Source organism: Bombina bombina, chromosome 4, assembly GCF_027579735.1.
Source record: "Bombina bombina isolate aBomBom1 chromosome 4, aBomBom1.pri, whole genome shotgun sequence".
NCBI classification, from domain to species: domain Eukaryota; kingdom Metazoa; phylum Chordata; class Amphibia; order Anura; family Bombinatoridae; genus Bombina; species Bombina bombina.
Window position 1 is genome coordinate 308,702,310 of NC_069502.1, and position 144,179 is coordinate 308,846,488.

The window sequence follows — 144,179 nt, forward strand, 5'->3', positions numbered from 1 at the left end:
TTTGACAAACTTAAGGATCCTGATATAGCTCAAACAAGCCTATAGCCAGGCTATCTAATACTAGTTGGGAAAAGAGTCCTGTTGTTGTGCTATAAACCCCTGAGCATCATTCTATTTGATATACTTAAGACTAGGGATGGGCGAATGTTTCGCAACATTCGAAAAACGGCACAAATTTTAACACATTCGCTCGTTCGAATCGAATTTCGAATGTTTACATAAAATTCTAACATTCGATTTTCCAATGTTCGGTTTCGAATTGTACAATTACATTCGAAAATATTCTTTTCGAAAAATTCGAATTTAGATTGTAATAGTAGTTCTAATGCTTTTTCTTTAAATGTAATATTCGAATTATGCAATATTCGAATTCGAAAAATTTGAATTTAGATTGTAATAGTATTTCTAATGCTTTTTCTTTAAATGTAATATTCGAATTATGCAATATTCGAATTAGAAAAATTCGAATTTAGATTGTAATAGTATTTCTAATGCTTTTTCTTTAAATGTAATATTCGAATTATACAATACTTGTATTCGAATTCGAAAAATTCGAATTTAGATTGTAATAGTATTTCTAATGCTTTTTCTTTAAATGTCATATTCGAATTATGCAATATTCGAATTCGAAAAATTCTAATTTATATTCGAATTCGAAAAATTCAAATTTATATGTTTGTAATAGTATTTCTAATGCTTTCTTTAAATGTAATATTAGAATTATGCAATATTCTATATGGAAACATTCGAAATGATATATTTGTATCTATTATGTATCAATTTGCTAGATTCCCGCCCTACCACATGAACTATTGAACTTCTGAATAGTATTTGTTAAATAGAATGTTAAATTCGAAATTTCGAATGTGGACATTCGATATAATTATAAACATTCGAATTCGAAAGTGACATTCGAAAACTGTAAATAACATTCGATTTTCGAATTTTTAAGAATATTCGTTCTTATCGACATTCGGATTTAGAATTCGAATTTTGGTAATAACATTCGTTCTACATTCGAAATTCGAAAATTTACACATTCGCCCATCCCTACTTACGACTACAAAGTGTTCTTGTCACTGTATAAACTCACTAAACATACATTATTAACATAACACAGGTGATGTGTTTTTAACATGTGTGAGCAGCGAGATACTGTAATTATTTGCTGCCTTTTTACTCAGTTTGAAATAAAAGCTATATTTTAACCTATTATAACCTCTAATAATTATAACTAGGACAAAGAAGCATTCTTTTTTTGGATAAAAAAAACCGTTAGATACCAAATAGTAAAAACTATCTGGAACTAAATAGGAGGTGCGCCAAAAAAGTGTAATAATAATATATATACTAACGTGTATAATTTCAATTAATCAACCTAATAATTAGGGTAAAAAGCAAACAATACAAACACTGTAAAGATATAAATAAAAACCTCAGTAACAATAAATGTTATTATGGGTGTACATAAAAAGTCCCAAATCACATTGAATGTGTGTCCATAAGATAACCATATACCAGATCCCACGACGAAATACAGATAACAGCAGCTCTCTCCAAAGTGATAGATAATTAAACCAGTCCTATAAGACAAAAAACGAGAGGCGCTCTTGGTGCAGCAAGTTCCAAAGCTAAGATAGACAGCGTATGGTAGATAAATTCCTAATACTCACAAACAAAGTTGCACATGCAGTGCAATAGCAAACAGGCCGAAACTTCTGAGCCGTTCGGCTGACTCACAGTGGCTGTAACTGGTAGTATCCAGAACGAGGCTCCACTCGTGACGTCAATAACCTCTCCAGGATGCAGACAAGAAAATGATCAGCACTGCAGATTCCAGGTGGTTCACTCGAGACCCAACCAGGCAGGTCTCACCATCAAAGGGGGATAATAATAATAAGTCCAGAGCAAGACTTAAAATGACAAATACACTTTATTTAAATACATAAAAGTTTTTTGTCTTATAGGACTGGTTTAAACTTTTTTTGGATACACTCACCATTGTGTGGGATTTGTTCTTATCTGAATAACTTTGGTATACTCGTCATCACATCTTCAAACTCCATTGACATGTATGCACATCTAGATGGGAGCTCACAGGCTGAAGTGTGTAATCACTTTCCACTTGGAAAAAGCTTCCTAATCATTTATAACATATAATAACTGGCAATCACTCTTGAATTAGTACATAGACTTCTTCATGAGGTAAGCAATACACCCACGAGATAAGGAGACACATATTGTTGTAATGCACTGATAATATATTAGCTAAATAACTGTCCCAAGTGATAATAAATATTGCTTTGAATTTACTACATAAATGATAGCAAACACTTCCTCCAAATGATATAAGTAAAACACATATTTTCTTGTCATTATCAGGATTTGATTCCTCTTCAGGTTGCATTTGCTGCAGGCTTGAATATAAATAAAATAATTTTGAAATATTGCGGCATCTCTGTCCTTCTCATAATACACCAAACAAGTTTCTTTTTCATTTATGTTAATCTCTAATTTTGGGCCCAACTCTCTAAAGCTCTCTTCTCAGGGGAGACTATCTAAAAAGATGGGCCCTTCCAAGGATTCTCTAAAGGAAAATTTAGTCTGAAAGAATTATGTTTGTTGTCACTGCCCTGCTGTTTCTGTGGTTGCTCAGAAACAGCCGTTCAGATTGTGATAACCCCACCCCGCTGCTGTTATAAAACATGGTGGGAATCAGGAGAGAGGGGACCTGGCAGCAGTTGAACTGATGGTGGCACTGGGGCAAACACTTTTGCAGGTGGTTTTGGGAGTAGACTTTCTATAAAGAGCTGATGCATACATGGAGGCCCCTTGGAAACCTTGGAGCCCCTCCCAACCCTACTACTAGGCTTTGAGCCAAACAATATCAATTCAGCACCTTCCCCTTCGGTTCCCCTCACTGTCTGCTTTTGTTTTATGGATGGGCTTAAACGACCTTTACTGCTACTGATGCAGCTGATACTAGCTATGGTAGCAGTGGGCCCTACATATCTGCTACTCCTAGTTGGCATGGGAACGCATTCTACAGCAGATGCTGAAGATGACCCTGCTGCTGCTGCCACAACTGCCACTGCTCCTCTAGATGCTTGAGTCGGAGGAGCAGACATTAGCCTTGAAAATTATATTTGACGCTGCGAAACAGAGGCAACAGTGCATGTCCCACTTCCACTCATCAGACAAGTAGAAGCAAACGCAGACTCTGCACTGGTAGTTTGGTTCAATTACAGGCTAAAGAAACAAAGAACTTTCTTCTGAAACTCATCAGTCTTTTCTTATCATAAAACAGGTTTCTCTAGATCTCACTATAAATTTATACCTTCAATTGCACACTCTAACAAAACGTTATCCCCTCTAAAACGTTAAATTTCATAAAATGCAGTAAAAAGTTATAGAGAGTTCACATAACATAATGGTTCACATAAGCTGATTGTCAGAAATACTAAAAAGCCGGTTTAGAGTAATCAGCAGTGAAACATCACATTGTACAATAACGAATACACTGCAATTTTGCTTTGACCATAACTTCTTGCAATACGGATACAATTTATATATAAAAAACGACTTTAAAGCACTAAGCAAGTATCCATTTTAAAATAATTGCAAGAATTGTTGCAGTTTTGAAAATACAATTTTGGGAATATTCCATTATTTATTCATTTAGATAGTTGTGGCCACAACTTTAAAAAAAAAAAATTTAAACTGTATTTCATTATAAGCACTAATAAAATCTTTATTTGTATAATTAATCTGATGTGTTTTATATGGAACCTTTTCATGTGAATTTTTATATGTTTTTTTTATATATGAGTTTGTACATAATCTCTCCTTATTGATTTAATTGAACCTATAGAAATAGTTAACCTTCAGCCCTGATAGTCTTAGGGGCGCAACTCTCTATAACGTTTTACTGCATCAGTCATTTCTTGTTCTGAGAAATGAAGGATATTCCATGAGAAAAATTGCCAAGAATCTGAAAAACTCTTACAATGCTGTGTGACAGAACAGCACAATGCTGTGTGACAGAACAGCACAATGCTGTGTAACAGAACAGCACAATGCTGTGTAACAGAACAGCACAATGCTGTGCGACAGAACAGCACAATGCTGTGTAACAGAACAGCACAATGCTGTGTAACAGAACAGCACAATCTGGCACTAACCAAAATAGAATGGGAGGCCCCAGTTTATTACTGAGCAAGAGGACAAATACATTAGAGTGTTTAGTTTTAAAAACAGACACCTCAACTGGAAGCTTCATTAAATAGTACCCGCAAAGCACCAGTGTGAACATCCACAGTGAAGAGGCAACTCTGGGATGCTGGCTTTCTAGGCAGAGTTGCAAAGAAAAAACATATCTCAGACTGGCCAATAAAAAGAAAAGATTAAGGTCTAGATTATGAATGGCGCGTCATTGTTTGCATGTGAGCAATATCGGGTTTTTATGGCCGTTTGTGTGCAAGTTAAATTATGTTTGTATTAAAAATTGAATGTATAGGCAAACTCGTGAGCGCAATTGCGATTTACGCTAGAATGATTGCTGCGACCTCAGAGCTCTGTTTAACTGTTACCCTTGAAAAAAACACATCAAACATACATTTAAAAGTACAGTTACACAAATAATAACACTATTTAATAAAAAATATTAAATAAAAATATAGCATTAAAAAGTTATAAGGGCTCAAAGAGCATGAGGTCTCAGGTGTTAGATAAAAAATGACTGCAAAGGTCTTTAACATTAAGAAACAAACATATATACATGTCTAAATATATAAATATAAATAAATGTATATATATATATATATATATATACATATATATATATATATATATATATATATATATATATATATATATATATATGTGTGTGTGTGTGTGTGTGTGCGCGTGTGTGTGTGTACATATGTGTTTATGAATTTATATGTGTATTTACAGACATAAATACATAAATAAACACATAAATACATATTTATACATATATAGGCCTATATATAAGTGCATTGGAGCCCTTTACTGTCAAGTAGATGAAAGCATGAAAAAGCATTTTTATGCAATATTCATATTTAATAAATAGCCAGATTACAAGTTTTGCGTTATGAGCGGCTCAGTAATAATTTGCAAGTTATTTCCACCGCTCACCTTTAATAGCGCTGCTATTACAGGTTTGCAAAAACCCGGCATTAGCACGCAATATGGCAGCATTGAGCTCCAAACCGCCCCACAAATACCAGCGCTGCTTTGAGCTGGTTTTACGTGCTCGTGCACAATTTCCCCATAGACATCAATGGGGAGAGCCGGCTAAAAAAAAGCCTAACACCTGCAATAATGGAGCGTAAAGCTCCGTAACGCAGCCCCATTGATTCCTATGGGGAAAGAAAAGTTATGTTTACACCTAACACCCTAACATAAACCCCGAGTCTAAACACCCCTAATCTGATGCCCCCGACATGGCCAACACCTACATTACACTTATTAACCCCTAATCTGCCGCCCCCAACATTGCTGCCACCTACCTACACTTATTAACCCCTAATCTGCTGCCCCCAATGTCGTCACTACCTACATTACACTTATTAACCCCTAATCTGCCGCCCCAATGTCGTCGCTACCTACACTTATTAACCCATAATCTGCTGCCCCCAACGTCGCCGCAACTATACTAAAGTTATTAACCCCTAAACCTAACCCTAAGTCTAACCCTAACCCTAACGTAACCCTAACCCTAACACCCACTAACTTTAACATAATTAAAATAAATCTAAATAAAAATGACAATTAATACCGAAATAATTCCTATTTAAAACTAAATATTTACCTATAAAATAAACCCTAAGCTAGCTATGATATAACTAATAGTTATATTGTAGCTATCTTATGTTTTATTTTTATTTCACAGCTAAGTTTGTATTTATTTTAACTAGGTAGACTAGTTAGTAAATAGTTATTAACTATTTGCTAACTACCTAGTTAAAATAAATACAAATTTACCTGTAAAATAAAACCTAACCTGTCTTAAACTAACACCTAACATTACACTACAATTCAATATCAATTACATTAATTAAATATAATCATCTAAATTACAAAAAAAAAATAAACACTAAATTACACAAAATAAAAATGAAATGATCAAATATTTAAACTAATTACGCCTAATCTAATAGCCATATCAAAATAAAAAAGCCCCCCAAAAATAAAAAAAACTCTACCCTAAGCTAAACTGCCAATAGTCCTTAAAAGGGAATTTTGCGGGGCATTGCCCCAAATAAATCATCTCTTTTACCTGTAAAAAAAATACAAAAAACCCCAACAGTAAAACCTACCACCCAAACAACCAAACCCCCAAATAAAATCCTATCTAAAAAACTTAAGCTTCCCATTGCCCTGAAAAGGGCATTTGGATGGGCATTGCCCTTAAAAGGGCATTTAGCTCTTTTCCATTGCCCAAAACCTAAGCTAAAAATAAAACCCACCCAATAAACCCTTAAAAATTCCTAACACTAACCCCCAAAGATCCACTTACAGTTTTTGAAGACCGTACATCCATCCTCATCAAGCCGGGAGAAGTGTTCATCCAAGCGGGCAGAAGTCCTCAACGAAGCCGGGAGAAGTCTTCATCCAAGCGGCAAGAAGTGGTCCTCCAGGCGGGCAGAAGTCTTCATCCATACGGCATCTTCTATCTTCATCCTTCCAACGCAGAGCGGCTCCATCTTCGCGGAGCATCCTCTTCTGCCGACGGCTACTAAAGAATGAAGGTTCCTTTAAGGGATGTCATCCAAGATGGCATCCCTTGGATTCTGATTGGCTGATAGAATTCTATCAGCCAATCGGAATTAAAGTTAAAAAAATCCTCTGAGGAAGTCTGCAAGGTTTTGCGCAGATGAAATGCGTTGGGCAGAAACCATCTCATCTTCCCAGTGTTAGGATTCCCCAGCTTTAACGATTCTAACATTCTTTTGATACATCTAGAAACTTTTCACTTTCCAGAGGGACATTTGGACCACTCAGCAAAAACACATTGAGGACATTTCCTATCATATGGGATTGAATGAGTGCTGAACTTTTTACCTTGTTTTTCTAATTGCTTTTGGGAAGAGAAAACACTTCCAGAAGCTGCAGTACCTGATTAACATATATTCATTAGCAAGCTGACAGACTTGCACCAGACTGTACCAACAAGTGGTTTCACACTATCACACAAGAGGATCTACTTTTGAGAAAATCAACATCCTCCAGTAGGATTTCCTATCACCCTCTTTTGGAATCACTAAGACATTTTTCACATAAAAAACACTTTTTTACAAATTTGATATTTTGATACAAATTTTGATACAAATTTTGATATTTTTATATTTTTTGTATTTTTTTCACCTTTTTCATCTTTTACATTTTTTTCATTTTTTTATTTTTTTTTGCAAATTTTATCACCTTTTCAAGGCATCTGATTTATGATATTTTTACATAGTGAATTCATTTATCTGCGACACAACATCACTTTAGGATTGTACACAGATTTATTATAGACTTTCCATCACAGACTTTTCTTTTTTTTTGGGGGGGGGGGGACTAACCAACCATACCACTAACGTGGTCTGTTCATCATTTCTATTATGTTAGTGTAATACAGGTTAGGTTTTATTTTGCAGGTAAATTTGTATTTATTTTAACTAGGTAGCTAGTAAATAGTTAATAACTATTTACTAACTAGTCTACCTAGTTAAAATAAATACAAACTTGCCTGTGAAATAAAAATAAAACCTAAGCTAGATACAATGTAACTATTAGTTATATTGTAGCTAGCTTAGGGTTTATTTTACAGGTAAGTATTTAGTTTTAAATAGGAATTATTTAGTTAATGATTGTATTGCATACTTGTAAAGCACAGCTAATCACCCGTAAGGGTCTCAAGGCGCTGCTCATTTTATCAACCTCGGAAGGCTGAGTGGACCTCGCCGGGGATCGAACCTGCAACCCTTAATTGCCTTAGCATGCTGAGCTATCTGTCCGGCATACAAATGATAGTAATTTTTATTTAGTCACCTACTTGTTACTGAACACACACAATGTCATCTGCCTGTTACTGAACACACCCAATGTCATCTACTTGTTACTGAACACACCCAATGTCACCTACTTGTTACTGAACACACCCAATGTCATCTGCCTGTTACTGAACACACCCAATGTCATCTACTTGTTACTGAACACACCCAATGTCACCTACTTGTTACTGAACACACCCAATGTCATCTACCTGTTACTGATCACAACCAATGTCATCTACCTGTTACTGAACACACCCAATGTCACCTACTTGTTACTGAACACACCCAATGTCACCTACTTGTTACTGAACATTGCAGTCTGAGGTGGCAGACTGCAATGATCCTGATCAGATACGATCGGGATAATTGACACCCCTGCTAGCGGCTGATTGGTCATGAATGTGCAAGAGGTGGCATTGCACAAGCATTTCAACAGAAATGCTTGTGCAATGTTAAATGCGGACAGTGCATTTAGCGATGTCAGGCGGATATGATTCGCCATAGCCATATGATAAATCGGCCCTAAAGGGTTAAACTTAAATTAAAACTTTTTCCCCCAAAATAAAGGCAGGAGACCTACAGTACCTACCAGTCCCAGTTATGCCCCCACTGCAATGCTACAACTCTTTAACACTAAACTAGTAAAGAAAAATGATAAATTCCTGGTCCCCACAGTGAAACAAATAAGGGAACCCCTGGGAGTTCGAAGTAACGGGAAGGGGACTTGACCGTTGGAGGAATTAGGCCTTGGGTGTGATTGGTTATTTACTGTAGGGGGCGGGCTTAGCACGCGCTGTTACGCATTTAAAGAAAGAGCGGGAGAATCTGTCATCAGAATAATTATCAAACCTTTCTAGAAAGTGCTGTGCTTGTCAGTTAGTAATTCTGCGATGTCGCATTTTGATGCGATTTTTGACCAACTTAAGTTGGAAGCTGCAAAAATGGGCCCTACCTGGCTCGAAGAAAAATTACGTCCATTGCTTAGCCCGGTCGTCGAACCCAGAGTGGATATCGTTGAGGTGGCTCCGAAAACATCGAGGCGTTCGAGGCCTCCAGTTCGTTCTGATGCTGAAGGGGGTAATAGCGGTCAGAGAAAATCCAGCCCCAGTCCGGGGTTAAAGGCGTCTGTGAGGAAGAAGTCAAGTTCGAGCTCCGGAAGTCGGCAGACCGGAGCGGAGTTTGCTGATAATGTGACGCAGTCCGGGAGCACTTGTTCCATTACGGAACAATTCACTGAGCCTGTAATGAAGGGTGATTCTTTGCCTAAGGGTAAGACGGCCAATTTAGGCCAGAAAGTAGTAATTAGAGGGAAAAAGCAAGCTAGTAAAAGTGACGGCCTGCCGAGGCCTATTTCTCTGTGTGAGGGTAATGAACAAGCGAGTATATGTAGTTTAGGTAGCGCCTTAATGAAAAAGAAAGGTGAGGGTTTGATTGTATCAGGGCCGATTGAAATACCTCAGGCAGTTTCAGAACAGTTACATAATGTTTCTAAGTCGGCTCAGTTTTTAATACCTTGCAATAATACGGAAAATCAGGCTTATCGGGTGTTAGACGAGAGGGTGGAAAGGCCTGAAGCCAGCGATAGTCATCATGATACCGAGGTTGATAACGGTGTGGTAGAATTAGATTTATATTTAGATTCTTCTGAGGAGGATTTTATTCCTCCTTCTCCCAATGTAGTTAACACTATTAGCCAGTTTAATACGTCAGTCAGGGTCACGGGTGATCCAGTTTTAAAGGGCGAGTTAAGAAATTTGAGGGATAGGAATGTTGAAGTAATTAAAAATTTACCTGTCACTAATGATGTTTTTCTTTTAGATGGGAATGAAACTGGGTCACGGCCTGAGAATTCCCAGGGTCTTTTAATGGTGGGAAATGACGGCCTAAGTGGGGAGGCTTATGGCCTTCAGGAATCTTGGACGGAAAATATCAGGCTGGATATTGAGGACGGCGTTCCAGGGGTGGAGCGTTTTAATGCAAAGGGAGAAGAAACAAGGGTGAGTACGGCCAACAATTTTAATTTTGGTCTTCAGGGCATGATGGGTCAGAGTATTAATAATACATTTCATAGCTCGGTTAACTCTGTTCAACGTCCAAACAGGTCTGGGATTGGGAGAATACAAGGTAGAGGTAGACAACGCAAGAGGTATGGGGATTTAAGGGGAGAAGGGTTTGAGGTCCCATCAGCTAAGAAGGGTAAGGGTGTTTCAGTGGATAGTAGGTTGGGTATGTCTACAGCTAGTAGGGGCATTGGAATTTGGGCACCTTCTGGGGGTTTGTCACATGTTTCTTTTTTACAGACGGAAAAAGGGCAGCAATTAATGACTAACACGGATCCCAGGGCTACTGGTTTCCAGAATACAGAGAAGGTTACGGCTGCATCTCAAAGGATTCAGTCTGCAGTGCCTCAGGACCCGAGTACAGGTAATGAGGGATCTGGTGTTGTGAATCTGAATGTGGGGGTTGATACAGTTGGTGTGCATGCTGATCCCTTATCTATAACTGTTGTAGCAGGTTTAAGGGACTTGTTAGCCAAATTAGAAGGAGCAAAAGTCACGGGGGGAGTCGCCAATTCATGGGTTCCCACAGAATTGGTTAACCAAAATAGGGTATTAGGGATTGGTGGTGAGGGAATAAAGGATGTAGGGTCAGTACCTCAATCTCAAATGGTCGGTTTATCTCAGCAAAAGGGGACTAATGTTGATAACAAAACGGATGGGGGTCCTGAGCTGAAGATTGCTGACACGGCTTTGGCCAGGTCTTGTTTGTGTTCTATTGGGCCTTTGGGCATGCATTTGACGGTAGAGTTAAGAGAAAAGATATACAAGAGAGATTTTATTGAATTATTTTCCCTCCTTCCTCTTGATCAGTCTTTTGAGATACCTGAAGATTCAAAAAAGGATTCGGCCAAGAAGGAAGAGGAGGAAAGGAAAAGACGTTACAGAAAATTACCAAAAACATTTACTAACTGGTTCCAGGCTTTTGTTATTTATGCTAGTGTATTTGCTGTTAAGTTCCCTGATCAAGGAGCGGCCCTCTTTTGTTATTTAGATGAAATTGCAGCTGCTCAGAGAACATATGGTGGTATGGCTTGGTGGTATTATGATGAACAATTTAGACAACGTTTGTCGGTTAAGCCTGAGATGAAATGGGATGATCGTGATATGGGTCTATGGCTAAAAGTGATGACTCCGTTAAGGTCTTCGCAGCCCTTTCGAGGGAGTGCCGGCGGATCTCTTCAAAACGGTTCGTCGGCAACAGCCAAAAAAGGTTTCTGTTTTGCTTTCAATGAAAAGTTCTGTAAATGGGGAGCATCATGTAAATTCAGACACGAATGTTCTGGGTGTGGTGGATCCCACCCTTCCAGTAAGTGTTTCAAAAAGAACAAATTGGGAGGAACACAGGAGCTCCCTGAAAAAGGGATTAACTCCGGTGAGGCTAAGCGGGATGGAGCTGTGGCTCGTACTTTACGCTAAACAGAAAGGTTGTGGTGATAAGGCCTTGTTGTTGCTACATGGTTTTGAGTTTGGTTTCAGAATTCCATCTTCTGGAGGCGTTGTTCATTACAGGGGTAACCTTAAGTCTGCTAGGGAATGGCCTGAGGTTGTTAGGAGTAAGCTTGAGAAGGAGGTTTCTTTGGGTCGAATGGCAGGTCCTTTTAAAATATCTCCTATCCCCCATTTGCGTATTTCTCCTTTAGGAGTGGTTCCTAAGAAAGAGCCTGGTAAATTTCGTTTAATTCACCACTTATCATTTCCAAAAGGTGGATCTGTTAATGATGATATTCCGGATGAATTATCGTCTGTGTCTTATACATCATTTGACATGGCGGTTAAGTTGGTTAGAGAGGCTGGGCAATTCGCTTTAATGGCTAAAATAGATATTGAGGCGGCTTTTCGGTTACTTCCAGTTCATCCTTCTTCACATTATTTGCTGGGTTGTTGTTTTGAGGGTTTTCTCTACATTGACTTATGTCTCCCGATGGGTTGTTCTATTTCTTGTTCTCTGTTTGAATGCTTTAGTTCATTTTTGGAATGGGTTGTTAAATTCAGGTCTGGATTTTCGTCAGTAGTTCATTATCTGGATGATTTTCTTTTTGTTGGTCCCCATGATTCGGACGTTTGTTTGAAATTAAGGGATTGTTTTTATTCAATGGCATCTGATTTTGGGGTTCCTATTGCAATGGAAAAATCTGAGGGTCCAGTTACGGCCCTTAAATTTCTGGGTATTACAATAGATTCTGAAAGTATGGAATGTAGGCTACCTCTGGAAAAGATTGTGGATTTGTCAGAAATGATTCAGCAATTTTTGGCGGTCCGTAAGGTGACTTTGAGAAAAATGCAATCTTTACTTGGAAAGTTGAATTTTGCTTGCAGAATCATTCCTATTGGTAGAGTTTTTTCTAGAAGAATGTCATTGGTTACGTCTGGTGTTAGTAAGCCTCATCATTTTGTAAGGATTAAAAAAGGTCACAAGGATGATTTGAAAGTTTGGTTGGAATTCCTTAAAAATTTTAATGGTGTTGCAATATTCATGGAAGCTAGGGTCTCTAATGTTGATTTGGATTTGATAACTGATGCAGCTGGGGGTGTTGGTTTCGGGGCTTATTTTCAAGGGCATTGGTGCGCTGAAGTGTGGCCTCAAGAGTGGGTCAATTTAGGTTTAACCAAGAACCTAGTTTTCCTTGAGCTATTTCCTATTCTGGTGGCTCTGTTTGTGTGGGAAGTGGATTTGATGAATAAATCCATATTGTTTCATACAGATAATATGGGTGTTGTTTCTGCTATTAATTCTTTATCTGCATCATCATTACCAGTTTTGCGTTTATTAAGAGTGCTAGTCCTGAAATGTTTAAGTATGAATGTTTTCGTCAGGGCAAAACATATCCCTGGTAAGCTTAATTTGATAGCAGATTCTTTATCTCGTTCACAGTGGTCTCGCTTTCGAGAGTTGGAGCCTCAGGCGGACGTAGTTGGAGCGACGTTTCCCGTCCAACTTTGGAATCTTGGGACGGAGGATTGGCTGAATTAATTAAAAAATCTTTGGCTCCAGGTACTTGGACGTCCTATGTATCAGTTTGGAAGGAATGGGAAATGTGGTTATGTCAATCTGAAATTAAAGAAGGGTATGATGATGTCACTGGTTGCTTATTGGAATGGATGTGGCATTGGGGAAATGTGGGTTTGTCACCATCTAATATGGAAAGAAGATTGGCGGCCCTTGCTTTTAGATTTCGCTTATTAGGTTTGTCTGATGTTACAAAGGTTTTTTGGGTCCGTCAGGTTCTTAAAGGCTTGAAGAAAAAGACAAAGGTTAGAGATAAGAGAAGACCTATTACATTTTCTTTACTTCAAAAAGTTTGGGTGGTATTAGCAGAGATTTGTGCATCAAGATTTGAATTAATATTATTTAGAACGGCCTTTGTATTGGCCTTTTTTGGGGCATTTAGAGTTTCGGAATTGGTAAGCCCTAGCAAAAAAGTGTCAGGTGGTTTACAAAAAGAAGATGTAATATGGAATGATAACAGAGTAGAAATATTACTGAGAAATAGTAAAACGGACATATATGGGAAAAGCAAGAACATAGTGCTATTCCCTAGTGGTGGTGAAATATGTCCATGTCAGGTAATGATGCTTTATGGGTCCATACGGCCTTTGCAGGATGGCCCTTTGTTGGTTCATTCAGACGGTTCTTTTTTATCACAATATCAATTTAGAGCCATTTTAAGAGGTTCAATTGTTTTATTGGGTCTTAATCCTTTAGAGTTTGGATCTCATTCTTTCCGGATTGGAGCTGCTACTGAAGCCGCTATGTTAGGTCTCAGAGAGGATATAGTTAAAAAGATTGGTAGATGGGGTTCAAGTCGTTATAAATCTTATGTTAGGCCTGATTTAAGGATATTAAAAAAAAAAAAAAAAAAAAAAAAAAAAAAACCTTGAATAGAATGTATGTTTTGGAATGTTTGAGTTGTAATCATCCTGAACACTCCTTTTTCTCTTATTTTAGGTGTAAAGATCGTATGGGTGATGGGGCATTCGTTTATATACTGGGCCAATGCTGAGGCCAGTAAGAAAATGGGCGGCCTTCAGCTTGGGTGTCCTGTGGATCAATGGGAGGTCAAATGGTTTGGGATTAGGGGGATGTGCTGGGAACTCTTTTTTCCGTTGTTTCTAGATTTTGGCAGAATGTTTCCTCGTCCTCAGGTTTTGATAGTGCATTTGGGGGGAAATGATTTAGGTATGATTCCTCAAAAGGAACTAGTTAGAAGAATCAAAAGAGATCTGGGCAACATAAAGGAACTTCATCCTGAAATCAAAATAATTTGGTCACAGATTACTCCTAGGTTGGTTTGGAGATCAGCGAGGGATTATGATAGGCTAGAAAAGAGTCGTAAAAAAAATTAACAAAATAATTAGCTCTTTTGTTAAGAGGTTGGGGGGAGGCGTAGTTTTCCACCCAGATTTTGAAGTAGATGGGGCTGAGGAATTTTATTTAAAAGATGGTGTTCATTTTAACCAATTTGGGCTGCAGCTATTTATTTTCGATATAAAAGAAGCTTTGGGAAAAATATTGGGTTTGGCGGGACTGGGCTGTTCGGTCAGTCCAGTCGGTGGCGGGGGTGCTAGTTCCCAGACAAATATGGTACGCAATATGGCCAAGTGATTTGGAGGATTTTAAGTAGTTGCCTCTCCATGGGGTGAGTGGACAACTGGTTTTATAGGGGCAAGGGGTTCCCTATTAAAGTTTAGGTGTACTTGGACGGACTCAACAGGGATATAGCTGAGTCCAGTTGTTGAATAACGGCCATCTTGTTTTTGTGGGTTTGGGAACTAGCACCGCTGTGGTTTATGTTTTATTTGTCAGTAATGTTATTTATGAACATCAGGTATGTTCTGTGGAAAAATGTTTGAAAATGTTTGAAAATATTTATTACTCAATATTTAAATTGTGTTGTTAATAAAATGGCTGCGGCCAAATTTTATACCAAAGCTGTGTGTAACTCTTTTATTTATGTTATTATTTTAACTTATAATGGTTATAAGATTAAGGCCGGGGATTGACGACTTTAAAGGTCAGGGAACCCCTGGGAGTTCGAAGTAACGGGAAGGGGACTTGACCGTTGGAGGAATTAGGCCTTGGGTGTGATTGGTTATTTACTGTAGGGGGCGGGCTTAGCACGCGCTGTTACGCATTTAAAGAAAGAGCGGGAGAATCTGTCATCAGAATAATTATCAAACCTTTCTAGAAAGTGCTCCCTCCCTCCCTAATCTTTGTTTTCCTTCCTTGTTCGTGTTTGTCGCAGCAAGGCGGGGGTGCTAGTTCCCAGACAAATATGGTACGCAATATGGCCAAGTGATTTGGAGGATTTTAAGTAGTTGCCTCTCCATGGGGTGAGTGGACAACTGGTTTTATAGGGGCAAGGGGTTCCCTATTAAAGTTTAGGTGTACTTGGACGGACTCAACAGGGATATAGCTGAGTCCAGTTGTTGAATAACGGCCATCTTGTTTTTGTGGGTTTGGGAACTAGCACCGCTGTGGTTTATGTTTTATTTGTCAGTAATGTTATTTATGAACATCAGGTATGTTCTGTGGAAAAATGTTTGAAAATGTTTGAAAATATTTATTACTCAATATTTAAATTGTGTTGTTAATAAAATGGCTGCGGCCAAATTTTATACCAAAGCTGTGTGTAACTCTTTTATTTATGTTATTATTTTAACTTATAATGGTTATAAGATTAAGGCCGGGGATTGACGACTTTAAAGGTCATGCAGTATGTACAGTTACACTACACAGCAAGCTGACAGAGGTATGGACTACTGCACTCACCAGAAGTGAAGCGACTAAAAGATGGCTGGTGTTCACTAAGACTAACACCTCCCTATGCTAGGTTAAAAGTGTATTGGAATTTAATGCCTGACACTCTGGCCCTCACATCAATCATTTAGTGATGCTCTGTCATGATTGGACAGAGAAAGTTGTACACATGATTGGTCAGACCCCTGTACATCACTGCAAATGAATGAGCTGATTTGTTAAATGATCTCAGTTCCTCTCCCCTTTCCTATGTTCTCTGCCTCTTTTTTTGTGCCAAAAGTGCCGAGCGAAAACAAAATAAATGCATCTAATAAACATGTAAAATTGGAAAAGTGTCAAACAGATTTTTAACTCACACGAAACACGATCTCCATTTTCCAACAAAGTCACTCGGAACTGTTGCTAAGGAATAATGATCACTAGACATGTACTGTACATTCCTCTGTGAAAAAATATGTATTCATCCAAATATTGCCCTATTCATCCAATTTGTCTGCATAAGGAGTGGATGAATAGCCAAGTAATTACATTTTTCAATATCAGAAAAAAAAATTTTTTTTAATCGAACTGAAGATAAGAAATAAGAAATAAGATATAGGATTGAGTTTGGGGAAGATTTCAACATCCATGAAGTAATACGCTGTTTTCATTGTGCTCAAGAAATATATGGGAAATTAAAAAGAAACAAATGTATACTATTGTTTGGGGTAGCATAAAACAGTAGTATGTCTCTTTCAGTATTGTTTTCAAAAATGGTGCTCATTATGCTTCATGTGTGCACTTGCGTCCTGACATATTTGTGATATTTAAATATGCTCCATAATTGTTTTTCTTCTATTTATGGTGGAAGGTTTTCACTAATATTTTTACATCGAAGAACAGAAATAAAATATGTTAGACCATTTTATAATTGTAATTAAACACATAGTTAAGTCAGCTTCAGAACAGCAATGCTTTACTGAGATATAGCTACACCCAGGTGAGACAATGACAAGAAAGACGTGTAACCACCAATCACCAGGTAGCACCCAGTAGAGCATTGTTATTCCTCAGCCTACCTAGCTATGCTTTTCACTTTTGATACCAAGAGAACAAAGTACATATGATATGAAACATGTTATGCTCTGGACCTGATATTCAAAACCTTGGTGCTAAACCTTGCTGCTAAAAAGCCTCAAGAGTTCCTTTAAAAAAAAAAAAAAAACACAAATTTTATCTTGAGAAATGTTTATGCTGCTATATAGTGTTCTTTATGTGAAATAGAGATTCCTTAATTGTAATACAAGGTAAAAAAGATTTTGCATGATTTCTCTCCATGCTGGTGAGGTTTTGAAAATCAGGCCCTCTATCTGAACCATGGAAATGTAATTTTCACGTGCATGTCCCTTTAACATTTAACATTTATCCTATTAAAGTAATTTTATTACTACAGTGCATTTCACATAACTTATATGCAAACTCAACAGACAATACTTTTTGTGTCACTCAATAATGTTTGTACATTTCTTGAGGTACATTCGGTTTCGCTAGACGTTTTTCTACACAAAAATAGGATTTTTTTTGCAGCTAAATCATTTGATGAGCACTTTGAGTTTTTCTAAAGAAATAGAACACACACCATTGAGTTTTAAGAAAGTAAACTACATTTTCTGGACGAGCAATACAAAATAATATAAAGGCAGGCTCTAATACATATCCTTTTGTAGAATTGTTGACTAGTAAATCGGATATGTTAAGAAATAAACATATCAATCCTGACGCCAGCTGTCAGCTGCCAGTGACCTTTGATCTGTGTGTTGCAGTACATGACATGATTTCATTTTAAGCCTAATGCACTTTTTTTTCTTTCCACTGCTTTTAATACATTAATTCATTTTAGGATTGGGATCCCTCAATGAAAGCAAATGATAGCAGTTACAAGAGCATAGTCTTTTTATCATGCTTTTATGGTTATTTTATTTTTAATGAATAAATAATATATTGAATTGCACATACATTATCGTGTGTAGTTGTAGCTAAGAAAGTTGTCAGAGCAGCTAGATTAATTAAAGGGGCTTTGTTTTTTTTCTTTTACTTATGCATACTATATATTAGCAATTAAGAAATGAATTGCAAAATATCTACATACAAAATAAGGGCTAGACTACAAGTGAAGCGCATTTTTTTTTGTTCAAGCGAATTTGTGTTTTCGCGATCCGTTTTTATTGCGCTCATATTACAAGTTGAGCGAAATCGTGATTGTGCTAACGCAATCATTATTTATGCTACAATTCTCACTGCAAAGTACACTTACACTCATGATAACACTATCTCATAAAAAAATTATTTAAAAAAAATTGTACAAATTCTTTAAAAACAAAAACACTGTTAAACTTAATAATTACACATATTCATCTATGTGTAAGGACCAAGAGGAGGCGGGAAACACATAAGTTGTCTCCTTGGGTACATGTATTTTTAAATTTGATAAAGTATTTTTGCTTTTAAGCACTTTGGATTGTGACAGTATTCTTTGTTTTGAATATTGAGGTGGTTAGGAGAGCGCTGTATTGCCAGCACCCCGCTACAATGTATCACAGATGCCATATTCTCTCCATGCAGTGTAAACCTCAAAGGTAGATCTGTAATCACAGGTTTTTGTGTTTGAGAAAAAAAGTTTTGATTTAAGTTTATTTCTTTGTCTGCAGAATCAGCTATTTTTCTTGCAGTTAGTGGATCACACTGACTGCACATTTATATTGCAGTGTGAGCAATGCTGGGACTGGAAGCTAGGTCTTTTGCCTTTGCTGGGGGGAAGCAGTTTTCTTTTAAGTTCAACTCATTGTTTGCAGAATCAGTTATTTTCTTTCAGTGAGTGCACATTAATGCATATTTTTTATTTTTATTTTGGTACGTGTAGTACCAGCACCGTCACTACCAGTGGAGAGTCTGTGTCTGCTTCTACTTGTCTAATGTGCATAAGTGTGACAAGCAAATATCATTCAAGGCCAATGTCTGCTCCTCTGGTGCAATCATCTGGAGGAGCAGTGGCAGATGGGGCAGCAACAGCAATGTCATTTTCAGCATCTGCTGTAGCATCAATTCCCAGGTCCAACATGTGCAGGAGAGATGCAGGGCCCACCGCTACCAAGACTAGTATCAGCAGCAGTATCAGTAGAAGTAAGGGTCGTCTAAGCCCATCCATAGAATAAAAGTTGACAGTGAGAAGAGCAGAAGGTGAAGACCAAGCGGCCTTAATATACATGTTAGCTCTTTAGACAGTCTTCTCCCAAAACCACCTGCACCAGTGTTTGCCCCAGTGACACCATATGTTCTACCACTGCCAGTTCGACCACTATCCTGGGGCGCGATCCGATATACGGCGTAGTTTTCAGCGCAAGCGAGGGAACCCACACTGCCCGTAGTTTCACCTCTCACATCAGGGTATCCAATATACCCCGCCGGCAGTTGCTAAAGTGCTGTAAGTCGGACAAACTAGCGATGTCCAGAAATAAGCGTAAGTACAAATTTCTGGAGTCGCCAGTGACTTACGGCACTTTAGAAACTGCCGTCGCCTACAAAAACTAACTAAAGTATTAAATCTCCTGTAACTGTCTAACACGCCTCCCAAACATCATCCCGGCACGTATACCCCTATATCCGCAACCCCCCCCCTCTCACTCCTAATAATAAATGTATTAACCCCTAAACCACCGCTCCCGGACCCTGCCGCCACTTACATTATATGTATTAACCCCTAAACCGCTGCTCCCGGACCCCGCCGTCACCTACATTAAATGTATTACCCCCTAATTTGACCCCCCTACACCGCCGCCACCTACATTAAATGTATTACCCCCTAATCGGACCCCCCTACACCGCCGTCACCTACATTAAATGTATTACCCCCTAATCTAACCCCCCTACACCGCCGCCACCTACATTAAATATATTACCCCCTAAACCTAAGTCTAACCCTAACGCCCCCTATCTTAATTATTATTTAAATAAATCTAAATAATATTAATATTATTAACTAAAGTATTCCTATTTAAAACTAAATACTTACCTATAAAATAAACCCTAAAATAGCTACAATATAATTAATAATTACATTGTAGCTATTTTAGGATTTATATTTATTTTACAGGTAACTTTGTATTTATTTTAACTAGGTACAATAGCTATTAAATAGTTAATAACTATTTAATAGCTACCTAGTTAAAATAATTACAAAATTACCTGTAAAATAAATCCTAACCTAAGTTACAAATACACCTAACACTACACTATCAATAAATTAATTAAATAAATTAACTACAATTATCTAATATAAAATACAATCAAATAAACTAAACTATATTACAAAAAACAAACACTAAATTACGAAAAATAAAAAAATATTACAAGAAGTTTAATCTAATTACACCTAATCTAAGCACCCTAATAAAGTAAAAAAGCCCCCCAAAATAATAAAATTTCCCTACCCTAAACTAAATTACAAATAGCCCTTAAAAGGGCCTTTTTCGGGGCATTGCCCCAAAGTAACCAGCTCTTTTACCAGCCCTTAAAAGGGCTTTTTGTGGGGCAGAGAAAAGATGGCAGGCTCTCAAATCCAAATATTAAAAGATCAAAATTGATTAGACAACTTTAAAAAGTACAAAGACATGGCAGTAAAAGCTAGAACAAAGAATCTTACATGTTTCGCGCCCCCTACAGGCACTTAATCATAGATGAGGTACTCTGTGAGAAACCTCATCTATTTATGCTGTGAGTAACATAGATTAACTATTTCCTTGCCTCACAAGCACAAATACAAAAAGGCTAAAAACAGAATGCTGAAGCAGTTAGATACAATGGTAGAATCTCAATAGGCTAGATTTCTAATATAGTAGAAAAGAACAGACAGTGCAGGAGATAACAGACAAATTATGCATGATAATGACACTGAAAAAATGTGATATTCCATTTTATATAGTAATATCCTAGAGATATTAACAAAAGTTAGTACTAAAATAACATCATATCACAATTTCAGAATAAAAAATTCTCTATGTACATAAAAAATATATGTATAATGTACATAGAAAAATTTCTTATAAAAATTTCTTATAAATGTACATAAAGTTACATGAAAGATATATACATAAAATTATAATTATTCATATAACCATAATTTTACATTTTAAATTTTACATTGGAAACAGCGGAATGCAAATAGGTCACTAAGGAGAAAAATCAAATATTTCATATGGAAACAAGTGGATACAAATAGATACATGTCAGGGCATGGATAGAGAAGGTGCATAGATAGATAGAAAAAATATAATAGAAAAATAAAATAAATTAAAGTAGAAATTAAACGACAGTTTAATTATCAATGAAATAATCTATATCACATTCCCTATTCATGCCCTGTGGGGCAAGAGTCTTAAGTTTGAGGATCCAATAAAGTTCCTTCTTTTCCAAAATTTTAGCCCTTTTCCCTCCTCTAATGGGGACCACAGCCATATCTATAATTTGGACTGAGAGACTGGCCCTATATGTTAGATGAAAATTATTAAAATGATTGGCAACTGCGGAATCCTTATTATAATTTTTGACATCCCTAACATGTTCGCTATACCTGGTCCTGAGCATCCTCGTCGTTTTTCCCACATACTGACAATTACAGAGGTCACATGTCAAAAGATAAACCACAAACTGCGAGCCACTGTTAGCATAAAACTTTATCTCATAAGTATCACCTGTGATTTGACTAACAAAATATTGGCCTAATTTAACATTGGGACATGTATAGCAAATAGTGTGTCCACATCTAAAAGTGCCCAATTTGTTAAGCCAAGTTCCTCTTTGTTTTTGTGAGTTACCTGTGATCTGACTAGGGGATAAAATTTGAGACAGTGTCCTAGATTTTTTAGGGACAAATTTGCATTTGCCTATAACAGAGTTAAGACTCTCATCTGCCTTTAATATGTGAAGATGTTTTTTCAAAACCCCTACAATTTCATCATATTGTTGGCTGTATTCCGTGGAAAAAACAACCGAGTCAGCAAAATCTCTGTTGTTTTCAGACATGTTTTTTGACATGTTTTTTAGGGGTAATATTTTATCATCTCTAATTTCTGCTTGACACCTCTCAAGGACATCATTTTTATATCCACGTTGAACAAGTCTGTCCCTAAGCTCACTTGCTTGTTTATCATAAACATTATCACTCTGAGTGTTTCTTCTAACACAAAGAAATTGAGACTTAGGGATAGACTTGATAAGGTGTTGTGGGTGATGAGAGGTGGCATGCAAAATTGTATTGCCCGCCGTTGGTTTACGGTAAGTTTTAGTAATTATTTGCATGTTCTCAATACTGATGTTCAAGTCCAAATAGTTGACCTGCCTCTCACTGAAAGACCCTGTGAACGAGAGTCCCAAATCATTGTGATTACAAAATGTTAAAAAATTTCGAAATTCATTGTCATTCACAGGGTGTCCCACTATCAAGAGCAGGTCATCTATATAGCGAACTAGCAACACAATTCTGTTCTGCCATGGATTCATTGAGGTATATATGTAGGTTAACTCCCACCATGCAACAAAAATATTTGCAAATGAAGGCGCAAATTTTGCGCCCATGGCGGTGCCACAGATTTGAAGAAAAAATTCTTCATTAAAAAGAAAATAATTATGTGACAAAAGAAAATTCAAAACACTGCAAATATACTCAATGTGTTCAGTGGAATATTGGGATTCCCTTTTAAGAAAAAAAGCAACAGCTTGTATACCTAGTGTTTGTGGAATAGATGTATACAATGACACAATATCCATTGTTAACCAATAAAAATCCAGGTTGCCATTCGATTTTGTTGAGGGTCATCAAGAGGATGATGGTGATTCCTCAGACTCAGAAGCTACTTCCAAAACCCCAGGGGGGTCTACTTTCTCTTCTTCCCTATCCTCACTCTCCTCTATTTCTCCTCTTTCTACTCCCTCTTCTTCTCCACCTGCTTCTCCCTCCCCTTCTTCTGTTTCTTTTTTAGGAGAACCAACGCTGGAGGATCAGCTGCAGGACATCCGTCCAAAAACAAGAAGAACATTGCAAAAAGAAAGAGAAGAAGAAGGAGATGGAAAAATAAAAGGAGGAAAAAAGAACAAGAAAAAGAAGGGACATTGATTGAATATCCTGAAAACTCTGAAAGTTTTGAAATTTCAGATAATCTAGAAGTTTCTGACAACAGGGACATTGATGATAAGGTCGCTGATAAAAATATTGTTAATATCTCTGATTATGTTCTTACTAAAGAAGAAATTAGAGTATTATCTAAAGGCTTAGGCTTTGCTCCAACAAGAAAGTTTTCTTGTTTTAATACTCTCCTAGATATTAACAAATTTGTGAGAAAGTTATCGTTAAAAAAAATATTTCTCAACTATGAGTGAAAATACTGATATGTCAGATTCTTCCAGGTCTTCATATGTGAAGGAGAATTTGGAGGTTACACCTTATCTTACATTTGCAGATGCATGTGCCATCAGTGATCTAGAGAGTTTACTCAGTGAGGGCTCTATGACATCTATGTCTACATCTGCACTCACACCTGCACCTAAAAAACATAGGTCCGACTTTTATCCTGTTCACTTTAGAGGCCCTATGATAAATGCTTTCCAAAAATCTGTTCAAAAAGATATTTTTGAATTGGAACAAAGAGTAAGGGACACTGCTGCCCCCCCCCCCCAATCTTACTTTTAAAGAACGCCAGGCTCTTGACAAACTGGCCAAAAACAAAGATATTGTAATTTGAAATTCGGATAAGGGGGGCAGCATTGTCATAATGAATAAACAGCTCTATATGGATGAGGCTTATAGACAATTGTCTGACACTAAAGTTTACAGAAAGTTGGATCACAATCCCACCAAGTTATTTCAAACTAAACTCATGAAAATAGTTGAAGAAGGCATAAGTTTAGGTCTCTTCAAAAACTCTGATATTGATATATTGGTACCTAAGCATCCGATTTGCCCAATATTTCATCACGTTCCAAAAATTCACAAGAATGAGAGGTGTCCCCCGGGTAAGCCTATTGTGGCCGGTATTGGCTCACTTTTTGAGCCTATGGCAGAGTGGATTGACACTATTTTACAGCCATTGGCAATATCACAGCTGTCATACCTCCGGGACACCTCTCATCTCTTGATGACCCTCAACAAAATCGACTGGCAACCTGGTTTTTCATGGGTAACAATGGATATTGTGTCATTGTATACATCTATTCCACAAACACTAGGTATACAAGCTGTTGCTTTTTTTCTTAAAAGGGAATCCCAATATTCCACTGAACACATTGAGTATATTTGCAGTGTTTTGAATTTTCTTTTGTCACATAATTATTTTCTTTTTAATGAAGAATTTTTTCTGCAAATCTGTGGCACCGCCATGGGCGCAACATTTGCGCCTTCATTTGCAAATATTTTTGTTGCATGGTGGGAGTTAACCTACATATATACCTCAATGAATCCATGGCAGAACAGAATTGTGTTGCTAGTTCGCTATATAGATGACCTGCTCTTGATAGTGGGACACCCTGTGAATGACAATGAATTTCGAGATTTTTTAACATTTTGTAATCACAATGATTTGGGACTCTCGTTCACAGGGTCTTTCAGTGAGAGGCAGGTCAACTATTTGGACTTGAACATCAGTATTGAGAACATGCAAATAATTACTAAAACTTACCGTAAACCAACGGCGGGCAATACAATTTTGCATGCCACCTCTCATCACCCACAACACCTTATCAAGTCTATCCCTAAGTCTCAATTTCTTTGTGTTAGAAGAAACACTCAGAGTGATAATGTTTATGATAAACAAGCAAGTGAGCTTAGGGACAGACTTGTTCAACGTGGATATAAAAATGATGTCCTTGAGAGGTGTCAAGCAGAAATTAGAGATGATAAAATATTACCCCTAAAAAACATGTCAAAAAACATGTCTGAAAACAACAGAGATTTTGCTGACTCGGTTGTTTTTTCCACGGAATACAGCCAACAATATGATGAAATTGTAGGGGTTTTGAAAAAACATCTTCACATATTAAAGGCAGATGAGAGTCTTAACTCTGTTATAGGCAAATGCAAATTTGTCCCTAAAAAATCTAGGACACTGTCTCAAATTTTATCCCCTAGTCAGATCACAGGTAACTCACAAAAACAAAGAGGAACTTGGCTTAACAAATTGGGCACTTTTAGATGTGGACACACTATTTGCTATACATGTCCCAATGTTAAATTAGGCCAATATTTTGTTAGTCAAATCACAGGTGATACTTATGAGATAAAGTTTTATGCTAACTGTGGCTCGCAGTTTGTGGTTTATCTTTTGACATGTGACCTCTGTAATTGTCAGTATGTGGGAAAAACGACGAGGATGCTCAGGACCAGGTATAGCGAACATGTTAGGGATGTCAAAAATTATAATAAGGATTCCGCAGTTGCCAATCATTTTAATAATTTTCATCTAACATATAAGGCCAGTCTCTCAGTCCAAATTATAGATATGGCTGTGGTCCCCATTAGAGGAGGGAATAGGGCTAAAATTTTGGAAAAGAAGGAACTTTATTGGATCCTCAAACTTAAGACTCTTGCCCCACAGGGCATGAATAGGGAATGTGATATAGATTATTTCATTGATAATTAAACTGTCGTTTAATTTCTACTTTAATTTATTTTATTTTTCTATTATATTTTTTCTATCTATCTATGCACCTTCTCTATCCATGCCCTGACATGTATCTATTTGTATCCACTTGTTTCCATATGAAATATTTTATTTTTCTCCTTAGTGACCTATTTGCATTCCGCTGTTTCCAATGTAAAATTTAAAATGTAAAATTATGGTTATATGAATAATTATAATTTTATGTATATATCTTTCATGTAACTTTATGTACATTTATAAGAAATTTTTATAAGAAATTTTTCTATGTACATTATACATATATTTTTTATGTACATAGAGAATTTTTTATTCTGAAATTGTGATATGATGTTATTTTAGTACTAACTTTTGTTAATATCTCTAGGATATTACTATATAAAATGGAATATCACATTTTTTCAGTGTCATTATCATGCATAATTTGTCTGTTATCTCCTGCACTGTCTGTTCTTTTCTACTATATTAGAAATCTAGCCTATTGAGATTCTACCATTGTATCTAACTGCTTCAGCATTCTGTTTTTAGCCTTTTTGTATTTGTGCTTGTGAGGCAAGGAAATAGTTAATCTATGTTACTCACAGCATAAATAGATGAGGTATCTCACAGAGTACCTCATCTATGATTAAGTGCCTGTAGGGGGCGCAAAACATGTAAGATTCTTTGCTCTAGCTTTTACTGCCATGTCTGTGTACTTTTTAAAGTTGTCTAATCAATTTTGATCTTTTAATATTTGGATTTGAGAGCCTGCCATCTTTTCTCTGTTCATTACATTTTGGCTTCCTGATCCCAGCCCTCCCGGCTACGGCTCTCCGTGCTTTAGTTGCTTTGACTTTGGGACTTTTTTTCAAACCGCATTGCATAGCGGTTTGCTCTCTGGGAACAGACTTCCGGTTTGTGGGGGATCGACAGGCTGCGTTTGCCGTTTACTCTACTCAGCTTTTTATGGGGCATTGCCCCAAAGTAATCAGCTCTTTTACCTGTAAAAAAAAAAAAGCAATACAAAGTAATCAGCTCTTTTACCTGTAAAAAAAAAAGCAATACAATACCCCCCCAACATTACAACCCACCACCCACACACCCCTACTCTAAAACCCGCCCGATCCCCCCTTAAATAAACCTAACACTACCCCATTGAAGATCACCCTACCTTGAGCCGTCTTCACCCAACCGGGCTGAACTCTTCATCTGATGCGGGCACAAGCGGTCCTCCAGCCGGGCAGAAGTCTTTATCCGATCGGGGCAGAAGAGGTCCTTCATCCGGCAGAAGTCTTCATCCATCCGCGGCTCCATCTTCAAGACCTCCGACGCGGAACATCCTCCTCGGCCGACGGACTAGCGACGAATGAAGGTTCCTTTAAATTACATCATCCAAGATGGCGTCCCTCGAATTCCGATTGGCTGATAGGTTTCTATCAGCCAATCGGAATTAAGGTAGGAAAAATCTGATTGGTTGATTTAATCAGCCAATCGGATTGAAGTTCAATCCGATTGGCTGATTGGATCAGCCTATAGAATGCAAGGTCAATTCTATTGGCTGATCCAATCAGCCAATCGGATTGAACTTCAATCTGATTGGCTGGTTAAATCAACCAATCAGATTTTTCCTACCTTAATTCTGATTGGCTGATAGAATTCTATCAGCCAATCGGAAATTTGAGGGACGCCATCTTGGATGACATCATTTAAAAGAACCTTCAATAGTTGTTAGTCCGTCGACCGAGGAGGATGTTCCGCATCAAAGGTCTTGTAGATGGAGCCACGGATGGATGAAGACTGCTGCCGGATGGAGGACCTCTTCTGCCCCGCTTGGATGAAGAATTCTGCCGGATGGAGGACCTCTTCTGCCCCGCTTAGATGAAGACTTCTGCTGGATGGAGGACCACATCGCCCTGATTGGATGAAGAATTTGGCCCGGCTGGGTGAACACAGCTCAAGGTAGGGTGATCTTCAGGGGGTTAATGTTAGGTTTTTTTAAGGGGGGATCGGGTGGGTTTTAGAGTAGGGGAGTGTGGGTGGTGGGTTGTAATGTTGGGGGGGGGGTATTGTATTGCTTTTTTTTTACAGGTAAAAGAGCTGATTACTTTGGCGCAATGCCCCGCAAAAAGCCCTTTTAAGGGCTGGTAAAAGAGCTGGTTACTTTGGGGCAATGCCCCGTAAAAGGCCCTTTTAAGGGCTATTTGTAATTTAGTTTAGGGTAGGGAAATTTTATTATTTTGGGGGGCTTTTTTATTTTATTAGGGGGCTTAGATTAGGTGTAATTAGATTAAACTTCTTGTAATATTTTTTTATTTTTTGTAATTTAGTGTTTGTTTTTTTTTTGTAATATAGTTTAGTTTATTTAATTGTATTTTATATTAGATAATTGCAGTTAATTTATTTAATTAATTTATTGATAGTGTAGTGTTAGGTGTATTTGTAACTTAGGTTAGGATTTATTTTACAGGTAATTTTGTAATTATTTTAATTAGGTAGCTATTAAATAGTTATTAACTATTTAATAGCTATTGTACCTAGTTAAAATAAATACAAAGTTACCTGTAAAATAAATATAAATCCTAAAATAGCTACAATGTAATTATTAATTATATTGTAGCTATTTTAGGGTTTATTTTATAGGTAAGTATTTAGTTTTCAATAGGAATACTTTAGTTAATAATTTTAATATTATTTAGATTTATTTAAATAATAATTAAGTTAGGGGGTGTTAGGGTTAGATTTTTATTGAGGTTTTTATAATCCAAAAGGGAAAAATACATAATCAGACATATGTTCTTTCACATATACAGTCATTACAGAGATGTTAAATGCAAAAATACAAAAGTGAGCAATGTTATCTACATACCCACCAGAACATAAATATAGAACCTCAGTTTTTAAGTTTAATATACCTCCCGGCAAAACTATAAGTCACTTCTGGACCTATACCAAATAGTATGCATCACAGGAAGGAACTAGGTTGAAATAGAGCCACTCTTGGGCATGGTGGACAAATAGAGTCCAGTTAGCTAGGAGCGGAATTAATACCGCTAAAAAGTTCATCTAAGCAGATGGAAAAAGATACCACATAAGCCTTCTTAAAACATATAATGCATACTATTAAGACTAGGATCCTGCTAATAATACAACCAAATCTAGAACCGCAATTGAAAACTAAGAGCAGAGTGAAATACAGAATCTCACTATAACTATGTCATGCAAACTCATATAAGGTAACAAACTGCTGAAATATGATTCATAACCACATGTTGATATATAGGTATAACAAAAGCTATATCCTGACTTCTTTAAAGTGAGACGCCCTTTTTAGATTTGTTGCTAACTAGCTTACATCTAGCAAAAATAACACTATTTATCTCACAACCTGTCAGACTGTTCTCTCCCCATGACAATAGAACACACCAAACATACATTTGCAGACATTAGGGTTCCCATCTGTGAGTAATTGCTAGCATCACATTATATCTTTTTTATACAATTAGAACCTATGGTGACTTCTAGGGGGCACTAAAAACATAAAAACACAAAAACACAAATACATACTTAAAAGTATTAACATCTATCCCGCATCTCTAGGTAAACTTTGTGAATACACATAGATTAGGTTATGACACCAGGATATTCAATAGACATATGTAATTTTGGATAGTCCCCCATACACAACATCAAAATGTCTACATGAGCACTATATGACCCCCAAAATGACAGAAGTAGTCCCTCATCAGAGATCAAGAGAATGTCACTTTGTTGTCTGTTATGGTTAAAACTTGTATGCTCCGTAGAAAGTTGATAATAATATTATTCAGCTTGTCTCATCTTTTTCTCGAGACTGTCAGATCAAATTATATTTAGGGCTAGTTCTCACCCCCTTTACGATCCGATGCTGCATCAGGGCTCACCCTATACCTGTTCTGCTGAAATGAGCCGATGCACCCCGATTACCTCTCCAGACGAGAAGCCCAGCATACTGCAACTTATGTATGCCAACGAGGGAAATTTGATCTTGCAGCTGTACATCTTCCAGTAGTCGCCTCTCAGGATGCACAACATGTTTTGCAGCTACCGGGCCACGGGAGCCGGCCGCTCTCCCCCAGCCCAACGCCACTTTCACACGACGTGCAATCAACACCTCATCGCAGTGCCATACCAACTCTGGGTTGCAAACATCTCGGCTTCTGGAGGCATCGGAAGGTGAGTTGATGAGTTTGGGTATTTCCACACTCGAGCAGGAACCAGTATTAGTCACCTCCAGGGGCGAAGCCTCCTGGTTAAAACTTGTGAGCCCTTGTGGGAATACTGTATGCATATCTGGAGCAGGCCATAAGGCCATCTGCGTATCCCGCCTTGTACTTCTTATTGTTACAATAAGGTCGAGCATACAGTCATCAAGTTTAGTTTCTAATTTTGATAGTAGAGCTTGTAAAATTCTGCAAGACATCTCCATGTTCGTTGTTCTCACGTCAGTAGCGGCTATTGAGCTTATTCAGACAGATTTCTTAGGCTTATTGGGGGATGAATGTTTGTAATTGCGGCCTTAGGCCACCACCTAGTATAATTGAGGTCCGGGTTCAGGCCCATAAAATGCAAGCCCAGCTTTATGGGCATCAAACTGTTCAGAATTTCCTCCTCTATTCCGTGATCAAGTGCTTTTCCCACAAAACTGGCAATAAATCTCTGAAAACAGCTAGGAGGTGGAAGTTCAGTGAGGAGCTCTGATTAAAACAACCTAGCATGGCCGCCACCCAGACACGCCCCGACTATTTCTTTTTTTTGACCATATGTTGACAGACATTACAGCTCCCACATGGAGACTTTATACAATGGAGTTTTTTTTTGCCTTTCTGTAAAAAGGACTCCTAGTGAGACAGTCATTAAGATTGTTAGCTCTGCTAAATGTAAACATAGGTCTGTCAAGGAGAAGGGATTTCAACTGTTCATCCTCTCTTAGAACATGCCAATGCCTTTTCAGAATGTCTGAGATTTGATCACTTTGTGACAAATAGGTAGAAATAAATCTAAGGGGGTTAGTGTTACTGTATTTTTGGGGGGTTAGTAGTTCCTTTCTATTTTTGTTTAAAGCTATATGGTAAGCTCTAGCCAGGGATTTTCTTGAATAGCCTCTCAACAGAAGTCTATTCCTTAAATCCAGTGCTGCCTTTTGGAAAGATTCAATGGTTGTACAATTTCTACTGATCCTTAGGTACTCCCCCACAGGTAGGCCCTCTAATAGTAGAGTGATGATGGTGACTACTAGCACACAGTAAGTTATTCATGACTGTGGGTTTCCTAAAAGTATCAGTTTCTAATTTAATATTAACCCTCTTTTTTACTATTTACTAGTTTAGAAACTCTATCTTTTCCTCATGAACCTTAGAGGTAAGATAATATTGAGCAGCTGTATGAATTCATGCAGAAGGTTTTTTGGGCCATTCCATACAAAAAAGGTATCATCTATATATATGGACCAGTGGGATATGTATTGCGTAAAGTGTCTTAATGATTCGTAAAAGACTACAGTATCCTCCCACCAGCCCAGATATATATTAGCATCTGAGGAGCACATGATGTGCCTATTGCTGTCCCGCACACTTGCAAATAAAATCTATCATCAAACACAAAGAAATTGTGACTCAACACAAACTCTAATCATTTAACAAGGATATATTTGATCTCATTTGTCATATTGGTGTCTTTTTGTAAAACATTAGATCCAGCCTTGCAACCCCATTGTGTTTGGATGCTCTAATAAAGTGACTCAAAATTTTTCCAACATGCAAGTGTTTATAATAACTGTTACCACCCACTCTAATGACAAGCATTCCACTTGCGCCAATTAAACCACACTTAATGCCTCACACCCTCTGTCAGAAGCGATGATGAATAGGATTGGTTACTGAGCGGGCGTGTGATAGAGAAGGATGATAATTGGTGAAAAAGTCAGATGTGGGGTTTATAAGGAAGCGGTAGTGACTGCTTTGGTTTGTCCAAAAGTTTTCAACATTGAAAAAGGCAACGCGTTTGTTGTGATAGCTTTCCGTGTTTCTCACTCCGGGCTCCTGAAGCCGACGCTTCCAGTTACTGGCCAAGAATACAGTGGAGTGACACACTTTTTTTATCTTTTGTATGTAGGTGGTGGATTTGTGGCTCAGGGTTTATCCCTGTTTTAGTGTTTAATCTATTAAAGTTGATGCTTTAACTTAGGTTTACCCTTCACATAGGAAAAAGTGCTATTTAGCCCCTAACTGTCTCTCCCTTTTTTTGACAGCTGCTTACTGTCATTTCCAGTACAGTTCCAGCACAGTATTCTTGTTCTCTCATTCTGAAGTTCCTGTGCAATTACTCACAAAAACGAGAGTGGATGCCTATGTCATCATTTGCTAGGCTAACATTCTCTCCACACAGCTTGTGCTTCTACATGCTGTTGAGGAGGGGAGGTGCAAAAGGGATGGGGGAATTAGCTGGTGCTCAGGTGCAAAATGGATGTGGGAGCCAGCTAATGCTCAGAATGAAGTTCATCCCCTGGAGTTGTGCTATAGGAGATAGAGATCAACAACTGGCATGTAAGTGTCCATGTTTCTCTATTTGTGTTAAAGTGGGTTTTATTTGTATGTGTGTGTTACTGAAGTAAATGTGTAAGTTTGTTCCTGTGTTTGTATGTGTGTGCAAGAGTGTGAGTTTGTTCCTGTGTGTATGTGTGTGTATGTGTAAGCAAGTGTGAGTTTGTTCTTGTGTGAGTGTGTGTGTGCATGAGCAAGACAGTGAGTTAGTTCCTTTGTGTGTGTGTGTGTGTGTGTGTGTGAGCAAGAGTGTAAGTTTGTTCCTGTATGAGTGTGTGTGTGCATGAGCAAGAGAGTTAGTTTGTTCCTATGTGTGTGTATGTGTGATTGTGTGTGTATGTAAGCAAGAGTATGAGTTTGTTCCTGTTTGTGTATGTGAATGTGTGAGCAAGAGAGTGAGTTTGTTTGTGTGTGTCAGAAAGAGTGTGTTTATATATGCCAGAAAAGGTGTGATTGTGTGTGTGTGTGTTTGTATGTATGTATGTATACATGTGTATATGTAGAAACTTCAAAGAAAGAAGAGGCACTCACAGGTCTTAATGAATATCATTTTATTATTTTTTCTTCAATAAAGTCTCAGTCACTGTTTTGGTCCTCTCAGGGACCTTTTTCAAGTACACGAGGTATATTTAGTGGTGTATATATGTATATATCTGTATATATGTTCATATATATGAGAAAAGGGTGAGTGTAGAGAGGCGCAATCAAAATTAGAGCAAAAAATAAAATGTATGAGTATATAAATATATCTCAACAGAAGTATCTCTAAATAATATAGTAATAAGTGTTACCAAGTACCTAGACCAATAAATTACTAATCAAAAATAAATGAAAAACACATGGTTAGTCCAAAAATACAAATAAAATATATGATAGAATAAAAAGTCTCATAAAAATAAAATATTTCTTCTTAGTCCGTTCATAAATTTGAAGAAAACCGAAGTCCTTTTTGGGTATCTACTTACACTCTAGTACCTCAATCACTATGAGGTAAGGGCCGTGTGAGGAGAGCCTCTTCCAGACCCTTTGTTGGTTTCTTCTGTGCTGCTTGTAGTACATTAGGATCTTTTGCTGTCAGCGTTGTTGTAGTACGTAAAAAGAACTATAAAAGTAGTGCAATACTGTATGTTTAATTGGATATATTTAAACAGTTTAAAAAACTAATGCTCACATTTAGCAACCTCAGTACAATATGAGGTAATTAATGTACTCCATATATTTCCTCAATAGACAAATTTGCGAATGTATCTCTACAAGTCAGTAAAAATCTTTCAGATAAAGGGGCACATAGCTGACACCTTCGAAACACATTAGGAACTTTGTAAGGACGATACTACTAACAATTTTTACAGTATTGCACTATTGGCTTTTATATTTCTTTTTATATACTACGACAATGCTGACAGCAAAATATTCTACTGTGTTACAAGCAGCACAGAAGAAACCGACAAAGTGCCTGGAACAGGTTTTCCTCACACTTCACAGTATTTTTTGCTCTAATTTTGATTGCGCCTCTCTACACTCACCCTTTCTTTTCACCCATAGTGTGCTATTGTATATTAGTGAGTATTTATAGCCCATTAGGTAGTCCACAGCTGCAGTTATATTAAAGATTATGGTGTTGGAATTCACAGTATCTCACAAAAGTGAGTACACCTCTCACATTTTTGTAAATTATTTATTTTATTTATTTATAACATATTTTACCAGGAAGGATACATTGAGATTTCTCTCATTTTCAAGTATGTCCTGGGTAAATATTATATTATATCTTTTCATGTCATAACACTGAAGAAATGACACAATGTAAAGTAGTGAATGTACAGCCTGTATAACAGTGTAAATTTGCTGTCCCCTCAAAATAACTCAACACACAGCCATTATTGTCTAAACCGTTGGCAACAAAAGTGAGTACATCCCTAAGTGGAAATGTCCAAACTAGGCACAATTAGCCATTTTCCCTCCCCGGTGTCATGTGACTTGTTATTGTTACAAGGCCTCAGGTGTGAATGGGGATCAGGTGTGTTAAATTTGGTGTTATCGCTCTCACACTCTGTCATACTGGTCACTGGGCAAGACTATACAGTGCTTTCACAGGAGAGGTTCCACTCAGAACAGACCTCGCCATGGTCTACCAAAGAAGTTGAGTGCACCTGCTCAGCGTCATATCCAGAGGTTGTCTTTGGGAAATAGACATATGAGTGCTGCCAGCATTGCTACAGAGGTTGAAGGGGTGGGGGGTCAGCCTGTCAGTGCTCAGATCATAAGCCGCACACTGCATCAAATTGGTCTGCATGGCTGTCGTCCTAGAAGAAAGCCTCTTCTAAAGATGATGCACAAGAAAGCCCACAAACAGTTTGCTGAAGACAAGCAGACTAAGGACATGGATTACTGGAACCATGTCCTGTGGTCCGATGAGACCAAGATAATCTTATTTAGTTCAGATGGTGTCTAGCGTGTGTTGCGGCAACCAGGTGAGGATTACAAAGACAAGTGTGGCAACCTGTGAAGCTCTGGTGAACTCCATGCCCAAGAGGGTTAAGGCAGTGCTGGAAAATAATGGTGACCACACAAAATATTGACACTTTGAGCCCAATTTGGACATTTCCACTTAGTAGTGTACTCACTTTTGTTGCCAATGGTTTAGACATTAATGGCTGTGTGTTTAATTATTTTGAGGGGACAGCAAACTTGAGTGCACACTCACTACTTTACATTGTAGCAAAGTGTCATTTCTTCAGTGTTGTCACATGAAAAGATATAATAAAATATTTACAAAAATGTGAGGTGTGTACTAACTTTTGTGAGATACTGTATATATTTTTATACTTAATATCTAGTAGAGTGCCTATTTCACTCCCCCATTGGTATTTTTTTGTATGTATGTATAAATATATATATATATATATATATATATATATATATATATATATATATAAAAAAAGTCCCAAGAACAGATCAGCACATCAAACGATAATACAGCAGCCAGGGTGCACTTAAATTAAAGTCCATAAATCCAAAAGCAAAAAAAGGCACTCACTGTTTATAATGAAATATAACTTTTAATAAGCCAAGTTTAAAACGACATAACGTTTCGGTGTTCACATAACACCTTTGTCAAATGTCAAAAATAGTTAAAGACAACTTAATGCCCAACCACTCACCTATCATACCTTAACACCCATTACCTTAAATACAGTTACACTTGGCGCTCCTGTACGCTGATCTGCCCTGTGCGCAATGACATCATGACGTTGCTGCGTTACGTAACGTGACCACATGGTGTCACGTCGCCCAGTCAGGTTGCCATAGCAACCGGTAAACAATACCACCGTGGCTATATCGGGCTAGTAAATCCCGATTCCAAAAGCAAATGGGCATAACGGTCCATCAATAACATACTAGGCACTATACATTGGTCTGTAGTTACCAACCACAGCAACCCATGTTGCTCACAGTGAAAATCATGCGACAGGGGCGCAAATCATTAAAAAATATATAATCCCGTGTAATTACAGTTTAAAAAAAACGATCAATCATGAATAGCAGGGACATATGAGCGATGCATTGGTCTAGTAACGGCAAATCTGCATGGATTGAATCAGAACCAATCCAATTCATCTGCCTAAGATATATATCTCCCCCACTATTTTTTCTGCAATCTAACCACATTAATTCTTGCCTCCTGGAGCATGATCAGAAACCCGTAAGGACCCACTAGGATGAAAATCCATGTAAATAGTTCTGGGTGACTTAGTATGCATCCATTACTGGTAGGTACTGTTGAAGATTTATTTGTTGTAGAACGGTCCAAAGTCAAGGACAGTGTTCAGCCCCCTAGGGACCAGAGTGTCCAGCGTATGGATCCATTTCGTTTCCACTTGTAGCAACCGGTTGTCCCTATCACCACCCCTTCTTAATGGTGGTACATGGTCGATTAACATTGACCTCAGGCTTGATAGACTATGATTACATTCAGCAAAGTGCCTGGCGACCGGTTGTTCCGATTCCCCCTTTTTTAGTGCCTCACGTATTGCACAGCGGTGGTTAGCCATCCTGTCCCTGAAACTTGTTATGGTTTTACCAATATAAACCAGAGAACATGGACAGACTAACATATAGATGACATATGTGCTAGTGCATGTTAGTCTGTGACGGATGGTAAATCGCCTATTCGTGTGCGGATGCTGGAATGTCTGGCCCCTCATCATGGTATTGCAAGTAGTACAATTACCACATGTGTAGCATCCATTCTTGGACGTCTTCAGCCAGTTATCCTTCTGGTAGCATCTGACCGGATCAGTCTTCACCAGTACATCACGCAAATTTTCAGCCCTGCGGTACACCATCCTCGGTGGTTGCATTCTGTTAAAAGGGAGAGTTGGATCCGTTTCCAGGATCGGCCAATTTTTCTGAGCCGATTTCCTAAGTATGTCACTAGTTGGAGTATAAGTGGTCACGAAATTAAGCCTTTCAGTATCCATTTTAGGCTTATCATGTCCTTTACACTTGGGGTCTTTTAACAATTCCTCCTTGACTTTTCTGACTGTTCCTTTGTCATAGCCTCTTGCTACTAGCTTGTCTTCCATAATGGTTAGTTGATCAATCATAGTGGGTACCTCACTATTATTACGAATGACCCGCATCAGCTGAGAGGTGATAATCCCCATTTTCTGATGTCTGGGATGGAAACTCCTTGCTTCTAACAAAGAATTGCGATCGGTTGGCTTCGTATATAATGAAGTGCCAAATGAGCAACCATCCTCAGACATAATTTTATATATGTTAAGATCCAGGAAATGTATGGTCTCATTACTAAATTCCAACTTGAACCTTATGGGACTGTCCATGGTGTTCAAACATGTCACCCACTCCTGTAGTTCCTCTTTGCTACCCCCCCCCCCCATACCAGAAGGACATCATCGATGTACCGTGCATAGTATCTGATATGGGGATGAGCAAATGGTCTCATTAGAGTCTGTTCGTACCAGGCCATATATAGATTGGCATATGTGGGTGCCATGTTTGAACCCATGGCCGTCCCTGACACCTGTAAAAAGTAACCATTCTCGAACTTAAAAAAGTTTTTCTCTAAGCACAAGGTAAGTAGTTCGCATAGGAATTCAATGGGAGGACCCTCATACAGGGGGTTCCCAGTCACCATGGACCTGACAGCCGCCACACCGCCCCCATGGGGAATAGAGGTGTAGAGGCTGTCCACATCCATGGTAACCAGGATATCCTCCTTCTGTAATGTGGTATAGTCCCTTAGGACATTCAATAAACTCGGTGAATCCTGCAAATATGCTGGTGTTCCTTTAACCACCGGTTGAAGGTAGAAGTCTATATAGATGGCCAGATTGGATAGCAAGGAGTCCCTGGCAGACACAATTGGTCTGCCAGGGGGATGGTCCAAAGTCTTATGTATTTTTGGCAGGAGATATAGGACTGGTGTTCTAGGGTGATCAGTGATTAGAAACTCAAGTTCCTGTTCTGTCAGTAGCCCTGCTTCATGACCTCTGTAGAGGCATTCATCAATGTGTTTCTTAAATGTTCTGCCTGGGTTCCCCGAAAGCTTAACATATACACTATGGTCAGACAATTGTCTGTAAGCTTCTGCCCTATAGTCAACATAATCCTGTAGGACTATTGACCCGCCTTTATCTGCTGGGCGGATAATGATGCTATTATCATTGCTAAGTGATTTAATAGCATACCTCTCATCGCCATTTAAATTTGGATAAGTGGCAAAAGGAAGTTTGTCGGGAATCTCATTACATACCACTCTGGTGAAATTCTTAATGGAGGGATGTGTATTTACAGGTTCAAATGTTGATGGTTTTTTGAACTTGGTTATCACACCTTGAGTGTCATTTTTAAAGTGGTCTTTTAGCTTGAGCTGTCTTTGTAACTTGTGGATATCTACAATGGTGTCAAATCTATCACATCTAGGCGTGGGAATAAAAGATAACCCACGATTCAAAACTGAGATTTCCACCTCATTCAAAGACCGACTGCTTAGATTATAGACTATATTCACTTCTTTTTGGGCTGTTTTTTGCGATTTGTGTTTGCCTCGCCTGACGTGTGTGCCTCTGTGTTTTTTAAATTTCCGGTCAGCGGTGGTTTTGCCGCAGACCTGGTAGCAACCCCAGAAAAAGACTGTGACTGACTAGATGTAAGTCCCTCACCATTGCCAATATCACCTGTGCTCCTTTCATTGTCCGATGAGTCGCCACTAGTATCAACAAGGCTAAGATTATTACGTGCCCGTGGGTTTCAACGCCTTGGTCTCATGGGGGGATCCTCCTTGCCATATAACCACCTATATAGACGTCTATCCCTGTAGTCATTCTCAACTGTGTTCAATTTTTTGTTTTTAAATGCGACCAACTCACCTCTGTACTTAGCAATCATAGTATCAAGTTTAGTTACCCAGTCCTGGGTTTTATCATCCGATAAAACATGGTAGCTCTGTGATTTAGTGGCCTCAATCTCTATTTTAATCTTGTGTTCAAGTCTACAGACCTCTTCTATGACCAATAACATAAGGTCATAGGAGCACTTGTTTAGTATTGAGCACCACGTCTTACAGAAATCCATGTTTTGTCTACCTAGTGTGGGAACATTTTTCACCCTAAAACCTCTCGGTATATACTTTTTGCGGTGATAACCAGAGAGATAGACTGCATGTAAATGGTAATCAATCTCTTTTTTATGTAAATTCAATAATTTATAGCATACATTAATGGGGGTATCACCCCTCAACTCACTGAGGTCATCCGTAACCCGTATCCGGTCTGCATCTTCATCCGTGAATACAAAGGGATCTGAATTAAAGTCCTCATCCATGTATCTATTCTCCATGTCCACTGCTATGGAAGCCATGTTGATGGTACTCTGTGTAGTTAAAACAATCAAAATATGAATGGCATATAGTTTGGTTAATTCAGTTGTAATTTCCAAAATGTGATTAAAGTTCATCAATCAATATTCATAAAGTTGGAGTGCATAATCCAAAAAATAGCAAAAAGTCCCAAGAACAGATCAGCACATCAAACGATAATACAGCAGCCAGGGTGCACTTAAATTAAAGTCCATAAATCCAAAAGCAAAAAAAGGCACTCACTGTTTATAATGAAATATAACTTTTAATAAGCCAAGTTTAAAACGACATAACGTTTCGGTGTTCACATAACACCTTTGTCAAATGTCAAAAATAGTTAAAGACAACTTAATGCCCAACCACTCACCTATCATACCTTAACACCCATTACCTTAAATACAGTTACACTTGGCGCTCCTGTACGCTGATCTGCCCTGTGCGCAATGACGTCATGACGTTGCTGCGTTACGTAACGTGACCACATGGTGTCACGTCGCCCAGTCAGGTTGCCATAGCAACCGGTAAACAATACCACCGTGGCTATATCGGGCTAGTAAATCCCGATTCCAAAAGCAAATGGGCATAACGGTCCATCAATAACATACTAGGCACTATACATTGGTCTGTAGTTACCAACCACAGCAACCCATGTTGCTCACAGTGAAAATCATGCGACAGGGGCGCAAATCATTAAAAAATATATAATCCCGTGTAATTATTGAATTTACATAAAAAAGAGATTGATTACCATTTACATGCAGTCTATCTCTCTGGTTATCACCGCAAAAAGTATATACCGAGAGGTTTTAGGGTGAAAAATGTTCCCACACTAGGTAGACAAAACATGGATTTCTGCAAGAAGTGGTGCTCAATACTAAACAAGTGCTCCTATGACCTTATGTTATTGGTCATAGAAGAGGTCTGTAGACTTGAACACAAGATTAAAATAGAGATTGAGGCCACTAAATCACAGAGCTACCATGTTTTATCGGATGATATAACCCAGGACTGGGTAACTAAACTTGATACTATGATTGCTAAGTACAGAGGTGAGTTGGTCGCATTTAAAAACAAAAAATTGAACACAGTTGAGAATGACTACAGGGATAGACGTCTATATAGGTGGTTATATGGCAAGGAGGATCCCCCCATGAGACCAAGGCGTAGAAACCCACGGGCACGTAATAATCTTAGCCTTGTTGATACTAGTGGCGACTCATCGGACAATGAAAGGAGCACAGGTGATATTGGCAATGGTGAGGGACTTACATCTAGTCAGTCACAGTCTTTTTCTGGGGTTGCTACCAGGTCTGCGGCAAAACCACCGCTGACCGGAAATTTAAAAAACACAGACGCACACACGTCAGGCGAGGCAAACACAAATCGCAAAAAACAGCCCAAAAAGAAGTGAATATAGTCTATAATCTAAGCAGTCGGTCTTTGAATGAGGTGGAAATCTCAGTTTTGAATCGTGGGTTATCTTTTATTCCCACGCCTAGATGTGATAGATTTGACACCATTGTAGATATCCACAAGTTACAAAGACAGCTCAAGCTAAAAGACCACTTTAAAAATGACACTCAAGGTGTGATAACCAAGTTCAAAAAACCATCAACATTTGAACCTGTAAATACACATCCCTCCATTAAGAATTTCACCGGAGTGGTATGTAATGAGATTCCCGACAAACTTCCTTTTGCCACTTATCCAAATTTAAATGGCGATGAGAGGTATGCTAATAAATCACTTAGCAATGATGCGGGTCAATAGTCCTACAGGATTATGTTGACTATAGGGCAGAAGCTTACAGACAATTGTCTGACCATAGTGTATATGTTAAGCTTTCGGGGAACCCAGGCAGAACATTTAAGAAACACATTGATGAATGCCTCTACAGAGGTCATGAAGCAGGGCTACTGACAGAACAGGAACTTGAGTTTCTAATCACTGATCACCCTAGAACACCAGTCCTATATCTCCTGCCAAAAATACATAAGACTTTGGACCATCCCCCTGGCAGACCAATTGTGTCTGCCAGGGACTCCTTGCTATCCAATCTGGCCATCTATATAGACTTCTACCTTCAACCGGTGGTTAAAGGAACACCAGCATATTTGCAGGATTCACCGAGTTTATTGAATGTCCTAAGGGACTATACCTGTCAGGGTTTTTTATTTAACTCTGTATTTCCCTGTAAGTCAAAATGGGTATAGTTAGTATGAGGACCACAACTGCAGCCTAGTGGTTTTGTTTTAAGTGTATGTGGCAAACTGCAAATTGTGATGGGCGCAACAAGGTTGCAGTGAGCCAATGCACTTAAGTTTTGATATTAGGTTCTACAGTACAAATTGCTGAGATAACTGAACATTCTGCCCAGCTCAGTATTTGTCCTGTTCACCTGGTTAGGTATTATATCAATTCCAATCTGTATACAAGTTTGGAGTACAGTCACTGTACTTAAATAGCTATAGTACAGGATAGGCTTTAGTTAATGTAAGTGAGTAAACTATTTACAAGTTTAGGTCTGTCTGAATAATTAGTAGTGGTATTAAGAGGAATAACTATTGTTCAGACTGTATTGCAATGAGAGAGTGAATAGTAATCATCGTGGTTGTAGTTAGAGACGATTGAACAAGAACATGTATTCGCTATTGAATGTAAGGGTAAGTTAACTTACGTTAATTTGTAAGGTGTCGGTCCGGTATTAAATTCCGGTGGATTTACTTCCAAAGTTAAGTTTAGGCGAGAGGTGCTGCTTCTTGTTAGTGAGCAGTGAAGAGACTGTGTCGGCGCGGCCGCGTATGTTGGCGTGTGACGTCACCGCTACCTCCGGGAGAGCAAGGAGCTGCAATTGGAGCGCAGCTGTGTAGTAAGCTTGTAGCGTAGAGTGGCTGTCAAAGATACAGCGTGAGTAGCAATTTCCAAGCAGTGATTGCTTGATGTAGAGGTCTTTTATAGAATTACCAAAGGAGGTGTCAGAGTCAAAAGTGAAGAGGGCGGTAGTTAAATTGCTTAAATAAGAGAAGTAGGCAGACACATTAAATATGACAATACCACATTACAGAAGGAGGATATCCTGGTTACCATGGATGTGGACAGCCTCTACACCTCTATTCCCCATGGGGGCGGTGTGGCGGCTGTCAGGTCCATGGTGACTGGGAACCCCCTGTATGAGGGTCCTCCCATTGAATTCCTATGCGAACTACTTACCTTGTGCTTAGAGAAAAACTTTTTTAAGTTCGAGAATGGTTACTTTTTACAGATGTCAGGGACGGCCATGGGTTCAAACATGGCACCCACATATGCCAATCTATATATGGCCTGGTACGAACAGACTCTAATGAGACCATTTGCTCATCCCCATATCAGATACTATGCACGGTACATCGATGATGTCCTTCTGGTATGGGGGGGTAGCAAAGAGGAACTACAGGAGTGGGTGACATGTTTGAACACCATGGACAGTCCCATAAGGTTCAAGTTGGAATTTAGTAATGAGACCATACATTTCCTGGATCTTAACATATATAAAATTATGTCTGAGGATGGTTGCTCATTTGGCACTTCATTATATACGAAGCCAACCGATCGCAATTCTTTGTTAGAAGCAAGGAGTTTCCATCCCAGACATCAGAAAATGGGGATTATCACCTCTCAGCTGATGCGGGTCATTCGTAATAATAGTGAGGTACCCACTATGATTGATCAACTAACCATTATGGAAGACAAGCTAGTAGCAAGAGGCTATGACAAAGGAACAGTCAGAAAAGTCAAGGAGGAATTGTTAAAAGACCCCAAGTGTAAAGGACATGATAAGCCTAAAATGGATACTGAAAGGCTTAATTTCGTGACCACTTATACTCCAACTAGTGACATACTTAGGAAATCGGCTCAGAAAAATTGGCCGATCCTGGAAACGGATCCAACTCTCCCTTTTAACAGAATGCAACCACCGAGGATGGTGTACCGCAGGGCTGAAAATTTGCGTGATGTACTGGTGAAGACTGATCCGGTCAGATGCTACCAGAGGGATAACTGGCTGAAGACGTCCAAGAATGGATGCTACACATGTGGTAATTGTACTACTTGCAATACCATGATGAGGGGCCAGACATTCCAGCATCCGCACACGAATAGGCGATTTACCATCCGTCACAGACTAACATGCACTAGCACATATGTCATCTATATGTTAGTATGTCCATGTTCTCTGGTTTATATTGGTAAAACCATAACAAGTTTCAGGGACAGGATGGCTAACCACCGCTGTGCAATACGTGAGGCACTAAAAAAGGGGGAATCGGAACAACCGGTCGCCAGGCACTTTGCTGAATGTAATCATAGTCTATCAAGCCTGAGGTCAATGTTAATCGACCATGTACCACCATTAAGAAGGGGTGGTGATAGGGACAACCGGTTGCTACAAGTGGAAACGAAATGGATCCATACGCTGGACACTCTGGTCCCTAGGGGGCTGAACACTGTCCTTGACTTTGGACCGTTCTACAACAAATAAATCTTCAACAGTACCTACCAGTAATGGATGCATACTAAGTCACCCAGAACTATTCACATGGATTTTCATCCTAGTGGGTCCTTACGGGTTTCTGATCATGCTCCAGGAGGCAAGAATTAATGTGGTTAGATTGCAGAAAAAATAGTGGGGGAGATATATATCTTAGGCAGATGAATTGGATTGGTTCTGATTCAATCCATGCAGATTTGCCGTTACTAGACCAATGCATCGCTCATATGTCCCTGCTATTCATGATTGATCGTTTTTTTTAAACTGTAATTACACGGGATTATATATTTTTTAATGATTTGCGCCCCTGTCGCATGATTTTCACTGTGAGCAACATGGGTTGCTGTGGTTGGTAACTACAGACCAATGTATAGTGCCTAGTATGTTATTGATAGACCGTTATGCCCATTTGCTTTTGGAATCGGGATTTACTAGCCCGATATAGCCACGGTGGTATTGTTTACCGGTTGCTATGGCAACCTGACTGGGCGACGTGACACCATGTGGTCACGTTACGTAACGCAGCAACGTCATGACGTCATTGCGCACAGGGCAGATCAGCGTACAGGAGCGCCAAGTGTAATTATATATATATATATATATATATTGGGCTCAAAATTTCAAGGACTTAGCTACTAGCCAGGTAAAAATGTTACTCGCCACTTCTGATCCCACCCAGGGGCGAAACTACAAGGGGTGCAGAGGTTGCAATTTGTTTTTTTTATTATTATTTTTTTTACAATAAAAAATGTTGACCTGCCACTGCCTGCACTGATATCATGTGAGTGTGACATGATGCTTCATTAGTGTCTCTGACTACAGGGGTTAGTGTTTCTGTTTTACCCATTGGTGTTTATGTGTGTGTGTATGTGACTGTGTGTGTGTTTATGCATGTATGTGTGTGTGTGTGTGTGTGTGTGTGTGTATGTTTGTGGAACCAGCAAATTACAGACCTTGTTACTACAGCATGGGGGGCGGGGGGGGGGGAGGTAAACAGTGTCAGTCTATACAGCACCACTATATACAGTACAGGGGGGCTGGACCATGTCACAGACTACTGTGGTAACTTTATAAAGTACTGGGGTGGGTAGGGTCAGGACAGCCATCTCACCGGCAGATTACAGACTGTGTCACTGACTCACTATATACAGTACTGGTGGGTTAAACGGTGTCATTATATACAGTAATAGGGGATCAGACCATCTCACAGACTGTGGGCACAGGGTACCTTCTTTTGCAGACATGTAATCTGATTCACATTTTTTTTCTGTGTTAAATGTAAAGAAAAATTATAAAAGATATGTATCAAATTCACTTTTTTTGGGGGGGGGGCCCTTCTTAGATTCTTGCACCTGGGCCTCTGATCCCACCCACTGCCCGCCCATGCCATGCCCACTGCCCATCCATGCCACGTCCACTGCCCACCCACTACCCCACCATATCTTTTAGCATTTTTACAGGTAGTATATTCTCTTAGTCAGAAATCTTGGAATTGTCTGGAATGTTAATATTTAAATAAGTAAATCTGTCTTTCCATCTATCTATATCTCCCTCTCTTACACAAACTCCCTCCTCTTACTCTCCCCCTCACATTCTGCCACTCTCTCTTTCTCACACTCTCCCCCCTCTCTCTTACATTTCCCACCTCTCTCACACAATCTTCCTGTCCTGACTTTCCTCTCCTCTCTCTTACTCGCTCTTCTTCTCTCACTCACACACTCTCCTTAATCTGTCTATCACACACTTCCCTCCTATTTTTTAAACGCTCCTCCTTTCTTCTATACTGTCCTCTCTCACACACTTTCCCTCTCTCTTCCTCTCCCCTCTCTTCCTCTTCTACTCTCTCACACTCTACCTCTCTCTTACTCTTCCCCTCCCCCTCTCTTACTCTTTCCCCCCTCTCACCCTCTCCATCCCACTCATACACTGTCCCCGCTTATGCACTTAGACTCCCATATATGCACACACACACAATCATACTGGTCTGTGCTGTTAGCCACATGCCACATACTGATCTGTGCTGTTAGCTACATGTCACATACTGCTCTGTGCTGTTAGCTACATGTCACATACTGCTCTGTGCTGTTAGCTACATGTCACATACTAACCTCAGGGGTGGACTGAGACCAACCAGGGCCCCCGGTCAAAAGTGTGACAGGGCCCCCCCCACCCCCTCTTTGCTCCACCTACCTACCTCATCTTCCCCTCCTCGACCCTATTGTCCCTCACATGTCATCTGTGTGTGCGTGTGACAGAGAGAGAGTGTGTGCCTGTGTGTGTGTGAGAGAAAGAGAGAGTAAGTGTGTGTGTGTGTGTGTGTGTGACAGAGAGAGTGTGTGTGTGTGTGTGAGAGAGACAAAGAGAGAGTAAGTGTGTGTGTGTGTGACAGAGAGAGAAAGTGTGTGTGTGTGCATGACAGAGAGAGAGTAAGTTGGTGTGTGTGCGTGGCAGAGAGAGAGAAAGTGTGTTTGTCAGTGTTTGTGTGTGACAGAGAGAGAGAAAGAAAGAATTGTGTGTGTGTATGTGTGTGTGACAGAGAGAGAGTGTGTGTGTGTGTGACAGAGAGAAAATAAGTGTGTGTGTGTGCATGACAGAGAGAAAGTGTGTGTGACAGAGAGAGAGAGAGAGAGAGAGAGAGAGTGTGTGTATGACTGAGAGAGAGTGTGTGTGTAAGAGACAGAGAGAGGAAGTGTGTGTGTGCATGACAGAGAGAAAATAAGTGTGTGTGTGACAGAGAGAATGTGTTTGTGTGTATGTGACAGGGAAAGTGTGTGTGTACGTGACAGAAAGAGTGTAAGTGTGTGTGTGTTTGACAGAGAGAGAGTGTGTGTGCGTGACAGAGACAAAAGTGTGTGAAATGTGTGTGTGTATGAGAGAGACAGACAGTGTGTGTGTGTGTGTAGGTGATAGAAAGTGTGTGTGTGTGTGACAGAGAGAGAGTATGTGACAGAGAGAGAGTGTGTGACAGAGAGAAAGTGTGTGACAGAGAGAGTGTGTGTGTGTTTGTGTGTACATGACAGAGAGAGAAAGTGTGTGTGACAGAGAGAGAGAGTGTGTGTGTGTGCACGTGACAGAGAGAGAGTGTGTAAGTGTGTGTGTGTTTGTGACAGAGTGTGTGTGTTTGTGTGTGACAGAGAGAAAGTGTGTGTGTGTGTAAGAGACACAGAGAAAGTGTGTGTGTACGTGATAGAGAAAGTGTGTGTGTGTGTGACAGAGTGTGTGTGTGTGTGTGACAGAGAGAGAGTGTGTGTGCGTGACAGAGACAAAAGTGTGTGAAATGTGTGTGTGTATGAGAGAGACAGACAGTGTGTGTGTGTGTGTAGGTGATAGAAAGTGTGTGTGTGTGTGTGTGTGTGTGACAGAGAGAGAGTATGTGACAGAGAGAGAGTGTGTGACAGAGAGAAAGTGTGTGACAGAGAGAGTGTGTGTGTGTTTGTGTGTACATGACAGAGAGAGAAAGTGTGTGTGACAGAGAGAGAGAGAGTGTGTGTGTGTGCACGTGACAGAGAGAGAGTGTGTAAGTGTGTGTGTGTTTGTGACAGAGTGTGTGTGTTTGTGTGTGACAGAGAGAAAGTTTGTGTGTGTGTAAGAGACACAGAGAAAGTGTGTGTGTACGTGATAGAGAAAGTGTGTGTGTGTGTGACAGAGTGTGTGTGTGTGTGTGACAGAGAGAGAGTGTATGTGTGTGTGAGAGACAGAGTATGTGTTTGTGTGTACGTGACAAGAGAGTTAATGTGTGTGTGACATAGAGTGTGCGTGTGTATGTGAAAGATAGAGTAAGTGTGTGTGTTTGTGACAGAGAGAGAGTGAGAGAGTGTGTGTGTGTGTGTGTGTCAGATCTAGAATGTAGTAGGCATTCAATTTAATTTTTTAAGTTATAGGCATGGCTGGAATTTTCCACTTTCCACTAGTCCCATGTTTATAAAAAAATTGCAGAGACAGGAGACATATACACATACACACACATACTCATACACACACATAGATATACACTGATACACACACATACACACACAGATATACACAGATACTCATACACACACTCACTCATACAGACACAGATATACACTGATACACACACTCATACCCACACACTCACACATAGACACAGATATACACTGATACACACACTCATACACATACTCATAAACACACACAGAAAAAAAACACTGATACACACACTCATACACATACTCATACACACTCATACAGACAAAGATATACACTGATACACACACTCATACACACACTGACTCATACAGACACAGATATACACTGATACACACACTCATACACATACTCATACACACAGATATACACTGATACACACGCTCATACACACATACTCATACCCACACACTCACCCATAGACACAGATATACACTGATATACAGTTACACACACTCATACATATACTCAAACACACACACTCAGATAAAACACTGATACACACCCACATATATGTTAACACAAACACATTTAAAAAGGGCACTAGGACCATGCTACTACCTACTTACTTACTTTGCAGCAACAGAGACTCATGCCTGGCCTCTGGGGATGCCAGTGTAAATCTGCTGACCATTATCACAGAGCTGACCTGAGGATCTCTGTTACCTGCTTCACTAGTCACAGCTAAAACATTATGTATGTGTACATAATGTACAGGATTTTTAAAGTTGCCCTGTTTTAGTTGCATAGTTGCCAACATTTCAAAAACATTTCCAGGGACACTTTGCCCTATCTGGTGCAGAGAGCCAGGAGGTGAAGGAAATTTTACTTTTTTTAAATCCAGTAACTGTCAATGAGTGTCCAGGCCAAGATACTATGGTGATAGAGAGATTATGTGACATTGTGACTGGTCACTCTGTGTCCGTTACTGAATGGAAAAAAAAAAGTAAAACAGCTGTTCTCATTATTGAGAATGTAAGGTATGATGTTCCTTGGAAGTTTATAAGTAGTAAAAGAGTTCAGTCACTTAGCTCCTTATTTCACTCACTAAATATGATTAAAAAAATAATAATCAAAGTGTGATTGGCTGGACCTGTCACAACCTCAGAACTATGATCTTATTTTTAGGTAGAGGGTGAATGGAGGTTTCAGTGCATTTGGCATTCAGGTAACCATTAGTGCACAGTTCAAAGGTTCCTGATCTGTGCACTAATTGGCACCTGAATGCCAACTGCCCTGAAGCCTGCAATGGCATAATGTGATGGCATTTTGGAACTACTTAAAATGTGCTGCATTCAATTAATATATATTTATTTATGCAGAACACATTTTATTTAGAAAAAAGTTATATTATAAATTATCATATGTGTGCCAAACTTAATCTAAATAAAATGTGCTGCATAATAAATATATTGGGGCGGGGGGCATTTTTAAGATTGAAAGCGGAAAAATAAATGATGAAAATAAATTTAAATTTTTGTGTTTTATTAAGCATTATATATGGAGAATTCTAGTTTGTGCTCTATTTCCCTTTAATATATATTTCAGTTGTTTGTCTGTCTGCACCTAAAGACCTCAGAGGGGAATGCACTATCAGGCAATTATATAGAATAATATAGAGTAACGTAATATAACAAGACAATTGAATTACAAATCTGAAAACCTTTTTTTTTTTTTTATTAGATTCCAATAAAACAAAAACAAAGCAGAACATGGTAAATCAAAAATAAGCTACCTGACAATGTAGCAGTGTACAGATTATCATATCAACAAAAGACGCCTTGCAGGGCTGTCTACAAAACTCAACAAAAACAATAATAATAACAAAAAAAATAAAAAAGGGGGCCCCCACCACCCCCCTCTCTCCCTTGCTCCCACACCCCCGATCTATGTCTGCATTAATGATCTAGTGTTTTCTATAAGATTTGGAAATTCATTTCTTGTAATCGCCTGAATTATTAATTCTGATTCTCTGAAAGGATATAGTAAACAAATTTGTTCATCTTCCGAAAGTGTCTGGATAAACTTTTTCCATTTATTAATAAATCGCTTGACCTGAGATTCTGATTGAATCGCTGTATCCTATTGTTCCACTATCAGTTGGCGCTTAATTTTATTAATACATTCCATTAGGTTAGGACTTTTTTTTTGCTTTCCATTGTTTCAAAATTAATGACCTCCCTATAAATAAAATTGTGTTTATAAATTTAAAGTTAACCTGACATCTAGGTGAAACATAAAGACGATATCCTCTCTCTCTAATTTAATCTCTATTTTATTAATTTTATTTAACCAGCAGTTAATTTTACACCAACATTTTTGAATTTTTGGACAGCTCCAGATACAATGTTCTAGGTCTGCCAAGGACAAACTACATTTATCACATTTATTTATTGATGTTTTATCCCACTTTGATTTAATTGCTGGTGTAATATAAACTTTATTTACTAATTTGATGTGTGATTCTCTCCAGGCAACTGATAGCATTGCTTTCTCTACAAGTTCAAAACTTTTTTGGAGTCTCTCTATTGGTTGATGCCAACTAGCTGCTAATACTCTTATTCTTATGCCCTCTTGAAACTTTTTGACTGTTTTATAGAAAAAAGAGATTGAGTGGTTGCCTTGTTTATATAAATGTATCCCTGTCTTTAAATCTTCCCAATTATCTTCTATATTATCTTTATTTATTCCGTCAAAGAAATGTCTCACCTGTAAATACGCATAGAATTCTTTATTTGAGATTCCAAATTCATGTTTTAATTCTTGGAAAGCCCTGCAACCCTTAGTTTCATTATCTCTTAATTGATATAAAAATACTACCCCCTTAGTTTTCCAGTTCTCAAATACTTTAGAGTCTATAGCTGGTATAAACTCTGGGTTCCCCCTTATTGTCAAATATTTTGAATATCTGGGGTTGATTTTTAATATGTAATAATTTTTGCCATGCATAGATCACATTTTTTATTGTTTTTAGGCTTTTAATTTTTTCTGGCAATTTTTCCCTACAGTGAACAGAGGCTTTCAAGGCATACGGGGTGACTAACTGTTCTACTTCCTTTAATGCATAATAGTCCACTTCTGTCAGCCATTCCAGTACGAATTTCCCCATGCATACCAAATTATAAATTTCTAAATCTGGAAATGCTAGGCCTCCCCCTGATTTAAGAAGCATCAAATTTTGAAGGGAAAGGGCTCTGCGTTTTTCACCCCATAGAAATTTTCTACAATTTTGTTTAAACATTTTAGTGTCCTTAGGTTTGATAAAGATTGGTAGATTTTGTAAAAGATACAAAATTTTTGGGAATAATAACATTTTTTTAAAATGAATTTTACCTGAAAGGGACAGTGGGAAATTGGCCCATCTTATCAGATCTTTACTAATTTGTGTCCATACTTGAGGAAAATGTAATGAATACCACTTATCTGGGTCCCTGGCAAGTACAATACCTAGATATTTTATTTTTTCCTTTGCTTCTTTAAAGGGTATATTCCTACAACTATCTTTCCATTTGTATAACCACACAATTTCGGATTTATTTATATTGACTTTATACCCCGAAAACCTACCACATTTTTCTAATATCTGAATTAAAATAGGAATATTTTTATTTGTATCTTTTATAAAGACTAGCAGATCGTCCGCATATAACAATAGAGTGACTCTCTTTTTCCCTAGCCAAACTCCCTCAATTTCCTTCCTAAGAAGGATGGCGAGGGGTTCAATAGCTAAGTTAAATAAATATGGCGATAAAGGGCATCCTTGCCTGGTCCCTTTTTGCAGTGTAAAGCTAGGTGTCATGTTTCTATTTACTACAATTGTGGCCCTTGGCTCTTTATAGATTAACTGGACCAATCTGAGAAAGAGACCTGAAATCTCAAATTTTTCTATTGTTGTGAATAGGTGATCCCAAGTAATCATGTCAAAAGCTTTTTCTGCATCTATAGAAGTGATTGCCACATCTACCTGCTTTTTATTTAAATATTTTTTAGTTTGATTCCAATAGTGGTCGATTACTAATTGTACCTTACTCAGATTGGTTGTCGAGCTTCTGTTTGGCATAAAGCCCACTTGGTCCTTATGAATTAAGGAACCCATCACTTTCTTAAGTCTCTGTGCGATTACACTCAATATTTTATAATCATTATTTAATAACGAGATGGGTCTATATGACCCTATCTCTTCTGGGTCCTTTTCTTTTTTTAAGAACTCAAGAAATTACTGAGGTAGTAAAATTTTTAGACTGCATCTTGTTCTTTATATATATCATGTTGAATAAACTTTCTAATGTTGGGGTTATTTCCCCAGTTATTAGTTTATATAGCTCTATTGGTAGCTGATCAGGCCCTGCTGATTTATTTGTTGCTGTGCTATCTATTCCTTTTTAAATTTCTTCTTGTGTTATTGGTTTATTTAGTTCTTCTATTCCTTCTCTATCTATTACCGGTAGTCTTATTTTGTCCCAAAATTCTGCTTTATCTTGATGGTTAATTGTATCGGCAGTATATCCTTTTTTTAAATATTCATAAATTATTTTATTTATTTCTTCCATATTTGTTGTTCTACCATTTCCCCTTTTAATTGCCTCTATGACTCGTTTTTTCTTCTTTAACTTAACCCAATTTGCTAAAAATTTCCCTGCTCTTCTGCTATGTCTGTAAAAGAATGCTCTAGTTCTTAGTTCTTCTTGCCTTCATTTTTGGCTGAGGAAAATTTCTCTTATCTGTTTGGCTTTTATATATTTGTGTCACTTAAATAAGCATTATAGCAATTACGTACTTGCCCTGCTAGTTGAAGCTCCTTTTGTTGTGTGACTTTTTTATTTATAACTAAATACTCTTTTACTTCCCATCTAATAACAGCTTTAAAAGCTTCCCAAAATATTTCATGTTTATTTTCGTAATCTTTATTAAAATAACAATAATCATTCCATTTCCTTTTAATCCACCCCCTAAAGTACATATTGGAGCAAAGATATGTAGGGAAGAAGAATTTAGCAGGATCCATTTTAAATTTACTTAGCTGAAATTTAAGGGAAATAATGGCATGGTCAGATATCTGTCCTTATGTCTATGTCCAGAAGATTTTCGGATATCAGAAAGGTATCAATTATAGACATAGTTTTATGGCTATGCGATATGCATGTGTAACATTGTGCATTGGGATTCTGTAGCCTCCAAACATCTTTAAGTCTAAGATTTCTACATAAATCCTTTAGAAGCTTAGTTTCTTGTTTGCTACTTCTGTTTGGTGGTGTTTTAATCTATCTAGCTTTGGATACATTACCATATTTAAATATCCTGCTAAAATTATATTCTCTGTATTGTAGTTTAATAATTTAGCTTGTATGCTGTTCCAGAAAAGTTTATCTAATTTATTGGGACCATAGATATTGCACAATGTTAATACTCTTTCTTATATTTTAATCTGTAGAATTATGAATCTTCCCTCTATGTCTAATTCTTTTGTTATAATTTTATATTCCAGTGTTTTATTAAACAAAATTGCCACTCCCTTTATCCTTGTTGCACACAGTGTTGCAACTACTTCTCCTACCCATCCTATTTTAAGCTTATTAATCTCTTGCTCTTTAATATGTGTCTCTTGTAGCATTGTTATGTCTATCGCATGTTTTTTAAGTTGTTTAAGAAAATTTTTCCTTTTCCAGGGTGACGTGATCCCCCCCACATTCTATGTTGCAAATTTTATTTGTTCATTCATTTTAATTTCTAACTACTTACACCGCTAATACCTAAAATTTGGATAATGCCCAATAATAACTTTTTATCAGGAGGGGTAGGGGAGAGTGAGAGCCAGCCGGGAGAGAGAGGAGGCAGAGAGAGAGAGAAGGAGAAAAAAAAAAAAAAAAAAATACCCTCCTTAAAACCAAATAGCCTGGGGGGACTAAGCCCTCCATCTGATTCCTGCATAACAAGAAGCAACTTCTTGTTCCTATATTGGATACTTTCTGCAGGGCCGGATTTCCCATTAGGCACAGTAGGCATGTGCCTACAGGCACCTTGCAGTGAGGGGCGCCTGCCTGTCAGTAATAAAAATAAAAAAAAAATTTGTGAGGGCATTAATTTTAGTAAGAATTGTGCTGCCAGGTGCCTACAAAGTCGAGTGTTTCATTGGGAATATGTTACAGCAGTTGAGGGAGCCATGAAGGAGAGAGGGGCAAAGATTAAAACTAAACCCCTCCCATTTTCGCCAGGCATGTTTAGTTTCACTTTTATTTTATGTACTTCTGTTGCCTCACACAGCCAAGCTCCATGCTGATGTGTAGCAGACACTTTTTGTTGAGGAATGAAAGCTTCAAAACAACAGGTTAGGACTGTACAAGGCTTCTAATGCTGCCTAGAATGACAACATAACAAGCAGAGCACTTTAACCCCTTGGCTACCAGAGAGGGTTGCAGTGTATTCACTTGTGTAGGGCATTTTTATAGCCAGGGGGTTAAATTCTGCTTCAGGATGAATGTTTTTGATCTATAAAGGCCTTGGAGGTGTGGAAGTTATGTGGGACTAGCTGCTCTGCTCTTTATTACAAGCTGCCAATTGTGATTTACAGCCTTTAGGGCACTTTGACAACAAAGTTTGTAGACTGTAAGGCTGTAAAATGTGTATGTGTGTAAACCACTCACATGGCATATTTGTTTGTATGTATGTATTTGTATATATATATATATATATATATATATATACATACACATCACATTAAAAATTGTTAATCTGTTCTTTTATCAAGTAAGTGTGGTATTTTTGTATTGTGGTAAATTGAATTTCTAATTTCTAATTGTAAACACATTTGTTGACCCCTGGATTACATATAATCTACACTCCATGTATTCCTTTGAGAGCAACATCATATTATATTTATATTTCAGAACAAAATAAATGTAACATCTGTGTGTATTTGTACCAAAAATATCAGAGTTCACAAGATTTTTTTCATGTAGTGGAAAAAATACCTACATTTTATGTTTTCTTCCACTGGCTGCACAGGTTGTTGATGAGCTTGCATGCTGCTAGTTTTAATATTGCTATTGTTTACACAAAACTGTGTTTAACTCCAACAAAATGTTAAGCACATAGTCAAAGTCATCTCCAGAAAAGCAATACACTAATGGCTTGTCAATAAACATGTCCTATGAGCCCATCTGGGTCTGCACAGATGTGTATTGCTGTCTCAGAACTGACATTGACTATGTGTTTAACTCTTTTGCAAGAGGCTAACACACTTCTGTGCAAGCACTAGTGCAATAATAAAATGCCCAGCAAACTGTCACATTGTATGTCCCTTTAAAAAGGGTTTTCTTTAGAATATTTTGCATTAAAAGTTTAACATGATTTGTTTTTGTTACACATAATAGAAATTGTATTACCATTTGAGTCAAGTGAATATTGATTTTTGGTGTAGCTTCCATTACAACAAATATTGCAATTGGTGTGTGCATTTGTGTATCTCCATAAAAGGGAAAATGTAATTTTACATCTAATATTTATTTTTAGTTGTCCTAAATAATAATATAAAAAAGACCTCATTTTTTTCCACTTTTTTTTGCGGGGGGGGGGAGGGGGTAGGGGGGCGCTTCAGGTTTTTGTGCCTACAGGCACCTGAGATGTAAATCTGGCCCTGACTTTCTGGATCCTTTAGAGGATATGCCCTCTCCAATCTAAATTGTGGGCCATTGATCTTATCTTGAACCTTCAAATCAGATTCTTATAAAAAGTTTACAAACAATTTTTAATCTCTTCTAGTTAAATCCAGGGCCTATCCCTTTCTTTCTTTATTTTAGATAGAATTCAAAAACGTTTCTACTTCTCCAGGATTATTAAGCAGGACATTTCCCTGCTCTCTGAAAATTTTAATTTTGGCCGGATATACAATTACAGCTTTCATACCCATTTTAATTAAATTTGTACATAGAGGTACTATTTCTCTCCTTTTCTTTGATGTCTCTGCTGAAAAATCCTGGAAAAGCATTATATTCTTATCATCAATTGTTACTGGCATTTTTTGTTTATAATGACTCATTATGCTGACTTTGTCTTGAAAATTTAGGTATTTAACCAGAACTGGTCTATTTTGTATTTTACCATCTGGATATGTTCTAATACCACCTACCCTATGTGCTCTTTCTACCTGGAGGCCTTGTGGGGGTATTTGCATATCTAATATTCTCAGTAATTAAATTGCAGTAAACTTTAGCAAGTCTTGATATTCTTTAGATTCTGGTAGTCCTATAATTCTTACATTATTGCACCTTGCGCGATCTTCTAGCTCCTCAACTTTATTTTGGAGCATACATAAATGAGATGTCTGTTCCTTAATCTTTGTCTCATGTCTCAAACTTATGTCCTCCATGTCAGAAATTCTATTTTCTGCTTCAAGCAGTCTAGCTGAAAAATGTTTTACTTCTGACGCAAGTTCTGTTATCTTTTTTAACCTGCTTGAATTGTGGTAGCATAATGTCAGATATCTGTTTTACCAGATCCTGACACTCTATAGGGTACATATTTGCATTGATTATCTCTGTTGAGCTTGCATTAGCTGATTCTAAACTATTTCTTTTCAGGTTTGTCTTATCTTTCCCTTTAGGCAGCATTGCCGTTGACCTATTTTTGACCGTGACAAATCTTTCCATACGTGCTTGAGAAGAAAAAAAAAAAAAAGTGATTGGTGAAGAAAAGGAAAAAAAAAAAAAAGTGACTATGTGTAAACTTAAGGGTTGCTTATGCAACCTAGTACCAAAATTGCGTTGAGATACATATCGTGCAATATTTTAATGGCAATGCCTATATTACGTTAATTCAGAATATCCCTTTAAAGGGAAGAATTTATTCAACTCTGTCGCTCACCTTATCCACAATTCAAAGTTTTGATTCCCCTTTGTTCCTCCTGCCTGTGATTATATTTTGCATAACATGGGAAAAGGAGTAATAAATACTAGCTCTCTACTAAGGGCCAGAAGTGACCTCACAAAGACAAAATTATAAATACAAAGAATTCCTACTGGTAAATAATGCTAGCTACTATTTTTCCTTTGCCTTACGTATTATATCTTATCTTTGTTACAAACACTACTTATTAGTTCTTTCCTCCACTAACAAGCACTGTTACCCTTATGAACACACTTATAGGTTCAATAATATATCAAATATACAGACGTATTCTCCTTCTACTTTATACCTTATAGCTTATCTTATTATAGACTGTACTTTTACCAAAAAGGAACAAAACAGGAGGGTAGGTTAATGCACAGAAGTGTTAGTTAAAGCAATCTCTTATAATTCGTTCAACTATGGCTAATTTAGTAAATAGCTTTGTTGCGTTTCAAAGGTTCTTTAGCAGCCTCTGTTAGTCCCAAATTAAAAAAAAAATGTCAATCTTCTCAAATTGCTTTTGCCACAAAAAAAGATGTCAATACTCTGTCTTTTATAGCGTTATGACCAAGCCTTTTCCACTATTGCGGTGCTTAGTCTATTATCAATTTATCTTAGCACAAGTCCAGTTAGGGAGCGTAACTGACAAGGCATTAACCCCAAATTATAACGTCTTTATTGTTGGGAGAAAAAAATAGTTGCGTCACCCGTGTATAATACTATATCCCCTTCTATGTTGGTACCGTTCTTCGTGTGGAGGGGACACTTATCAGTATTGCATTGTTTATGCAGTTTGTTCTGGGTTAGTTAGTCGGTATATTTATCATGTTTCCCATCGGCCTAGTTCTGTCTGACTTTGCTTACTCAGGCTTTGTCTGCGGCTTCCCTGCCGTCTGTCAGGGTACTCGAAGCTCGCTATCAGCATTTTCCGTCAGCCTCAGAGTAGTTTAACATCCACAGCCTTAGGTGTATCTAACCGCCCACTCTTCGTTCCCCACTCACCTTGGCTTCTCACAATATGAAGACAGCTTACTGTGCCTTCTTACATGTGACCGCAACTATTTTAATGCCTTGCCTCTCTGAATTAGCTCCGGTGCTTCCCTTTGATTAAGCCCCTGAATTCAGGTTCTGTATCCTCTCGGGTCTGACCCAGGCAACGGGTCTTAAAAAAAAACGCCTTTCTCCACCGTCCGGATTGTACTTTTCAAGTCCCAAGCTTCCCACCTTAATCGTGGGTCCCAGGCAAAGCTTGCCCAAAAAAGGTTAGCTTGTCGTTCTCCTCGGAACTGTTTCTCAGGGGTCTTTCCTCACTCTTTCCCATACAGAGCACTGCTGCACGCTGCCACCGTGAAGTTACACCCCTTCCGGCCCCAAATGTTGAACCCCACCCTGGACCTAGGTTCTGCACAGATCTGAAAACCTTAGTTGCAAATATATTACTGCGTATATTATACTGGATAGAAGAGTGGTTCATTTCTATTAGCACAGCCAGTTACCATACGTATACCAATGCACAGATTTATATGGATTTTTTACATGTGTCTTTTTGTCATTGCTAAGAACTATGCTGTAACCAAGAGCATAGCAATAACTTAAATTAGATTTACACACACATATTTTTTTTGTATATTTCAGACATCCCAACCTGCAAAAACTGACAACCCCTACCTGGACACCCCCCCCCCCCCCCCCAAAAAAAAAAAAAAAAAAAAAAGTTTGAAAAAAAATACTGGCAATTTACAAAGTGAGAGGACAGCTTTACTCTACTACACACAACAGTGTAATCATTGTAAAGGCAGCTTTACCCAACTACATGAGTGGTGCATAACTGGAGCAGTATCATTGCTGTAATGTCAGTTCTGAAGCATTACAGTAAGGGCATCCATGCTCTGTAACACTGGTGCTTAATGGGAGTCTCAGCCATACACTACTTCACAAGCTGTTGTGTTACACCCTCCCCTCTGTTACAGGCATAGGTTGCTCCATCTGACATCTTATCGGCAACTTGACTTCAATTAATCCTCTGTGTTATCTGACTATACCGGCATTTACACTGGAGCATAAAACGCAAACGAAACATCCAGATCTTTCCTGAAACCGAGCTCAAATGCAGTGACGTCAAGGGACAAGAGGATGGACTGTAGTTATTCAGCCAATCACAAAACTGCTGAACGGAAAGGGCCAACAAGCCATTGCACAGACCAAAACAAATCAGTGACTGGCTAGTAATAGAGCGTGCATAACGGTTTGTTTTGTGTGATGTCATCACACAAAACAAACCGTTATGCACGCTCTGTTACTATCTGAAGAACGAATTGTATAATAAATTACCAAAAAAATTGTATTGGTTAGTTGCCATAGGTTGAACTTTAATTCTGGGATAGTCTAATTGGTTTGCGGGCGTCAGGGAGCCGCTATTTCAATGCGGGAGACTCGCTTCCGGGAGACTTGGGATGTCTGATATTTGTATAGCATCTGAACTATTGAAGCATCTGAAATACTTATTTCAGATGCTTCAATAGCTCAGTTGCTATACAAATATACAAAGGAAAAGTGTGTGTAAATCAAATTTAATTCCTGGGTAGATGATATGTAAAGTAAATAATCGTCCACATTAAATATTTGCTGGAGAGCCAGCCATCCTACCTTCTTTTTATCAGTGCTGCTGCTGGGACTTAGGGCTAGATTTATTAAAGCCCTACAGCTGCAAGTTCTCACAAGAATACCTGCAGGTATGCGCGCCCCTGTCCGCCTCAGCTTTAATAAATCTAGCCCTTAGTCTTCTCAATCTGTACTGTAGTCACCACGGGGAGGGATGGAGTTTGAAGCTAAACAAGTGTGGTGTGCTATAATAAATTACTGAACCGGAGGAGGGGTTGATAGAACATAGTGCGTAGTAAATTCAGTGTGAGAACCAGACAGACAAAAAAACAGTAAAATAATACAGATCAGGACAGAAGCGGTCTGTCTGGTCTCATACACTAACTAATTCAGTCATGCACTGAAATGCCACCTGCTGTCAAGTCAAGCCAACAGAGCGCTCGCACTGGACCCACCCCGGGCCCCTAACCCAGAAAGTAAGCCCAATTATAAAAATAAATAATACATTTTATTAAAAATTGAATATAAAAATTTTAAAAAAGTCTTAATTCTGCAGCTGCATTAAGCATGCCTGCAGTGGGGGAGGGCCCTTTAAGATGCCACTAAGTACTTTTACCAGTGCGGTCTGTACCTGGCTGCAGCGCCCCCCCCAGCTGGATGATGGATGTGAGTCACACTGACAGAATAGTTTACCCACCTCCAGACCGGCATCCTCAGAGACAATCAGTGTCACTCGAGAGGAGATAAGTTGAACTTGTTCAGTGCTGCTGTCGTCTGCCGCTGCCCGCACTCACACAGATGCCACCACATGCAATCACATTCTCTAAAAACTTACTGGAGCGAAATGACTGCAGACTCAATTGTCATACACTGCAGGTATTGGGTGCAATTGTCACGTGATGACTGGCAAAGTCATGTGGTAAGGAATTAAAAAAAAAAATCAGCAAAACAGGGAGTCGGGGGCAAAATTTTACTCACAGCTGTTTAAATTCTACTCGCCAGTGGCGAGTTGGCGAGTGGACTTTTTGAGCCCTTATATATATATATATATATATGTGTGTGTGTGTGTGAGTGTAAATAAAATGTTTTCTCATCATATTGCTATTACGCCACCTCCGCGATGCGACGTGGTGACTTTTTGCTATGGCCGTTGCCATAGACGCAGGCAGTGCTTCAGAGCGTGCGTCGATGACGTCAGCGACACACGCTCCATCCTGATGCTGCTCCTGTGTACACCTGTGTGTCCTCCTTAGTGCACTACCTGCAGTGCTTACATGCAGTGCCCAAGTATAGGTGTTACTTAGTGTTCTCCTGGGTGTTTTTGCTGCTGTATGCTGGACTGTTATATTGTTGCTGGCCTTAACTTGTTTGACCACTCTGCCTGTTAACCCCTAAACTGCTGGATTGATATACTGCTATACGGTGGGCTCAGACCCTGTATTGACTACAGAGTCCAAAACAACATCACTATCAAGAATTGCTATCCCATTCCTTTGATCACTGAACTTTACCATTCACTTCAGAATGCTCGCTACTTCACCAAATTGGACCTATGTGGGGCATACAATCTTATCCGTATCTTCCCAGGGCATGAATGGAAGACTGCTTTCAACACGAGATCAGGGCATTACGAATACCTCGTAATGCCCTTTGGGCTGTGTAATGCCCCTGCAGTCTTTTAAGCATTTCTCAACGATGTCTTCCGTGACCTCCTCAATTGCACTGTCATCATCTACTTGGATGATATCCTTATATTCTCTTCCATCCTTGAGGAGCATCATGAACACGTGAGACAGGTACTTCACCTCAGAGACAATTCTCTGGTAGCCAAACTGAAGAAATGTGAGTTTGATCAAGTCCAGATCCAGTTCCTTGGCTATGTCATCTCGAAGGAGGGTTTTACCATGGATCCATCTAAGCTCACAGCAGTTCTGGAATGGCCTCAACCAACTTCATTAAAGGAACTACAGAGATTCTTGGGGTTCTCCAATTATTACCGCAAGTTTATAAAGAACTTTTTCCAGATAGTTGCTTTACTCACTGAGTTGACTAAACGGAACACAGATTGCAATAATTTGCCTCCTAAAGCCATGAATGCCTTTTTCTCTTCTGAAAAAAGCCTTTTCTTCTGCTCCTGTGCTCCACCATCCTGATCCTGACCTGCAGTTCACTTTAGAGGTTGACGCCTCCAAAATTGGAGCTGGGGCAGTCTTAACCCAAAGGGATCCTTTAACTTACAATTTGCACCCTGTAGCCTTTTCTCTAAACGCTTTACTCCTGCAGATGAGGGTAATCGTGAACTCTTAGCCATTAAGATGGCCCTGACTGAATGGTGTCATTGGCTAGAGGGTACCGCCAACCCCATTCAAATTCTCACTGATCACAAGAATCTGATTTACCTAGAGACTGCTCATCGACTCAATCCTCGACAAGTCAGGTGGGCCTTGTTCTTTTCACATTTTAACTTTGTGGTCTCTTATCTTCCTGGGGCCAAAAATAAAAAGGCTGATGCCCTTTCCAGTTAGTTTCTTTAGTCTAGTTCTTCTTCTGAAGCTCCTTTTGAACACATCATACCCCCCTCCTGTGTGGTTGCTCAACTTGACACCTCCATTCTTCAAAGACTGCAACGTGCCCAGTCTAGAAAGCCTCCTGAAGCCCCCACGGCTCCTGATGTCTTCTTTGTACCTCTAAACCTACACACCCCTGTGTTATCCTGGGATCATAATAGTAAACTGTCAGGACATCCTGGTTTGACAAGAACTTTCAAGCTTCTTTCCCAACATGTATGGTGGCCTACCATGAAGTCTGACACTCAGGATGATGTGAAAGCTTGCTGCCAATAAGACTACCCGATCATTGCCTTTCTGGCTTACTCCAACCATTGTGCATTCCCAAACAACCTTGGACACATAACAATGGATTTCATTGTAGATCTCTTTCCTTCTGACCATCATACTGGGTTGTGGTGGATCTATTTTCCAGATTGTCTCATTTTGTACCCTTAAAGAAGAATTATCATCTCTTTTTCTCTTACATGTGGTACGATTACATGGCATTCCTGTGAAAATACATCTTTACTTTTTGGAAAGCCTTTTGCAAGTTGATTGGAACCACTGTTTCCTTGTCTTCTGGCTACCATCCTTAGACTAAAGGGCTGACTGAGAGAGTGAATCAAGCTTTTGAAGCCTATCTCAGAACACTTGTTAATTATCTCCATAACAACTGGTCTGAATTGTTACCCCTAGCTGAGCTGGCAAGGAATACTCATTGGCACTCTTTTCTACGATGTTCTCCATTTTAAGCCACAGCAGGTTACCAACCTTGTGTTTTTCCTCTTTCTGCTCAGTAAACAGGGGTCCCCGCTGCAGACTGACATGTCACTAACCTCACTACTCATTGGCAACATATTCGCTCTCAGTTATGTTCAGCTGTCTCCAGATACAAGAGGTTTGCTGGTCATCATAGAGCTTTTATTGGTGCCTTTTTGGTAGGTGAATGTGTTTGGGTCTCTACTCTACATATTCGTCTACGTCAACCCAATTACAAACAAGGGCCTAGGTTTATTGGCCTTCAAGGTACTTAAAAGACTGTCTCCTGTTGCCTACAAAGTGGCCTTGCCCAGAACCCTGCGTATACACCCAGTCCACATCTCACTGCTCAAGCCCTACATCAAGAACAGATACACTTGACTCAGACCTCCTTCTCCTCCACTCTTAATTCATGGTGAACCTGAGTATAAGGTTGCTAAGATCCTGGATTTCAGATACAGGCAACTGCATTACCTCGCGCATTGGAAAGGTTACTCTGTTGCAGATCATTCCTGGATTCCTGCCTGTGATGTGCATGCTCCTTCTTTGGTCTCAAGGTTTCATGCTGCTCATCCCTCCAAGCAGACTTGCTATGGCTGTTGCCATAGACGCGGCGGTGGTGACTTGTTGCTATGGCCATTGCCATAGACGCAGGTGGTACTTCAGAACGTGCGGCAATGATGTCATCGCCACACGCTGCCTCTCCATCCTGATGCCACTCCTGTGTACACCTGTGTGTCATCCTTGGTGCGAATCGGCGCCTATGTAAGTACCTGCAGTGCTTACATGCAGTGCTCAAGCATAGGTGTTACTTAGTGTTTTCCTGGGTGTTTTTGTTGTTGTATGCTGGACTGTTATAGTGTTGCTGATCTCCGCTTGCTTGTCTGACCACTCTGCCTGCCTAACCCCTTATACTGTTGGATTTCCCTTTGTTGCTGACTCCTGCCTGTTCCTTCTATTGTTTTACCCTTGAACTGCTATTTTCCCGGATTTCTTCCTATTGCCGCTGAGGATTGCCTTGCCTATTGTGAGTGCTGCTTCCCTCATTTCTGGGATATTTCCTATCACTCCACTTGATGCCGGGATAAGAAGACTACTGGCCAAGTTTGGTTTGATAGAGGAATATCCCACAAGGATTACAATTGCAGCCACAAAAATGTATTTTTTGGCTGGCTTCTAGATTTTCTAATCATATTTATCAGGCCCTGCCTTATATCTAAGTATAATAACTTGAGTCACTCTTGACACCAATGAGCTACCATGTTTACAAATATGTGCAGCTCATGAGAGCAACAAGCAACTGTGTCTGCTTCACTGAAATGATTATGCTTAGGGCATTTTATTCCCCTCCCCCCACTGGAAAATATTCTACGGATGCCCATGTTTGTAATGTTAGAATCTTTACAGTTTAAATCTACAGAATGTGTTATAAAGACACACTTTTATATTCTACAGACTGACATAGCTATTTACTCTGTTTCACTGTTTTTTGTTTAGCAAGTCATCTATGTCCAAAGGGAAGCACTGGGGATTCCAGCTGTCTTTCATATAAACCTTGTGTACAGTATTTCACTAATGCTCATGATAAGATGTAACTTATCTGCAGTTGGCAACATAAAACAATAAGACGTGGTCATGTGGTCTGTATCTCTGCTGCAGCTATGACATTTCCATTAGAAATATGATTAAAGATTTGGAAGGCAGCCAGATGTCTCATTTTAAGTCAGCTGCAGGAGAAAATCCATTTACATCTTTAAAACATTTAAATTAAAATAATATATTGAATAGAAAAAGGGGGTCGATTTTGTTATCTTTCATCAGATACTAATTATTTCAAATGGTATACATCAACTTTTAAGGTTTGAAAAGTCTATTCTTTACATATAGGTTAATTAAGGACATTTGAAAATAAAACCATGTTAGGTAGATTGTATCTTGTGTCTGTTAATGTGTTATAGTGACTTAATTAAACCTAAAACGCATATTTCAGCATGTGTTTGCTTTTGTTTTTTCCATCTAAATCTAGCCAGATTTAAAGTGGAGTGTTATTGAATGCTCCCACTTGAGGTTAATCTGTGCTAGAAGTAAGCATTTTACGTGCGTCGGGTTGCGCTCTTATTATGAGTTGAAGTAAACTGTTTTCGCTCGCACGCTGACCAAACAAGTGCAAAAAGCCGAACTTACAATATTGCGCATGCAATTACCTATTCCCCCATATAAGTCTATATATGTGTACCTATGTATTTATGTGTTTATATGTGTATATATGTCTGTAAATACATATATACACCTATAAATACATATGTGCACCTATAAATACATATATGCACCTATAAATACATAAATACATATTTACACAAATATATATATGAGCATGTTGCAGGGTCATGGGATGTGTGCCCGGTCCGGTATGAGAGTGCAGTTCCCTTCCGTGTTTTGTATATGTCTAGGGTGGTTACATATTCCTGTGCACCCTTCCCTTGTTTTCAGTTTGTTTGGATTTGAAAGCTTGCATTGTGTGGCTGTTTTAGGGTCTCAGGTATTGGAGAGGACCTTGACGTGGTACCTGAGCTTGTCCCATTTGGCCAAATGCGGTGACTAACCTTTCCATTTTTGCTTTTAAATCTTAGCTGAGAGCTTGTAAGTGAGTGCTGGGTTTTCTCTGTGTGTTGTATTAATTTGTTTTGTAATTTTCCCTATGGTTCTTGCACCCAGACCTGTCTGGGGTTAACTGCTTGTGGCTCTGGGGACAGCACAGCTTCCTGTGAGTGCCAGTGGCACCCAGGGCTGAGCATGTTGCAGGGTCATGGGATGTGTGCCCGGTCCGGTATGAGAGTGCAGTTCCCTTCCGTGTTTTGTATATGTCTAGGGTGGTTACATATTCCTGTGCACCCTTCCCTTGTTTTCAGTTTGTTTGGATTTGAAAGCTTGCATTGTGTGGCTGTTTTAGGGTCTCAGGTATTGGAGAGGACCTTGACGTGGTACCTGAGCTTGTCCCATTTGGCCAGATGCGGTGACTAACCTTTCCATTTTTGCTTTTAAATCTTAGCTGAGAGCTTGTAAGTGAGTGCTGGGTTTTCTCTGTGTGTTGTATTAATTTGTTTTGTAATTTTCCCTATGGTTCTTGCACCCAGACCTGTCTGGGGTTAACTGCTTGTGGCTCTGGGGACAGCACAGCTTCCTGTGAGTGCCAGTGGCACCCAGGGCTGAGCATGTTGCAGGGTCATGGGATGTGTGCCCGGTCCGGTATGAGAGTGCAGTTCCCTTCCGTGTTTTGTATATGTCTAGGGTGGTTACATATTCCTGTGCACCCTTCCCTTGTTTTCAGTTTGTTTGGATTTGAAAGCTTGCATTGTGTGGCTGTTTTAGGGTCTCAGGTATTGGAGAGGACCTTGACGTGGTACCTGAGCTTGTCCCATTTGGCCAGATGCGGTGACTAACCTTTCCATTTTTGCTTTTAAATCTTAGCTGAGAGCTTGTAAGTGAGTGCTGGGTTTTCTCTGTGTGTTATATATATATATATATATATATATATATACAGTACATGTATATATATATATATATATATATATATATGTCTTTAGAGATGTATATGTATGTATGTTATGGTAAAGTCCTTTGCCTGACATTTGTTGGTGCAATATTTTTTTGGTAAATTTTATTAGATGGTGTTGTTATGGGTGTAAGTTTACTTTGTCAGGTATTTTTTATGTGTTTTGTGAGACAGTTTTGTTTTGCGAAACAGTTAACCAGAGCTCTGACTCGCTACCACAATGAGTGTTAACCTGAATTGCGCTCAAGTGATCACGTTTACTTTAAACTTGTAATATGAGCGGAAAGCACAACGTGTGCAAATAGTTGCGAATTGAAAGTAAAACATTTGCGCACGAGGGCTAACCTGACGTGTGCAAAAAGTGGAACCAAAAATATCACGAACGCATTAATGTATTCCACCATGGGCTTCAATGGAGTGCGAAAACTGAAAAACCTAACTCTCATACTTACCTGATCGCATTTAACCAAGTGCACTCAACCCGACATGAAATATGAATAGCTCACTTTCCAATCTTCTTAAGATAGAAGAATGTGTTCTATTAAATCTTAAATAAATATTTCTATATACAGTACAGTACTGTGCAAAAGTCTTAGGCCACCATTAGATTTGTTATTTTAGCAATGGAATAATGACCATATATAATTATTTCTCAGTATTTTTATTGGAATACAACCAGAAAATGCAGGATATTTGTATGCAGTATTAAAAAAACAGAAACAAATCTGAAAAAAAAAACAGCTTCTATAGGCTAAAGTGGCAAGTATTTAGTGTGAGTTCCCCTTACACTTGAGCAATAGCAGGAACCTGGCTCTTTATGGAATGGAATCCTAATTAATGTTATTAATTATTTGTCCTACTATTTCATGTCAATATGACTGCACTGAAAAAGTTCTTTAACAACGGGTTTGTGCAAGACATGTTTGAGCATTAAACATGTGGTATGAATTAAATTAATTGAAAACTTGCTAATAAGACCAACTTTCAATCACATCATTCCATTGAAAATGCCAAAGATCACAGAAGTCCAGCAAGAAGCTGGCTCAGCATATGGCAGCTTCATCGGGATGCCAAGTTGACCCTTCTACAGTCCGAAGAAGCTTAATCAGGAATGTTTTTTGTGGAAGGGTAGCAGCCAAGAAACCACTTGTTTTGAAGGGTAACAGAGTAAAAAGGCTAAGATATGCTAAAGCTCAAAAAGATTGGAATAAATATCAGTGGAAAAGAGTATTATGTAGTGACGACTCCAAGTGTAAAATTTTTGGGTCCAATTGTTGACAATATGTAAGAAGAAGAGTTGGAGAGAGATGGAAGAATGAGTGCTTGCAGCCTTCAGTGAAACATGGTGGAGGGTCTGTCCTGGTTTGAGGCTGCATTTCTGCCACTGGTGTTGGAGATATTGTCCAATTGATAGGATTATGAATGCTGAAAAATACAGTCAGGTTTTAATTCATTATGCCATTCCCTCTGGAAAGTGCCTGATTGAGAATGGTTTTATTTTTCAGCATGATAACAATCCCAAGCACACTGCAAATGCTGTGAAATCATATTTGGAGAGATAGACAGCTGATAAAACACTGACAGTCATGGACTTGCCTCCACAGAGTCCAGACCTTGATATTATAGAGGCAGTATGAGATCACCTGGATAGAGAAAGAAATAAAAGGCAACCTAAATCTAAAGAAGAAAGATATACTACACCAGAAGATTCCTTCAGAAAACTTCAGAACAGTCTCCCCAAACAAGAGTTCAACGTGTGCTTAGTGCCAAGGGAGGTCACACTAAATACTGACTTTTGCCTGAAGAAGCCATTTTGTTCTGAAAATTTAGCTTTTTTATATTTTGTGTACATATTTCCTGTATAATCTGTATCTTAATAATGAAGCCGAAAAATTAAAATGGATGCTTTGCTAAAACAACAAATCTAATGGTTGCTTTTGCACAGTAAAAAACAGCATTTAAAGCATAAAAATTACAAAAATGTGGTACCACCTATAAACACCATATTCTGCAACATTCACCCCTTCATCACTGTCCATGTTGGAGCTTTGTCAGGAAGAATCTAATCTATATCCTAGACTTTTAACTCAATAGGACAAAATGTCTGGGACCTTAAGAGTAGTGTTACCGCGGTCAAGTTATTTTCCTAAAATCTGGGAGCAAACGCACAATGGTAATCGAAACAGGTGGGATCTAATTTAAATCCTAGACTTTATTTACTTGATAAGACAAGATATTTGGTACCTAAAGAATGGTTCTTACTACGGTCAAGTAAATGTCTAAAACCTGTGATTAAATACACATACATTAAAGGGATACTAAATCCTACATTTTTCTTTAATGATTCAGATAGAGCAAGCAATATTAAGCACATTTCTTTTTTACTCCTATTATCAATTTGTCCTAGTTCTCTTGCTATCTTTATTTAAAATGCAGGACTGCAAAGCTTAGGAGCCGGCCCATTTTTGGTTCATAACCTGGGTTGGTTGAATGTAGTCACCAATAAGTAAGTGCTATCCAGCATTCTGAACCTAAAATGGGCTGGCTCCTAAGCTTTGCATTCCTGCTTTTAAAAATGTAGAGAATTGCTAATAGGAGTACATTAGAAAGTTGCTTAAAATTGCATGCTCTATCTGAATCATGAAAGAAAAAAACTGAATTTAGTATCCCTTTAACAACGGACTGTTTAATTACTTTTACAAGTTACTTTTTTGTAGCAAGCTGTTAATGATCATTTATTTTTGATTCTGCAATAGGAAGCTTGTATGTATTTTGCTGTTTACGCGTATCTTTTTTAAGAGGACTTATTATATTTGCCATTTTTTTCTATGAAGTACAATTTCATGTCAGATATTAGCTAAGCCTCGAAGTTTTGTACTATGATATCTTTAGGCCTAGATTTAGAGTTCGGCGGTAGCCGTGAAAACCAGCGTTAGAGGCTCCTAACACTGGTTTTAGGCTACCGCCGGTATTTGGAGTCAGTGATTAAAGGGTCTAACGCTCACTTTTCAGCCGCGACTTTTCCATACCGCAGATCCCCTTACATCAATTGCGTATCCTATCTTTTCAATGGGATCTTCCTAACGCCGGTATTTAGAGACGTTTCTGAAGTGAGCGTTAGAGCTATAACGACAAAACTCCAGCCGCAGGAAAATAGCAGGAGTTAAGAGCTTTCTTGGCTAACGCCGGTTCATAAAGCTCTTAACTACTGTACCCTAAAGTACACTAACACCCATAAACTACCTATGTACCCCTAAACCGAGGTCCCCCCACATCGCCGCCACTCGATTAAATTTTTTTAACCCCTAATCTGCCGACCGCCAACTACGTTATACTTATGTACCCCTAATCTGCTGCCCCTAACCCCGCCGACCCCTGTATTATATTTATTAACCCCTAACCTGCCCCCCTCAACGTCGCCGCCAGCTACTTACAATAATTAACCCCTAATCTGCCGACCGCAAAGCGCCGCCACCTACGTTATCCTTATGTACCCCTAATCTGCTGCCCCTAACACCGCCGACCTCTATATTATATTTATTAACCCCTAATCTGCCCCCCTCAACGTCGCCGACACCTACCTACACTTATTAACCCCTAATCTGCCGAGCGGACCGCACCGCTACTATAATAAAGTAATTAACCCCTAATCCGCCTCACTAACCCTATCATAAATAGTATTAACCCCTAATCTGCCCTCCCTAACATCGCCGACACCTACCTTCAATTATTAACCCCTAATCTGACGACCGGAGCTCATCGCTACTATAATAAATGGATTAACCCCTAAAGCTAAGTCTAACCCTAACACTAACACCCCCCTAACTTAAATATAATTTAAATCTAACGAAATTAATTAACTCTTATTAAATAAATTATTCCTATTTAAAGCTAAATACTTACCTGTAAAATACATCCTAATATAGCTACAATATAAATTATAATTACATTGTAGCTATTTTAGGATTAATATTTATTTTACAGGCAACTTTGTAATTATTTTAACCAGGTACAATAGCTATTAAATAGTTAAGAACTATTTAATAGTTACCTAGTTAAAATAATAACAAATTTACCTGTAAAATAAATCCTAACCTAAGTTATAATTAAACCTAACACTACCCTATCAATAAATTAATTAAATAAACTACCTACAATTACCTACAATTAACCTAACACTACACTATATATCAATAAATAAATTAAATACAATTGCTACAAATAACTACAATTACATAAACTAACTAAAGTACAAAAAATAAAAAAGAACTAAGTTACAAAAAATAAAAAAATATTTACCAACATTTGAAAAATATTACAACAATTTTAAACTAATTACACCTACTCTAAGCCCCCTAATAAAATAACAAAGACCCCCAAAATAAAAAATTCCCTACCCTATTCTAAATTAATAAATTTAAAAGCTCTTTTACCTTACCAGCCCTGAACAGGGCCCTTTGCGGGGCATGCCCCAAGAAAATCAGCTCTTTTGCCTTTTAAAAAAAACATACAATACCCCCCCCCAACATTACAACCCACCACCCACATACCCCTAATCTAACCCAAACCCCCCTTAAATAAACCTAACACTAAGCCCCTGAAGATCTTCCTACCTTGTCTTCACCATCCAGGTATCACCGATCCGTCCTGGCATCCGGTGCTGAAGAGGTCCAGAAGAGGCTCCAAAGTCTTCCTCCTATCCGGCAAGAAGAGGACATCCGGACCGGCAAACATCTTCTCCAAGCGGCATCTTCGATCTTCTTCCATCCGGTGCGGAGCGGGTCCATCTTGAAGCAGCCGACGCGGATCCATCCTCTTCTTCCTGCGTCTCCCGACGAATGACGGTTCCTTTAAGGGACGTCATCCAAGATGGCGTCCCTCGAATTCCGATTGGCTGATAGGATTCTATCAGCCAATCGGAATTAAGGTAGGAATATTCTGATTGGCTGATGGAATCAGCCAATCAGAATCAAGTTCAATCCTATTGGCTGATCCAATCAGCCAATCAGATTGAGCTTGCATTCTATTGGCTGTTCCGATCAGCCAATAGAATGCAAGCTCAATCTGATTGGCTGATTGGATCAGCCAATCGGATTGAACTTGATTCTGATTGGCTGATTCCATCAGCCAATCAGAATATTCCTACCTTAATTCCGATTGGCTGATAGAATCCTATCAGCCAATCGGAATTCGAGGGACGCCATCTTGGATGACGTCATTTAAAGGAACCGTCATTCGTCGTTCAGTCGTCGGCCAGGATGGATGTTCCGCGGTGGAGGTCTTCAGGATGCTGCCGCTTCGCTCCGGATGGATGCCGCTTGGATGAAGACTTCAATCGGATGGAAGAACTCTTCTGCCCCGCTTGGATGAAGACTTCAGCTGGATCATGGACCTCTTCAGCCCCCCGCTTGGGCTTGGATCAGGACATCGGAGGAGCTCTTCTGGACCGATCGGTGAACCTGGTATGGTGAAGACAAGGTAGGAAGATCTTCAGGGGCTTAGTGTTAGGTTTATTTAAGGGGGGTTTGGGTTAGATTAGGGGTATGTGGGTGGTGGGTTGTAATGTTGGGGGGGGGGGTATTGTATGTTTTTTTTTACAGGCAAAAGAGCTGATTTTCTTGGGGCATGCCCCGCAAAGGGCCCTGTTCAGGGCTGGTAAGGTAAAAGAGCTTTTAAATGTATTAATTTAGAATAGGGTAGGGCATTTTTTTATTTTGGGGGTCTTTGTTATTTTATTAGGGGACTTAGAGTAGGTGTAATTAGTTTAAAATTGTTGTAATATTTTTCTTATGTTTGTAAATATTTTTTTATTTTTTGTAACTTAGTTCTTTTTTATTTGTTGTACTTTAGTTAGTTTATGTAATTGTAGTTATTTGTAGGAATTGTATTTAATTTATTTATTGATAGTGTAGTGTTAGGTTTAATTATAACTTAGGTTAGGATTTATTTTACAGGTAATTTTGTTATTATTTTAACTAGGTAACTATTAAATAGTTCTTAACTATTTAATAGCTATTGTACCTGGTTAAAATAATTACCAAGTTGCCTGTAAAATAAATATTAATCCTAAAATAGCTATAATATAATTATAATTTATATTGTAGTTATATTAGGATTTTTTTTTACAGGTAAGTATTTAGCTTTAAATAGGAATAAGTTATTTAATAAGAGTTAATTTATTTCATTAGATTTAAATTATATTTAAGTTAGGGGGGTGTTAGTGTTAGGGTTAGACTTAGCTTTAGGGGTTAATCCATTTATTAGAATAGCGGTGAGCTCCGGTCGTCAGATTAGGGGTTAATAATTGAAGTTAGGTGTCGGCGATGTTAGGGAGGGCAGATTAGGGGTTAATACTATTTATGATAGGGTTAGTGAGGCGGATTAGGGGTTAATAACTTTATTATAGTAGCGCTCAGGTCCGCTCGGCAGATTAGGGGTTAATAAGTGTAGGCAGGTGTCGGCGACGTTGTGGGGGGCAGATTAGGGGTTAATAAATATAATATAGGGGTCGGCGGTGTTAGGGGCAGCAGATTAGGGGTACATAAGGATAACGTAGGTGGCGGCGCTTTGCGGTCGGAAGATTAGGGGTTAATTATTGTAGGTAGCTGGCGGCGACGTTGTGGGGGGCAGGTTAGGGGTTAATAAATATAATATAGGGGTCGGCGGTGTTAGGGGCAGCAGATTAGGGGTACATAGGGATAACGTAGGTAGCGGCGGTTTACGGAGCGGAAGATTAGGGGTTAATAATATAATGCAGGGGTCAGCGATAGCGGGGGGCGGCAGATTAGGGGTTAATAAGTGTAAGGTTAGGGGTGTTTAGACTCGGGGTACATGTTAGAGTGTTAGGTGCAGACGTAGGAAGTGTTTCCCCATAGAAAACAATGGGGCTGCGTTAGGAGCTGAACGCTGCTTTTTAGCAGGTGTTAGGTTTTTTTTCAGCTCAAACAGCCCCATTGTTTCCTATGGGGGAATCGTGCACAAGCACGTTTTTGAGGCTGGCCGCGTCCGTAAGCAACTCTGGTATCGAGAGTTGCATTTGCGGTAAAAATGCTCTACGCACCTTTTTTGGAGCCTAACGCAGCCTTTTTTTGAACTCTCGATACCAGAGTTAATTTTATGGTTCGGCCAGAAAAAAGCCTGCGGAGCGTTAACAGCCCATCTACCGCCAAACTCCAAATCTAGGCCTTAGTATTTTATAAGTGCATTTTGCAGAATATGGTGTTTGTATGTGGTACCACATTTTTGTAATGTGTATGCTTTAAATGCTGATTTTCACTCAATTTTTTGGAGATAGGGGAGGGGAAATGTACCCTCTTCATCTTTCTCTCTTTAAAAAAGTTTTTTTTAAATGTGTGTATATATATATATATATATATATATATATATATATATATATATATATATATATATATATATATATATGGCGTATTTAGTTTTTATGCTGCCCTAGGCACTCAAAATTCTGCTGCCCCCCCAACCCCCTACTCCCCTAGGTTTTATGTTGTTTTTTTGGCCATTGTATTTTTTGGTCAGGGTATAATGTGACTTTCAATAAACCTGCATACACCCAGGTTTTATATATATATATATATATATATACATACAGTATATATATATATATATATATATATATATATACACACACATACATATATATATACATACAAATAAACACACACACACACATATATATATATATATATATATATATATATATATATATATATATATATATATATATATAATAAAAAACACACAATCTACACTTAAATAAACTTTAGAAATGGATATACTTTTAAGGAATTTGGCTAGAGTGTGTCCCTGGACCCACTGACAAGCTATGTATGTAGGCTGCAATTACAAAATCCTGAGACTGTAGAAAAACATAGTACCAGAATTAGGAAAGGGTTAAAATGTGGAAGTGCAGGAATGGGCCGTTCTGACAGGCACACAGCCGTTAGTCTAATAAGTTAGGAAGCAGTCTGTGCACATCTGTCAGGTCCTGAAACAACAGGAAATCATGGTGTCGGTATAGGGTTAATATGTGGGAGAGGCTGAGCACTAGAGCAGGAACGTGGCGAGATGGTCTGAGGAGGCACACAGCCATTTTTCAAGCTGACAGCAAAAATGTACTATCTATTCACAATCCACAGACTGGTAACAAGCCTTCCTAATGGTATGCTAAATTAACAGTGTTTTAGTAACTTAATATAATTTTACAGTATTCACACACACACAGTGCTGCTTTTTACGTATTTTTTTACAATAATTTTCATTAGACAGTGTTATTATGAGTGTAACTGTGTTGTTACATGTATTCGGTGATGTTTTTTGTGTCACTTTTTTATCTCGCGTAACTGTTAGCCGAGCTCTGAAGCCTCACTTACTTGACACTCCTTAAATTCAATAGTGCTCAAGCAAATGCATTTACTTTCAACTCATAATACGGAAACTACTTCTGATGCTCCAAAAGAGCCATGATATACCCCATATCCCTTGTGCGCAACAGTTAGCTCACCACTCGTAATCTAGCCCATAATGTTCTATATATAAAAGACTGTGTACATTTAATGTGATGTGCACATATGTCTTGGAAAGTGGTCAGATTTGTCATTTTCTCCAAGCTACGGACCATGCTACTGAACAGATTTTCTTGATATTTGCATGAAAAATAGAGCTTAGGGTAATGTAGTGCTTTTTTATAAAAACATGAAATCTTGTTGGGATTACAATAGACAGGTGTATGGAGGATATAAATATGTAACATCAGCACCCCCAGCTACTAGATAATTTATACAATGCCAGATCATTAACCAAATCAGGCCTCATCTCTTTGGAATTCCTCCTAACAAGATTGCCATGTCTTTGAAGAGTCTTTGTTTATTGCTCCACCAAAAAGCTGCTACACAGGAGATTGTCTGTAACCTGCAGCCATAATAATTGTGTAATACCAAGACTAAAAGCATGTGCATACTAATAACAAGCCAGGCGGTCTATGGTGGCATTAAATGGGACAGGTGTCTCAGAAACTTAGGGTGCCTATGTGAAGTTTGCATGTGCAGCTGCCAAACTTGAAACAGCATTCACTACATGACAGTTATAACAGATATACTCTGGCTAAACCCCAAGGACAGTGCTATGAAAAAAAAGATAAAACAACCTGTGTCTAATTGGTTTGTCACCATCAGTTACAAATCAAGATCTTTTGCATTTTATTGCAACTACTTTATCCAATTTTGTCATTTATTTATTGAGGTTGGATGGACTCATTGTATAGGCACAAAGCAGAAAAAACTGGCACTGCATAACCCAAATAAAGATAGGGTTTCCCAACTTTTAAAGTAATGTTTCCGTATTATGTGCCTATAGAACAGAACTGTTTAAAAATAGGCAACTTTTCTTAAGACTATTCGGTGAAAACATGCAGAAAGAGATCATTTGCTTTGTTTCCAGTACAAAAGCAGGTAACCCTACTATATTTGGCTCAGCTTGGAGTGCAAATTACAGCTACTCATTACTTGCTAACACCAGCAGATATTATTCCATTTAGAGGGGTTTACCAGATGGCTGTCAAATAAAAAAAGAACAGTTAGTTTTTAATAAACAATGCTAACTTTGTTGTTATTATAGACTTTTTTTTTTACATATACCTCTTCATATTTAGGTACATTATATTGCTGATATTGTTCTCAACAGACCTTTCTGCCACATTGTCTTTGGAATTTCGTATCTACAAATACCTGGGTCAGCCTTTGTATATTTAGCTATGAGAGTTCAAACTGTATAACTGGAATCTTAAATATAGATCTGAATATCTTTTAAAATAGTTTGCTGGAACATCAGTTACTCTAAAAAACAATTATAATAATAATAATAAAAATCTTTAAAGGGACAGTCAACACCAACATTGTTATTGTTTAAAAGATAGATAACATCTTTACTACCCATTCCCCAGTATTGCACAACCAACATGGCTATATTAATATACTTTAAACCTCTGTGATTACCTTGTATCTTGGGGACTGATTTATCATGTTTGGGCGGACATGATCCACTGTAGCGGATCATGTCTGCCCTACATTGATAAATGCCGACAGCATACACTGTCAGCATTTATCATTGCATCAACATTTCTAGTGAAATGCTTGTGCAATGCCGTCCCCTGCACATTCGCGGCCAATTGGTTGCTAGCTGGGGCTGTCAATCAACCCGATTGGGCTGTTGCTGTCCGCCACCTCAGAGGTGGTGGGTGAGTTAAGGAGCAGCAGTCTTAAGACCACTGCTTCTTAACTTACATCTCTGTCGAGCCTGAAGGCTCGTGCGGAAACAGCTGCATCCGCAGCTTAGTAATTCGGCCCCTAAGCCTCTTTTGACAGCCCCCTGATCATGTGGCTATTTATCTATTAATTAGCATTTTAGACAATTAGTGCAGTGTCATCCACAACTCCATGGGAGAGAGTACAGTTTTATAAATATGGCCCACATGGATTAGCAGTCTCTTGTTGTCAAAAGCTAATATAAAAGCATGTGATAAGAGGATGTCTGTAGTGGCTTAGAAACCGGCAGAAATTTAGAGGTTTAAATGTTATAAAATATATTAATATAGCAATGTTGGTTGTGCAAAGCTGGGGAATGGGTAGTAAAGGTGTTATCTATCTTTTTAAACAATAACAATTTTGGTGTTGACTGTCCCTTTAAGTAATTTGGATGCTGGCAAACAACTTGACAAATAAAGATCATAATCCCAAATTCCCCTGGATTGCATAATATTTATTGATAGCTAGGCATTTTCATATCGGTTTGCCTATTAATTTTGTATCATGTCCTAGCTTTATTAAAACCTGTCTAAGTTAACATATGCACAAATAAAAACAGTTAAATAGAAATTACAGCAAGATAGGATACTTTACGGGGCAGTAGAGTCTGGAATGTCCATAGAATGTACTATAATGATGTGAAATCCATTGCAAAGGATTATCACTTAGAATCATCTCTTCCTACAAGGCAGCTGCCTATATTGTGCAATGAGAAATATGTCCCTAATTATAAGCATTTTAAAATGCTCATTTAACATTGCACATTCATTTGAAGGCTAAAATCCATATTACTGTGCACATTTAAACAAATTATAAAGAATATTACATGGATTATTTTTATCAGCGGTTGCTACTGCATTATGCTGAACTAGACATTTATATAGTCTAATGTAGCTCTGTTGAAAAATCTGTGTTACAGTAGTCTCAAGAATAATCTACATTATTGATATTGCTGCATGAATCCTTCCTGAAGTGCATACAGACAGGAGAAAAAAAGCAATGCAATCATTGCTTGTAATCCTAGCTCTATGATTAATCAATACTGCAATATCTTTATAGTAATATACACCCAATTATTTCAAATAAGACTTTACCATAAAATAAAAGGTATAGCTGTTCCATTAATATATATTTTTTTAATTAAATGTAGTTAAAGGCTCACAATTGCCGCTATTTCAGTAGGTTTTAAATCCAAGGAACAAAAGAGTTTGCAATATGTAGCCCATGTGTGTGTATATATATATATATATATGTGTGTGTGTATGTGTGTATATATATATATATATATATATATATATATATATATACACTGTATATATATATATATATATATATATATATATATATATATATATATATATATATAAACCAACTCTTGAAACGAAAGGGCCCTTACAGGGCTTGAGATATCGAAAATTCGGATCAAAACGTCGTCCTGAATTAATAAAAACTAAAATATTTTCGATATCTCAAGTCCTGTGAGTGCCTCTTCATTTCAAGAGTTTGTTTCTATATATTTCTGTAGAGAGCACCTAGGCACATCAATTTAAAACAGTGGATGCTTGGAACTACTAAGTTGAATATCTAGCTATCTATATATATATACACACACATACTGTATATAGATATCATAAACTAACAGCAGCACATCAGCATTTTCAGTTAACGTATGCCAAAATGTATTGCCATTTCGGGAAACACAAACTCAACTTTTTTTCTGAAGAAGGGGAGTGTGTGTTCCCCCGAAATGTCAATACATTTTGGTATATATATATATATATATATATATATATATATCAGAACAAAAACTTGCACTCTCTGGTCTTTTTCAAATTCAGTCTTTTACTGTTAAAAGCAGTGACTTTTCGGGGACAAAGTACCCCCTTCCTCAGACCCCCGAAACGTCACTACTTTTCACAGTAAAAGATTGAATTTGAAAAAGACCTGAGAGTGCAAGTTTTTGTTCTGCTATACTTATTCTGTACTGGCACCCTGGTAGCTGTTATATTAAGTGAGGGTGCTCGCCTTTGTTACTGCGTTACACTATATATATATATATATATATATATATATATATATAAAACCAAATTAGTTAGAAAAGAGCTCTGTCATTTAATAAAAATCAAGTAAGGAAAGGATGGCTTAGAGCTAGGCAGAAACCCAGAAATGAATTACTATATAAAACAACTGAAAAGCCTAAGGAAGAGACTAATATTCGTCTAATAACAAAATATAATTCCCATTGGAATAAATTGCGCAATATCCTTAACAAACATTGGCACATTTTATTAAATGACAGTTCAGTTGCTAAATATATTTCTGAGTACCCACTGCTCACAGCCAAAAGAGCTCCCAGTATTAAGGATAAACTGGTTCATAGTGAGTTCCAAAGAGATACCCCAAAAAACTGGCTAACACAGGCACAAACTAGGAAGGGCTGCGAACCTTGTGGCAGATGTGTGTACTGCAAGTACATTGTTAAAGCCTCAAATTTTTGCACTGAATATTCTGAAAGGTCTTACCACATTAATGAAAGAATAGTCTGCAACACCTCAAATGTCATTTATATGTTACACTGCTCGTGTCCCAAATTTTACATTGGGAAAATGACAAGAGAATTAAAAGAAAGGGTGAGGGAACACAGAGATAGCATTAAGGAAAAGGAGTCAGACAGCCCAGTGGCCAGACACTTCCAAAAAATGCATAACTCTGACTTCTCTCTCCTGAGAGTACTGGGTATTGAACATATCAAACCAAGGAGAAGAGGAGGCAATATTGACCAACTATTGCTCCAGCACGAGTCACGCTGGATGTACAGACTCAATACCCTCTCTCCCCTTGGTCTGAATGAAAAAATCGAATTTTCCTGTTTTCTATAAATATTCCTTACTACACAATACACTGTTATAATATGTATATGGAAAAATATACGTGTGCTTAGTAGTGAGCATTTTGTCATGTTCACAAAAGTGTTTTTCAGTGTAGAATTTGAATTTAAATCTAATGCTGTACTTTATCATTATATAATAAGCAGCTTTCTAAATGTGGAAAATGCAAGATGCCATATTGTATAGTTGAGTTGTATATTAAGTGTATTTATGAAACTTAATTGTAGCCATTGTAATTTACATGCACTATACACTCTCCTTTAAAATATATGAAGGAGGTGTAACTTTGTATCTGCACAAGTGTTATAAAGTGTGCTGTGGTGTCTAATCAGACACATCTGATGAAGCCCTGAGTTCAGCCCGGAAAGGGGGAGGGGCGAAACGCGTAATGCTGTGAACAAGACACAGTGTGGAGGACGCCAGCATGGTGGATATGCTGTGAATCTGGCGATATCAAGTTTACACAACTAAGCAAGTGAAGAGCTGCATAGGCGGAATACATCGCTGTAAGCCACACCACGGATGAGATCCTGTCAGGTAATACCGTAGAGTGTGTGAAGAGAGCGGAGGTAAGCCATGCAGTAATAAGTCTTGCACTCTGAAAGTTTGAAGTTTGATTTGTCATTTGCACATGGGATTAAGTTTTCAACAGTACAAGTACCACTCTTGGACTCTCATATTATACTCTCTAATCCGGTACCGGATCAAATATACACATATGGGATATCAAGGACGGTATTCTGTCTAATCTACAACCGGAGCGTGTTCTTAACACTCAAGTGCCCGGTATTAGGAATGGACTTTCTCATGAGTCGACATTAACCTTGCATATGCTAGCTCACAGTTATCAGTAGTGCACTACGCTTGCTATTTGTTTGTGTGCTGTATCCTTGTTCTTGCCATCATTCTCAGCATGTACCTTTTTTGGCTATGTTTTTATTAAAATGTATATGTTCAGCACACCTGTTTAGGATGTCATTTCTTAGTAAACTGTAGGGGTGTTTTGGTGCGGCCTGGTATCCGCTTTAGCTCTTTTGATATGTTAGAGCTCTTTTCTAACTAATTTGGTTATATACATTTAGGATTGCCAGCACAATACGCTTTACCTTTCATTTTATCTGTGTGCACCCTATCCTTTGTATAAAAATATATATATATATATATATATATATATATATATATATATATATATATATATATATATATATATATATATATATACAGTATATATATATATATATATATATATATATATATATATATATATATATATATATATATATATATATAGGGATTGAAAAATGTGCCCAAGAGCTAGTGGTCCCATGAAATTGTTTAGAAGCACACTTTTTCAACTCCAAATTTTCAGAGTGCCACACGTAAACCTGTAGTTCACACTTATACATTTTTATTACACATTTGTATTAAGAATAAAACACTTTTGGCCAGATTACAAATGGCTTGCTATTTTGCACTTTCGCTAACACACAAACAAAGGTGGAAGTAAACTTTTAATGTGGGCAGGTTAGCACAAGTTGAAAGTAAATTCCGTGCAAGTGAAGCTTCATGACTTCAGATATTGCGACAGCGTTAACGTCTTCTCCCTATAGTCCTTAATGGAGCATGCTTAGAAAAGAAAATCGAACACATTGGCTGCCCATTACAGCACTATAACAGAAGGTAGTCCCAATGTTGTTCACATTAAAGAGGATATTCTTTTTATTTTCAAATATATGTATATACAGTATATATATATAATTAACTTAAAATACTTATATAACTATATAAATATATATTTAAAAATACTAACAATATTTTCTCCTATGTGAAAAACATTGTAATGTAAACTATTTACAGCAAATACACAATAAAGCACGATATATAATATTAACATTGAATAAAAATGATTTTTCCTGTTTTAGCTATTTGAGTGGAAAGGGCTCCAAAGTTTATACAGTGCAATTTGAAGGATCTGGAGATATTCTGTATGGAGCAATGGTCTCAGATCCTTTCCCATGTATTCTCATCAGGCATTATAGGAGAAGACTCAGAGCTGTTATCTTGCAAAGGGAGGTAGCACAAAGTATTTTTTTTTTATAAACCTGTGTTGTGTTTGCAATTGTTTGATATCCATGAGAGCAGAGTATTTTTGTGTATTTTTTGAACAAAAGATCAAAATCGTAAAAAAGAAATTCACAGCCTTGGTGCCAAGGGTGCCAATGTTAGTTGAGGGCACTGTATATATATATATGTGTGTATCTCTGTATATACATGTGTATATTCATGTGTGTATATGTGTAAGTACAGGTGGCCCTCGGTTTACAACGGTTCAATTTACACCGTTTCAGAATAACAACCTTTTTTCCAGTCATGTGACTGCTATTGAAAAGCATTGAGAAGCAGTGCATTGAGTACAATAGCCAGTAGGTGGAGCTGTCCGCTTGTGTTGCAGCAAAGCCAAGCAAGCTGAAATTAGTCAGTATAACCAGACCTGAGCTATCGAGCAGATTTCAAAGGAACAAGATCTTCCTGTCTATAAATCAGTTCAGATTGGAATGCATAGAAAGAACTGTTTGCAGAAAAATGCAAGTTCAGTCTGCGTTGTGTGATTATTTTATTAGGTTTATAATGCTGTTTAGCAAATGTTTTTGTTCATTTAACTTAGTTTAATTATATATTCTGTGTTGTGTGATTATTTTGTTAGGTTTATAATGCTGTTTAGCATTTAAATTCTTCATTTCAAAGCTTTAAAAATAATGTATTAGGTGTTACTTATGACAATTTTGAGAGAGGCCTGGAACCTAACTCCCTCCCTTCCCATTGACTTACATTATAAACTGGGTTTCAATTTACAACGGTTTCGATTTACAACCATTCCTTCTGGAACCTAACCCCGGGGTAAACTGAGGGCTACCTGTATATACATATAGATATACATAAATATACATGTATTTACATATTTGTAAATATATATATATATATTTATATACATTCATTAAAATTATGGTGGAGATAAAAAACTGAGATTAAAATCCTCCATGTCTCAAAATTAAATCAATACAAATATTTGCATAGGAAATTATCACATCTAGGCAAGATTCCGGCTTACCTTTCCCCAGAAATACTCCATATACAATGTTACCAATGCACAAGAGAATTCTGAGTAAGATATGCAAATCAGATATGCAAATTCTCAGTTTTTTTGCTTCAAATACTGTTTTAACACAGAGATCCTTTTAACAGGATTATTGCAGCAATACAGAAATCACTCACTAGACAGCCTGTTTCGTTCTTTTTAGAACTCGTCAGTAGGAGATAGGTTTCTGGTTGCTGCATTGGTAAAGCTACTTTCAGGGTTAAATCAAAATTCATTAAAATTATGGTGGAGATAAAAAACTTAGATTAAAATCCTCCATGTCTCAAAATTAAATCAATACAAATATTTGCATAGGAAATTAGCAAATCTAGGCAAGATTCCCCGCTTACTTTTCTCCAGAAATACTCCATATACAATGTTACCAAGGCACAAGAGAATTCTGGGAAAGTAATGCAAATCAGATATGCAAAAAAACAGAATTTGCATATCTGATTTGCATATCTTACCCAGAATTCTCTTGTGCATTGGTAACATTGTATATGGAGTATTTCTGGGGAAAAGTAAGCAGGGAATCTTGCCTAGATGTGCCTATTTCCTATGCAAATATTTATATTGATTATATATATATATATATATATATATTATCTTTGTATGTCTGAGGAAGGGGTTAAACTCCCCGAAAATGTTCACATTTAAAGAATAAAAATGTAGTAAAAGTCCTGGTGAGTGCACTCTTTCTGGACACTATATATATATATACACACATACACATATTTATACATTTCATATATACATTATAGCCCATTCCATTCAAATTCCTTGTCATATATCATATACCTATATCTTTGTATGTCTGAGGAAGGGGTTAAACTCCCCGAAAATGTTCACATTTAAAGAATAAAAATGTGCTAAAAGTCCTGGTGAGTGCACTCTTTCTGGACACTATATATATACACACATACACATATTTATACATTTCATATATACATTATAGCCCATTCCATTCAAATTCCTTGTCATATATCATATACCTTATAACCCTTATAAAAAAAATTTAATTTGTATATTCATAATTGTATCAGATAGTGTAACACTTTATTTCATTGTATTTACTGTATGTTGTGTTTGGTGCACATTTTTTTTTAACTCTTATCCTTTGCTTTAGGTCTCCACTTGCGCAAATCTGAAGCACGCTAAATTTGATTGTGTTTACTTTCAACTTGTAATATGCGTGCAAGTTAGCAAGGTTACGACATTGCGACATGTGCTAACAACAGTGCACCACTTGTAATCTTGCCCTTTGTAAAGTATATAGTAATAACATTTCTAATAATATAAAATTATTCTCTTACCTAAAAATAGCCATTTCTTCTTCAGTATCCATCAAGCTGGGGCAGGAATAGACAGGCACACAGTCAGTCAGTGACAGATAGGCACACACACACACACACCCCTCACACACGCACAACCCTCACACACAGACATTACACACAAACACACACTCCACACACACACACTCCACATACACACACTTCACACACAAACACACACTCCAGACAGAAACACACATTCCACACACATTCTACACACAAACACTCTACACACACACACAGAAACACACACACACACAGATGTACATGCATACACACTGTCAGGTACTTACCTCGGCTCCCAGTCTCAGCGAATGGCTTCCTAGTCTTGGGGAATGGTGAGGCTCAACTCCAACAGCTACTGCTGTTGCTCTCTAGGCACGCAGGGACACATGCTGCTTAGATTTAAAGGGGCCATGTCCTAATTACCAGAATTCCTACCGGGAGGCTATTGGAGTGGGATTTCTAACACACTCACAGCCCTCACACACACTCCACATACCCTTCACATGCAAATACACACTCCACACAAAAACACACACTCCATACACACTACACAAACATTACACACACTCCACACACAATACACAAACACACTCCACACACACTAAACACACACTCCACACAAACACTCCACAAAACTCTACACACACACTTCACCCACACACACTCCACACACACTACACAAACACACTCCACACACAAACACACACTCCAAACACACTCCACACAAAAACTCCACACACACACACTCCACACACTTCACACACAAACACCCACACACACAAAAACACACACATACACAGACAATCAGAAGAAAAAATAATTCTAACTTCTGCTAAGGGCCCCATGTACTAAGCACCGTATGAACGAGGTTCCCAACTTGGAAACCTGTCCCACTTGGTGTGAACAGAAAGGTTTCACATTGGATGTATCTTCATTACATTATAAGTCATTTGAGTGTGTTTTGTCATGTGTTTGGGGTTGATATAGCTCAGCCAATTCAGAGGTGGCGAATAGGGTATAAAACAATGGTTAGGTGACTACCGATTCTTACATTGTTCTCAAGGAATTAAAAGCAGAATACGCTGCTTAGTACATTAAGCCCTTAGTCAGATAGCATGTGAAATCTCTTTAGGCAATTAAAAGGTTTTGTTTTGAAAATTAGAACCTCTTTTTTAAAGACTAAAGCTAAGAATTGGAAAGCTAAATCTATGTAAGCTGTTTATAACAAACACTAAAAATATGGATTTATCTATGTTTATAAGTGTATTATTATTATTATTATTATTATTAATAATAATAATAATAATAATAATAATAATAAAAACCATCATATGTAATATATACAGAAGGAATTTGAAATATCTCCAGTAGCTATAACATTCACTCAGATCTCCTTAGGAACTAAACAATTAATAAAAAGATAAAATTAAACAAGATTGAAAATGTCATTTGAGGTAAAAATTAGTGTTTTCATTTGGATAAAAACACACACAAAAAAACTACGACAGAAAAAAAAAAATAACACAGATTATACAAAATAAAACATTTTCAAGAATCAATAGGGTACTTAGAATACTTCGGCCAATTGTGGCCCATAAACATTTTTCTGAGCAGATAAATAATCAGCATATAAAATAGACATCACTGATACAAATTCCAAAATAGTTTTTTTTCTGTCAGTTTAATATTCCTGTGCTTCAAACTATCAGCTATATTAAAATGATTTTAGGAAAACTGATTTGCAATGGAATGTTTGTAAAAAAAAAAAAGAAAATCAGTCTGGTTCTTGATTGAAGTAGCACATGCTGTATAACAAAAACAGCTTTTGGGGCATATCTATCAAGCTCCGTATGCCTTCAGACTCCCCAGAAACACCAGTTACGATCGGGTTGATTGACACTCCCCTGCTAGCGGCCGATTGGCTGTGAATCAGCAGGGGGAGGCGTTGCACCAGCAATTCACAAGAGTTGCTGGTGCAATGCTGAATGCGGAGAGCGTATTGCTCTTCGCATTCAACGAGGTCTGTTGGACATGATCCACAATGTCGGATCATGTCTGACAGGCCTTTCATAAATAGGCCCCTTTAAGAAATACATTGATAAAGGCCCTGTTCTCAAAAGCTCTCTGCTCAGGCAAAATTATCAAAGATTATCTGTCAGTGCTACTAGGTCCTTTACTGGGTTCTCTAAAGGTAAATGTCACTTTGAGAGCTCTGTATCTCAATAACGGGCATACCCTACATTTTTAAATAAAAACGATAGACACATACATTATAATATAATACTGCAATAAAAAAGCAGCTCAAAAGGTGTATTGAAAGTACATTGTACTTAAAGAGATGTTGGCCTCACTAAACATTCTCTGGATATTCTTTTTTAACCATGAACTTCTAATACCAGATTGTGTGCTCTTCATATAGCATGCCTTTAATATTGATAGTGTACTCTGCGCTATCAATAGTGTTCCACTTGTAGTCTGGGCTGCCATAATTTTTTATTAAAAAAAAATAATCCATAAAGCTGCAATAAAGAATCAAGAATAAATTCAATAATGTGGGAATGTGTCCCTGTCCATCAACACATTGGTGTAATTTTCATTAAAAGTCAGTAAGTTTTAATACATTTTTCTCTTTTGTTTTCATTATTGATTTTCTATATGATTTCTTTATGATAAACTGTGTCCTTCTAATATTAGGTAAAATAAAAAATTATGCATAAGAAAGTGCATCATCCTGCACCTTGTAGCATATTAATTTAAACTAATTTTGAAACTGCACAAAATGTTTGCAAAATATTCTCGAAATAGATGATTAGGCCAGTTCCCACAGCCCTTCATCTCAAAAATATTTTGTTGAAATTGACACATCTCTATAATTATGAAAGGAGTAGTATTATTCAGCATAGAAACACAATTAATACTGACCTGCAGCATATTGGGAACTGAAGTTTCCTATTTGTTCATAGAGAGATTGAGTAGGACTCATCTGACCCCCATCGCAACTCAAAACTTAGGCAACAAAAAACATAGTGTAACGGAAGCTTCCATTACTTTTTGTACTTGGAGAGGAATGCATTATCTGCTGCAACCCCCCCTAGACTCAGAGACTCTGAATGTTTGAGCTGATTGCAACCTCCTGCTCTAATGCTGGGACCTCCTGCTGTTATGTGTCTGCATATCTAGTCTAGGTGTGAAGTATCTTTCTGTCATTGTGTGTCATCCATTGTCCTTTTTTAAGTCAGGATGTGATTAGAACCTTGTTTAACTAACCATTGTCTGATGTTTGTCTCATTGTATAATATTTGTTTCTATTGATTATGTGGTAACTAACCCCCTTTGTTGTAAATGTATAAAATATGTGTTTTCTGTGCAATAAAGCTGTTCCTATTTTGACCCTCAAGCATTAAGTCTCGGCTATTGTTCTTGGGGGTAGCTATAACAACTTGCAGCGGCCATTATTCTAATAGCAGCAGGTATCCAGTGGAGGTTCATGTGTTGGCGTTTGGTGGGAGGAAGCTGATTTTAGCAGGTATACCCAGTCTGGGGTACCGAGACCCACTACAATTGGCTGGCAGTGGTGGGATCTGCTTCCTCCTTATGGAGCAGTTCCAAACTTCCAGTGGGTCCTCAATGGAAATGGAGGCTGAATTCCAGTGGAGATTGCAGGCAGCGCTGGCCCAGTTTGATGGCCCTGCCTTGGCAGAGGGCAAACTGGCCTGGAAGGATATGGTTCGATGGAAACTCTGGTACGAGTCCCTTCCTACTCCAGAGCAGCAATACTGGCTCCAGATGGATCTACAAATGCCGTTCCTGGGAAAGCAGCCCTGGGAGGAATGGATGGCCGAATTGGACGGGTTGGTCCAGACAGAGATGGAGGTGGATGAAGGGTACGGGCACTGCGGTGGTATGCGGCCCAGGTGTGTCCGGAGATGGAGACAGATGATCCTACAGAGGGCTATGACTACAGCAGCCCAGGACTGCTATTTGAAAGTCTCACACAGAACCCCCACTGCGGGAGTACAACAGAGTGGCGTCAGGAGGACATACTGGAACACAGAGTGCTGAGTCTGAACCTTACAAAAGTACCCGGGCTGAGGGACTATCTTGATTACCTAGCTGTGCACGAGTGGGAGCTAGAAAAGGCATATAAAAGGCTGTTAGATCTCATTCAGCAGCATGCCTCAGAACCTGCAGAGCAATCAAGGATTTATTGTACTTCTCCTCAGAGGAGTGGCAACCGATAATGAGCTACCATGAGCTGCTATACCATGATCAGCAGCCTGGCCCTGAGCTTGCCACACCAGTAGAAGCACTGGCAACAGGGCAGGGCACCAATGGCCTCTGTCCAGCACATGTGATATCTCTGGAGTCCCAGGGAGAGGAGGTAGTCAATTTCTCTACACAGCTACAGGCTACAGAGATTGATAATCTAATTCCTCTGAGGAGAGACAGACCGGTGAGCCTCCAGCAGAAGAGATGGCCACAGTGCAGAGCACCCCTGGCCCCTGCTCAGCACCTGCAGCAGATCCAGGAAGCCAAGGAGAGAAGGTAGCCAACCTCTCTCCACAGCAGCAGAGACATTTCCAGAGAGAGGAGGTAGCTGACCTCTCTCCCCAGCGGCAGAGTGGTTAGCAGGGAGAGGATTTAGCCAACCTCTCCACAGCAGGAGAGTCCGTTCCAGGGAGAGGAGGTAGCCAACCTCTCTCCACAGCAGCAGAGCAAGTTAGAGTGAGAGGAGGTAGCCAACCTCTTTCCACCATGACAGAGCCAGTTCCAGAGGAGGAGGTAGCCGATCTCTCTCCCCAGCGGCAGAACCAGTTCCAGGGAGAGGAGGTAGCCGACCTCTGTCCCCAGTGGCAGAACAAGTTCCAGGGAGAGAAGGTAGCTGACCTCTCTCCACAGTTGCAGAGCCAGTTACAGGGAGAGGAGGTAGCCAACTTCTCTCTACAGCAACAAAGCAGGGCCCAGGGAGAGGAGGTAGCCGACCTCTCTCCCCAGCAACAAAGCAGGGCCCATGGAGAGGAGGTAGACAACCTCTCTCCCCAGCAGCTTAGCGTGTTCCCGGAAGAGGAGATCAGCATTCTCACTCCCCAGTGGCAGAAAAGAAAGTTTTGGGCTGAGCCAACCGACTAAGGCCTCGCTTCCATTGAGTCGTAATTCAGTTTGCGTGCACTCGCAAACCGATAAATATGCTGTCGGAAGCGATATCGTTTATCGACTGTTTCCAATGGCGCGTTATACCTCAATATCGGCAGCCGGACTTCGGCTGCCGAAAAGATCTTTGCGTCCCATAGAAAGTAATAGAAGCCGTTAATCGATAAATTATACCAGGTTTCCAATGAAAGCGCTAACCGTTAATACATTTCGGAGGCTGTTGATACATTGAGAAATATTACCCCCAGCTCAACTAGGTGTAAAAGAGGAAAATTGTGCTTTTTGAGACCTATTTTCTATTGAAATTATAAATTTTGCAAATAATGCAAGTGTTTTAATGTAGAAATAAATTGTTATAAGTAATATTTATTGTTGTCTCATGTATAGAAATAGTTGAACTTATATTCTAATAGAAATATCAGTATATATTTAAATATAATAATATATGCAAGAACATATCTACAGAATGCAAACTAGACCTATGCCTAGGGCAGCAATAAATATTACTTATATTTATGAAGTGTTAAATATAATTATATTAGAAAATAGTATTTGATTATTAAAAATATGGATAAGTGTTTTTTTATTTTTCTTGAGAGGCGATCACAGGTAAGAAGCACGGACGTTAAACGTAAATTCTATAGCGTAAGGTCGGGTTACCTTAGCAACTAATTGATTTTCAAGAAATCCGACGTCAGATGGAACCGTTAACACAACGTTAACTTACAGCTACACGAAAAGAGCGACTGCGCGCAACACGCTAATCTTTTCAATGGAAACCTGGTACTAAAATGCAGCCGTAAATTACTTTTAGCTGTCGGCCGCTTCGGTAGCTAACGGCTCCATTTTTAACTACTCAATGGAAGCGAGGCCTTAGACAGGTCCAGTGGGAGGTCTGGTACCTGGTTAGTCTACCCCATGGGGGGGGGGTGTAGCAGAAGTTTCCGTTACTTTTGTACTTGGAGAGGAATGCAGGCCAACCTCCTCCCCACTGACTATGGACCCTGGAACTTGAGGGGATTCTATGATTTGGGAGGAGGGTGCCCAGGGTACATTTGGAGTACATTTACCCTGGATTCAGGTTTACCCCGTTTCCATGATTTCCCAGAGACTCTGAGAACTGAAGGGCCCTGAAGATTCCTGTGTTTTTTTGGAGTATAAGGTGACAACCCAATCCAGCATTGTCTGCTGCAACCCCCCCCCAGACTCAGAGACTCAGAATGTTTGAGCTGATTGCAACCTCCTGCTCTAATGCTGGGACCTCCTGCTGTTATGTGTCCGCATATCTAGTCTAGGTGTGAAGTATCTTTCTGTCATTGTGTGTCATTCATTGATCTTTTGTAAGTCAGGATGTGATTAGAATCTTGTTTAACTAACCATTGTATGATGTTTGTCTCATTGTATAATATTAGTTTCTTTTGATTATGTGGTAACTACCCCCCTTTGTTGTAAATGTATAAAAGCTATGTTTTCTGTACAATAAAGCAGTTCCTATTTTGACCCTCAAGCATTTAGTCTCGGCTAATGTTCTTGGGGGTAGCTATAACAACTTGCAGCGGCCGTTATTCTAATAGTGGCAGGTATCCAGTGGAGGTTCAGGGGTTGGCGTTTGGTGGGAGGAAGCTGGCTTTAGCGGGTATACCCAGTCTGGGGTACCGAGACCCGCTACACATAGTTACACAGATATGCCAGGGGCTCCAATAATTTATACTGCTCCCAAAAGAAAGCCTTAGAAGACTTATGCTGATGTATATTGGGTATTGTAGTTTCCATAAACAGACCACCAAAAACCACTAGCAAATAGCAAACAGCAGTTAATTATACAAAGCCTTGTGATGATTAATATGAGTAAATCCAGTACTTGTCCATGACCAATAAATATTTAAAACGTCCTGCCTGTGTCCCAAATCTGTATGTCATAGGCATCATGCTATACAAATCCCACACCCCTGCATGTGTGAAGTGTTTTATACTTAACTTCCATTACAATAGTAATACGGAGAACTACATGTTGAGTGGATTTTTGCACACCATCAGCTAAGCGCTTAAGCAATTGACAGCATTTATTTTGCTGGGCTCCCCTATAGAAGTCTTTTATGTGAGGGATTTAATGCATCAGCATGCAGATGTTAGTTTGCACTTGACTATAGACTGAGCAATAAAAAATAACTTTGTACCAGGGGCGGACTGAGATCAATCAGGGCCCCATGCAATAATTAGGGAAGGGACCCACTGTCTCACACTGACACAAATATATTAAAATTTATCCAAATGAATATGGTAGCCTCCCTGCCTGCCCTATCAGGCCTCCCAATGTCAAGAGCCAGAGACAGGGCCCCTAACCTCAAGGGCCAGACCCCACCACTCCATGGCTCTCACAGCGACAGACCCCCGACAGGATCCACCCACATTCTAGGGTCCCCCGAGTAACAAACCCCACATCCAGACACAAGGCCCCCACTAAACCCACACTTAACTGCTTAGCTACTGATAGGGCAGCTGTCAACCCCAGCTTAAAGGGACATGAAACCCAAATTCTTTCTTTCATAATTTAGAAAGAGCAGCAATTTTTTTTTTTTTTTTTTTTTTTATATAAAGTTTTTATTGAGGTTGTGCGAAAACAATACAACGTATATGAAACATCATATCCTTGCAACAGATATAAATGGTACATTTTAGTTTAACAACTTCTTGTAGAAAAAAAAAACAACAAATAAACACTGGAACCTCTTTGTCTTTTCATAAGCTAAAATTAGCAGTTGGTTTTTAAATGGTAGCAATAGTGAAAATATCATTTTGCGATGTAACTAGCATTGTAAAATATGTAAGTATATTGAGCTAGAAACCCGAGCAATCTTGTTACGCTAGACATAGGAGACAGGGTCAACATTATACTATGCTGCAAGGGTTTCTAGTAAAAAAACTATAGTTGGGTTGCGGCACAGGAAAGATAGGCCGCATAGTTAGCCCTCCTACAATAGGAGGTTTATTATGGAGGGGGGGGGGGGGAGGTGGTAAAGTGAATATAATAAGTAGAATATGTAGCTTAGGAGGTAAGAAGCTCATTATGGGTTAGGGGAGGGCAAATAAATAGATGTGGTAATGTAGTAAATACTAAGTGGGCAGGCTTTAGTGTGACAGGGCAACCTAGTCATACATAAAAACTCAGGAACATATTGGTTAACAAGGGAAAAATAGAAGTGGACTGGTGGCATATTAGATTAGTGGTGTATCTGGCATACTAGAGCCTAGTTCTAAACTTTACAGACCCAACATGGTATATGTAGCTCATTCAAGATATAATGTACAATAAGATACTGAATAATAACAGCCGGGCAGGACCAGCCCGCACCAGTAGTAGGTATAGGAAGCTATATATGTCACCACAAAGCAATGGCCACCACAGTATGTTAAGAATATTGCAAATTATGCCTCATATCAATAGCTCAGAATAACCAATATTATTAAGTGGGCACAGGGTCTATACAAATATGTAGGAGAGCGTTGGGTAGGATACCTAGTAAAAACACAATCTGCAGGAATTTAAGCTGCAGAGAGATTCTAACATGCTGGCAAAAGCTAATTCTAAACAGAAACAGAGAACATATATAGATACATGATAAATTAAACATCTATAACATTTTCAAAAGTGAATTCTAATAGGAGACACAGGTTAAGGAGATCATAAACATTAGGGTTTAGATCTTAGAGACAGAACTCCCTGTTAAAAAGGAACACACAAGCAGACGATTTTAGGGCATGAATAAACTAGCATCAACATGTCCTATATCACCTTAATTTCTAACATTCACATGTGGCTCGTTAATACAGTCAAACAAACAATGAAAAAAAAAAAAAAAAAAAAAAGCATACTTTTAACATATTGAACTTAAGGACAGTAAAACATGACATTTACATCATCTATCAATAAATATTACTTTAAAGCCACTTCTGGCAGTATGAGTGGGTATTATGGAAGGTGTACCTAATCTAATATATATCTGTAATGTAAACCTCTAGACCCCATAGTCTTCAGGGCTATCTAGGCTCACAAAAAAAAAAAAAAAAAAAACCAGAAGCCGTTTAACCCAGTGCTATTTCAGCAATAATATTCAGAGACTGTATACTTATTACTAGGAGGTCATACAAAGAATATAAAACACAGTGCAGACAAATTAAACTGCCAGTAGCTTAAGCAAAGCTAATAATATTTCAGGGACTCTGACACCCCTTCAGTTCTTGTAGTGAAAAGCACAATAAGTTCTGCATACATCTTGGAATAGTTAAGTCCCATGTGAATAGTTAAAGAAACATGGTGTCAGTATGTGTCGCAGCATCAGTCTTACAGGGCCAGCAGAGTCACCTGAGCAGGGAGGTATTTAGCCCACTTCGTTTATCAAGAAAATACACTGAAAGCTCAGGGCAATACACTGAAAACTTAAAATAAGTGTCCCAGTTCTCATTATAAAGCAGCTAAAAAAAATAACTTCACAAGTAAAAACGCACCTCCATGGCCCCAATCAAAATTTCCTTTGTAACATGTTGGTATGTTCAACCTCGGCATAAGTGTTTCTGAGTCCTGAGATCTAATAGAGGGATTCATAGTTGCAGTAGCTCCCACCGTAATAGCATCATTTTAGTCAGATATGACTAGCCAAGACCCTTAAGTGATGAAGTGTTAAATCCACCTTGGTTAACAAGATAATGTCCTTGGATTAGGAGTCTCATGTCAGATTGTAAGGCACCACTAATAGCACCACTAATAAAAGTATACCTCCTGGGTCCCAAGTAAGAGACAAAAGTGTGCTGTACCAAGAACCAGGAGCTTGAATACAAATGCCCCAACAGGGATAAAGAGCACTGCGTCCACACAGCAGTATAACAGTCACCAGCGTTTGTGCCCTTGTCACACCCGGCCCAACACCAGTATCCCGCAGCAAAGGGAGAATGGCCACAACCTTGCAGGCCTCAACAGAGGCCACACGCCCGGCGCTCAAAGGAAACGCCTGCGACTGACTCTGACCTGCACAACACAACGATCTCGCCTGCGATCCCATACCAGGCTCTGCAGCATCACCGCTCCCATCTCCAGCAACATGGTCCGGCACTTCACTAGACCGGTAAGTATAAGCATCTCCTTGCTGCGTGGGGTCAAGATGGCCGTGCGCAGACACATGAACTGGAACATCAATAAGGTTATCCTGGTGAATGGAAGCGACAGTTAGGAGCACACTGCAAGCAATATGCTGATCTGCTGGTTGCATAGGCTTGACATCTGCTACCACTGCACCAGAGCAGCATTCAATCAACAATAGTGTTAGGCTGGCGAAATGATTATTCAGGAGCTGCGTCACAGCTAACCCCCATTCATCCAAGGCCTCTGACATGGCAAATCCTCTGCTTTTGTCACAAGGTTAGAAAAGTGTATCTTCGAAGAGCAGCAATTTTAAACAACTTTCTAATTTACTTCTATTATTTAATTACTTCATTTTCTTGATTTCCTTTGCTGAAAAGCATATCTAGATAGGTTCAGTAGCTGCTGATTGGTGGCTGCACATAGCTAATAGATATTTAGAAGTAAATTAGAATGATGTTTAAAATGGTACTCTCTATCTGAATCATGAAAGAAACATTTTGGGTTTAGTGTCCCTTAAAGCAACACACCAGGAGCCATGAAGATGCCATTTGTGGGCCCCGCTACTTGCTGGGACCTTGGTCCAGGTCCTATTTGCTTGGCAGATCAGTTCGCCTCTGCTTTGCACTTGTTATATAAACGCACTATTGATAATACATATTTAAATAAAGAATAAGATATCTATCTCCTTACTTGCTGAGCTGTCTTTTCTAGAATATACCCTTAATAATTAAGTTATTTGATCAAATCAAATACTATTAGAAAATTAGAAGCTACATAATATAAGTTATATTAAAGGGACATGAAACCCAACATTTTTCTTTCATTATTCAGATAGATATGACGCTGAGCACGTGCACTCAATTTCCTTGGTCGTCGATGGCGAGGCCTGTTCTGAGTGGAACCTGTCCTGTAAAACCGCTGTATGGCCTTGCCCACCGTGCTGCAGCTCAGTTTCAGGGTCTTGGCAATCTTCTTATAGCCTAGGTCATCTTTATGTAGAGCAACAATTATTTTTTAAAATCCTCAGAGTTCTTTGCCAAGAGGTGCCATGTTGAACTTTCGGTGACCAGTATGAGAGAGTGTGAGAGCGATAACACCAAATTTAACACACCTGCTCCCCATTCACACCTGAGACCTTGGGAGGGAAAATGGCTAATTGGGCCCAATTTGAACATTTCCACTTAGGGGTGTACTCACTTTTGGTGCCAACGGTTTAGATATTAATGGCTGTGTGTTGAGTTATTTTGAGGGGACAGCAAATATTTACAAAAATGTGAGGGGTGTACTCACTTTTGTGAGATACTGTATGTATGTATGCATCCATCAATCAGAAGCTTCTAAGTCTACCTAGGTATACGTACCAAGGTAACTGGTTTAGCATAATAGCTACAGATGAAAACTGCCCTTATACATTAATGTGAATGCATTAGAGTTGTCTGCCCAATATTTTAATCTGAAACATCTTCAGGTTTTTCATAGCATTTTTGTACAATAATCAATACCAATATAAAACATCTCTTTTCACAAGCATACCAATGATTATCAATACTACAGTGACTAAACATCAATAAAGCTATTGGTGATATTAATATCTCACTGAAAAAAATTAACACAACATCGCTGCTGGAAAATGGCGGGATTCAAACTGATTTGTACCTGTCCCATAGAACAATGAATGGTTAGAAATCAACTGCAGTCTTTAACGTCCTGCTGCATAGATGCACTTCCATTGTTAAGGTGACCAGCATCACAAAATTCTTTTAAAAACATTAAAAAATAAAGAAATCAGGTAAAAATAGTCCACTCTAACGTGCAAAAAAAAATTACTTTGTTTCTATAGTGAGACAGGATACTTCACACTGGCAATCACGAGATTTCTGATACAAATACTATTGTATCCAGTGAGACTATTTAATATAATAAAACACAAATATGCAATTATTTAACATTTGTGTGTATTTACAGATTCTAATTTTACAAATGTGCTTGTTGTGCTTGATATAATGCGTTGGTTCATTTAACACAACTATGGCAGCAATGCCCTCTGGCAAAAAGGCAGAAAAGATAAGTGAAATAAGCCACAAGAGATTTCAAACATAATCGCTCCTTAAAGGGACAGTCTACACCAGAATTTTTATTGTTTTAAAAGATAGATAATCCTTTTATTACCCATTTCCCAGTTTTGCATAACCAACACAGTTACAATAATATACTTTTAACCTCTGTGATTATCTTGTATCTAAGCCTCAGCAAACTGCCCCTTTTTTCAGTTCTTTTGACAGACTTGCAGTCTAGCCAATCAGTGCCTGCTCCCAGATTACTTCACGTGCACAAGCACAGTGTTATCTATATGAAATATGTGAACTAACACCCTCTAGTGGTGAAAAACTGTTAAAATGCAATCTGAAAGAGGTGGGCTGCAAGGTCTAATAAATTAGCATATGAACCTCCTAGGTTAAGCTTTCAACTAAGAATACCAAGAGAACAAAGCAAAATTGGTGATAAAAGTAAATTGGAAAATTGTTTAAATTACATGCTCTATCTGAATCATGAAAGTTTATTTTGGCTAGACTGTCCCTTTAAGAAGGAGACCCTTAAGCAGCATATCAAGTGTCAATGATCAAATTAGTATTTACAAAATTAAAGGGATATGAAACCCACATTTTTTCTTCTTTGATTCACATAAAGCATACAATTTTAAAATAGTTTCCAATTTACTTCTATAATCCAATGGACTTAGTTCCCTTGATGTATCCTTTCTTGAAGAGATACCTAGGTAGGTGTCCAGAGAACTACATGGCAGGAAATAGTGCTGTTATCTAGTGCTCTAGCAAAAGTATAACATTCTTGCAAAACTGCTGCCTTATAGTGATTCAGACACAAGCACACTCCTGAGCCTACCTCCCTGCTTTTCAACAAAAGATACCAAAAAAACAAAGAAAATATGATAATAGAAGTAAATTAAAATGTTGTTTATATAATTGCTTGCTCTATCTGAATCATGAAAGAAACATTTTTGGTTCTATGTCCCTTTAAAGGGACAGTATACTGCATTTTTCTCTCCTTTAATTTTTTCTCAGTTTATTCCTATTAAAGGAACAAAAAGGGGACACACAAGCTCAACCAAACAAGTACAAAATGAGTAATATCCTAAGGATCATAAAACAATCAATTAATAGGTGAATAGTTTCTTAATCTAAAAGAGCATAAAATCCTCAAATAAAAAATATAAAGTTCTTTCACAATGATTGAACAGACAATTGTGTAGAGAAATAGGGGTAGATTTATAATACCCTGGATGCAAATGATTCGCTGTAGCAAATCATGTCCGCCCCTCATCGATAAATGCCGACAGCATCGGGAAGATAGCTGTCTGCCACCTCAGAGATGGTCTTACGACCGCTGCTTCTTAACTTAAGTTTCTGGCGAGCAGGAAACTTCGGGGGTAGATTGCAGCATCCGCTGCTTGATAAATCTACCACGTACCTTTAATATCAAAGTAGACATGTGCAGCACTGAATAATTAGTTTCGGATAAATCATTTAGAACTAATATTCTGAAAAATTTGTTTTTCAGAATATGTGTGTAGTGTACTATTTGGTATTTAGTTTGCTTAAAACAAACTCAATACTGAATATTTGTTAAGATTCGTTTTCATTACATTTTATCTTGCTGCAGTTCTCAGGTATACATACCAATACCTTTCAGGGTCATGATAATAGTAATATTTGTGCGGATCCCAGAGACTGTGCTAAAGGATCTATCCAGCTACTAGACATGTGCGTTTCATTTCGTTCCGAATCGAAATTCAGAAGAATTTGTCAAATTTGGAGCTTCGGAACAATTCAAATATCCGAATTACCCTAACAACGAAACTAAACTAATCTGAATGCATTTGTAACAAATTAATCCGAATTAGTTTGCAAATGGCCATGGACTAATCACAATTACATTAGTATTGTACAGTATATTAGGTTACAACACTCTGCTAGCTCTGTGCAGGGCACATTATATAGCTGGTACGTGTGAGGTTGGTACTTAGGTAGGATGTGCTGCGTAAAACTCAAAATACACAAAATATAGATAGTACCTGAACAAGCTGCAATATTGTGTCATTACATCACACGTTACGTTGTTTCAATTAGGCATGATCACTAACGTTACCATTGCAGGTTTATAAAATGATCCATGTCAAACTGCCTACCATAATGAGCAATAAAGATACATGAATACGACACTCTTATATATCAGAAATTTTCCGAAACCACTTAGCACTCACGGGTAACTGAAACCAAATTGCATTGCCGTTTAATATCTATTTGTAATAATAACGCCACGACAATGAGTTGGACTGCAGTAACGATATAAATGCTTTATGCGATCAACATAATTCTAAACCTTTGAATTTGGGTGGCACATTAATACATCCTAGCTACATATTTTGTACATGGTCACTTTATTTATTGATACATAAGGGAATTGCATGGATTTTGTGCTGCTAGAATTCTTCCAGGTGAAAATCAGATTGGAGGAGACATTATATTGCTATTTACTATATTCACTCCTCTAGTCATAAAACTGCTCCATATATATTAACCCTGGATTGATCATTTTAGGTCATTGAACCCCAAAGGACTACAATTTATAATTAACCAGGGCTTACCACCCTAACACTCTTCTTTCTATGTTTTTATGTACAATTTCTACCCATTTTTTTATGTACATATCAATAAAAGTCAATTTTTTATATTTCTTTCTTTCAATTCTGCATTAAGTAGTCAGGACAGAGAGTGCTGAAGTGCATTGTAGAGTGGGAATATCTCCTCTTTCCTTCCCACATTTGGTTCAAGTTTAGTCTTGCAAAGCACCACTCCCTTTGTTTGATAATAAATATAATAAATCACAAAAATATTTATACCAATCCACTTGGGAGATTGCCACTTTGTAGTGCCATTGTTTACCCTCCAGCTGCATACTAATTAATTTTGTTAGTATATATTTCTTATTAGACGTGCCTTTAAAACAAATACTGAATTGCACAGGCAATGAATGTGAGGAAGAAAAAAAAAAGTTTTTTTTTAATATACATTACTAAAGATTCAGCCTAACCAAATGTTTCTCCCGTGCACACATCTATTCGTTATTCTTTAAATTAGTTAATGCAGTTAGGGCTAGATGACATGTGGTCCACTAACGTTAGCGTGCACAATATAAGAATATAGCGAGTGTGTTAATTTGCACGTGTATAACAAGTTGAAAGTAAACGTATCCTCTTTAAGGTAATTTAATTTGTGTCTGAAGACCTTGCATAAAGAGTTAGAGATAATGGAACTGAATGGACATCTCTAGTAAAGTCCTCTTGAATGGCGATATAAAGTTCAATAATAAGCCACAGCACTTAAGCAGCTCTTGGAAACATAACCTCTAAGGAAAATATCTGTGATAGAAAAACAAAACCAAGGTGCACATAGTGTAGTATAGCAATGTACCAAAACAGGTCAAACATAAGAAATAGACACTGTTACATTTCTGCGGTGTTTGTGTTTAGCTGTAATTTTCCTCTTACTCATTTACTGTACCCACACATATTATATACCGTTTTTCTCGCCATTAAATGGACTTTCTAAAAATACCATTATTTTCATCATATCTTATAATTTACTATAAAAAAAATTATAAAATATGAGGAAAAAATGGAAAAAAACACACTTTTTCTAACTTTGACCCCCAAAATCTGTTACACATCTACAACCACCAAAAAACACCCATGCTAAATAGTTTCTAAATTTTGTCCTGAGTTTAGAAATACCCAATGTTTACATCTTCTTTGCTTTTTTTGCAAGTTATAGGGCCATAAATACAAATAGCACTTTGCTATTTCCAAACCATTATTTTTCAAAATTAGCGCTAGTTACATTAGAACACTAATATCTTTCAGGAATCTCTGAATATCCATTGACATGTATATATTTTTTTTTAGTAGACATCCCAAAGTATTGATCTAGGCCCATTTTGATATATTTCATGCCACTATTTCACCGCCAAATGCGATTAAATACAAAAAATTGTTCACTTTTTTACTAATTTTTTCACAATCTTTTGGTTTCTCACTGAAATTATTTACAAACAGCTTGTGCAATTATGGCTTAAATTATTGTAAATTATTCTCTGGGATCCCCTTTGTTCAGAAATAGCAGACATATATGGCTTTGGCATTGCTTTTTGGTAATTAGAAGGCTGCTAAATGCCACTGCGCACTACACGTGTATTATGCCCAGCAGTGAAGGGGTTAATTAGAGAGCATGTAGGGAGCTTTTAGGGGTAATTTTAGCTTTAGTGTAGTGTAGTAGACAACCCAAAGTATTGATCTAGGCCAATTTTGGTATATTTCATGCCACCATTTCACCGCCAAATGCGATCAAATTAAAAAAAAACGTTAAATTTTTCACAATTTTAGGTTTCTCACTGAAATCATTTACAAACAGCTTGTGCAATTATGGCACAAATGGTTGTAAATGCTTCTCTGGGATCCCCTTTATTCATAAATAGCAGACATATATGGCTTTGGTGTTGCTTTGTGGTAATAAGAAGGCCGCCAAATGCCGCTGCGCATCACACTTGTATTATGGCTAGCAGTGATGGGGTTAATTATGTAGCTTGTAGGGAGCTTGCAGGGTTAATTTTAGCTTTAGTGTAGAGCTCAGCCTCCCACCTAAAACATCAGACCCCCTGATCCCTCCCAAACAGCTCTCTTCCCTCCCCCACCCCACAATTATCCCCGCCATCTTAAGTACTGGCAGAAACTCTGCCAGTACTAAAATAAAAGCTATATTTGGGTTTGTTTTGTTTTTTTGGCATATTTACATATGCTGCTGTGTAGGATCCCCCCTTAGCCCCTAACCTCACTGATCCCCCACCAAGCAGCTTTCTAACCCTCCCCCTCTGCCTTAATGGGTGCCATCTTGGGTACTGGCAGCTGTCTGCCAGTACCCAGTTTATTAAAAAAAAGTATGATTTTTGGGGTTTTTTTTGCCCTTTTCTGTAGTGTAGCTTTCCCCCCCAAGACCAACCCCCACCCCTTCAGGAACCCTTAGATTATTATTATTATTTTTTTATTTGTTTTTTTTTTTAACTTTTCTTAACCTTTTTTTTCTGCAGTGTAGCGGTTCCCTCCCGCTCCCACCCCGTGCGCGCCCCCGTATGTCCCGTACCCGATCCTGCCCCCTCCACTCCACCCGGCACATCGATGGCCGCCCACCCACCTCCCAGACTTGCTCCCACCCACCAACGATACCGGCCACCGATGTCCGGTGCAGAGAGGGCCACAGAGTGGCTCTCTCTGCATCGGATGGCCAAGGGGGGTTATTGCAGGATGCCTCAATATCGAGGCATCACTGTAATAACCGGAAAGCAGCTGGAAGCGAGCAGGATCGCTTCCAGCTGCTTTCCAGACCAAGGACGTACGCCACACGTCCTCGGTCATTAACTGCATTTTTTTTTAGGACGTGTGGCGTACGTCCTTGGTTGTTAAGGGGTTAAACAATTTTAATGAATAAAATGTTATATTCTCCTCATATATCCCTTAGTAAGTTGTTTCCTCCAGATCTTACAGAACTATTTTTTTAGTACCTGTTGCCACTAATTGAGTTGGAGACAAGCTGCACTACCGGAGGCATCACTTGATTTGGGCAACTGTGAGACCGCAGCCTGCGGACATAGCACCTAAATGTACTACCTGTTTGTGAGTATCTTTTTCCTATGTTTGACTAATTTTGGTACTTCAATTAAATATCTTACTTGCTAGAGTGTATTAAATTGTTTAGAAATTGATCTTTTACCTTTATTTTGTAATTTAATATAGCTGATTTTGCATGTTGTATGCTCACCTATACTGAAAATGTCAGTACTTAAGTAAATAAGGTTTAGACAAAATCAGGCTCCTAGTGGGAGGGTGACAGAGATGCACTGAAATGTTCATTTTCTATTGGTCTTTGAGTAAACAGTGACAAATAATATAAGGAGGACTTTGTGTAAATAGATAGATAAGGTTTACTTCTCTCCCTACAAGTTCAGCCTATTTTATTGGGTTATGGTCTCAATGAGCAGAACCAGTTATTTAATGCACAAAAATAAATATAACGAATTAATCTCCCATACAATTTATACTTTACAGCTTGAAAACAAGTAATTGGAGGCACATTATGAGGAAACATTTTTATATTTAACAGAAACTGGTATTATTTAATTCCTTTAAATGTTGTGAGTGATAAAGCCGGTTTAATATTTTCATTAATTTAGATAATTAATATGATTTTATTTAACTTTGTACATTATGAGCTTAAAGGGACACTGTACCCAAAATTTTTCTTTCGTGATTCAGATTGAGCATGAAATTTTAAGCAACTTTCTAATTTACTCCTATTATCAAATTGTCTTCATTCTCTTGGTATCTTTATTTGAAATGCAAGAATGTAAGTTTAAATGCCGGCCCATTTTTGGTGAACAACCTGGGTTGTCCTTGCGGATTGGTGGATAAATTCATCCACCAATAAAAAAGTACTGTCCAGAGTACTGAAACCTAAAAAAAGCTTAGATGCCTTTTTTTTCAAATAATGATAGCAAGAGAACGAAGAAAAAATGATAATAGGAGTAAATTAGAAAGTTGCTTAAAATTTCATACTCAATCTGAATCATGAAAGAAAAATTTTGGGTACAGTGTCCCTTTAAGTTCTCTATTTGTATAAATAATAAATGGGGGGGGGGGGGGGGATTGTATTTAGTATATTTAAAAATTATTTTCCAAAATTGTTAGATATACCAGAGAAATTACAATATACACAAATGTTTGTGTCATTGTGTGTGTATATATACAGAGATAGATAGATAGACAGACAGACAGACATATGATAGATAGATAGATAGATAGATAGATAGATAGATTTACATACAGTTGTTTATTATTAGTCTCATGAAAAATAGTGATTAGATAACATAACATTATGTGTTCTTTGTAAAGAATATAGATTACTAAACATGTACCCCACATCTTGTTATTTACTTTTGTGTACAACATATACCCTAAAGCCAAGAATAATAATATTTTTTTATTCCAACAAGTGCATTCTATGAATTGTTATACAAAAGTAAAGTAAATATGGTTAGAAAGTCTGATAATATAATCACAGTTTACAATAGATCCAAAATGTAAAAAAAAAATTCACATACATAAAAATAAGTATTTTGAATCAGATTATTTCAGACTGGAAACAATGCAATATATACTAAGCTTTATATGATTATGCCCATTGATTTTAAATGGAATGATCCAAAAATACTTTCTTTGCTATGTTCTATAAAATAGAATAAGTAACTATCAAATCAGTGTCAAATATAACAGATATAACAACAATAATCTTCACATAAATTCAACTGCAGCCTCCTGGAGCTCCTCTTAGCTGCTCTGGAACCAACATACAATCCAAACCAGGGGACACAAAAGGAACAGGAGGTAACACTTTACTATTTCTTTTACATTAAAATCACTTGGATCTCTTTTATATTCTAGTGCAAAAATAGACACTATGGTAACATTTTTTGCATTTATTGTAATTTTAATATGATGCAACACTTCCACTTTCAAACTTTGTAATGTAACATAGTAACACAGTAGATGAGGTTGAAAAAAAGACCGAAGTCCATCGAGTTTAACCTATACAAATCTAAAATACTTACAAAAAGCTCTAGTTAAGATTAAATAATCCCACTAAAAAGGTGACCCATTTAATGCTAGCAATCATATCCATGAATTTTGTTTTTAGACAGAAATGTATCCAAACAATTTTTAAATGTATCTAGGGTATTGACATTTACTACCTCCTTTGGTAATGAGTTCCACAATTTAATTGCTCTTACAGTGAAAGAACGTTTCTGTTGCAGGAGATTAAATCTCCTTTCCTCCAACCTTAAATTGTGACCTCTTCTCACAAACAATTTTCTTGAGATAAACAGAGCTTCTGCCATCTCTGTATATGGGTATTGAATATATTTATATAAAGTAATCATATCACCTCTCAAGTGCCTGCTCTGACCTTATGACCTTACTTAACATAGTATCATCTGCAAAAATAGAGATGTCGCTTTTTAATCCTTGCTCCAAGTCATTTATAAAAATATTAAAATGAACAGGGCCCAGTACTGATCTCTGGGGGACTCCACTGATTACCTTTGTCCAATCTGAGTATGATCCATTCACTACTACCCGTTGCTCCCTATCTTTTATCCAGTTATTTAACCATTACCTAACATTTTCAGCTATTCCCAGTCCCTTAATTGTGTGCATTAATCTATCATGTGGCACTGTATCAAATGCCTTTGCAAAATCTAAGTATATCACATCAACTGATTCCCCTTTATCTATATTTTTACTTACTTCCTCATAGAATCTAATTAGATAAATTTGACATAATCTATTTCTCATAAAACCATGCTGATTTGAACTCATAATCTTGTTAACATGAATGTGTTTATCTATAAAATACCTTATAATCCCTTCAAATATCTTCACCACTATTGATGTCAGACTAACTGGTCTATAGCTTCCTGGATCATCCCTGCTTCCCTTTTTGAAGAGTGGTGCCACATCAGCTTTATGCCAATCCTAGAGTACCATGCCTGAGGATAATGAGTCTTATAAAATTAAGAGTAGAGGTTTGTCTAATAACAGTGCTAAGTTCCCTTAACACCCTTGGGTGAATGCCATCTGGGCCTGGAGTTTTATTTACCTTAATATTATCCAGTTTTTTTCCTTATATCCTCTATACATAAACCAGTATGGGCTGGCATGTTCTAGTTTGTTCCAAAGTATCATCCATAGGTTCCTCTCTTGTGTATACTAAAGAAAAAAACTGGTTTAGTACGTCAGCCTTCTCCCTGTCACTGTTAACCATGCTACCCCCCACACATTTTAATGTACATATATTGTCCTTAGATTTTTTGCTTTTTATGTACTTAAAGAACCTTTTAGGGTTAGACTTAGAATCCTTTGCAATTATTTTTTCATTTTCAATTTTGGCTAATTTGATTCCTTTTTTCCATGCTTTGTTATATTCCTTATAAATATGGTATGTTGAGTCTGTACTATTTTCTTTGAATAATTTTAATGCCCTACGTTTTTTCCTAATTTCTCTTAACACATTTTTATTTAGCCACATTGGCTTGGATTTTTTTATTTTTATTTTTATAACCATATGGTATTTGTTGCGATTTGTATTTATTTAACAAAGTTTTAAATGTTATCAATTTATCCTCTGTATTTTTATTAGAGAATACTTTGTCCTACTTTATGTTATTTCATGATTTCCTTAAATCATTGAATTTTGTGTGAGCTATATACTTCTCCTGACAGGAATACTATAATTTTTAGACCCCATAATATGACCTAAACTTTTAGGAATCTTGTATACTACATTTCTTATTATTTTTATGTGAAGTAATAGTCTTGTTCTCATAATCATTATAACAGCAGCATATGCAGTTCAACCTGCCACAATTATAGGATCCTCTCATGTGCTTTATTATTAGACGCCACTGATGGTGTTTTTAACTGGCATGGTGCCAAAGTGGTCTTTAAATTTGAATTTCTTGGAAATGCTACTCTTGCATCTTCCATAATTATCTCTGCTAATACTGGATATTGCTGAAGTATATGCCAATGTTTCTGTAATGCCATTTGGATTTTAAATGCAGCTGTATTAGAGGCAGTAATAAAGAGATGCTCATTTTATTTGGATGTTGTTTTTTTCTGGGTTGTTACCAGCACATCCTTACTCAATGTTCTTATTCCATTAATATATCCTCTAGAGTATAGTTTTTCCTTAAATTTCTGAATCAATATCAGGGATGCCTTGCCATATTCCTCTAATTTTGGATAATTGCCCTTGCACATTGGAATTGCCCATATATTAATTTTGATTAAGTGCTGAAACTGTCCGCTCCATTCATATAGATAACTTTTGTTCCATGTCTATGAACACAGTCTTGTTTTTAATAGAATGTTGTTTAAAAATAAGTTATAAGAGTTCTGATTTACATGGTGTATACATTTCTATTAGCTCACCGCAAGACTTATAATGGCTGTGTTATGGAAGTCCCATGAAAAAACGTCATTTTTACGAGTGCGGGGCTGACGTTGCGTTACAGGCTAAAAGGCTTGCGGTATAGCTATACAGACAAGACTTGTAATGGCTGCAGTCTGGTTTTAACGCTGAAAAACAGAATTTATGTTTACCTGATAAATTTCTTTCTCCAACGGTGTGTCCGGTCCACGGCGTCATCCTTACTTGTGGGATATTCTCTTCCCCAACAGGAAATGGCAAAGAGCCCAGCAAAGCTGGTCACATGATCCCTCCTAGGCTCCGCCTACCCCAGTCATTCGACCGACGTTAAGGAGGAATATTTGCATAGGAGAAACCATATGGTACCGTGGTGACTGTAGTTAAAGAAAATAAAATATCAGACCTGATTAAAAAAACCAGGGCGGGCCGTGGACCGGACACACCGTTGGAGAAAGAAATTTATCAGGTAAACATAAATTCTGTTTTCTCCAACATAGGTGTGTCCGGTCCACGGCGTCATCCTTACTTGTGGGAACCAATACCAAAGCTTTAGGACACGGATGAAGGGAGGGAGCAAATCAGGTCACCTAAATGGAAGGCACCACGGCTTGCAAAACCTTTCTCCCAAAAATAGCCTCAGAAGAAGCAAAAGTATCAAACTTGTAAAATTTGGTAAAAGTGTGCAGTGAAGACCAAGTCGCTGCCCTACATATCTGATCAACAGAAGCCTCGTTCTTGAAGGCCCATGTGGAAGCCACAGCCCTAGTGGAATGAGCTGTGATTCTTTCGGGAGGCTGCCGTCCGGCAGTCTCGTAAGCCAATCTGATGATGCTTTTAATCCAAAAAGAGAGAGAGGTAGAAGTTGCTTTTTGACCTCTCCTTTTACCTGAATAAACAACAAACAAGGAAGATGTTTGTCTAAAATCCTTTGTAGCATCTAAATAGAATTTTAGAGCGCGAACAACATCCAAATTGTGCAACAAACGTTCCTTCTTTGAAACTGGTTTTGGACACAGAGAAGGTACGATAATCTCCTGGTTAATGTTTTTGTTAGAAACAACTTTTGGAAGAAAACCAGGTTTAGTACGTAAAACCACCTTATCTGCATGGAACACCAGATAAGGAGGAGAACACTGCAGAGCAGATAATTCTGAGACTCTTCTAGCAGAAGAAATCGCAACTAAAAACAAAACTTTCCAAGATAATAACTTAATATCAACGGAATGTAAGGGTTCAAATGGAACCCCCTGAAGAACTGAAAGAACTAAATTGAGACTCCAAGGAGGAGTCAAAGGTTTGTAAACAGGCTTGATTCTAACCAGAGCCTGAACAAAGGCTTGAACATCTGGCACAGCTGCCAGCTTTTTGTGAAGTAATACCGACAAGGCAGAAATCTGTCCCTTCAGGGAACTTGCAGACAATCCTTTTTCCAATCCTTCTTGAAGGAAGGATAGAATCCTAGGAATCTTAACCTTGTCCCAAGGGAATCCTTTAGATTCACACCAACAGATATATTTTTTCCAAATTTTGTGGTAAATCTTTCTAGTCACAGGCTTTCTGGCCTGAACAAGAGTATCGATAACAGAATCTGAGAATCCTCGCTTCGATAAAATCAAGCGTTCAATCTCCAAGCAGTCAGCTGGAGTGAAACCAGATTCGGATGTTCGAACGGACCCTGAACAAGAAGGTCTCGTCTCAAAGGTAGCTTCCAAGGTGGAGCCGATGACATATTCACCAGATCTGCATACCAAGTCCTGCGTGGCCACGCAGGAGCTATCAAGATCACCGACGCCCTCTCCTGCTTGATCCTGGCTATCAGCCTGGGGATGAGAGGAAATGGCGGGAACACATAAGCTAGTTTGAAGGTCCAAGGTGCTACTAGTGCATCCACTAGAGCCGCCTTGGGATCCCTGGATCTGGCCCCGTAGCAAGGAACTTTGAAGTTCTGACGAGAGGCCATCAGATCCATGTCTGGAATGCCCCACAGGTGAGTGACTTGGGCAAAGATTTCCGGATGGAGTTCCCACTCCCCCGGATGCAATGTCTGCCGACTCAGAAAATCCGCTTCCCAATTTTCCACTCCTGGGATGTGGATAGCAGACAGGTGGCAGGAGTGAGACTCCGCCCAAAGAATAATTTTGGTTACTTCTTCCATCGCTAGGGAACTCCTTGTTCCCCCCTGATGGTTGATGTACGCAACAGTCGTCATGTTGTCTGATTGAAACCGTATGAACCTGGTCCTCGCAAGCTGGGGCCAGGCCTGGAGAGCATTGAATATCGCTCTCAGTTCCAGAATATTTATCGGTAGAAGAGATTCTTCCCGAGACCAAAGACCCTGAGCTTTCAGGGATCCCCAGACCGCGCCCCAGCCTATCAGACTGGCGTCGGTCGTGACAATGACCCACTCTGGTCTGTGGAACATCATCCCTTGAGACAGATTGTCCAGGGACAGCCACCAACGGAGTGAGTCTCTGGTCTTCTGATTTACTTGTATCTTCGGAGACAAGTCTGTATAGTCCCCATTCCACTGACTGAGCATGCACAGTTGTAATGGTCTTAGATGAATGCGCGCAAAAGGAACTATGTCCATCGCCGCCACCATCAACCCGATCACTTCCATGCACTGAGCTATGGAAGGAAGAGGAACGGAATGAAGTATCCGACAAGAGTCCAGAAGCTTTGTTTTTCTGGCCTCTGTTAGAAAGATCCTCATTTCTAAGGAGTCTATAATTGTTCCCAAGAAGGGAACCCTTGTTGACGGGGATAGAGAACTCTTTTCCACGTTCACTTTCCAGCCGTGAGATCTGAGAAAGGCCAGGACAATGTCCGTGTGAGCCTTTGCTTGAGGAAGGGACGACGCTTGAATCAGAATGTCGTCCAGGTAAGGTACTACTGCAATGCCCCTTGGTCTTAGCACCGCTAGAAGGGACCCTAGTACCTTTGTGAAAATCCTTGGAGCAGTGGCTAATCCGAAAGGAAGCGCCACGAACTGGTAATGTTTGTCCAGGAATGCAAACCTTAGGAACCGATGATGTTCCTTGTGGATAGGAATATGTAGATACGCATCCTTTAAATCCACCGTGGTCATGAATTGACCTTCCTGGATGGAAGGAAGGATAGTTCGAATGGTTTCCATCTTGAACGATGGGACCTTGAGAAATTTGTTTAAGATCTTGAGATCTAGGATTGGTCTGAACGTTCCCTCTTTTTTGGGAACTATGAACAGATTGGAGTAGAACCCCATCCCCTGTTCTCTTAATGGAACAGGATGAATCACTCCCATTTTTAACAGGTCTTCTACACAATGTAAGAACGCCTGTCTTTTTATGTGGTCTGAAGACAACTGCGACCTGTGGAACCTCCCCCTTGGGGGAAGTCCCTTGAATTCCAGAAGATAACCCTGGGAGACTATTTCTAGCGCCCAAGGATCCAGAACATCTCTTGCCCAAGCCTGAGCGAAGAGAGAGAGTCTGCCCCCCACCAGATCCGGTCCCGGATCGGGGGCCAATATTTCATGCTGTCTTGGTAGCAGTGGCAGGTTTCTTTGCCTGCTTTCCCTTGTTCCAGCCTTGCATTGGTCTCCAAGCTGGCTTGGCCTGAGAAGTATTACCCTCTTGCTTAGAGGACGTAGCACCTTGGGCTGGTCCGTTTTTACGAAAGGGACGAAAATTAGGTCTATTTTTTGCCTTGAAAGGCCGATCCTGAGGAAGGGCGTGGCCCTTACCCCCAGTGATATCAGAGATAATCTCTTTCAAGTCAGGACCAAACAACGTTTTCCCCTTGAAAGGAATGTTTAGTAGCTTGTTCTTGGAAGACGCATCAGCCGACCAAGATTTCAACCAAAGCGCTCTGCGCGCCACAATAGCAAACCCAGAGTTCTTAGCCGCTAACTTAGCCAATTGCAAAGAGGCATCTAGAGTGAAAGAATTAGCCAATTTGAGAGCATTGATTCTGTCCATAATCTCCTCATAAGGAGGAGAGTCACTATCGAGCACCTTAAGCAGTTCATCAAACCAGAAATATGCGGCAGTAGTGACAGGGACAATGCATGAAATGGGTTGTAGAAGGTAACCCTGCTGAACAAACATCTTTTTAAGCAAACCTTCTAATTTTTTATCCATAGGATCTTTGAAAGCACAACTATCCTCTATGGGAATAGTGGTGCGTTTGTTTAAAGTAGAAACCGCTCCCTCGACCTTGGGGACTGACTGCCATAAGTCCTTTCTGGGGTCGACCATAGGAAACAATTTTTTAAATATGGGGGGAGGGACGAAAGGAATACCGGGCCTTTCCCATTCTTTATTAACAATGTCCGCCACCCGCTTGGGTATAGGAAAAGCTTCTGGGAGCCCCGGCACCTCTAGGAACTTGTCCATTTTACATAGTTTCTCTGGGATGACTAAATTTTCACAATCATCCAGAGTGGATAATACCTCCTTAAGCAAAATGCGGAGATGTTCCAATTTAAATTTAAATGTAATCACATCCGATTCAGCCTGCTGAGAAATGTTCCCTAAATCAGTAATTTCTCCCTCAGACAAAACCTCCCTGGCCCCCTCAGATTGGGTTAGGGGCCCTTCAGAGATATTAATATCAGCGTCGTCATGCTCTTCAGTAACTAAAACAGAGCAGCCACGCTTACGCTGACAAGGGTTCATTTTGGCTAAAATGTTTTTGACAGAATTATCCATTACAGCCGTTAATTGTTGCATAGTAAGGAGTATTGGCGCGCTAGATGTACTAGGGGCCTCCTGAGTGGGCAAGACTCGTGTAGACGAAGGAGGGAATGATGCAGTACCATGCTTACTCCCCTCACTTGAGGAATCATCTTGGGCATCATTGTCATTATCACATAAATCACATTTATTTAAATGAATAGGAATTCTGGCTTCCCCACATTCAGAACACAGTCTATCTGGTAGTTCAGACATGTTAAACAGGCATAAACTTGAACAGAAAGTACAAAAAACGTTTTAAAATAAAACCGTTACTGTCACTTTAAATTTTAAACTGAACACACTTTATTACTGCAATTGCGAAAAAACATGAAGGAATTGTTCAAAATTCACCAAATTTTCACCACAGCGTCTTAAAGCTTTGAAAATATTGCACACCAATTTTGGAAGCTTTAACCCTTAAAATAACGGAACCGGAGCCGTTTTAAGCTTTAAACCCCTTTACAGTCCCTGGTATCTGCTTTGCTGAGACCCAACCAAACCCAAAGGGGAATACGATACCAAATGACGCCTTCAGAAGTCTTTTATAAGTATCAGAGCTCCTCTCACATGCGACTGCATGCCATGCCTCTCAAAAACAAGTGCGCAACACCGGCGCGAAAATGAGACTCTGCCTATGCTTTGGGAAAGCCCCTAAAGAATAAGGTGTCTAAAACAGTGCCTGCCGATATTATTATATCAAAATACCCATATAAAATGATTCCTCAAGGCTAAATATGTGTTAATAATCAATCGATTTAGCCCAGAAAAAGTCTACAGTTTAAATAAGCCCTTGTGAAGCCCTTATTTACAATCGTAATAAACATGGCTTACCGGATCCCATAGGGAAAATGACAGCTTCCAGCATTACATCGTCTTGTTAGAATGTGTCATACCTCAAGCAGTAAGAGACTGCACACTGTTCCCCCAACTGAAGTTAATTGCTCTCAACAGTCCTGTGTGGAACAGCCATGGATTTTAGTTACGGTTGCTAAAATCATTTTCCTCATACAAACAGAATTCTTCATCTCTTTTCTGTTTCTGAGTAAATAGTACGTACCAGCACTATTTGAAAATAACAAACTCTTGATTGAATAATGAAAAACTACAGTTAAACACTAAAAAACTCTAAGCCATCTCCGTGGAGATGTTGCCTGTACAACGGCAAAGAGAATGACTGGGGTAGGCGGAGCCTAGGAGGGATCATGTGACCAGCTTTGCTGGGCTCTTTGCCATTTCCTGTTGGGGAAGAGAATATCCCACAAGTAAGGATGACGCCGTGGACCGGACACACCTATGTTGGAGAAAGAACATTTTTTTTTAGTGTTAAAACACGAACGCACAACCCATAATCTAGCTGTCCATTTGCTCTTTATTCATATGTGGGTGTTTGTCCTAAAAATCATTTACAGGCAGTCCTCGGGTTACAGACATCCGACTTAAGTACAACTCGTACTTACATACAGAGAAAATAAAGCTTTATCGACAATCCTTCTTTCCAGGATAATCCAAAATACTGAAAATCCAATTGTCACAAGGACAGAAAGTGATGTGAAATTTTCTGAACAGGGGCACAGATAGCAAAGCAAACTTTTCCCTATGCTATCCAAAACAAAAAAAAAATGTTTGGCTAGAGTTTCACCTAAAAAAAGTGCCTGTTCCAACTTACATACAAATTCAACTTAAGAACAAACCTACAGAACCTATCTTTTTCGTAACCTGGGGACTACCTGTATTGCCAACCTGTGAGGTATAGTGTTATATAAAGCTCATATTAAGAAGTAACAACATATAAGAATCTTTTCATATGACCTTTGGTTTTAATACATATTCTATATGTACTGTTACATTTTGTGATAGGGACAATATGATCAGTTTGTCTGGTGGGCTATTAACCTCTTGTGTGTGGAGAATGACATGGTTTCACATTCTGCTTTTTTTCCTTTGTGTAGTGAGCTGATGGGTCATCCTTTAACCAAGAGGTCTTTTCTATGCATTTTGATTCCTCCTCATTCTTTTTTTCCATACACCTTGAGATGACTATGAGACAGACTCTTCTCAGTGCTTCTGTTAAAGGGTATAATCCATGTCTTTAGCCACACATCAACGAGCTGGATAAAACCTATCACTTGAAAGAGGGTTTTCTATAATCAACAGCAGAAGACCCTTTCATTTCCTGCATAAACTGCTACACTAAAAGTAATGCATTTTATCCACTAATTTTCAATGTTTAATTTCTATTTTCTGTTATAATAAACTGAAGCTTAAAGGGAGGTTAAATACTAAATAAATACTAAATAGAATGATGCATTTAAATAAAAGATTAGTCTGAGAATAAGATGTAGATGTCTTTTTTAAAGCTTCATTAGTTGTTTAAATAGTGTCAAAATAAGTGTAAAGTTTTAGTGTCTATAAAACAATGGGAGCTGCCATGTTGTAACTTAGGTAACCTTCTCTGCTTTGACCAATTAGAGAGAGTTATAAATAGGTCACTAGAGTGTGCAGCCAATGGCTGGGTGGAGTATAACAGTGTTCTGCACTTTCATTTCTAACAGGAACTAAATAGCTCACAATTTCAGAATGGAATTACAGGACAAGGGGACAAAATAAATAATGAAAGTATATTGCGCAGTTTTTTTTATATATATACAATTTATCATTTTATATTAACATCTCAAACTGTTTAACATGGAACAATAAATTGTAACAATAAATTGAATGTTTGAAATATTTAGTAAATAATGACACTGTTTTATTCACCATTTGATATAGTGGATTTACTTCATATTTATCTGTCTGCAAATTAAAGATATAAAGATTAAATAAAGATGCTTACTCTGCTAAAAAAACAATATACTATTTGAATGGGTAACTCTGAATAAAAACACTGAACTCTACATTAAAAATGTATGCAAAAAAACAACTTTGGCACATGGGTATAAAAGTTCAACAAGGAAAGCATTGTGCATTTCATGATTAATAGTAAAAGATGGCTATTCTGTTATTTGGTGTTAGTAGGTATTCAGTATGGTATACAGTATGGTATACAGTACCCGATTTAGGGCCAGATTACGAATGGTGCGCTTTCATTAGCAAGAGGAGCGTAAATGTGATTGAAAGATTGCGGTGTTCTTTACATTTAAAGGGACATGCCACCCACATTTTTTCTTTTATGATTTAGAAAGAGAATGCAATGTTAAACATCTTTCTGATTTACTTATATTATCTAATTTGTTTGATTCTCTTGATATTCTTTGATGAAAAGCATATCTAGATATGCCCACTAGCTGATGATTGGTTGCTGCACATAGAAGCATCATGTGATTGGCTCACCATGTACATTGCTTTTTATTCAAATAAGGATATTTAAAAAATGAAGCAAAATAAATTATGCAAGTAAATTGTAATGTTGTTTAAATTTCTATTCTCTATCTGAATCATGAAAGAAAGATTTTGGGTTTAGTGGCCCTTTAAATCCACATTACAAGTGGCTCACTGTTTAAATTACTGCAAATTTGTGCGGACTTGCAGTAATTTATGCTCTTCATATTTTCTTTAGGCGGCATTGAGCGGCTATGTCGCTCGTATTACAAGTTCAAAGTAAATGCGATCTCTCTAACACAATTGCATGTAACACTGAAACTTTAGTTTGTCCTGAGGAAACAGTTGCACTAAAACACTCTATTAACCCCTAAACCACCACACACCCACATCGCAAACTTCCCCACTACTCAATTAACCCCTAAAATACACTTCAGAGTTTAAAAGTGTTAAATTTGAAAATGTATTATAATGTGATTGAAGCTTGTGAGTATATTTCCTATTGGGGCCATTGAATGTGGTTGGAGGGACCATACCCTTGTGATAATACGCCATTAAAGCGCCTTCTTCTTTTGTCTCTTCCTATATTACCCAGATGTATTGTTCCTGTTAAGAGCAGCCCTTTGGTGGGAATACCTGAATCATCAATCAGCCTTCGGTGGCACCTCTATGATTCTTAATATCACTGTGTTTACAGTGTGAACTGAGTATCCATTTTCCTCATTAACCCCTAAAATGCCACACACCCACAAAGCAAACTATCCCACTACTCTATTAACACTTAAACCGCCAAAACCCCACGTTGCAAAATACCCCCACTTCTCTATTAACTTCTAAACAACCAAACACTTACATCACAAAATTCCCCTCTATACTATTAACAACTAAACCACCTTAACCAGCTAATCCCTCTAACCTAACAACCCCCCAAAAAACTAACCTTACTAAAAAAATAACTAACAGTACCTTTAAAAATAAAAAACCTGGGGCGGAGCCTGAGGGAGCGCCATGTAGGACGCATAGGCAAACAGCTCCGTGCATAGAGTGTGTTTAAATGACCTAAATAGATCACCATTACCCACCAGAGAGGCAGATGAGTGAGGGGAGTGAACGCTGGGTTCCCCACACTGGATCCGGCTGCGGATTACAAACTCAAGCGGCAGCTTTAGCTGTTATACGCTCCCGGAGCTGAGCTGGGTAGGAGACCAGCCGCCATCTTTAACAACCACGAGGAAGGCCTGATTGCTAGACTGGCACACCGGACCTCTGCTGCAACCTTCCATGACAGCGCTCACGCTGTGGACTGTATTCCGGACCGGGTGAGTTCACACTGAAGGGCGGGGTACAGGAGAGAGGATAACGGGAGCCATAATAAGTGAGAGATCACAATAGGGAAGAGGCCCTGAACTCCCGGTTACCACAAGTAGCCCTGAGGGTTAAAGGACATGCACTGTCTGGTAGATCCGGCTAAATATACGGCTCAATATACAAAGAGGAAGGAGACCAAGGCTGGGGCCCAGGGGGACATGTAGCAACCATTTACTGTATAAGACCCACAGCAGAGGTCCAAAGCCTACTACACAGATAACATACACCTGGCCGGGGCAGGACTGTCCCTCATATTGGGAAGTAGAACAGTGAGTTCATGAGCTACAGTCCCTGCAGGGATGCATAAGCCTAGGGCTGTGGGCCAAATGGAAGCTGGCAACTAAATCTTGCAACATAGAGGAGCACAGACATTTTTATTCCCTTAGACACACTACCAATCACCCCTCAGATGCCATTACAAACAGGGCTGGAAGTCAGAAAATAGATTGAGACTTTAACCCTTTCTGGGAAGGAGATAGGCTCTCTCCTAGCTTGCCCTAGAATACCGCCAATACTGATTGTGGACCTATCCTGCTATTACCTAGGGAATAACCCCATCTTAGCTGAGACAACATCTCTATCTGCCTCTAACATGTCTCAAAGAAAACCGCCCAAGTCTGCTGCAGGAAGTAAAATGACTTCTGCAAATCTTTTCTTTAAACCAGCTAAAGGAGACAAGCAAATAGAGACTCCAATCAAAGACCCGGAGGAGGAAGCAGATTCGGACTCCAATAGTACCTCCAATATGGATGATTTGACACCTGTCACTAAAGCAGACATCAAACACCTGGTATCCAAGCAATACATATCGTCCAACTTTGAGAAGCTCTTGGAAAAGATGGACACTATGCAACAGTCAGTCACCAGCAGTCTAGCTGACATCAAACAAGAGGTCCAAGACTTGGGCAACAGGGTAGCAACATTAGAAGACAATGAAAACTCTACACTCGACGAGGTCTCTACACTATCTCAACAGGTAGCCTCACAACAATTAGAGCTAGATACAATCCAAGAGCGGATGGAGGATCTGGAAAACCGGAGTCGCAGATGCAACATCCGACTGAAAGGGATCCCCGAGTCTGTGTCTCCTGGTGATTTGGAAAGATATCTGACTCAGCTCTTCCAGGCCATAACAGGGCAATCTGAAGATCATTTATTCCAGATGGAAAGGGCCCATAGGGCTCTGAGAGCAAAGCCCAAGGGGGATGCCCCTCCAAGGGATGTGATTGTCCGAATGTTTCGCTTCAGAGAAAAAGAGGCAATATTGGCCGCCTCAAGAAAGAACCCGACCTTCAAATTCCAGGGCTCGGTGGTCCAGTTTTTCCAGGACTTATGTCTGAAGACACTTCAGAGGAGGGGTGCTCTGCGACCACTTACACAGCTATTAAGGAAAAACCAGATCCCCTACCGATGGGCATTCCCTTTCACCCTTAACATCATTCAGAATGGGGTGACCTTTACAATCAGGGACCCAAAGGATATCCCTGAAATATGTCAACATCTCGGCCTTGATCCCCCCCGACTATCCCCAGAATCACATCGAGGGGAGGAAGGGAAACCGAATACATCAAACACCCACTCCAGAACTCGAAATTGGACACAGGTCACTAAGAAGAAGCAAAAAACTTGAAGAAGGACAGAAACTCTTCAGATACCAGGACGTGATCCTACACAGATAAGTACTGTATTGACCCTTCTTTCCACAGGTGGGACTTTTGTTGAGCTGTGGGCCTTAGGCCGGACCCAGCTGTTTTCCCCCCTCTGTATAGTGAGAGACTTGGGATTAGACACATAGGCAGCAGAGGCCGATTGCAGTGGCCAAGGGGCCAGAGAAAGCCCTAAATCATGAACCCTAGACCCCAAAGACATTATGGACACACGGGTTTAGAGGGAGGGGGGGAAAACATGATCTAGACTTTTGTTATGGAAGACAAAAAAGGTTGCCCAAATTAGAAGGCCAGCTATACAAAAGTGGATGGTACCTTAAATATTTCAGGCTGCCTATCTATTATTTACACACAAAGAATTATAGGTTATTTGTTTTATATCTATTGCACGTTTGTTATGCCTATTTGGTAAGTTGTTATTGCACTATGTTTGAATGGGGTGCATGGGCGCCAGGCCCAGACACTCAATACTTTCGCATTACAGCAGTTAAAATGTTACTCTATCATGCTAAGTATGGTTTTAAAATGTTTCTGTTTTGTTCTTTTTTATGTGGTACAAGATATTTTGATAGGAAGGAAGGTGGTCCCGCTATAGACACAGGGAGGGTAAGTTTCACGTAATGACCCAAAAAATTAGAATAATCTCACACAATGTGAGAGGTCTGAACTCAGAAGTTAAACGTAGAACTGCCCTTACCCAATATACTAGAATGAAAGCCGAGGTCATAATGCTACAAGAAACCCATTTTACCAAAAAGGTGATTCCTAAGTACTGGTCCAAACAATTTCCCATACACTACCATTCGACTACTGACACAAAAAAGAGGGGGGTATCTATTTTAATTCATCATTCACTTCAATTCCTCACTGAGGAAATTATAATGGACCCGGAAGGCAGGTATCTTATTGTCAGGGGGACTATACAGAATACTCCGCTTACTATCTGTAATGTCTATGCCCCTAATGAGAAGCAAGACTCTTTTTTGAGACACATATCGCACCTCCTAACACAATGGTCACAGTCCAGGATTATCCTAGCTGGAGACTTTAATATATCTCTGACCCCACACAAAACAGGACCAGGACTCAAAGTGACTAATAAACAACAGAGGCACAATAATATAGCGAAATCCATTAGGGACTCCCTAGCCACACATAATATCCTTGACTCATGGGAAGCTAAATACGGTAGGACGACGGACTATACATTCTACTCCCACGCCCACAAAACATACTCGAGATTAGACTACATCTTTCTCAGCCAGACCTTATTGCCAAATATAGTCACATCATCCATACATTCCTGTGTGTGGTCTGACCACTCACTGGTACAGATTGAACTGACGGGTATCTTAAACTTAAGCAGACAGAGGTCATGGACCTTTGACCCGACAACAGTTAAACACCAACATACTCACACGGCTATGTCTAAGGCATTAGGTGAATATTGGTCGGTGAATGAGGGCTCTACGTCTAACCCTATTAATACCTGGGCAGCCCACAAACCATTCATTAGGGGACTACTTATCAAAGCAAAGACAAGAGCCATTAAGAAAACACTAGAGATTAAACAGAAACTCCAGACAGAGATTGAGGGACTGGAGAAAAGACACCAGCAAACACTCTCCTCTACTGTATTTAAGACCCTTCAAGCTAAGAGAAAGGACTTGATCAAAATACTAGACTCCCACTCAGTCAGGGCAATACAGACATTAAAAGCCCACTACTACCTCTACTCAAACAAGCCAGATAGTTACTTGGCGCACAAATTGAGAGAGAGGGTTAGAAACTTCGCAATTCCAGTACTGCAAAAACCTGATGGGGATCGCACATCCCATCCACAGGAGATAGCCGACACTTTTGCTGACTATTATTCCTCCCTCTATGATGGGAAAAAGGTGAAACACACGCCACAGACTAGAGAGACTCTAAGACGACTACTGGACAGGGCCAAACTTCCTAGACTCTCCACACAAGATAATAATGACCTGAACGCTGACATCTCAATAGGGGAAATCCTCCTGGCAATTAAGGACCTGAAATTAGGCAAGGCGCCGGGGCCTGACGGCTACCCGGCAGAATATTACAAAATTTTCAAGTCAGATTTAGTCACACATCTACAGAAATTTTGCAACAATGTCATGGGAGGTAGAGAAATACCGACAGATCTCCTAAGGGCCAAGATAGTAGTAATTCCTAAGCCAGGTAAAAACCCAGAGAAGTGTCAAAGTTATAGACCAATATCCCTGATAAATCAGGATGTTAAAATCCTCACGAAAATACTAGCAAATAGGCTCAGGAAAATAGCTCCACATTTGGTCCACCCAGACCAAGTGGGGTTTATTTCAGAAAGGGAGGCCCCTGATAATGTTAGGAGGACCATTACACTAGTGGACTACTTAAAGACTACAGGGACGCCTTCTCTGCTCCTCTCGCTGGACGCGGAGAAGGCGTTCGACAGGATAGACTGGACCTACATGACCACGATCTTGACGGAGATGGGATTTAGTGGGGCATTTATGAAGGCGATAAGGGGAATCTACTCTACCCCAACGGCAGTCATTAGAGCGGCGGGTTTTCAGTCCAGACCCATTCAGATCCTTAGTGGCACGAGGCAGGGGTGTCCCCTGTCCCCATTGCTCTTTGCCCTATGCATAGAGCCACTAGCGGCAGCTATAAGACAAAATCCTGACATCTCTGGGGTGAGGGTGGGGGATTTGGAATACAAAATATTGCTTTTTGCAGATGACGTACTATTAACTATAACTAGACCCTTGATATCTCTCCCTAACCTTTATCAGACGCTCCATGACTTCTCACTGGTGTCAGGTTACAAGATCAATTTAGAGAAAAGCGAAGCGCTACCTTTATCTCTCCCAGCACATACAAAAAAACTAATAGAAGCCAACTTTGAGTTCACATGGGCCAAAAAATCGATTACCTACCTAGGCATCAAAATTGCGGAATCATACCATTCCTTACATGACTTAAATTACGCCCCTCTCTACAAGACCATAGACGAAGACCTCAAGAAATGGAAAACCTATAACTTTTCCTGGTATGGGAGACTCTCTGCTATTAAAATGAACATCCTACCCAGGATTTTGTATCTTTTTAGAACTTTACCCATGATGATACCTAAGCCAGATCTGCTTAAATTGCAATTGTCCCTTAACAGCTTCCTAAGACAAGATAGAAAAGCGAGAATAGCCTCCCGTACGTTGTCTAGACACAGACAATTGGGGGGGGTGGGCATGCCGAATTTATTAGATTATTACTACGCGGCCAGACTCGCCCAGACCTCTTTACTAAACCAAAACAATCCTAAGATCCTTTGGACCCAGATAGAGGCAGGTTTGGGGGGGTATGACTGCCCTGCTGATGCTTTATGGGAAGTGGGGCATTCACTAGATGACCAAAGCTTTAGATCACTGGCCATGACTGACACTATCAAGATTTGGAGATCTCTCACAGGCACTCTGAAACTGATGCCGGCAAACACCGGCATTAAGCCGGTGGGAGCTTTACTTCCACCTGAGGTTCGTATACAGGTGGGGAAGTGGCTCAATAAGGGACTCTACAGGGTGGCAGATTTTCTAGAGGGCAGGCATATACAGACGTATTCTCAACTGCAAGACAAAATACAGCCATTGATATTGCATTGGTTCCTATACCTACAGCTCTCCTCGGCAGTGCAGGGCTACTGCTACCCTTGGACAGCTCAGGCAATGACCCCCTTGGAGCAGATTTGCACTGCTCCAGACAGACAGAGACAGCTGATATCAAAACTATATATAGCCCTACAGGCAGCCGCAGAGCCGAGCATCTCGGAGCTGCTGGCAAAGTGGGGGCATGATACTGGACTGAATCTGTCAAGGGAACAATGGGAGCAGGTGATGTTTGATACTAGTAGGGGTTTGATTAACGCCGACCTGCGAGAAAATTGTATAAAGACGGCTTTTAGATGGTATCTCACACCTGAGAAAACATGCCACTTCTCTCAGAATGGGTCAAATCACTGCTATAGAGGATGTCAGGAAAGGGGTACATACCTCCACATGTGGTGGACATGCCCTCAAATTAAAATTATATGGGAAAAACTCCAGGAACTTATAAATAGGTTACTCCAAGAGCATATCAGTTTGACTCCAGCGCATGCACTCCTGAACTATAGATTTACACAATATAATAAGGTCATAAAATACATTTATTAAGACTCTATGTACAGCAACCAGAGTCTGTATAGCCAGGCACTGGAAAGTAGGGGCCCCCGAGTGGCAGGAGATATTGGGTAAGATAGAGCATTTATACACTATGTCAGAAATATCGGCCTCTATACAAGGTGACAGGGAACAGTTCACCAAAATATGGTTTTACTGGATAATGAATGAGAAAGAATAAGACTATATGTATTATGCTACAATAAACTATATTATATAAACGGCAAACAAGGGAACTCTTAATTAAAAATAAGGCGGGAGTTCGGGACCACACCTTCTTCGGTAGACTAGACTCAACTCTTAGATGTTATCTCTTTACAGGACCTATTAGAGCCTAGACAAAAAACTGATCAGAGCAAAAAGTTGCTCACCACTAGTACCACAGTTATGAAGTTAGTTTGTAGTTGTTGTTTTTTTGTGTTTTATGTTTTTCTTTCTCTCTTGTACCCCTTTTTTTTATGTTATGGGGAATCTATTATTATTACTTTATAAGAATGTATAAAAAGGGCAAAGCGTATATACAGAGATATGCTAGATATTGTCAGTCACAAGGTCTATCCCACGAGTACCGGTATGGTACAGGGCGGGGGGCATCTAAAGGAATGTAAGCTTCTATAACTTGTAATTTTGTGCATTACAGATGTCAAATCTGATCAATCCCTTGCTGTACTGTCTTTCAATGATTGTTGCCCTCAATAAAGATTTATTTCAACTAAAAATAAAAAACCTAACCTCACATAAAAAAAACTTAACAGAACCTTTAAAAATAAAAAAACTAACAATACCTTAAAAATTAAATAAAACTTATCTGTTCCTTAAAAATAAAAAAAACAAACAGTACTTTAAAAATAACAAACCTAACAGTACCTTTAAAAAAAGCTACCATTACAGAAAATAAAAAAACTACCATTACAGTTGTACCTATTCTAAAACTAAAGCCCCACAACGCTGGGATGAAGATGAGCGCCACTACCTGGATTCAACTTTAATGAGTACCAACTTTAATGATATGATTTTTTGACGTGGGATTTTTTTTTAGATTAGGGTTTTTTTTTTTTTTTTATTGTTTTGGGCAGAAAAAAAAGGCAATGCTTAGCCAAATGTCCTTTTCAGGGCAATCTTTAGAGTAGGTTTATTTTAGATAGCCTTTTTTGGGAGGGGGTTGCTTTGAGAATGGTATTAGGGGTTTTTGTTTGAAAAAGAATAAATTAATTTTAGGGCAATGCCCTACAAAAAAACCTTTAAAGGGCTATTGTTATAGTTTAGTGTTAGTGTAGGTTTTTTATTTTGGGGTGTTTTATATTTAACTGGGGTTTTAGAATAGGCAAAACAGTTGTTTTAATTTAATTTTTTGGTAAAAAAAAGAATTCTATAATAATTGTTTTTTTATTTTCTGTAATGATAGCTTTTTTTGTATTGTTAGGTTATTTTATTTCAGGTAAGTTTAGTTTTTATTAAAAGGTAAAGATAGTTTTTTTTTAAGGTAAGGTTAGTTTTTATTGGAGGGGTGTCTTAGAGGGTGTTAGGTTAGGGGTTAGCTGGTTAGGGGGTTTAGATGTTAGTTGGTATTTTGTAATGGGGGTTGTAGCAGTGTAGGGATTAATAGAGTAGTGGGGTAGTTTGTGATGTGGGGGTTTTGGGGTTAATAGAGTAGAGGGGAATTTGCGGTGGGCTCTATGGTGGTTTAAGGGTTAATAGTGTAGAGGGGACTTTGTGGTGGGTTATGTGGCAGTTTAGGGATTAGTAGAGTAGGTGGCTTATGGCAATTTGGGTTAACGCATGAGTATGGGTGTTTTTCCCACTTTTCTCTCTCCATTGAAGTCTATGGTGGAGTACGTTATTGCGGTCACAATATTCTAACTTCTGCAAGTGAAAAAATATTTACTTTTAACTTGTTATATGTGCACTACCCGATGTGCGCAAAGAGCAGAAGTCGAGTTTTGTTAGCGTGTGATCGTGAGCAGTGATTACCACTCCACTCATAATCTAGCTCTTAGTGTAGTAGCATTATATCCATTTTAAAAAGCATACCGTTATCATTTAGGTCTTCAGCTGGGTTTTACCCCCTTTCCATTTCTGCTTTTTTGAATAATAATATTGTCACTACTCCTTTGGTGCTAATTACTCAGTTCATGATAATTTTCCCTTATTTATCATGTAAGGATCAGTACAGATATTTTTACTTCTTTTTCCACCAGATTTCCTAAAATAGGTATAAAGTTTAATTTTGGTTATACAGGTTGGAAAATTATTTTCCATTTACATGACATTTATATCATCAGACCTGAATAATTTTTAATCAAGAGCCTTTAGTATTTGTAAATACATCAAATCTTACCTGCTACATTCTCAGTACATCCACTTTCTAGCTCCAAATTCACGAATGTCAACAAGACCTTCAAATCCACTTTCTTTAATTGAGTTCTATTGTTACCAGCCAAATTTTCCTGCTTGGCAAAATGTCTCTAAAGTGTAAATTTTAAAAGAAACATTTTTAATTTTTTATACAATTGGAAGGCATCAGCATGAGGTTGAGGAATGAAGAAAATTGATTCTGCAAAACCTTGCATTCCTCCCCTGTTAAATCTCTAATATTTTATTGCTATATCCTTCTTGTTCCTGTTCCCCATCTTTTATCTATAAATATTTTTGTACCTTGAGATTTACTCACTTTATAGTGTCATCCTCAAGTTCTTGGTAATATTCTTAAAATTATTTAAACAAAAACCTCTATCCAGAAAATGTAATTTCATATGAATTAGAAGAATACAATATGTTTTTAACACTGCCAACACACAATTTCATACATTGACAATGTTACAATGAAATAATAAGAATGCAGCACAAACATCTACTGATTAAACAGATACTAAATATGTTGAGGCTCCATACTTTGTATTAAACATTACATATTGTTAATATACAACATCTTACTTTTTATATTCAAACACTATTCTCTAAATAAATAAACTAGCCCAATAATTAAAACATTTTGTACTACAAAAAGAATAAGAAAAAGCTCGATTTTTTTTTTGTGGCAATAATATAATTTATCAAGATGTGGACACAGCTTTGGGGCCCTTGTAATTCAGGCATCAGCAGTCATCAGGAAGCAGTGGTCATTCATTCAGGGGATTTGCAGATCACACAAGAGCTGGGGACAGTAGTGCACAAACACTAGGGGCAAGATTACATATGCGGCATCGCCTGCAAAAGCCGGCACCGCCGTTTTTTACGCGGTTTTGGTATTACATATACAGCGCCGCATATAAATTCGGCACGTATATTTCACCCATTGGCCGCAATTTTTACTCCCATAAGCTAACACAGAACCGCATCGCAAATCAGTATCACATATTCAGCGCAAGGACTTACGCAGCAGAAATTGATAAATTTTACTCCATTTTCACCTCGCCACACATAGGCAGGCACAGCAAGCATTGCGCTGAGTATGTGAGCACCGTAATTCCCGTAACAGCCTGAAAATATTAACTAACACCTAACGCATGCGCAATATCTATCTACCTCCTGAAAATAACTAACACCTAACGCATGCACAATATCTATCTACATCCTGAAAATAACACCTAACTCATGTGCAATATCTATCTACCTGTGAACCGCAATCCCCCACCGCAATACCTAATAAAGTATATAACCCCTAATCCGCCATTAACCCACATCACAATAAACCTAATAAAGTATATTAACCCCCAATCTGCCATTAACCCACATCGCAATAAACCTAATAAACTATATAAACCCCTAATCCGCCATTAACCCACAACGGAATAAACCTAAAACTATTAACCCCTTATCCGCCAACCCATACAACGCAAATAACTAATTAAATTACTAAACCCCCTAACCTAACACCCCTTAAATGAACCCCAATTACCTAAATTAAAAAATACTAAGTTACAATTAAAATAAAAAAGCTTACTTAAAAATAAAAAAAACTTAATTTCAATTAATCTAAGATTATAAAAAAATCTAACATTACAGAAAATAATAACCAAATTATCAAAAATAAAAAAATTAATCCTAATCCCTATGAAAATAAAAAAGAAAAACCCAAAAGAAAAACACCCCCTAATCTAATACTAAACTAACAATAGCCCTTAAAAGGGCCTTTTGTAGGGCATTGCCCTAAGTTAAACAGCTATTTTCCTTAAAAAAATACTAAGACTACCCTCTAAAAGTAGAACCACCCACCCACCAAACCCCCGAAAATAAAAAAACCTAACGTTAAAAAATCCTAAACTACCCATTGCCCCTAAAGGGGCATTTGTATGGGCATTGCCCTTAAAAGGGCATTCAGCTCTTTTACTGCCCTTAAACAGGCATTCAGCTCTTTTAAGAGTGCCCAGAAATCCTTTAAGCAAACTACCAAAAAATAAAAAATAACTAAGTCTAACCCCCAAAATAGGTACTCACCGTTCCTGAAGTCTGGCGGAGAAGGTCCTGTTCCAGGCCGTGAAGTCTTCTTCCAAGCGGCCGACATCTTCTTCCAAGGTACGCAATTAAATATGATTTAGACTGATTTCACTCTTCAAATTCAAATCAGCCAATAGGATGATAGCTACTGAAATCCTATTGGCTGATTTGAACAACCCATTGGATTTCAGTAGCTCTCATCCTATTGGCTGATTTGAATTTGAAGAATCGAATCAGCCAATAGGAATGCAAAAGACGCCATTTTAATTGCGTACCTTGAATTCACTATTCAGTGTACAGCGGCGATCATACAAAGAGGATCCTCTATGCTCCATGGCTCTGTGGTCTCCGGTCCTGCTCCACGTTCATCTCCATTCCACATTGGCTTAGTCCTGGATGAAGAAGAAAGAGGTCCGTACTTGGAAGAAGATGTCGGCCACTTGGAAGAAGACTTCACCGCCTGGAACAGGACCTTCTCTGCCAGACTTCAGGAACAGTGAGTACCTATTTGGGCGGGTTAGACTTAGGCTTTTTTATTTTGGGGGGGTTTTGTTTTTTTTAGATTAGGGATTTCTGGGCACTCTTAAAATAGCTGAATGCCTTTTTAAGGGTAGTAAAAGAACTGAATGCCCTTTTAAGGGCAATGCCCATACAAATGCCCCTTTAGGGACAATGGGTAGTTTAGAATTTTTGAGTGTTTATTTTGGGGGTTTGGTGGGTGGGGGGTTTTACTGTTAGAGGGGGGACTTAGTATTTTTTTAAGGAAAAGAGCTGTTTAACTTAGGGCAATGCCCTACAAAAGGACCATTTAAGGGCTACTGGTAGCTTAGTATTAGATTAGGGGTATTTTTATTTTTGGGGGGCTTTTTATTTTCATAGGGATTAGGTTTAATTTTTTTTATTTTTGATAATATGGTTTATTATTTTCTGTAATGTTAGAGGGTTTTTTTTAGATTAAATTTATTTGTTATAATTATTTTTATGTAATGTTAGCTTTTTAATTTTAATTGTAACTTAGTATTTTTTAATTTAGGTAATTGGGGTTAATTAAGGGGGTGTTAGGTTAGGGGGCTTAGTAATTTAATTAGTTATTTGCATTGTAGGGGTTTGGCGGAGTAGGGGTTAATAGATTTATTAGGATTATTGCGTTGTGTGGGTTTGGTGGATTAGGGGTTAATAGTTTTATTAGGTTTATTGCGTTGTGGGTTAATGGCGGATTAGGGGTTAATAATTTTATTAGGTTTATTGCAATGTGGGTTAATGACGGATTAGGAGCTAATAGTTTTAATAGGTACTTTGCGATGTGGGTTAATGACAGATTAGGGGTTAATAGTTTTAATAGGGACTTTGCGATGTGGGTGAATGGCGGATAAGTGGTTTATTAATTTATTAGGTAGTTTGCGATGTTTGGGTTGGCGGATTTAGGGGTTAATACATTTATTAGGTAGATCGCAATGTGGGTGAATGGCTGATTAGGGGTTAATAGTTTATTTGTTTCGATGTGGGTTTGATGGTGGATATAGGGGTTTTACGTGTCGGGTTTATTTTTAGGAGGCGGGTTAGACTTTTACAGGAGATTTTATATATTTTTTTATTTTCTTAGGCGCCGGCAGTTTCTAAAGTCCCGTAAGTCACTGGCGACTCCAGAAATTTGTATTAACGCTCATTTCTCGACATTGCTAGTTTATCCGACTTACGGCACTTTATGAACTGCTGGCGGGGTTTATGTAATACCCCGATGTGTGAGGTGAAATTACGGGCAGCGCGGGTTTCAGCAGTTGCGTTGAAGCCTGCACCGTATATGTCATCTCGCCCTAGGTTGGTAAAAAATAAATTCAGGTAGTGGATGAGCAGCACCTGGTTCCTACTCGCCGCTAATTTGGTCAGACAAGTTCCCTTTCACGAAACCTTGTCCACTTCCCATTTGATAAAATGGCCCTAAATCTTAACCAAATATCTCAGTATTGAAACGTATTTAGTTACACTGTGGGGTCATTTTTATATTGAAGCATGCATGCAGTTCTAAGACAGGTCTAGGTTTTCATATTGCTTAAGGTTGCTTGAACCATTAATAAACACACGTTTCAGAGTTACATGTCCTTTGCATGTGTCAGCTTAAAGGGACACTCAAGTCAAAATATTGTTTTATGATTCAGATAGAGCATGCAGTTTTAAAACACTTTCCAATTAACTTCTATTATCAAATTTTGCAGTATTTTTATATCCACACTTTCTGGGGAACAAGATCCTACTGAGCATGTGCACAAGCTCACAGGGTATATGTTCTGTCTATTATATGCTTATTATGTTGATGACATCTGGTGGTTTCATGTTGCAATTACAGCTTGGTTCCTCTCAAGAAGGAAACAGGAAGTGTTAATAAAGTTTGTTAATAAAAAGTTTTACTTTCAGTTTCTCAGTAGCCATCTTAGCTTCAAGAAGCATGGAAATCAGCTCTTCATATTTGCCTCTAAATATACATATGCCTGTAAGTTATTTATTGTTTGCTAAGAGTTCATTGTACATTTGAATTGCATTGCTATTTGCTGTAAGGTTTAAATGTAAGCTCTCTGTGTTAGAAACATGTATTATTGTTTGTATTATAAGCGCCACGTGTAACTACATATTGTAATTTCAACTTTTCTTATTGTATTGCAGTTTTACAAAATAACTATTCAGAAGTAAAATCAGTTTGGAATAAACACAAAGCTATTTCTGTCTGGTTTGTTAACTAGCTGTCTAGCTATCAGTTAGTGAGGACAGTACAGTAAAACGGCATGCTATATCAAGGGAAGATACAGAGCTGTATTGTAAAGTGAGAAGAAATAACAAGCAAGATACAAAGGCTGCATTTTAAAGTAAAAAACAGTAAATAACAAGCAAACATACAAGACCTGCAATTTAAAGTGAAAGGCAGTAAAAATAATTTGCACAAGAACTGCATTTAAAATATTGTGCTACTTTAACCTGATCACTATGAACCAAGATAAGAGTGTTGATATGATGCAGCAAACTTTAGAGACCAGATCCTATGCCTCTGGCTCTAAATGTTCAATTAGCTCCAGCAGATCAGCAGCCAGTTCTGCAGGACTCAGAGCCCGTGCTAAAGCACAAGCAGCTCAGGCACAAATTTCTTATGCTGAAAAAGAAGACATGATAAAGCAGAAAGCATCACTAGAAGCAGAGGCAGCTAGACGCAAAGCAGATATGGAAGCAGAAGCAGCTAGGTGCAAAGCAGATATGGAAGCTGAAACAGCGCAACGCAAGGCAGAGTTAGAAGCTAATATGCATGTGCTAAAAATTCAAAGGGCAGCAGTTGCAGCATCTGCAGAAGCAGCAGTCTATGAAGCAGCAGCTGAACTTGAAGAGGAACCACTCCAAGATTTTGCAGAAATAACTACCCATGATTCTGTACAAAGGACTCATGAGTATGTACAGAACCATGATCTGAACCAAGATAAATCAGAGCATGCTCCTATTCAAACTATGTCTAGCATAATACCACAGTTTCCTGACTCAACATATTTACAGTCCACTCCAAGTGTTACTGAATTGCACTCTCCTTCCCAGACTGACACTGCAAATGTCTCAACACCAAGGGTGCGCTTTCAAGAAAGCAGAGGCTACGCTGATCCACAACATCCATCACATTACATGGACTCTCACATATCCCCTCTCAGAAATAGTACATTAGGAACTTCAGAGACTACTGACCTTGCAAAGCACCTGATTCATCGAGAGTTAGTGAGTACAGGGCTACTAACATTTGATGATTGACCAGAGAACTACTGGGCATGGAAGGCATCATTCCAAGGTGTCAACAGAGATCTTAATCTTACAGCCAGAGAAGAACTAGATCTTTTGACTAAGTGGCTTGGTCCAGAGTCATCTCAACAGGCTAAGAGAATCAGGTCAGTGCATGTTCATAACCCAATTGATGGAGTTAAATGGTATGGCAGAGACTAGAAGAATGTTATGGCAGCCCGGAAGCTATTGAGAATGCACTGTTAAAGAAGCTAGAAAACTTCCCCAAAATCTCAAACAAAGACAACATAAAGTTAAGAGAACTTGGTGACATGATTTTGGAGGTGAATGCAGCTAAGACAGGAGGCTTTTTGCTAGGACTGGCATACCTAGACACAGCTCGTGGCATCAAACCAATTATTGAAAAACCGCCATGTAGCCTGCAAGGAAAGTGGATTTTTCAAGGTTCCAAGTACAAAGAAGATCATCATGTCTCCTTTCCACCATTCAGTTTCTTCACCAGATTTATTGTCAACCAAGCAAAGACCAGAAATGATCCAAGCTTCATATTCTCAACATGCAGCAACCAAGTTCCAGTAAATACAGAGAAGTCAGGAACAAGGTACAGCAACAGACCAACGGTGTCAGTAAGAAAGACAGAAGTGTCAGCTACTAATGCAACTCCACAAGTGAACAGCCCTGCAAGGAAATCCATGGAATCAGACAGTCCATGTCCAATTCATAATAAACCACACCCACACCCAAGTGTCGTGGGTTCAGAAGCAAGCACATTGATGAACGTAAAGCTTACCTGAAGGAAAATTCTATCTGCTTTAGATGTTGTGCATCCACCAGACACATTGCCAAAGACTGCAAAAATAACATAAGATGCAGAGAATGCAACAGTGACCAACATACTTCAGCTTTGCATCCAGGTCCAGCTCCCTGGGTAGTAGAGACTCCTTTTACCTAAGAGAGAGCAAGGCGGAGAGCAAGAGGAAGCTACCCCACCCACTGTTGTATCCAAGTGTACAGAGGTATGCGGGAAAGGGACAAGGCCCAGATCATGTTCCAAGATTTGTTTAGTGACTGTATATCCCTCTAATAAACCTGACTGTTCTGTAAAGATGTATGCAGTGTTAGATGATCAAAGTTACTGTTCTTTAGCCAAATCAGATATTTTTGATGTGTTTAACATTAGTGGTGAAACATTTTCCTACACTCTAAGAACATGCTCAGGCATTACAGAGAAAATAGGGCGTAGGGTATCCAACTTCACTGTTCAGTCTATTGATGGGAAAACACACATAAAACCCCCCACACTCATTGAATGTGACATGATACCTGATGACAGGTCAGAAATTCCAACACCTGAGATTACACAGCATTTCCCTCATCTGAAATCATTAACAGACAAGATCCCAGCACTTGACCCTAACGCACAAATACTTCTCTTGTTAGGAAGAGACATTCTGAAGGTGCACAAAGTACATCAGCAGATTAATGGGCCTCATAACAGTCCTTATGCACAACATTTAGACTTAGGTTGGGTCATAGTTGGGGAAGTATGCTTAGGAGGAGCTCATAGACCAGCAGATGTGAACTCTTTCAAGACAAATGTGCTGCCTAGTGGGCACACTTCTCTGTTCAGCCCATGCACTAGCTATATACAGGTAAAAGAGACTTTTAATGCTTGTAAACAACAGTCATACACCCCCTCATTGTGTTATTTAGGAAATGCAGCTCACAATGTGGGCAATTTAGATGATAATGTGTTTGTTACTACTCCAAACGATGACAAACCTGCTATGTCTATTCAAGATGGTATGTTCCTTGATGTAGTTGAAAAAGAGATGTTTATTGATGAAGCAAATTACTGGGTAGCAGCCCTACCATTTAGCTCACCTCGTCTTAGACTACCAAACAACTTAGAGCAAGCCCAGAAAAGACTACTTGCTCTACAGCGTTCCTTTGTGAAAAAACCTGAAATGAAAAACATTTTGTTAACTTTATGCAAAAGATCTTTGACCATGACCAAGCAGAACCTGCCCCACCATTGGAACCAGGTGAGGAGTGTTGGTACCTACCAATCTTTGGTGTCTATCACCCTCAGAAGCCAGGACAGATCAGAGTAGTTTTTGATTCAAGTGCTCAGTTTGAAGGCATCTCACTGAATGACACACTCCTCAGTGGGCCTGATTTAAATAATACACTACTAGGTGTCCTTTTACATTTCCGCAAAGAGCAAGTTGCAATTACCACTGATGTACAACAAATGTTTTACTGTTTCATGGTTAGAGAAGATCACCGTAACTATTTGAGATTTCTTTGGTTTCGTGACAATGACCTTAACAAAGAAATTACAGAGTTCAGGATGAAGGTACATGTCTTTGGGAACAGCCATTCCCCAGCCATAGCCATTTATGGTCTAAGACAAATAGCAAAGCAAGGAAAGAGTGAGTATGGTGAAGATGTAGAACAGTTTATTTTGAGGAATTTCTATGTAGATGATGGACTCGCATCTGTTCCTACTAAAGCTGAAGCAATCAGTCTTCTGTAGAGGGCTAAGGACATGCTCGCAGGTTCGAATCTCAAGTTACACAAAGTGGCATCCAATAGAAGTCCAGTAATGGAAGCATTTCGTGCAGATGACAGAGCTAAAGATCTAAAGGACCTTGTTTTAGGTGTCGATCCTCTACCCCACCAAAGGAGCTTAGGAGTAAGTTGGAAGTTACAGACCGACAGTTTCACCTTTCAAGTGTCTAAAGAGGTAAAACCTTTCACACGGAGAGGTATCCTGGCTACAGTAAACAGTCTTTATGACCCACTTGGGTTTGCATCTCCAATCACTATGCAAGGTAAATCTTTAGTCAGAAAACTCTCAACAGACCAATGTGACTGGGATTCCCCACTCTTACCAGATAGAGAAGCTCAATGGAGAGCATGGACAGAAGACCTGATCCATCTTGAAGATCTCAGTATTCCCAGACCCTATGTGCCGGTGTCACTATCGTCCACAGTGAGAAAGGAGGTATGTGTTTTTTTCTGATACTTCTACTGTAGCGATAGCAACTGTGGCATATCTCAGAGTCATAGACAGTAGTGGTCAATGTAATGTAGGCTTTATTATGGGCAAATCTAAGCTAGCTCCAAGACCAGCCCATACAGTGCCACGTCTAGAATTATGTGCAGCTGTTTTGCCAGTTGAGCTAGCTGAACTTATTACTGAAGAAATGGACATTGAACTTTATGCAGTTAAATATTGCACTGATAGCAAAATTGTGTTAGGTTATATTCACAATACTTGTTTCATGTATATGTCTCAAACAGAATAATTCTACTAATCCAGATCAGTGGCATTATATTAACACCAGTCAGAATCCAGCAGATCATGATACTAGACCAATTCAGGCAGCTCACCTAAAACATACCAACTGGTTCTTCAGGCCCAGATTTCTTACACCAGGCAGATACAAGCAATCAATCTGAAGCTAAAGTATTTGACCTCATTGAACCAGATTCTAACAGTGAGATCAGACCTGAAGTGACAGCTTTAAAAACTGGAGTGTATGAACGCCAGCTAGACTCACATAGATTTCTTAGATTCTCAAGGTGGAAGTCCCCTGTGAGAGGTATAGCAACACTAATTCACATTGCCAAGTCATTTTCCAGCAGCACTCAAAAGGAGTCATGTACAGGCTGGCATTGCTGCAAAGGGTTATGCCATTCATTAGATTTATTGCAAGCTGAAGCGGTGACTATCAAATGTATCCAAACATGGAAATATAGAAAATGGAAAGAGAAACAAAACGTTCAAGAAGGAGATCTTGTATTGTTGAAAGACTCTCAAGTAAAGCGCAATGGATGGACAATGAGTCTTATTGTAAAAGCCATTCCTAGTGGTCATGGTAGAGGTCAAAATCATTAAACAAGGGACTGCTAAAGTATACCTTAGACCTGTGTCATATTTGATTGTTCTTTTTCAAAATAAAGAGTTATCTGGTTGAATTTAATAATAATTTATAGATCATGTAATAGTGGTATATGTTTATACCAGGCGGGGAGTGTTCTGTCTATTATATGCTTATTATGTTGATGACATCTGGTGGTTTCATGTTGCAATTACAGCTTGGTTCCTCTCAAGAAGGAAACAGGAAGTGTTAATAAAGTTTGTTAATAAAAAGTTTTACTTTCAGTTTCTCAGCAGCCATCTTAGCTTCAAGAAGCATGGAAATCAGCTCTTCATATTTGCCTCTAAATATACATATGCCTGTAAGTTATTTATTGTTTGCTAAGAGTTCATTGTACATTTGAATTGCATTGCTATTTGCTGTAAGGTTTAAATGTAAGCTCTCTGTGTTAGAAACATGTATTATTGTATGTATTATAAGCACCACGTGTAACTACATATTGTAATTTCAACTTTTCTTATTGTATTGCAGTTTTACAAAATAACTATTCAGAAGTAAAATCAGTATGGAATAAACACAAAGCTATTTCTGTCTGGTTTGTTAACTAGCTGTCTAGCTATCAGTTAGTAAGGACAGTACAGTATAGTTATACAAATGTGTGATTAGCTGATGTCTGTCACATGATACAAGGGGCCAGAAAATAGGTGAAAAAATTAATTTGTCAGAAAACAATCTACGCTTAGTTGAAATTCAGAGTAAGTGTTATAGCAGTCTTTTTATTATGCATTTTTAACTATGGAATTCTACTGTCCTGAGTAGACCTTATTACTTATTGCTCATGTTGTTTTTCATCAGTATGGTCACTGAGAGTAGCACATATGCATACAGTTTAATTAACTTGTAATTGCAAATGAAAATGACTTAAAAGTTGAATGCTTAACAGTGCATTTTAATTTCAATTAGAAATGTTATTCTTTTCTCTGTAAAGTTGTCATTGCTTTAGTGACAACCTTTTTTTTTGCTTGTAAAGCATCATGGGGTAATAAATCACATGCACATGCATCCAACTTTCATGCATGCTTACCACAGTATGCTAAGCCTAAATTTAAAATAAATAAATAAAAACATTTCTTTCATGTAAGTGGCAAGAGTCCATGAGCTAGTGACGTATGGGATAAACATCAAAATGCCTATAAATACACCTCCCACCTCACTCATACTTCAGTTTTACAAACTTTGCCTTCGTTGGAGGATGGTGAAGCAAGTCGTGCTTGATTTCTTCTGTGAAAGGCTCTTCTAAGCATTTTGAAGCCCAGTTCCTCTCAAAGTACAGTGTTTGTCTGAGGGATGTGAGGGGAGTATTTGCCTAATGATGCCATGTTTTCGCCTATGGGAAATCTATTCTAAGTCTCCCTGTAAATTTGGTCATGGGGATTCATCTGCCATTTTTAAAGTTTTAAATATATATTGCATATATTTGCCATGAGTCAGGTCTATGTTTATTTCCCTTTGCAGTCTAACAAAACATAATGGAAAATTATGTTTGGGAGAAATTTAGTATATTTTTTACTTTCCTGAGGTTTCAGCTAGTCAAATTTTCACGGGCAAATTAGGCTCGCGATGGCGCAAAATACTTTTATTTATTGCGTTTGTTGTGACGTGAGTCACGTCATTTCTTGCGTCTTTGTTGACGCAAATTTTTTTGCCGTGAAGTCGCACCTGTTATGACACGAATTGCGTTATTTCCTGTTAACCTTAATGCCAAATGATTTTTTCTCAGCATTTGCGTCATCTTTGTTGGCGTCATTTTTGGAACCAAAAATGTTGTTTTATTAAGTCTCTCCCTCTTTTGCTATCTGCTTTCATTTGTTACAGAGGGCTATGATATTTGCTTATGTTTTTCATATAAGCATTTTTTCACATTCCTGAAACTGCTATTTTGAGGAAATTGGATATTTTGTTCAAATGTTTTTTTTTTTCTTTTTTTGTTACATTTTTCAAGATGTCGCAAACTGATCCTGCCTCTGATGTTACTGTAGGAACCAACTTGCCTGAAAACAAATCTACCAAAGCTAAGTGTGTATGTTGTTAATTGGCTGATCTTCCTTCTTCAGCTTAAGTATGTGGCACTTGTTATGAGAAACTGTTTCATGCTGATAAAGTTTCTATAAGTACAAATACATCTACTGTTAAACCTTCACAGTCTAATGTACATGATATTCCTGTAGATATAAAAGATTATATTGCTGCAGCCATAGAGAAGGCTATGAGGCCTACTTATCAAGCCGTCAACTGTGCTGCATTCGCCAGCACAAATACGCTCGCCTGACATCTCCTAACATCGCTGCCACAGACCTGAATACGTTCTCCATAGTTATCAAAAAATCTGTCAAAAAGCCGCGCACCAAGTACGGGGCGATGAGCAGCGGACTGTTGTTAACTAACAGTCATCGATCTCGCTGCTATTCAGCTTTTTCACAGCTTTATTTGTATACTGTCACTAAACACCGCCAATATACTAAACTGTTTAACCCCTATCCTGCCGCTCCCGGACTTCGCTACAACTAAATAAAGTTATTAACCCCTATCCTGCTGCTCCCGGAGACAACCGCAATTCTAATAAACTTATTAACCCCTATCCCGCTACTCCCGGACCCCGCTGCAACTCTAATAAAGTTATTAACCCCTAAACCACCGCTTGCAGACCCCACCTTAACTAAATAAAGTTATTAACCCCTAAACCACCACTCCCAGAGCCCACCACCACCTACATTATGTTAATACCCCCTAATCTGCCGCCCCGTACACCACCGCCACCTACATTATACTTATTAACCCCTAATCTGCCACCCCCTATACCGCTGCCATCTACATTATGTTATTAACCCCTAATCTGCTGCCCTTACACCGCCACCACCTACATTATATTATTAACCCTTAAATTGCCAGCCCCCCACATCGCCATAAACTAAATTAACCTATTAACTCCTAAACCTAACAACCCGTTAACTGTACATTAAATATTAACTCATCCCTATCTTATAATCAATTTAAACTTACCTTTAAAATGACATTAAACTATATTAAACTAATAATTAACCTACCCTAACTATTATAATAAAATTACATTCAACTATATTAAATTAATAATTAATCTAACCTATTATAATAAAATTACATTCAACCTTATTAAATTAATAATTAATCTAACCTATTATAATAAAATTACATTAAACTATATTAAATTAATAATTAATCTAACCTAACTATTATAATAAAATTACATTAAACTATATTAAATTAATAATTAATCTAACCTAACTATTATAATAAAATTACCTTAAACTATATTAAATTAATAATTAATCAAGCTTAAGTTTTATAATAAAATTACATCAAACTACAAATTAAATTAACTATATTATATATTTAGAAACCTAACCCTACTCAAATAATTTAAATCTACACTAAAAAATTACTAAGTTACAAAAAACTAACAACTAAGTTAAAAAAAATAAACACTAAGTTAGAAAAAAATAAACACTAAGTTACAAAAAATAAAAAATAAAAATCAAAGATTTAAACTAATTACACCTAATCTGAGGGCCCTATGAAAATAAAAAAGACCTCCCAAAATAAAAAAAAAACCTAACTTACAATAAACTACAAATAGCCCTTAAAATGGCCTTTTGTGGGGCATTGCCCCAAAGAAATCAGCTCTTTTACCTGTAAAAAAAAAATACAAATACCCCCCAACAATAAAACCCACCACCCACACAACCAACCCCCCAAATAAAAGCCTAACTAAAAAAACCTAAGCTCCCCATTGCCCTGAAAAGGGCATTTGGATGGGCATTGCCCTTAAAAGGTCATTTAGCTCTATTGTGGCCCAAAGCCCTAACCTAAAAATAAAACCCACCCAATACACTCTTAAAAAATCCTAACACTAACCCCTGAAGATCGACTTACAGTTTTGAAGATCCGACATCCATCCTCCAAGAAGCCAGCAGAAGTCTTCATCCAAGTGGCCGAAGTCTTCATCCAAGCCCGCAGAAGTCTTCACCCAGACGCCATCTTCTATCTTCATCCATCCGGACATTCGACGCGGAGCATCCTCTTCCATTGACGTCTTCTTGAACAATGAATTTTCCTTTAAATGACGTCATCCAAGATGGCGTCCCTTAGATTCCGATTGGCTGATAGAATTTTATCAGCCAATCGGAAATTAAGGTTGAAAAAATACTATTGGCTGTTGCAATCAGCCAATAGGATTGAGCTCCCATTCTATTGGCTGATTGGATCAGCCAATAGGATGAAAGTTCAATCCTATTGGCTGATTGCAACAGTCAATCGGAATCTAAGGGACGCCATCTTGGATGACGTCATTTAAAGGAACATTCATTGTTCAAGAAGACATCGATGGAAGAGGATGCTCCGCGTCGGATATCTTGAAGATGGAGCCGCTCCGCGCCGGATGGATGAAGATAGAAGATGCCGTCTGGGTGAAGACTTCTGCGGGCTTGGATGAAGACTTCGGCCGCCTGGATGAAGACTTCTGCCGGCTTCTTGGAGGATGCATGTCGGATCTTCAAAACTGTAAGTCGATCTTCAGGAGTTAGTGTTAGGATTTTTTAAGGGTTTATTGGGTGGGTTTTATTTTTAGATTAAGGTTTGGGTGCAATAGAGCTAAATACCCTTTTAAGGGCAATGCCCATACAAATGCCCTTTTCAGGGCAATGGGGAACTTATTTTTTTTTAGTTAGGTTTTTATTTGGGGGGTTGGTTGTGTGGGTGGTGGGTTTTACTGTTGTAGGGTTGTTTTTATTTTTTATTTACAGGTAAAAGAGCTGATTTCTTTGGGGCAATGTCCAGCAAAAAGCCCTTTTAAGGGATATTTGTAGTTTATTGAAGGTTAGGGTTTTTCTTATTTTGGGGGCTTTTTTATTTTCATAGGGCCCTTAGATTAGGTGTAATTAGTTTAAATCTTTGATAATTTCTTTTTTATTTTTTGTAACTTAATTGTTAGTTTTTTGTAATTTAGTAATTTTTTAGTGTAGATTTAAAGAGTAGGGTTAGGTTTCTAAATATATAATCTAGTTAATTTAATTTGTAGTTTAATGTAATTTTAGTATAACAGTTAGGTTAGATTAATTATTAATTTAATATAGTTTAATGTAATTTTATTATAATAGTTAGGGTAGATTAATTATTAATTTAATATAGTTTAATGTAATTTTATTATAATAGTTAGGGTAGGTTAATTATTAGTTTAATATAGTTTAATTTAATTTTAAAGGTAAGTTTAAATTGATTATAAGATAGGGATGAGTTAATATTTAATATAAAGTTAGCGGTTGTTAGATTTAGGGGATAATAACTTTATTTAGTTGCGGTTGGCTGCGGGAGCGGCGGGATAGGGGTTAATAACTTTATGTAGGTGGTGGCGGTGTCAGGGCGGCATATTAGGGGTTAATAACTATAATGTAGGTGGCGGCGGTGGCGGGGCAGCAGATTAGGTGTTAATAAGTATAATGTAGGGGTTAGCGATGTAGGGGACGGCAGATTAGGGGTTAATAAGTATAATTTAGGGGAGGTGATGTAGAGGGCGGCAGATTAGGGCTTAATAAGTATAATGTAGGTGGCGGCAGTGGCGGACGGCAGATTAGGGGTTAATAAGTATAATGTAGATGGCGGCAGTGTAGGGGGCGGCAGATTAGGGGTGTTTAGACTCAGGGTACATGTTAGAGTGTTAGGTGTAAACGTTACTTTTATTATACCATAGGAATCAATGGGATATCGGACAGCAGCGAACATGCGCTTTTGCTGCTTTCAGGCTCCCATTGATTCCTATGGCATCCACTACCTCTAGGGCAGCGGATTGAAAACCAGGTACGCTGGGCCAGAATAGTGGTGAGCGTACATGGTAGATTTTTGGTAACTTCAAAAAGTAGTCAGATAGTGCCGAATTTGCATTCGGAACATCTGTAGTGACGTAAGCATCGATCTGTGTCAGACTGAGACCAGCAGATCGTATGTTACGTTACAAAATTCTACTTTTGCCGGTCTGTAGGCTTTGATAAATAAGGTGAATCACGCTGTCCACAATTACGCTGCGGAATTCCAGCGTATTTGCGGTTGACGGCTTGATAAATAGGTCTCTTAGACTGCTATTCTGCCTTCAAATAAACATAAAAGGTCTCTTCCTACTTCTCATAATTCTGATGAAGTTTGTATTGACCAACAGCATACTGAAGTATTATCTGCTGATGAGGGTTTCTCTGGTTTAGAGGATATTCTGAAATAGATAAATCTTCCTTTCTTTTTAAGATAGCATATATCTGTTCTTTGTTAAAGGAAGTATTGTTTACTTTGGGTATTGAGGAATCTAGTCCTCTTGATAACAAGAATAGCAAACGTTTGAATTTTGTTTTTAAAACTTCTGAAGTTTTTCCTATTCCAGATGCTATCTCTAATATGATTACTAAGGAATGGTCTAAGCCTGGTACTTCTTTTAGGTTTAAAAAATTGTATCCTTCACCTGTGTCTAATTTAGAGCTTTGGGAGAAAGTCCCTAAAGTTGATGGTGCTATTTCTACTCTTGCCAAACGTACTACTATTCCTATGGAAGATAGTACTTCTTTTAACTATCCCTTAGATTGGAAGATTGAATCTTATCTTAGGAAGGCATATTTACATACTGGCTATATTCTTAGACCTGCTATTTCTATAGCTGATGTGGCTGCTGCTTCAACTTTTTGGTTGGACAATTTAGCAGAGCAGCTATTGGATCCTTGTTTTACTTCAACATGCTAATCATTTAATTTGTGATGCTATATTTGATATTATTAAGATTGATATTAAATCTATGTCTTTAGCTATTAGCTATCTAGAAGAGCTTTATGGCTTGAATCATGGAATGCAGATATGGTGTCTAAATCTAGATTAAAAATCATTATCTTTTAAAGGTAATAATTTATTTGGTTCTCATTTGGATTCTTTTATCTCCACTATCACTGGGGGTAAGGGAGTTTTTCTGCCCCAAGATAAGAAATCTAAGGGTAATTTTAAAACTCTCAATCGTTTTAATTCCTTTCGTCAGTCTAAGGAACAAAAAAAGACTCCTTCCCCTAAGTCCACTGGTTCCAATTGGAGACCATACAGAAATTGCAATAAGTCTAAGCCTTATAAGAAAGCAAATACAGCCCTAGGACTGCATGAAAGTGCGGCCCTCAATCCAGTTCAACTGGTGGGGGGCAGATATAAAATTATTTCTAAACATTTGGGCAGATTCTGTCTAAAATCAGTGGATTCAGGATATTGTTTCTCAGGGGTATTGTTCCTATGGGAAGATTCTTTATTTCCCATGTTCCAACAAACCCTGTGAAGGCTCAGGGTTTTCTGAAGTGTGTTTCAGACCTAGAGCTTTAAGGAGTGATTGTCCCAGTTCCTCTACATAAAAAGGGTTTGGGTTTTTATTCAAATCTGTTCATTGTCCCAAAGAAGGAGGATTCATTCAGACCAATTCTGGATCTGAAAACTTTAAATAATTTTTAAAGAGTCCCAACTTTTAAGATGGTGGCTATAAGGACTATTCTGCTTGTTGTTCAGCAAGTTAATTTCATGTCCACAATAGACTTACAGGATGCTTATCTTCATTTTCCGATTCACCCAGACCACTATCTGTTTCTGAGATTCTCTTTTCTAGACAAGCATTACCAATTTGTCGCTCTTCCATTTGGTCTAGCGACAGCTCCGAGAATCTTTTCAAAGGTTCTCAGTGCCCTTCTATCTGTAATTAGAAAGAAGGGTATTGCATTGTTTCCTTATTTGGACGATATCATGGTACTAGCTCAATCTTTTCATTTAGCAGAATCTCATACAAAACAACTTGTGTAATTTCTTCAAAGACATGGTTGGAGGATCAATTTACAAGAGTTTATTGATTCCTCAGACAAAGGTCATCTTTTTTGGTTTCCAGATAGACTCAGTTTCCATGACTCTTTCTTTGACAGAAAACAGAGAAATATAATTAGTGTTAGCTTGCCTAAACCTTCAGTCTCTATCATTCCCTTCAGTGGCTATGTGCATGGAAGTTTTAGGTCCCATGATTGCAGCATCGGACATGATCCCCTTAGCTCCTTTTCATATGAGACCTCTTCAGCTTTGCATGTTGCACCAATGGTGCAGGGATTATACTCAGATATCACAGTTGATATACTTAAGTCCTAACATTCGACAATCTCTGTCTTGGTGGTTAAACCATCACCTTATTGTTCAAGGGGCCTCCTTTGTTCGTCCTTCCTGGACTGTGATCACAACAGATACAAGTCTTACAGGTCGGGGAGCTGTCAGAGGGTCTATAACAGCACAAGGGGTTTGGGAACCTAAGGAGGCAAGGTTACCAATCAATATTTTAGATCTCTGTGCTATTTTCAGAACTCTTCAGGCTTGGCCTTTATTGAAGAGAGAACTTAATATTCAATTCCAGACAGACAATATCACTACAGTGGCATATGTCAATCATCATGGGAGGACTTGCATGGGAGGCTCATAAGTCTGTTTCCAGGAAAATGTATCATCGGGTGTGGAAAACCTAGATTTATTGGCATTCATCTCATAATTATTCTTGGCATTCTTTCAGAATCCCTAGGATTTTACAATTTCTTCAGGATGGTTTGAATAAGGGTTTGTCTGCAAATACTTTGAAAGGACAGATTTCTGCTCTTTCTGTCTTATTTCATAGAAAGATTGCTAAACCTCCTGATATTCACTGTTTTGTTCAGGCTTTGATTCATATTAAACCTGTTTTTAAATCTATTTCTCCTCCTTGGAGTCTCAACTTGGTTTTGAACATTTTGCAGGCTCCTCCTTTTGAGCCTATAAATTCTTTGGATATTAAATTACTTTCTGTAAAGTGTTATTTCATTTGGCTATCTGTTCTGCTAGAAGAGTTTCTGAGTTGTCTGCTCTCTCTTGTGAGTCTCCTTAGCTGATTTTCCATCAAAATAAAGCTGTTTTGCGGACTTCATTTAAATTTTTGCCTACAGTTGTGAATTCTAACAACATCAATAGGGAAATTGTTGTTCCTTCTTTATGTCCTGATCCTAAGAATACTCTTGAAAGTTCTTTACATTCTTTGATGTGGTAAGAGCTTTGAAATATTATGTTGAGGCTTCTAAAGATTTCAGAAAGACTTCTAGTCTATTTGTTATTTTTTCTGGCTCTAGGAAAGGTCACAAAGCTTATTTGGAGGCGGGGCAGTTTCCGGCTCAGAGAATTACAGCTCATTCTACTAGATCAGTTGCCACTTCTTGGGCTTTTAAGAATGAAGCTTCAGTTGATCAAATTTGCAAAGCAGCAACTTGGTCTTCTTTGCATACTTTTACTAAATTTTAACAATTTGATGTGTTTCCTTCTTCGGATGCAGTCTTTGGTAGAAAGGTTCTTCAGGCAGTTGTCTCAGTTTGATTCTAATGCCTTTGATTTGAGTTCTTCTGACATTTTTAAGAAAACTTAATTTTTATTTTTTATTTAATTTCTCAGCAGAATTAGCTATTTTTATTTTATTCCTCCCTCTCTAGTGACTCGTGGACTTCCACATCTTGGGTATTATATCCCATATGTTACTAGCTCATGGACTCTTGCCACTTACATGAAAGAAAACATAATTTATGTAAGAACTTACCTGATAAATTAATTTCTTCATAGTGGCAAGAGTCCATGAGACCCACCCTTTTTTTGGTCGTTATGATTTTCTTGTTTAAAGCACATCATTTTTTTCCAGTTCCTCTTTTTGTATGCTTTTAACTCCTTTTTTACACCTAACTTCTTGGCTATATGTTAAACTGAAGTATGAGTGAGGTGGGAGGTGTATTTATATTCATTTTGAGGTTTGGGAAACTTTGCCCCGCCTGGTAGGAATGTATACCCCATACGTCACTAGCTCATGGACTCTTGCCACTATGAAAGAAATGAATTTATCAGGTAAGTTCTTACATAAATTATGTTTTTATGATTCAGTTGGAACATGCAATTAGAAAGAGAAAACAAAATCTTCATTCATTTGATATCCTTTGCTAAATAGCATACCTTGGTGGCTTTAGGAGCATGCACATACTGGGCCCCATTTATCAAGTTGCAACTTAAAATGTAGCATAGTGAAATCATAACAATCCAATCAGAATACATGGCAGTCCCTGCTTCTGCACTACTGGCTGCATGCTAGCAGGAAGTAGCATTGCGATAGCATATCTTGTTCGTCTGACCATTAATAATGGAGCCCATTGTAACAACAGTATTTGTATCAAGGTATAACACTACTGTTATATAGTGCTCAAGACACGTGCATACTCCTGAGCTTACCTCTGTATGTTCTACTAAAGAGAAAAATAAGTAATAGTGATAATAGATGTAAATTGGAAATGCATGTTCTATCTGAATCATTAAAGTTTATTTTTCTCTTTTTAAGAAATACTATTGTTCTTATAGCAAGGCTCAAAAGTTAACAGAAGTTTCTTGAGATACGAAGGTTCCTTTGGACACACCACTAAAAGCACAGCAAAAAATTCATTAATTTTCAGTCTCTATACGCACTTGTATTGTCAGTTGCAATATCATCTACTTGTGTCTTTAGATAAAAAAATCTGCATATCACCATGTGTACATCACAACATAGTAATACAATACAGACAGATGCAGATCTATTAATTCTTATTGTAACAATATTGTATGCAGCTTTTTCTATCATTAACATGAAAAGAGAATTTGTATTCTGCAGTGCTATAGTAACAGATTTCCTTCTTTTCCGCTGCATGCAGTCTTTACAGAGATTAAAATCCTTCCCTAAACTAGTGGCCTATTTTAAATTAAACCCATCTGCATTAGCCCACCTGC